Source organism: Rhipicephalus microplus, chromosome 4, assembly GCF_043290135.1.
Source record: "Rhipicephalus microplus isolate Deutch F79 chromosome 4, USDA_Rmic, whole genome shotgun sequence".
Taxonomy (NCBI): domain Eukaryota; kingdom Metazoa; phylum Arthropoda; class Arachnida; order Ixodida; family Ixodidae; genus Rhipicephalus; species Rhipicephalus microplus.
In genome coordinates, this window is record NC_134703.1 from 96,287,151 (window position 1) to 96,431,329 (window position 144,179).

Consider the following 144,179-nt stretch of genomic DNA (forward strand, 5'->3'; position numbering starts at 1 on the left):
TAAACAGCAATGGCAATGTCATCTTAAGTTCAATAGCGCTTAATTACTAGACACCCTTTTTGTTCCGTGGTCAGCTTTTTTTCTTCTTAATGGTATGCGTCTTTCTTTATTTCAGTAAGTACGTACCAACTAGCCCAACAAAATTTTTTATTAGGCAATAGGGACAGCTGAAAGAGCATGGTATCGCCTTTTTTGCACTTCTTTGCTATTCCAGGCTAGATATTGTGTTCCAATTTATTGGATATTAAGTAGCCTGAATACAATGCACCAATTTATCCACCCTAGGGCTAGATCATCTGGCTAGGGTGTACTTGCACCGCCTGTCATCTCAAGATAGAACAGGTTGCCATTACTACTGGGTGCTACGTGCTACAAAGACGATTCAACTTGCGTTGAGGACTATGCAGTGAGCAATGGAAATACAAGGGATAGTTGTAACCCTAAGGGGCAAGAAGAAATGCAGAGTGGGCCAGATAAGAAACAGTGGATAAGGAGATCATAGTCGAAATCAAGAAGAAAAAATTAATGGTCATGGATGGGCACGTAGCGCGAAGATAACTGCTGGTCATTAAAGATCTTAGACTTAATGAATAGAAGCTGAGCGGGGGAGAATGAGACGGAAAATTAAGTGGGCGGATGAGATTAGGAAGCTTGCGGGTTTAAAGTGGCAGCAGCAAGCACAGGATCTAGTTTACTGGCGGAAGATGAGGGAGGCCTTTTTCCTGCAATTGACGGAGTCAGGCTGCTTCTTCTGCTGCTGATCGTGATAATGATACGCATTCATACTGCTTTGTCGCAGTTTTCATCTCTACCATATTATTTGCATGTGTCCAGAGTGACATTAAAAACGCCGGAGCCTACCACTAAAAGCCAGCATCCGCTGCATTCATACGAGCATCTATGAGAGATGCATACAGGATAAGAGATACTGCATGGCACTGGATCACTTCAACACAACGTTCGTGTTACGCTATATACACAGGAAATAGTATGCCTTAAGGACAAGGCTACATGTGAAACAAAAAAAAAAACTAGACCGTCTATTTGTCGTAACAGTATACCATTCGACTGAGTTCGTGGTTAATATGTTATTAAACCAGTCTTTCAAGAAATTAGTAATAATTGTTTATTACATCATTGGGGCAATATTCGGTTTCCGTAAACCTTTTCTGCGTCGCATGCAGAGACGGTGCTTAGTGTGATATGCCTTTTGTTCCCGCCGGTCTTAAGACTGGTTGCGCACCAGAGAGGACGCTAGCTTTCATATTTAATTTCTAGAAAAGACAGATTTAAGGTGAGGCTTTAGAGATACCTCTTTTTTGTGCTTTTGACTTTTTGTGAACGACTTCGCATAAACCCGAATTACCAGTTGCCATGGCGTTATTCTGTCAGCACCGGAGATGGTTCACTCTTCCTAAACCTTGAACCTGTAAAGGCACCCCATAGAACAGAAATAGACTGTTTGCTTCTTGCTCCAAGTTTTCCAAACTATTATTCTAAGACCATTGCTCACTTCTTGACAAAAAAGTGGACTTTCTTCAGAACCTTTTGATTACATCACACTCTTTTTCTACGTTTCTACGGAATACTGCGATGTAGCTACAAAACATTCAAACAAAACAATCGGAGCTTTCACGATAGTCACTGCCAGAAAGAAACATTTTATTAGAATCACGGGTGCAATAGTCTCTGAACTTTTACATTTGTGCACTGGTCACAAAAAATTTTAACGGTGGGCAGGAAGTTTGCATTCATGTACAAATGAGTGTCATAGAAAAACGTTTGCTCTAAAGTATCCGCTATTCACTTTCGCTTTCTTCATTTCGATAGGTTATTCTGCCACCTTTCCAAGGAGCATTTTTGTTTGTTTAATTTCTTACATGTGTTTCTGCCTATTTTGTATTGTCCACGCATTGCACCTTTAATAAACAAACCTCTTATGACCTTATCATGCACTGATGGACTAGTGGGTGAGCTGTAAGTTTTGCTATCACTCTCTAAAAAGCGCGCCGATACCTTGGTATATAGACACATACTGTTACTTTTTGAATTTCTATTCAACACAACATGTTTATGATAGTTTTATTGTTGTTATTGTTTTTTAGTCTTTGTTGTAGTAACTGCTGTCAAAGCGCACGTGCGGGTTCTCATATATAAGCTGAGTCATTTGAAAATAAACCACAAGTTGCGGGACAGCGCTCGTGTTTGCGTATTTTATGTGTGCGTGTTTCGTACCCCTCTGTGCACTGCTTCTTCAGAAAGCTCTTATTACCAGTGCTTTTCCCAGTACCTTGGCAATAATGTAAAACAAACCTTTCCGCGAGACTAATTTTTTTTAACTAGCATAAGACCAGTTATTGACTACATTCTTTCACCAATCAGTACTAGCAGTGATCTCGGATATCAATACGGATTAAGATCTGTGGCGAACATGGTGTCGGAAAACAAAACAAAAGCAGCCAGCTGATATTGACACTTATTTTCATGGTGTTGTGGACTGGAAAAAGACAATAAAACCTTATGATCGCCTCAACAATAACGTAAACTATTCGTACTCACGTGAACGAATTATCTGATAATTTCGAAGACAAGTGAAAGCTATAAGCTAGAGCAGATTGTACCGCGAATGCTACATGAGGATCTTCATGTCATGCAGCTCAATCGAGGTAGAAGTGGCAATGTTTCACATTCTTGAGGAGAATTGAAAGAGGAAAGACAAGAAGGTTAGCCAGCACATTCTTGAAATACAGCCTAAACGCCTTATATGGCAAACTAGATTTCATCAAACCTAAAGTAACGTTTAATGGTGTCACTTTATACTTCTCCGTGAAGAGTAGCGTGTTTCGATGTCGATAAGTCTAATTCTACAAAAAAGCGTGAAAAGCAATTATAAAAATTTCGCACATTCTTTGCGCCTAACATGTATAAATATAGGCGAACGCAAGCTTACGCGCTCCCCAGTCTCCACAACAAGATAAAGAGAGAGATAAAGATGCAAGGAAAGGCAGGGAGGTTAACCAGACGCACATCCGGTTTGCTACCCTGCACTGGGGAAGGGATAAAGGGGAGAAAAGAGGTTGCAGAAAGATGAGAAGGTACACACAATCACGAGCACACTCGGGGAGCACACACAGTTTACAGGCGGTCGCTCAGGTTTGTTGACTTAAGGTAAAGTAGCAGTGCTTTAGTTGCTTTCTGCGCAACTGAGGCAGATGCCCAAGGTCCTAGTATCTTCTGCACACAAAATGGTCCGGGGTCAAGTCGATTCGAAACCATCCGTAGCAGGCATCGCTGTGTGTCGTAGCAAGCGCAGCTGCACAGGACGTGTTCGATGGTCTCTTCATCTCCGCAGTAGTCACCTGTAGGAGTGTCTGCCATACCAATGCGAAAGGAGTACGCCTTTGTGAATGCAACACCCAACCAAAGGCGGCATAACAGTGTCGCATCGGAGCGGGAAAGGTGTGATGGTAGCTTTTGCTTGAGCGAAGGATCCAGTTCATAAAATTGACACCTTTGGAAGGTGGTAGACGACCAGAACGTGCGTGTGAGATCTCGAGCCAGCAGGTAAAGTTGTCTTGCTGCATCATTCCTTGATAGAGGAATCGGGACTACACGGGTTTCTTCATGGGCTGAGCGGGCTGCATCATCGGCTAATTGATTTCCGGTAATACCGATATGTCCAGGCAGCAATTGATATATAATATCATGCCCTCGTGCTAGAGCTTCATGATGGCAATGTCTTATTTCTTCTACCAGTTGGTCATGGCTCCTCCTACGCATGGTAGACTGCAAACTCTGAAGCGCTGCCTTCGAATCACAGAATATGACCCATTTTCCTGGACGTTGTTGAACGAGATATTGTAAAGCAGCCCTTATAGCAGCCAGCTCTGATGCCGTAGATGTAGTCATATGCGACAACTTAAACTTGATTGTCATTTCTGCAGCCGGAATTACAGCGGCACCTGATGAGCTGCTGGATGAGACGGACCCATCAGTGTATATCTGCGTTCGGTCTAAGTACAACTCATGTAATAATAGCAGTGTTGCTTGCTTCAATGCTACTCTGGAGTGACTGCTTTTCTTTTTGATTCCCGGAATTTCTAGACGTACTTGCGGCTGGTCGAGGCACCACAAAGGGCATGCCATTCTCGCAGCTGGCGTATATCCTGATGGAATGCTGTTTAGGTGCTTGGCTATGACGTCTGAAAACATAGCACGTGATCTTCCGGAAGGTAGAAGGGCCAAGTGGTGGTCGGGGACACGGCTAGCATGTCGAATGTGCGCTCTGAGGCAATCCACAACTATATATGTCCTGACCGGATGGTCTTTGGCAAGCATGATTGTGGCATAAGTAGAAGCGCATCGGGGCAGTCCTAGGCAGATACGCAGTGCCTGACCCTGCAAACTCTCCAATGAATGAGTATTTGATTTGCAAGTGTTAGTCAGCACCGGTAAGCTGTAGCGCAATAGACCCAGAAATAGGGCCCTGTACAGCTGTAGCAAGGAGGCCACAGAAGTTCCCCATGCTTTACCGCACAAGAATTTCATGATATGCACAATAGATAGCAGTCTCTTCTTCAAGTACGCACAATGTGGGCTCCACGAAAGACTTCTGTCGATAATTATGACCAGGAAACGATGCGTCCGTGCATATTTGACACTCTGCCCATTGATGTAAACAGGGTATGGCGTCATTGGTTTGCGTGTAAACGCCATCAACGCGCACTTCACAGTTGATATATTTAGGCCTTGTTTCTGAAGGTAGGCTGTTGTGATGGTTGCTGCCCGCTGTATTCGTGCACGCACCTGAGGGCGTGTAACTGCAGCACTCCAGAGGCAAATATCATCGGCGTATATGGATAGGCACACCGACTTTGGCAGAACCTTCACCAGACCAATGAGGGCCACATTGAACAATGTCGGGCTTAAAACACCTCCCTGAGCTACTCCGCAGTAGGTGTAATGTTCAGCAGTTTTACCCTCATCTGTTTGCACAAAGAAACCCCTGCCAATTATATAGTCTTTTATCCATTGAAACATTCGTCCACCAATGCCCATTGCTGCGAGAGGAGTGAGGATGGAATCGTGAGCTACATTATCATATGCACCCTTCACGTCAAGAAAGAGTGCCACTGATATGCGCTTGCGACTTTTTTCTTGTTGATCAAATGTCGATAAATCAATGACACAGTCAATGGAGGAGCGGCCCCGACGAAAGCCTGCCATGCAAGATGGGTATTTGGTGTATCGTTCCAAGTACCACTCGAGACGACATAGAACCATTGTTTCCATCACTTTTCCGAGGCAGCTTGCGAGGGCAATAGGGCGATACGCTGTCAAGTCCAATGGTGATTTTCCCGATTTCAAAAGTGGTATTAATCGACTTATTTTCCATTCTCGGGGAACACTGCCGCTGAGCCAGGAGTTGTTGAAGCATGTTAAAAGTTCTTTTCTAGCTTTTTGTCCAAGGTGTCCCAACGCACTATAAGTAATACCATCAGGACCTGGCGATGACATGCGCTTAGAAGAGACTAACGCACCTTCCAGTTCTTCCATGGTGAACGGAGTGTCCATTTCTGGTAATCGCGTCTCAGGAACGATCACGGCGTCGATGCTCTCATTCATAATATTCCCGGCAACTCTCGTGCAAAATTCTTCAGCCACCTCGAGTTCTGTTTTTCCATGATGGAGTGCCAAAGCTTTAAAAGGGTGCCGTTGTTGTGGAGAGGAGCGAAGACCACGAACTGTTCTCCAGATATATAACAGCGGTTTATGGGGGTCTGGAGATTCGCAGAATGCTTTCCAGCGTTCGCTCTCCAGTTTGTAAATGCGTCGTTGAATCTTTTTCTGGAGCCGCCTTGCTTCCCTCAGATCGTAAATTGATCTTGTGCGTCTGTATCGTCGTTCCGCACGCCTTCGTATAGCTCGTAATTTTTCCAGTTCGATGTCAAACTGTGTTACTTTAGACGAAAATGGTAATTTGCGTTTGGATGCTTGCATAGCTTCCACTATGGTATTTTCCAGGCTGCAGGCGAGGCCTTCTTGGCAAGCGTTCTCAACACGCGATGCAAACATCGACCAGTCAGTGCCAATTGCAACACCGGAAGAGAATTTTTTATGATACCATCGATCGTCACGTAGGGGGGTATGTGATCACTCCCATGAGTCTCAATATCGCAAAACCACTTAACTTTGTGAGAGAAGCACCGTGACACCAATGTCAGGTCAAGGCAACTGCCATACGTGAGACCCCGCAAATATGTGGGGGTACCATCGTTCATGATGGAAAGGTCGTAATCGGAAGCGAATGTAACAAGGTTCCGGCCCCTGGCATTCATCCTAGTGCTTCCCCAAAGCGTGTGATGGGCATTGAAAGTCACCGGTGATGATCCAAGGCCCATCGGTTCTCATTATGATGTCTTTTAATCTGTTGCAGTCAAATCGCGATGACGGAGATATATCTCCACCAATAAGCGTGAACGAAACTGCATTCTTCTTCACACGAAGACACACGTACTGATTGTCGTCATTTGAACTTATTGGGTGCGAAAGATAAGTCTGTGCGAATGTAAACAATTACTTTGCTTCGTTCTTCGCAAGCGGCTGAACAAAAAGCTTCATAACCGGACAATCTATAAGGCGTTGATACGTTTGGTTCACATATGACAAGTATAGGGAATTGATTGGCCCGAACGAATTGGCGAAAGTCCGAGATACGGGACTTCATGCCTCTGGCATTCCACTGAAAAATCGACGCACTTTTAACTTTAGTGCGGAAGATGAGATTTTGTTGAGCCATTGTGCTTATACGAAGTTAGCAAGAACTGGATTCAGTGCATCCAGTATTTGCAGTGCACTCTTAGCAGACGGAGACTGTATGCTGCTCAGTAGCGTGCGAATCGTGGCAATTAATGATTGCACGATTGCAGCCACTTGCTTGTCTTGGTTGGAAAGATCTCAAACCGGCACGATTGCAGTCACTTGCCTGTCTTGGTTGGAAAGATCTCGAACCGGGAGCGCGGACTCGCCGTCATGAAGCTCCTTCGGTTCGCTTGATGCTGCTTCCCCTTGAAGTGCAGGTCACTCTGTCGCAGTTAGGGTATGCTCACTGGCTTTGTCCTTTACAGCCTTTCCCACGGCATGTGGTCTGGGAGGCAAAGGAGGTGGTACTGATGAGGGGTCACGCAAACGTGTCGAGGAGGTAGCGGGCGTCCTCGAAGACCGACGTCGACGTGAACGACGCCTTCTGACTTTAGCTGCGGCTTCTCGATGAGATGAGTGATCGCGCACCATCTCCTTCAAGATGGCAATTTCCTTCTGAATCCGTGGGCAGTCCTTTGATGTGGCTTCATGGGATCCATTGCAATTAGAGCATTTCTTAACAGTTGCGACGCACTTATCCGCTTCATGGTGCTCGGCGCAGCGGTGGCATACCACCGAATTCTCGCAGACGCTGCTCACATGTCCAAGTTTCATGCATTTACGGCACTGGAGAGGCTTCGGAATGAAAGGCCGCACAGCATGTCTGAAGTACCCCACCTTCACATCAGAGGGGAGTGACGTGCTCTTAAACGCAATCTTCACACAGCGAGGCTTGCCTAGCCGGGTGACATCAACAATTGGAGTATCAGTTGTTGACTTGACAAGAAGTTGTAAGTCCTTATTGGAAATAGCGACATCAATGTCGTAGATCACGCCGGTTACTACATCACATCCCAAGGGAACATGAGAGCGCACCTGGTTGCCGTCCAAGTCAGTTACAGTTTGCAGAACGCCCAACGCACTTGCGTGCAAAACGTCAACAGCCAGTATATTCTTTCTGGCGTTCACTCTTATGTCCGTGATCTCATTTGGCACGAGCGTTTCCAGAGACCTCGACACAGACTGTCTGTTAAGGCGTTTCATGCTGACGGTAGGAAGTGCAGGCAGAAACAAGATGGTATAGGTGTTCGATTTAGGCGCTTCACTTACAGTTTGAATAGTTGAGCATGAGGATGTCCTCATGTTCCTTCTCTTCGCCTTGCGGCTCAGCACAGGTTGAAAACCGTCATCTGAGAAGTCCTGACTGCTGAGATAGTAAGCATGAGTATCTTCACTGTCGCTGTCGCTCGCTTGTCCCATCCGCTTCCTGGAGGCGGTCGCCGCTGACGCCGCTGGTGCCGGCAGGCGCCCGGGGTGGTCTACTTTCATATCCTCCAAGGTAGCAGCGGAAACTGATCAACAGACTTAATTTACAACTGAAATACGCCGGAGTTAGCAGCAGTAGCTCCTATTCAAAACACACTTCTCCACAACAAAAGAATCCATGTGCGTACCGGCTCGTGACATAGCACGGACAATGCACATCTATTCACTCCGACTGGCATTTTCAGGAACAGAGATTCCGCTCGTTGCAGCGTTCACCAGAGCTCCCCACCTTTCAGTTTCTAAGTTTGGCTCAAGCCCAGACGAAAGTCACTTCGACTCGACTATACAAGGCATTGCTTCCGTTACACGCCCTTTGGCGGGACGAACAAGACCAGTGTCTAAATTAATGCTCTGTGGATAGGCTCACTTTGAAGTAGAAGGAAATGAAACGCATGCATTGTGTTGAAGCCCATTCAGTTTAATCTATTTAAAGGTTGCAGTAGCCACGAAAAGAAAAGGAGCCTTCAGAAGGCCATTAGTTTTTCGAGTGTCAGGTGCAGCTGTGAAGGAATTTCGGGGGAGAGAAAGGGATTAGTAAAATACCTGTGATACCACGATATCAGCACTTCTGATTCACGTGATTTTGAATGCCGTCGTATCTGCCATCAAACCATCGTGGGCTGTGTATGCTGTTGAACGATGAACTTTCCTTACACGTTGTCGGACCTGCTCCGTTTGAATACTCTAATAATAAGCGAGGCCTATCCTAAGCTGTTCTTTAGAAGTGAAGCGTCATATGGTCGAACTCAATCTGGTGTGCGGCGTGATCACCCTTACTGCGTATTGGTGCCTCTCTCTCTCTTTCATCTTTTCTACACTTCCTTCTCTCTCTCCTCTTGGCATTCTTTCCAGAAGCGCTGACACACACATTTAGAATGCGCGCCCCTTTCCTCTCTCTTCTCTCCAACGCTCCCCCTCTCTCGCCTCCCAACGCCGACCACGGCAACGTCTTTTAGCGAGTTTATGGGATGAAAAAAAATTGCCCGCAGCTTCCCTCGGGGGAACACTGAGGAGGATGCGGAACATATAATTGGTTAACGGGGTGTTAAAGTGCGACTTACTTGGGTCGATGGCTAAATTGGTTAACGTGGTTGTGAAATGGGGTGTTAAATTGCGACTTACTTGGGTCGATGGCTAAATTGGTTAACGTGGTTGTAGGAGGGGGTGTTAAATGAGTGAACACGTACACACGTATGCGAAAGGGCGGCGCTGGTCGAAGGGACGTCGATCATGTTTGTGGATTCGTTGGAATTCATTTCACCGCGACCTTGGACGTCGACGCGCCGTACAAACCAACTGACGAGCGGCAACTGAGCGAGCGAGCACCGACCTTGAGTATATATACAGCGCGACGGCGCATGCACTGTCAGCTGTTGAATGTTCTCGAAGCGCGACGGCGCATGCGCGTCCACTGGAGAATCAGGAGAATGGTAGAATGTTCTCGAAGGGGAGAAGCGTGCGCGGCACAGATGGTGGGTGACGGTGCATGCGCGCGTCAGCTGTCGAATGTTTGAGAAGGGGGAGAAGCGCAACGGCGCATGCGCGCGCGTCAGCTGCCGATGTTCTCGAAGCGCGACGGCGCATGCGCGCGCGTCAGCTGCCGATGTTCTCAAAGCGTGACGGCGCATGCGCGCTACATTATACAGCTAGTGAATGTTCGTGAAGAGGAGAAGCGCACGCGGTGTGTAGAGGAGGAAGGGGGCACAGATGGTGGAGGAGTGAAGCGCGCGCGGTGTGTAGAGGAGGAAGGGATGCACAGATGGTGGAAGAAGGAGGAGGAAGCTTGTGGACGGCGCCGCACTACAAGCCTCGAGTATTAGATGCTCCGCATCTAAAAAAATAACTACTGCTTGTACTACAGAACTGCTCGCTCGCCACCCCGACTATATGAGCACCGTATCTTGAGCTCCAAGGTAGTGCCGATGGGAGATTTCTCCTGTGCGTTGTTGAACAATGAAAATTCGCCGCGAGTGAGTAAACTAAAAGCGAAAAGCAGGTATCTATGTCTAATCGGAGTCTGCTGTCTTGCAGTGCCCATAATCAGCAATTGGCATGTCACAGTAGGGAACACTTGCGCCACGCCAGATTTGCCTCCTGTGCAATGCCGCAATGAGTGCTAGCGTCACCAGCGCCACCACCGTAAATGTTAGCGCCCATTGCTTCTCATCAACACGTAGGTTCTTTTTAGTTGAAGACGGTGTATTTTTTTTATTAATTACGATAACTGCGCATGGCTTATTTACAAAAAACCGGTTTCGGTGCGGTACCGCATTGCTTTGGGAATTCCTAAAGCGGCTTCTTTAGTGGAAATATTTTTTAAAGCCAAACTGGTATGTGACCGAAGGCGACAACAAAACTAGTACGCCACGAGTAACGGTAAATGTCTCCATTCACTGCTTCCTCAATAACGTCATTCCCTTTTCATTTCGCTAAGATACAAAATGTAGGCGATGCGACCACAGTGCAAGGACTCTCTTTTTTCATCACGTGTATATAGCAGCGATGTGTGTGAGCACTGGCGCTACGAGTGTTTATGTGCTAGTAAAGCTTGAAGAAAGGGCCAAATTGTCGCAATAAATAATCCTGGCAAGTTAAAATTCTGCTTTAGTTGTTCAGTGGTTGATCCTCGCGGAAAACAAAGTTAGCTCCCGTTTGCGCCTGTCACACTTTTAGATTAAGTAGTTTGGCCAATATGAATGTTTGCGCGCGAATCTCTTGCATATTTCTTTGTTTTTTGCGTGCAAATTGTGCTGCGAGAGCATAAATGACTTCCGCTTTTCAAATCCTGTCATGTTGGTATCATCAACAATAACTCTAATATTTGAACGCAATGGGGTTAGAACCTCATTTCGCGGATATTGCGGTGTTGTTATCTCTTCCACTACGGAGCCATGCCCATGCTCGAAATTTCCTCGAAAAGAAATGTACTACAGAAAAACTGGCATTATATCTGCATTTTTCACTTCAAATCTCGTCGAAATACGATAGTCTACCCTCTGGAGAGAGTAAACAAAACGTTTATTTGATGCTCTGAGCCAGAAAATTGGTTAATTGTATCCTAGAGGCGCTGCGTTTCAGTGTCTCGATCCGTGCATTGAGGCACGTAAGACACAAGCGCTATCTGGCAGTTATCTTAAAAAAGAAAGAAAGGTGTGCGCGCCTGTCTCGGAGCAAAGTGATGGGCGGGTGCCACCAACATGTCGTCTTAGCAAAGCGTTGGAAACACTTGCCTTTTTGAGCATAGCGTTGCATTGTCAGCGCGGCATGATAAAAGCTACGGTCCTTATAGAATTACTTATGCATGCTTTATCTTGTATAAAGGCATGCATACAGATTTGATAGGTGTTGTTATGGTGCATAAAATATGCGCAATGATTGCTTTTCAACAAACAACCGCTCAAATATGAACGCTGAAACCTGAGCAATATTTGTCGGCGCTTCAGATGTGGTCGGCCGTTTGGAGTATCGGTTGGGATAGTTTGGAACATTGTTACGGCGGACAAACACACAAATATACACACAGGCAGAACAAAATTTTTCGTCGAAGTACCCCAAAAAAGAAGATCTTCTTTAAAACTTTTTGAGATAGGCATCTCGTGTTATTACCGAAGTATTCAAATTTTCTGAAATTTTCATCACCGGCAAATATGAAAAATTCGTACTAGACAAAATATAGCTTGATTACGTTGTCATTTATTGCTTCTCAGGACTGCATCAACTTTATGTTTAGCTCTGAATAGCTGTCAGTAATATCTCTAGGCGTCAAGAATCATAACTGCGATGTTAAATGGATGGCGAGGATGTGCTTGTGTTCTTATGAACGAGATGAGCCGGTAACAGTAATAAATAGGCTTCTTCTTAATCTTTGTACACATTTTTCTCATGACAAACTTGTACTGCGGTAAAATTAAATTCTGGAGCACTTTCCATGTAATTGATTAAGACCAGGAAAATTGAAAATCGCCGTTCTTTGTTGTTCTTGCTTTATTATCGTGGGTGTGTTGCAGGTGCTTTCTGCCTTTCATAGAATGTCTGGTTAAGAGGACACAAGACTTGCGTCGACGTGGCAGGCATGCGCAAATTCAATAAAATAACGCTGCTGAGAGCACAGGAGCACACATCGATGTGTTAAACAAATTGGCCCTGTATCTGCATGTTAATCTGCAAATGTCGTCGAAAGACGATATTCTTGTGTCTGAAAAGATTGAACAAAATGTTTATTGGATGTTCTGCACAAAAAAGTGCCGCCATATCCACGAAGTGAATGATGATGAGTGGGTGAAGCTCCGGAGGTAAACCTGGTAAATCATGACTCCTCCGTACATTTTGTCCACTCTATTTTTATTACAACGCTCCCCCTAGCGTATGTCACCGCACTAAATGGAATGATTGCCTTCCACCAATGACGCACGCCATATGTGACATCATTCCTATTTTATAACATCTCGCATCTTTCATCATCAACTATAAGTACCACCGTCTAGTTTATAACACCTTGCATCTTTTCATCATTAGGTGCAAGTACAGCCATCTAGTGAACACTGCAAGAACTAAACGAGAGGTGGCTACATACAGGGGACGCACAGCCCACGCCTTAAGGAGCTTCGCCCCTAAAAAAATGGTGAATGATATTCTTGAGGCACTGCGTTAGAGTGCCTCGAGCGTCCAGTGGAGGTGAATGAGCGCACCAAGTCACGTCACACGTGAGACGTGAGTGTTATCTAGCAGTTATCTTGGAAAACGAAACGTGCGGCCCTGAGATGAGCGTGCGCGTCCGTCTCAGATGTGATAAGATGTAGAACGCAAGGCGACGGGTAGGTGCCACCACCGTGTCGTCTTAGCAAAGCTTTGGAAACACTTCCCTTTTCGTGCAAGCGTCGCATGGTCAGCGCCGCGTGATAAACGCTATGATCCTTAGAATAACTTATGTATGCCATTTCTAGTAAAAGATGCACATAGAGAATATAAACTTGTTGGTATGGTGCCTCAGATATGCGCGATAATTGATTTTTAATTGACAATCGCACAGGTATGAACGCTAAATCTTCAGCAACATTGGTGGGCACTGCGGATGGGGTCAGCCGTTCATGGTATCCGCTAATACTGTTTAAAGTGCCCGATACCGTTAACGGCGGACAAACAGACAAATGGACGGGCAGAAAGACAGACAGACCAAAATGTTTTGTGTAGAAGGTCCCCAACAAAGCCTATCGTCTTAAAAAAAATAGCGCGACGCCTACGTCATCTGTAACCCTCACGCGAAGGCTGTAGCGCACCGCTAGTGGAGGTCAGCCGAGGGGAGAGATAGAGAGAAATTACGTTTATTTGCACTCGTCTAGAGTGACGGGGAAGAAAGCTTGCAAAAAATGATGAGTGCTGGTGACTCGTGGCGCTAGGCGCCTAGAACGTTCAGGTGCTTTTGGATGGCTGGATGTCACGACCGCTTCTCTGCTTCGGCATCTCGCTTTAGTCCTTAACTGTATGTCTTCGTCTGCTCATTAAATCAGCGACGTTGGCTCGTCTACGTCGGACGCCTTCACGACGCTACAAAATGGTGAACACGAACAGACAGACAAGCTACCGGGGCTTGTGAGAGGCAGCGATTCCTACTTACGTGCTGGTGTACGTTTGTGTCGAACGTTGCAGGGTGAAAATCGGTTCCCAACAAGCGCACCTCATTCCACTGCAGGGTTGTGGTCTTTGGCTGGGACCACCAAAAAAATTCACACTACAACGATCTTTGTAGGAGCTGTGATCAAGCTGTGTACGACCTGTGTAACATCGAGGTTTCAATGTTGATGATTAATATGAAGGTAGAAAAGTGTCATTAGTGCACGTAATATTGGGTGGCAAAAAATATGGAATTGCAACGGGCGCCAGAACATGTGCTCTCTACGACTACGCTGCAAATTATCATCAATTAGAACGCACAGAGGCATGTTTATTATTGTCAACAACAACGTCAACAACGTGTGCAGCAGCGCAGGCTCGCACGTTGCCTTGGGTACCACGCCGATTCTCATAAATTACAATTGTGCCATAGCGGTCACGTCCCAGCTGCTCTGGCAGTTCAGGCATTGTAGCATATATCGAAAGGACCGATTTACGAGCATTAGTCGTTCCTTTTCTTGCGCCAATGTATAGGTGCTCCCCGCTAAGCAAGACCTAACTACACTTTGTGAAGGGTATGCGCACAGGACCCGAATACGATCGTGCGGATCGCCTAGGAGTAACGTGCACTATGTGCAGCACGCCGAAACCCGCAAATGATGTCCTGTCGTCACATTAGCGCTCGGCGTTTTTCATTGTCTTCACAGCGACTACAGAAGTGGCACCTTGCGCCGTCCGCATCGTTTCGAGATGTGCGCCGTTGAAACGAGCGAAAGGGCAGGCTGCCGGGTGATATGGGACGAGCGTGCGCAGTACGCGCTCCCGGACAGAGCCGTGCAGCCGCCAGAAGGCGCAGCGACGCGCCTCGGCACGCGCTCCTGTGGTCTCTAAAATTATGCACTCGACTGTACAGACCTGTTTTTTTTTATTCCAGTTATCTAACTTCTGAAACTTACTCTTGCGTGTGGCCAAAATGTATTCTTTGTTAGAAAATAGCTTTCATTTGTCTGAAATTTCAATGAAGCACTGCGTGTAGAGACTTGTAATAAAAAAAATTATTTACCCAAATTTGTAGAGTGGGTGGCATTAGAGACACTTCTATAATAATGATCATAAGCAGACTATGAAATCTATACCTGGCGAGTGATGACTTCCGCCTTTGAATTTTCGAAAGTGTTAGCCATAGGGCTACCAATTTATGTATTTTGTTGAACTTATGTCGACTGAAAAGTGGGCAGCTTGAACTCTTGCTGTAATACTCGGCAATGCCGTCGAAGTGCACGTCCAATATTACGCTCTGAACAGCGCTCCCACTGGTTCGAACTTTCCCGTTATCTAAGAGAGTTGCCAGTGAAATCTTAATCCTCATTTGTGGTTCTAGCAACCACGAGGTCTCAATCACTGAGCTGGAAACTTATTGTGTTTTTATAGTGACTCGAAGACGCATTGAAGAAACGCTATTGGTTGTAATAAGACTTCTCGCTGCGACGGTTGCGTGTGTGACTGGATATGTCCAATTCTATCTAATCAACGTTTCGTCGTTCATACCACTGAGTGCATTCAGCTTAAAGCTATATTAAGTAACCTGCATGTAAGATTATTCATGTAGGCGAGTGCACTTATTCTGTGGTCGTCTCAGTCGTAGTACCATTTTTGCAAGCTACTGAACTGGAGGCACATCTATATATTTACCAGGTATCGTAACAGGTATTTTATCTCCCTATATTACTGTCATCATTCATCACTATATCACTCCCCTGTCACCCATCCTCAGTATAGAGTAGCAGGCCAGAACAATCTGTAGCTCAGACGGCCCCCTATGCCTATTTGTCAATAAATTCTCTCTCTCTCTCTCTTTTCTTGTTTTCTTTTTCAAATAAACGTTTTGATATATATCTCTCTCTGTAACCACCTACCCCGCGAGCCCATTAAGGTATGCTTGAATAACTACAGTTGCTGATGTCCCCAGACCTCGGAAGGCTACTATTGTTTGAAAAAGTCCTTCCAAAAGGGGCGACCCCAGTTTTCTATGTCAATTGTTTTGTGTATTTTTATCCCCTGACCTTTTTGTAGAAATATTTCATTTTCGATTTCGCTACCAATTCCACACTCGATATCTCTGTAAGCCGATGAAACATAGTAGGATTGGTGTAAGTGCTCACGCCTTTTTTTTTCATGCAATAGCAGATACGGCATTTTCTTGGGCAAGAAACAGAAAGAACACAATGATATCAGTGGGAACAAACTTTTATAACATCTCATAGGAGGAACCTTTTACATATAAACTTGCGGAAACATACAAAATACAGCTTTTTGGGAGAAAGAGGACAATGACAAATGTTTGCCCATAGAACTTCATTCAAAGTTGTATTTCTGAAAGCAGAAATGCGTTGGTCTTGAAAAAAGAATGCTATGGTTGCGCTACACTGGACGATACGGTTGTATAAGAACGCGCTTGTAATTTTCTGGACTACGCTTCTTCTTCCTTCAGTTTTGTTCTAAGAAGCATTTTTTTTGGCATTTGCCCCTGCGTGATAAATGTGCTTAGTTCGCTATAGAAATCATTAGGAATGCGTATGTGCAATTTACTCACTTTAAGCTAATGCACACTTGACTGAACACAAAATAAAGTAAGTAAATTGAGCCGTAAGTTCTACTCTTCGTACTTCTATGCACTGCAACTGCACCAGAAATTTATGTAGAAAATTATTACTAACCGGCAGTTACTATCAAAAATGCGGAAATTAAAAAAGAAAAAAAAACTAGCACACTTTCGTACTTGCGACAGGCGCTCTTCGGGGCAAAATATCGATAAGTTTTGAACTACGTGTAGTACTAACACCACGAAAACTTTGGTTCTCTGTGTGCTGTATGTAGTAGTTATCATACTTTCACGTTGCTCCTACCCTGCAACTCTTCTAATACACTTAGCGTAGGCATTAAACTCTTCAACTAAGCTTGAATATTTTTGTGTTTCACAGCCCCAACGGCCCTTCTAATAAAAATGGTATTACACTCTACAGCACAGCCACCAAATGTCCCATTACGTCCACGTCATGGCACCGTCTAGAGACACAGGAGAGGGTATTCTAGTCGTTCCGAGAACAGGCTGCCAATTATGGAGCCCCACCCTTACAAATCCTACCAAATAGAATCCACTTTTCATTTTAGCGATTTTACAAAATTAGAGCTGACATCTGCCGTTCCTTGAGTATGTTTTGCACCATTTGCACATTCTCGGTTGTATACGGATCAGCTGTTTCGCACAGATATACTTTCACAAGCTTGTAGTCAAATACAATGTTGAATTCTGATCAATGTGTTTTGGCAATCGATGTAGGCAGTCATACAAGCAAACACTTGCTGTCCTCGACGTCTTCATTTCCATAGCCTGTTCGTACACTGCAGGGTTTTGTATGAAGTGCATTTATCCTTTATGTATTTTGACTTGACGGTGACGTGACGGGGACCATGATTTCTGAGCGAATAAAGCCTTCTTCCAGATCAGCAAAAAAAAAAGACTGCGCATTGTGCTCGAAAAAAAAAACTGCGCATTGTGCTCGCTGAGTCAAATGTACATCTTTCAGGCGTCGTGCAAATATAGTCCGTTAGAGAGGTCGTAGTCAACGTGCTAGAACTTGAGGAAGTGCCACATGGAGTCTCGTGAGAGTGCGACATTTTCAGTAAAATAATAACGGCATTATTTGGAAATAGAAGGTTGGGTAAACCAATGGCAACGTGGACTGTGCTGTGACATTTCCGATGTGTGCTTCTGTCCAACGTCGCTGTAGAGGAGAGAGCGAGTCACAAGCACGCAAACACAAACACACGCAAACACACGCAGATGCACGCGCGTAGAAGTTCGCGCATCGCCGACAAACACACACTCGCGCTCTGCACGCTTAAACAGGAGGCACTGATGCTTGTGGACATGGATGTCCGTGACGGGTGACATGGTGGGCGCGGTGGCCGACTTTTCGACCACTGCTCTCTTTCTAGTGACGGCACACCGGGCAAGGACGTCATTCTACAGTTGACCCTTTGAAATGCACGCCGTCGTCCTACTTGGTTCTTTGGTCTGCAGTAAACAAGAAAACGTTGCTCGGTTAGCATACGGATAATTAGCAATGGAACTTAGCATACATCAATACTGCGCTGAGGATTCCGGCAAAGTACATTAGTACATCAAGTTTTTTGTTAACTCGGCTTGAATTACAACTGTGTTTAAACCATCATAAATTAGAATCATATAAGGCCCCGACGCGGTGCTCTAGTGGCTATGGTACTCGACTGCTGACCCGCAGGGCATGCGATCGAATCCCGGCTGCGGCGGCTGCTTTTCCGATGGAGGTGGAAATGTCGTAGGCCCGTGTTCTCAGACTTAAGTGCACTTTAAAGAACCCCAGGTGGTCGAAATTTTTGGAACCCTTCACTATGGCATCTCTCATAATCACATGGTGGTTTTGGGACGTTAAACCCCACATATCAATCAATCCGAATTATATAAGGTCTCGCATGCTGCTCATATCCCACTGAGATGCACAGATGTACGACACAGAGAAACGATGTTACTCATAGAATGTGGGCATGAGAATGAGGTGCACCACGTGGTTTCGTGAGCTGCATGATGCGACCTCTGTTGGCTGCACCCTCTGTCCGTAGCTGCTTGCGTGAATATTGGAGATATTAAAAACATGGTTTCATTCACGTCCACTGGGTCCTAAATTGGTATCCTCAATCGCAGGTCGGACCACTCATGCGTCGATTCTGCCGAACTCACTCAAACTCAAATAAAGCCTTGCGTCCAAGTCTGAGCGAGTCCGGGTGAGTAATATGTCGGTGACATTGAGTCCGGAGTAGCCCGGTAAGGAAAATGTGTAGTGAGTCTGAGTCCGAGTTAATCCGGTCGATTAAAATTTTGGTGAGTCTGAGTCCCAGTGAGTCCAAAGTCTAAAATGTTCATCTTGAGCGAGCCTTATTTGTACACTTTTTCACCGATCTATGGCTCTACTTATACAAACTTCAACATTACTACGAGCCTTACCTATATACAGGCTCTCGTTGATAGTCACGCTGACTCCCGCATACTTCAAACCACCGGTTGTTTATACGTTAGCTCAATATTTATCCATCAGTAGCGAACAAGAAGAAAATTATCGTGACCATTCCTCTCCCCCCCCCCCCCCTTTTCCCGCAAAAACTTTTTCTCGCGATTTCTTGGAAAAAAATAAAACATTTCATGTGAGTCATCTCTTTCGATAAAAAAGTGCTTGTTCGACTGTTACCACTGACATCCTATTGTTCAAGTTACGAGATGCAAAAGCGCCAACTGGAGCACCGACTACGTGAGGTATTGGTGTTTAAGACCATTGACACCAAGCTCACATAAGGAAATCGAACGCTAACATAATCGAGAGTCGGCTAACCAAGGCTACCTCAAACTCAGGTAGAGCCGTGAATCGGAGTTCGAGTGAGTCGCAAAGATAAAATATACTTCATGATTTAGTCTCACTGAGCTTTACGTGTTTCGCCGAACTACTTCTCAAACATGAGCAAGCGGTTGAAAAACAAGATTGTGTTCCGCCGCAAACCGTTCAAGCGGTACATACTTTGACTCCAGCGATGTCATTTCTGCTTGTGTGCCGGTTGCTATGCGATATCCATCAGTGCAAACACGCCTGTAAGCACCCTCAGCAGAATGTCCACGGTGTGAAGTCGGCTCGCCGCGCTAACCAGTCGTCCTGCACAAGTGAACAACGCGGTTTTTTACGGCAGTAAATAAGAAAGACAAGAGAAAAGCCACGTGTTTAAAGATTTCATGTTGCACTGCTTGCAATAACCGGTAAAACTAAAGAAGTCAGGAAGGTACTTGGTATGCACGACAGTTTCCCATCACAGGCTGGAAGAACACCATACGTGTCTTGCCCTAAAAGCTCCCAGCACAGCAACAAAAATAAAACGAAACCATGTCTCAGGAGCTTTGGTAAGTTCTATCATTCACCGCGTGTGCTTGCGTATGTGGACACGAGCATACATCTTTAACCCGATTTGACAGGCCAGCAGAGGCTTATTCGGCAGCTTGTTCGTGAAGTCGCGCTTTCCTCTCGTGGTCCTCTAATATCGAAACCTCGCTTCACTCACCCCGTTCTCTAAACCAAGTGAGCTTTCGTCGGTGTCGACGCAATTTGTCGGACTGGTTAGCGTATGCAGCGGCGCATCCGGCTGCTACACTAGCGGTGGTGAGCTGTTCGTTCAAATTAGGAACATGGACCCGTGCCCGTCTTCCAGCAGTACGCAGGAGACCAATTAGCGTTGGTGTGAGTCAAGGGGGCCCCAGCAAACAAGTTAATGCTCGACGGTTACCGCGGTGCCACTCTAACAACGCAGGCGACGAATCGAAGTCGTAACCAGCTCGAAAATTTTGCACGTTGGGCCGCATAACTTACGAGATTTATGAAGCAACCAGCTTTTTATTGTTACTTGAAATAAATGAACTCCACTCTTAGTATATTTTTTGAATTGTGCGGCATCTCAAAATTTTCGAACCTTTAATTGGAGGGCAGTGCAAGCATCATTTTTATTGGTATTGCACTTTGATCGTGGGAAAGTGCCACAACTTTCGTGTAGTTGCCGTAAGAAAAAAAATCTGAGTGATAAATAGCTCAAATAATTAAAGGAAGTGAAGACATTGTGGCATATTATTTTCAAACTGAGCTTCATTATTCAATATAGTCGACGGATAATGTATTGTTCCCATGACCGTTGTAAATAAGCAGTTACAATAGCAAACAATAGGCACAACGTCAAACATTTACTGGTTGCCTCCACCAGCGCATATTTCGTATGTAAATTATAGCATATGAGGTGCCTGTTTTTTTTTTAACTCAAATCGTTTCTTTGCGAAACTAAAGCAGTTTGATCGATGCTATCGATATACGTAATATCTGGCTGATACATGCCTGGCAGCAGTCCAAGCCGTCTCTTTGTCTTGACACTTACCAAAGTTAGCATAAGAGGGCATTAGGGTATGAAAAAACACGTTGAACGGAATAATAACTGAGTTGTGTGAAATACTTGACGCGCAAGTAATGAAACCATTTCTTTCATCCCGTGTGGCCCCTACCCGCATACCACGGTCCCCAGAATACATGTATGAGCTACAAGTGATCGAAAGTTTGCATCAAAGCAGTAATTTTTCCACGATAGGGTTACGGAGTTTGTATGGCGGAAAATGCAAAACAGGAATCGGCAATGTTGTAGGTGAGCACCCGTAGGATCGAAAATCGCATTTTCTGGAAAATAGTCGAAGCCCACCCTCCTTTCATGTTGCTGCTCTCTGAAATAGATATTTTCCCGAAAAACAGGAGCTTTTCACAAAGGTTTACCGCAAGCGTCCCCGCGAACCCCGGAAATATATTATTGGCTTCAGTCATACCCGAGACGTATTCATAACTACTCAAAATGCACAAAGAATACAGTCGAGCTAGCAACGCTTGACTCATATAAATTATTTTAACATGTTTGAAGCGATATACCGTACTCGTCGATTGCTTGTCATGTTATTAACTTCCAGAATGACTGGTATCTGCCGCATTTTCCAATAAACAAGGAGTATCCAGCTCGAACGCGGCCGGCCATTGGTGTTGCGAAACATGTACTAAAACGGCATGACCAAATAAATAACTAAATATATAGACCACTCCTGAAATTTTATGTGTTTAAATTGCGGTGCATTTATAAAGTACGCCAAAGTGGCCAATAAGGTATTTATTTTTACTGCATGCTTTTTTCTTCCAACGTACAGTAAATGTTTATAAGTACGAGGGTGCTCTTGCGATCGGTTCCCACTTCAATGCGGCCGCCGTGGTCGGAAACCTATCGCGTGCTCTCAAGCTCAGCACAGTGACAGTTTACATTTTAAGCTAGCATGATGCCAAAGATCCAATGATAGGCCTGCAATTACCCCGAGTCGATAGTGCGACACGTCACAACCAGAGTACCTCCACCATGATGGTGCAGCGTTTACAACACTTGGCTGCTGACGCGAACATCGCGAGCTTGATCTCGACCATAGCGGTCGCGTTTCCATGGAGGCGAAGTGATAGAGGCCCGTGTACTGTGCGATATAAGTGCACGGTAAAGGACAGCAGGTAATAGAATTTTATACAGCACTTCATTGCGTCATGCCTCATAATCAGGCGAACAGTGAGGTTGGGGCCCGTAAAACCATAGATATTGTCTTACCTGGGCACAGAGGTAGATCTCTGAGCTTAGAGAGCGAGTGCACAAAACATTTTCAAGCACGTACGCTTATCGCTTACGACAGTACAACATCAGGACGGTGCAAGAATTGCTTGAAAATGGTTGTAGCGATTGTATAGTGAATATCGTTTGCGCTGAAGGTAATCCAGCAGCGATGAGCGAATGTGCCTGCCGTGAATGGGCATAGAAAGAACAGTTGCCGTTTAGACCCGAAAGAGGACGCCAGAATTCTCCTGGAGTTCTGCCAAACCATAATAGACAAGTCTGTGAATTGTTTATGCATTTCGAATAACTCACACAACATTCTGCAAAAGAAAGCGGTCCTTTCTTTTCCAGTCGATACAGCGCGCAGAGCCGACGACTCTAAAGCTCACAATGAAATTTTTTTCCATCGTAGCACTGGGGCATGATGCAAGCAGTTCTGTGAAAACAGTAGGCTAACATTAGACATCAAATAAAACATCACCTCCTCACTTGCGGTCTCATCGTATTCGTTATGTCAATATACGTCTCAAAATAACGCCTAGAAACTAGAGTTTCTGTGAAGCTGTTGAAATTCCCACAACGTTGCTTCTGTTCGATGAGCGCGTATCATCGCATAAGTATTCAGTTGCGATGTTTCCCGGTTGGTATCAGTTGTCTCTGATCCACTCCTCACGTCCATGTCTAGCAAACAACCTGCTGCTTTCCGACGTTCACACATTTGTTCATTGCATTCCAAAAATATCTCGAGTCTGCCGTTATGCCCTAAGCGCGAAGCCGGTTTATGTGTGCAGGTACTTGCTACAAAGCTTTACTTGAATTGTGGACGTCCACGCATGGATCCAAAACAAAGAAATGAGCTTCCTTTAAGCTCACTGAATTTTTTTTTACAACGATAAAAGACGCGCTTGTTTGGGGGCGCGAGAAAACACATTGCACTTCCCGTACTGTCACTTTGATGTTTTGGTCTCTTTTGGAATTTCGGGAAAAGCGAATAGACCAAAAATACGTTATGTTGTTTTGAGAGCTATATGCTTCTGAATACGCAGCTATTCTTATTTCCCACGTCTTTGCTGAACGCGCATTGTTACTTTGTTATCGTTATTGCACTTCCTGAAAAATATGCAAATACTGCAGTGATATATTATTATTATTATTATTATTATTATTATTATTATTATTATTATTATTATTATTATTATTATTATTATTAATGCCCAAAAACCACAATATTATTACGCAAGCGGCCACAGTGAGTCTCCGGAAATTTCGACTGACTGGGAATGGTTAACGTGCACCTAAATGCACATACGTAGGCCTCAAACCTTCTCTTCTCCATCCAAAACGCAACATCCGCAGCCATGAAACTAACACGTAGTGACCAGTGCGGCCATGCGGACTTCCTAATACAAATATATATCTTTGGTGCAGTTGTACGAGCTACACATACAGAACGAATTTAACGCTTGGGCGAGCCCTATAAATTAGCTGAAAGATTCATCAGGGCGACAAACGAACGTGATTAATTGCTATTTCAATTATTGTGGCACCTACACTGTTTCTGAGCAAGAATAAAATATTAAACCACCTATCAGAGTTTAGTATGTCCAACAGTGTCTTGTCGATGGCCAAACAAATTACATAGTACAGCTTAGTAATACATCTTGCCTTCTAAAAGCACTTTCCTTACCGGGTTCAAACTCAAGCCGCCGCTGCTGCCTATAGTTGGTCTCCGGGATAGCAAGCACGCACTCAAACACGTACTCCACGTGGCCGGACTCGTCCAGCGCGCGGCTGTCCAGTGCGTACGTCAGGCGCACGTGGTAGCCGGCAGCGCCTTGGGCGGGGGCCACCATCCTGGCAGGAGCCGAGGCCACCGGTCGTGACACGGGATCTCGGCCGCTGCTCTGGTAGAGGAACAGCGTCGGCTGTGGGAACACGCTGTCCGCTTCACACGACAGGTTCGTCACGTGCGCCGACACCCGCTGGTAGGTGAAGTCAAACCTCTTGGGAGGAGCTGCGGGCGAAGAAAAAAAAAACACTAAGCAAGGAGTTCTGGGATAGAAACAAAGTGTCGAGGTTCAAGGAATAGTTGCATCTTGGAATAAATACTCGAACGGCGTAACACTCAGCAAAAGGCACATATATGGCCGCAAACACTGTGCGGCCTGTTGTAACAGCATGGTATACTTTTGCTTTTACGTAGACCACTAATTGTCACCTATTGTCTCTTGAGTATACTGCGGACTATTGTAACCTTTCGTTATTTTGGTTTGAAACAAACTAACTGCTCGAGCAAAACTTTCTTAGTCAGCAATCATGGCACAAGTTTTTGTTTCATTCCGTCAATCAATCATTCAATCCCTCAATCAGTCAATCAGCCTGTTACAGAGTTGAATGTGTATATTGACAGCACATGTACAGGGCAGTGTCGGAAAAAACGCGACTTCCTGTCTAGCGAAGTGTGGTAACCCATCCCAGGTATAAAAGCACACAAAAAGCGCTGGCTTACACATGCAAAAAAATTATAAACAAGTAAGCAGCCACAGGTTCACAATTTTTTAACTGTTATAACATTTCTATATCTGTTTATTACTTTTTATAAAAACATTGTTAGAAGAACACTCATACATTGAGAACTGTCTGAAAGATTCAGTTTGTAACAACGGTGTATTGTAACATTCTCTTTTCAATGACACAAAGCAAGGTATATGTGGGAATAGCTAGACCTATTGAATGACAAACCATGTTAATAATATTCACTAAATGAAATTGTTCCAGGTATTTATACACATCAATTTTAATGATAACAAGACGGATGCATTCCACAGAAAAAAAAAGTTGGGTTTGACGCGTCACTATATAAGCCTGTACATTCTTTAGAGTCCCAATTACTGAGCGGCTCATCTGCACTGTGATGTTAACTGCGGCATGTACATTTATTAGTTCGGGTATTACATGCGCTAGCCTTTCTGTATCGTATTTTCTCGTACTCTTTTGCTGCAGTGTGTTATGCGTCTAAAGTTGTATGTTTCCTGTCATAGAGAATATGCATTATGGAATGCGACCCCGTTAGACTATGATCTCTTACGTAGGATCATTGCTATACTCAACATCTTTTCCAACAATTATATGTTGTGTTTGTTGTAGAGGGAAAAAATGCGTTCTAGGTCGGGCACCTTCGTTTCTCCGTACCACCCATTTTTTTTAGTTTATGAATACATTGTTTCTTTCTTTGTTTCAATAGTCTTCTGCACATTAAAAAATAGCGAATACGCGAGTGTACTAAACAATAATACATTTGCATTATTTTTCAAATAGGCAAGCAAACATCTGATTTCCCTGATTACACCAACTCACCGAGAAAAATAAATGTGAACATTTCTCATGTGATATGTCTAGTAGAATGTTTCATGAAAAGTAATACCAAGAAACTTTAGGCATACGACTTGATCAATTTAATATTCTCATAATTTACTTGAGTGCCTCGGCGTATACTTTTATTCGTTCGGTCGTAAATACCATATTTTCTTTTTTTGCGCCACACAGTCCACATTTCATATAATCGGGATGCTGGTGTGCCTTTTACTTAAGCAGTAATGCAAGTGCAACTGCTAATCATGAAAAAGTTTTGAACAGGGCTATGACTGGAATTATCATTTAGAGAAGCAAACTTATCTCTGTCAAGGCAGTAGTTGATGCCTTAGACAGTTGTCCTCGTCAAAACGTGCTTTCTGTCGATACCTCTATTCAAAAAATTTTAGTCTCTTTTAGCTTGCATTGTTTGAAGTTTTCCCTTCTTTCTAGAAGGTGACACGTGTTCCGGTTACAAGAATCTACTTAAGACACTTCCAGAAAACTTACTGGGCTTACATAATCCCACGTGCGTTAGTTCGTATAGCCTTTCTTTTATTAAGTTTCAAACTTGTCAGCAAGATTCAAGTAGCAACATTGACTAAGAAAATATGTCTAGAATATTTTTAATGTAATTTAAGGCGTTCCAGCGTAGACTTCCATATTAGCCAGCAGAAACAAGGGATAACTTTTAAAGTGATGGTCAGGAACGTGTCCTACATAAATTCCCCAAAATTTGCAAACACGCCCATATTCACGTTATTTTTCTACCAAACCTACTATGACGATTTGTAGTGACATACAGTGTACAGTCAACAGTTCAGCACCCACAGTAATTCAAAGCAGACCTTCTTTCTGAATAGCAGCACGCCACTAATTCATTACTTATTTCACCATTCGCGCATACATAACAGCCTTTTTTTAAATTGATTTTTTTTTCTCACAACGTGGTGTATGGTTTTTTATATTATTCAGGCTGCATCAATTTTTAAAATCCATGTCTAACTTTTCTGATCTATTTCTTGATAACTATACTTCATTCACATTTCTCCTCCGCTGCGTTGTTGCGCTCACCACTAGAATTTAGTTATAATCCTTTAACGACCCCTACCTAATTGTTTCGTTTAGAAAGCTATGGGATTCAGCCAACTAGTTTCCCAAATGTCATCTTAAGACCAAGTGGAGAGTAAGTAGAGGCATCAAAATTCTCCGTGTTTTAGCACGTAATCACCGTCAAGTGATAACTTGAGGACTGGCAGTCTGGCACAGCAGATTTCAGACATCACCACTCCTCTTCCTTTGCTTCCTCACACGTGAACACCACTGCCGTTAAGCCAAACGGGATGTCATTAAGGGGCAGAAAAACTTCATTACGGCCCCAGATTAGTATTGCCAGATTCATCGAAGGCTACCTGATTTGACACCATGATGCACTGGGAGTTCTGTATTGATGCAAATGCCTCCTTCCTTCCTCCTTCAGCCTCCTCACTTTTTTTTTCTTATTCATGAGGCTGCCAGCTTGCGGGCAAAGATGGCGTGAGTCCAGCTCTCGGTTGAGCAGGGTCTTTCTCGCTTTTATCTTTTTTGGACTTCGGACGCGTTGCTAATAAGCCATTGGCTACCGGCATTGTCCAAAGTTGCCACCCCACTTACCAGCGCTTCTTTAATGACCTTCTGCTACTAATTTTCCTGTGCGCTATTTCGCGCACGCTCATTACGGAAGCGTATAGAAGAGGAAAGTTTGCCCTAATACAGTGGCAGCCCGCGCTGTGCGCTCTTGTGCATATTAACGGAAAGAGTATTGGCGGTACGATGGTAATACTAAAGTTTTGACTGTGATTAACTAACTTGGACGGCAAATAATATGAATTGGTACCCTGCTTTTAGAGTGTCTAGGCAGTATCTGAAGTTTATGAGTGAGTAAAACGTGTATGCGATGAACATTTCAAATGTGAAGCATTTTATAGGCATCGTAAGGCACTTTGACCTTTCTGCCTACGTGTTTGTTTGTATCTAGCCGCCTACGATTGGCTACTCTCGTGATCGCCTCCTTATGGTGGTACAGACCTAAATTTGTACCAGAAGGTAAGAAGGTTTGAATATTACGAATTTCTAGTCCTGACATGAGTAACGTAGTCTTGACATGGGTAATGTAGTCATGACATAAGTAACTTAGATTCGTCTCGCGATCATTTTGCTTCTGTTTGTCACAACTGTCTAGTGCCACACGACCAGAGTGTGACTTATTCAACGCAACTGTTGACGTTATGAGTTGTATATAAATTGGTGCATAGCTTTATGAACGAGTTTATTGCTATAGAGTCATTCACTTTGACTAGCTTTGTGAAAACATTAGGCAGCAAAAGATGGTTGACAAGAAGGCAATAACATCCTAGAAACGTGATAGCAATAATCATCATAGCAAACTTCAACCACTAAATCTGTTATTTATATGTCGGTCCATTTTCCTTAAATCACGAGTTATTTCCGCTATACAAGAAACTAAGTCACCTGAGCGACACCGGACCCCTTCAACTTTAATCACAAGTGTCAGAACATAGTATAAAAAGAGCATTCTTAAGTACCACTCACCTACTTTTTTTGTTTGTCAATGTGTGAGTATACGTTCATGTGCAAGTATGTGTTTTGAATATAACTTTCATGACATTAGGATAGCTGGCTCCAACGTACCCTACCTCTACCTGATTTTGTCTATATGGATAAAAAATAAACTAATAAATAAATATATTTGCATGAAGTAAGTGTATAGTAGCGTGCTTCGCAACATAGCACCACCATTTGAAGCGTTAAGGAAAAGGAGTATATTAGCTCTTTATTCCATGCCGTTGAACCTAACACTCTCGGGCTCCATGGCAAAGTGCTCTACTAATTAGAAAAGTCAGCTACGCAACAAAATACAGTATGTCCAGTAACAAATTTCGAACTGATGCGCTATCTAAAGTCACCCACCTGTGCTGAAAGAAAGCTTCAGTTTCCAGCTGCTACAGTTTTGTTGTGGTGGTGTTCGAAAACTAACTAAAGATCGCGGTAACAAGTCACTTGGCACGATGGCTGCAATTTTATGGAGATTAAGTTCTGTAGGCCCGTCTCCTTACATTTTGATTTGTGTTACGGATACTCATGTAGTCCTCATTTCCGGAACATTCTACTGTGATGTGCCTCGTAATCACAGTCAGGATTTGAAACATAAGACAGTCACAATCATTACTATTTCAAAAAGGGAACGTCAGCCGCAGTTGAATGACAGCCCCAGCCTACCATAGACGGTCATGAGCTTGGACTCGGAGTCTTGTCCTGCGAGCGACATGACGTGGCAGGAGTATCGGCCGCTCAGCTCAGTGGTTGGCCGCACCAGGTTGAGCGCGCGAAACTTGGTGAAGCTGTTCCCGTTGGAGAGCGAGTAGTCCAGGTTGATGCGGTCCTTTAGGCGACTGGACACGAACCGCTTGTTCAGCTCGGGGATCCACTGGTAGATGGGTTGCGGATCATCGTTGAGGAACCACTTGATCACCAGGTGCTCGTCTTCACGGTTCGCGTTGTACACACAGTCCAGAACCACGGAGTCCTCAGTGCCATTCTGCACCCACTTGGGCACCGACAGGTGGAGGATGTGCAGGCTGGACGCCACTGCAATTACACGAGAACAATACCGGTTAGCGTTTCGATTAACTTTGTGTGTGGCTCATATACGCGATTCCACGTTAATTTTGGGTGTAGTGAGTCTTTCAGGACTAGGTGCAATGCAGCTACAGAACCTCATGAAGCCGCCCTTCTGGGTGAGCACTCATGAACCGTAAAAGTGCGCAAAGTCTAAGTGCTGCTCTACCGATTTAAAATAACAGGTAGGTTTATAGATGGCACTGCGAACTGAACCCGGTACCCAACACATCGGAAGGGGACGCTCAACGATAATGCAACCACTGCCCTATATTACGTTTGAGGTACCACTTCTGCAATCACCGTGGAAGTACTTGAGTCATGATATCATGGCAAAATTACCTTGTTTGTACTATTATAGAGTTCCTCACAACATCATCACTCTGCGCTTCCGCAAAAACTGCAGGAATGATACTTACCTTGTTTGTACTATTATAGAGTTCCCCACAACATCATCACTCTGCGCTTCCGCAAAAACTGCAGGAATGATACTTTGCATTGTCTCAGGCGTTTCTAAGTCACTCTGTAGATGCACGCAAAGGAAGGCACTGGGAGGTATAAAAGGAAAAGCCGGCGATGTACACGTTCTCCAATTGACTTTTTAACCCATCAGAAGGCGCAGTGGTACGCTTTCGCACGCGTTGCAGTGGTCTCTCGAATCGCTCACTCGACAGTGTCTCCGTCAACGTATGCGGTCAAATGAATTCATTCATAAATAAAATAGTTCCCACGAATTCAGATGAACAGAGAAGCGATACAACACTGCCAATAGTTATGAAATACGTGCGCATTTACAGTGGTTGTTTGTGACGTTCGTCAAACTACCTGCGCGTAACTGCCTACTATTTCGTCAAACTTTTGTAAGGTCAGGCGTCGTTGTAAAAGCATTGTGCTGACATGCCAACCATAAGGCTGATCTTTGGTGGCGCGATAGCAATCAAATGACACTCTCGGCGGGTTTTTCCCGTAGCCATCATGTTCCCACAATATATATATATATATATATATATATATATATATATATATATATATATATATATATATGCATATTTTTGTAACCATGCTACCTCATGTTATGCCTTTGTTCTGTACCACTCCCCTCTGTAATGCCTCTGGCCCTGAGGGTATAATAAATAAAATAAAATAAATATCTGCCAGCATGCGTGCAGGCCATGCACTCCCGTGTTCCCTTTCACAAAAATTGACGCTGTACGTAAATCGCTCGCTCGCCGTTGCCGTGTACAGAGTCAATTTTTGTGAAAGGCAACACGGGAGTGCGTGGCCAGCGCGCTCCGGTGGCTGCTGCTGGCAGAGCGTTCCAGCGGGAGCAAAAGCAAGCACAGCCTATTTTTGCGTCATCTCGTGGCGAGCAAAACAAACAGTCATTGGTGATATAGGACCAGCGACAAGATTGCGACTCCCTCCCTCTCCTAGGTGATTACCGATCTCTTGTGTAAGTATTTCGATATTAAGTCCACGATGCTCTTGGCGCATAGCATTGGTGCCTCACATGTGCCAAACTTCGAAATTTTATTTGATTGCGAGTCGTTGGGGAATACGGGCTGCACAGTGCAGTTCCCCGCAACTTACAAAGGGCCTCCTTATTTCCTCAGTGCGAACAAATTCAATTTAATCAACTTCCACGCGGCGCTTTTTTCCTAGTGGCAGCATATACAACATTTAATATACAGATTTATTCTCTAGCATGATGAAACTAGCGCCCAAGTTACGCATCTACGAGCTTTCCTGGTTCCAAGCCTCAGTGTTTTCATCACCACGCCCCATACTGAAAATGCTGTGGTAACGTTCGCCGGGGGTTCAGGCTTGACCAGGAGCTATTTGTTTTGGGAAGACAAATAGGGCACTGGCCAGAGGGCGGATGGGGGGCAAGGGAGCACCTATAATACACGGGCGCTCCCTTTTCTATTCGATATAGTGGCAAGGAAGGAGGGGCTCACAACCAAGCAAGAACGGTGGAAGGCAAACTCGTGCTCTACGCGGGCAATGAACGCGAGGGAGTTGGGACGGGGAGATACGGTAGAGCTCCCCTTCCTGTAATAGGCTCCATTAATCAGAATCAGGTAGACCGTGCAAACTATGCCGCGACCGACGACCCGAATACCTCGTGTAAGTTTCTCGGCGAATTGCGAAGAAGGTGCGAGATGACCCGTCAGAACCCCGCACTCCAAAACATGCGCGGTCCAGCCGAGGCCACCACCAAAACAGCGGAGGAAGGGAGCGGGTAGAAGGTTCATTTTCTAGGCGTCTACAGGCATGAATCCATTCCTGTGTGTATGGTTGAGATCCGTTGATATCCATTATCAAACAATGCCTGCCTACACGAAGACAACTGCTTTTGTGCTTTCAGGTGCTTCTCAAGAATGACATATGCACAACATAGGAGGTATCACACCGGCGATCAGATTATCGAGCTGGATGTGTCCTACAATGCAAACTTACTTTCTAACGTAATGGCACTACCAGAGATGCATTTTCTTCCGGTCCATTTTATCCTTCTCATTCAATCTTCTACTGTTTCCCTGCAGTTATGACACTTATAGCACCCACGCCTGTCAGTCTCATCTATTTTTAATCACCGGCCTATAGTGTGGTTTAGTTCCTTTTTTCCGCTATGCATGGTCTTTTCTTCTTACCTGCTGTATCGTGTTTCAATCTCTGCTGTTTTTTCGCTTCACTCTAACCCTGTGGTTCGTTACTCACCCCTTTTTCGCATCTTGCAAGCGATTTCCTGTCTAGTTCTCCACGAATGCAATTTGTATGCTTCTGAAATACCTAGAAACCAACGCCAAGGAATGATGACTCAAATACCAAGAAATACGTTCATAGGGTGAGCTTATTACTTATGCTTCTCATAACGCTGCTTTAGTATGCTGAGGAACAGGGTTTCACCAAAATGTAAGCCCCAATGTGTCCTTAGCTTTATAATATCCGTCCTGAACTATAATTGGTTCTATCTTTAGGGAAAATTGCGCAACGCAAAGTTGCTTCCACCGTAGCGTCAGCTCGTGCTGTCTCACATTTTGTTGCTCACGCACCATGAGAATTTTTCAATTTCGGCCTACCTCTCTTCTGATGTCACTCTCAGCTTGCGGGCCAGTTGAATGCGTTCTACGGGTGAAGCAAATGGCTCGCTTACCAATATTCACCTAAAACCTTGTGTTCGGAACTTCGTTGATATTCCTGCTAGCCGCAGCTCACTTCAAAGCATGTGTGAAACGCTAATTAGAACTTCGACAATTCGGAGTGTGAGGATTCCAATTATAGGCAGCTAAAAAAGCCTAAAAACTTCCTTTGAAAACATTGAAAATAATCTATACCCAGGGATGAGGTTTATAAACTATTCATGCAGTTTGGGGCGTTTAATTATTCGTGAATATACCAAAAATAATCTGTGTAACGCTATTTCCATGCTGCTTTTCTGACGTAAAGGAAATACAATTTTATGTATGGGTGTCTACAGAGTCAGACATGCTACCGGCTAATAATTACGACGCAATAGTAAGCTAAGCACATGCCTGTGCTACAAAATGGCTACGAAGGAACTGGCGCTCTGAACTTCAACGAAACCATCCTGGCTAAAGAAAGAGAAAAGTCGAGTAGCCGGATTCCGCTTCACTTTTACTCGCAGCAACTGTTTTCTCGCGACTTTATGCCTAAATATACAAAAGCACGAGCTCGCTGATTGCCAAACTAAAGAAAAAAAGATCAATACTCGCTCCACCAAAGAGTAAACTCTGTCTGACGGCGCGAGCATAGGGGAGCACCAAGAGGTCCACCCATTGTATATTTCCCTGTATAAGGGTATAGTCGTTGGCTGTTCGACATATGTGGTACTGCGGCACTTTGCTACCCGCTATTCGAATCACATCTTTCTTCCTGACCTTTTTTTTTTTTGCCCTGCATATGTTTGTAGTCCCACCCTGCTGCGTGCCTCTCATGCACCTCCTGGAGTTTCTCTTTTCATGCTCCGATTGCTCCGTCGTTCAGTGTGGTTCACCCTGTATGCACCGGTGCAGGTCGTTTTGGGGGAGCACTGAATCTTTAAGCAACTTCCAGTCGTGCTTCCGTGTTCATTGTTGCCTCGCTGCGTCGTGCACCACAAAGGGTGGCACTGACAGGGAGGACACGAGGGGGTTCTGATGGGCGTCCTGCAGAGCCCACACGCTGGGGTTTGTTTGGTTTCATTCTGGCAGTTTGAAACTCGTGCTCCGCATGGCTGCCTTGCTTACGTTTGCTAAATTTTCCACCGTTGAGTCCCTTCAGCATTACCAATAACAGGCACTAGTACTGCCACTAACAATGTAGCACTCTGTGTGTGTGTGTGTGTGTGTGTGTGTGTGTATGTGTGTATATGTGTGTGTGTGTGCGTGCGTGTGTGTGTGTGTGTGTGTGTGTGTGTGCACAATGCGAACATGAAGCAATCAGTTTTTACACCCAGGAGTGGCAATATTTTCTTATGTTATTTACCAATAAATATGAGTTAATTTATCAAAAACTACACAAATAAATGTAAGCAAAACATAAAACCACGACATTGATAGCACCCACATCATAAAAAAGATTTATGTGAAATCAGTTATCAGCAATTTTCATGACAGCTTCAATACTATTATGGGGAAAACCCGGAAGACGGGACAGCTAAAAATTACTAACGGACAAAATGCCATTGTTTCACTGTTCCTATGATTGGTGTTCTTTTATCGAAATGCACGCAAACTACTCAGCTCAGCTTAGTAATCTTGGCATAATAGTAATATTAAGAGTATAGATTCACGCCCCGATATTGTAATATTTTTGATACGTGGTTTTAAAATTACCACACAATTAAAGGAAATGGGCACCATTGTGTTCACTTGAACCTTCCACTCAGCGACATCTCATTTAATATTAATGTCCTTGATGCCTAATTGAACCAACAATCTAATTAAGTGTAAATTATCATCTCCCAACAGATACTGCGCTCACAAACTGTGCCGAAATACTAGTCCACACAAGGCACTTGCATAGCGTAAGGGCATCCACGCAGGAAAATTACGAGGGCTGAGGAGGCTATGTAGGACGTTGGTAACTAACCATTGCCTATCAAATCAAGTTAACTGCACATTAATATAACACCTGCTCAGGGTAATTTGTGTATATGTGCTTTATTTTATTCTCTTGACAACAAGGCCGTTTCATAGGGATATTCATGAATCAGCACTCACAACCGTTTTTGGTAAGCGAATGTAAATTAGTATGATATAACGATGTCTTGGATATATTGCGCGATTTTATTGATATACGTGCGTGCTTTGGCAACATTGGTGAGCCAAAATCCTTGTTTTTTTCTGGCTTTAAGAAATACCAATTTTTATTAGCTCTGCACGTTTGCCGAGTCATATGGTTTCGTTGGTCAGTGAGAAATGTTTATTTCATAACGTTGTTTCTAGTAAAACAAGGTGCTCATGTGAAGTTTCGCAGCTAATTCCCAAATAGTTCTAACTTGATATCCAAGTGCTCAATAGCATTCAGCAACCAGCCAGAAAAAACCTTGCAGAGGTAAACTAGCCGGCAAGAAACCTTCTCTTTAACACATCTACAGTGATATACAGTTGCCAATTTAACACATGCAGTGCTCAAAATGACGGACCTTAGCTAACCTATGAAAGAAACCATTAAGTTCTGAACAAGTTTACATCTCAGCTAAATGAAACTTGGTGTCAAATAAGGTTGCCGAACTTCACACGCATAGTTCAAAGCGGACAGAATAATGAAATGTAATTGCAGTGACATAAACTACGGAATCTACTAAGAAATGTTAGGTCATACCTCAGTTATTCGAATCAATACTGTCAGCAGCACTCTAGTACTGAAACACCGGTGCCTTTACTGGCATTCGTCAAATTTGCGAGCCCGTTTGCGTTTCCTGCCTCTTCCCCTGCCTCTTCTATGTATACCCAATAATCTAGCTCTCGAAAGCTACTTCTCAAGCTTCTCCAAGGCTGTTAAGATCCTTCTGTCACAACGACCTACGTTAGCATAATAGAAGTGGCCCGCTCTGTGCATTCGAGTAAATATTGGAGTTGAGAAGAACGGGTCCGTTTCTGTTCAGTCGAAAAGCCTCTTCGTTGCCGAAATAGCAGATATTCGTAAGTCTTCTAGTAGGGAAACATATGGTGTTCCGCTCGTTGCGTAAGACAGCCAAGAAGTAATGCTGCGTTTCGGCCGGCGAGCTGTAGAAACTTCCACTTCTCACAATCAGTATGAAATGTGGCCAGCCGAGCTATAGTGAGTAAGTCAGCGGCACTTTAGGGCTCTCTTGGGTCTTATTTTATTATTACATTGTGATCGTCGAAAGACTGCAAAGCCGCCGGTTGACCTATCGACTGCGCCAAGTCAACTACTACGCAACAGCCCTTGATGCTGAATTTTGTATATTGCCTGTACAAAAAAAGTGGTATATTTCTCATGTTTGCGTTTTCAACTTGAATTCTCTTGAGCAATGATTCTAACTTAAGCACTCCTTATGGGCAACGGTATTTCAAACGAATAAAGAAATAAACAGAAAAAAGTGCACTTGAAAAATGGTTTTGCACTATACACAGCAGCGCGGTTTCACCTAAACCACGCTCAAAAACAAAAGAGAATGCTTTATTGAAAATGACAGCATCAGTATAAAATGTTCAGTCATTTTGTAAAGCTTAGGCATTACGAACATAACGTTCAATATCCGAGGCCCGAAGATTTATGGGAAAAAATGATTTTTTTTTTCACTTCCCATTATCTAATCACACACCTTCAAGCTCTCAAGTCATGAGACACTTACTCAAAATACAAGAAAGCGGATTTCTCAAATCAATACTACTCGTGCTTTTGAGCAGCGTTGGCCTTAGAACTGGGTCAACAACAATAGCGCTACTGCACTTAACTAATATAGGGCTGACCATCAATCAAAAACAGCGTTGGGCAGCCCGTCCAAAGAAACTTGTACTACCGTCCACTTCACACAAAACAAAAATTAAACAAACGATTTTCCTGAGCACACTGAAGACTACTGAGCACTTCTGAACACAAATTGTTTATGAAACAGGTTTGACGCTTTCAGATTTACTTAGTCGAAGAGCACGTTCTATAACCACTACAAGTGCCCAGTATCTCCCCACAGTAATTTTGTCAACCTCCGCGCATAATCTGAGTAGAGAGATGGGCCTTGTTTTGTGGTGACTTGCCACAGACACCGTATCGGCGTTTCCCGAACCAATCCACTGTACCTCGACAATAGGTATGGATCTTTTGGTCAATTTTCCCGACGACGCGCAGTAATCGTTGGTGTTGTAAGACTTATCTTTGAAATCTGTCAATCAACAAACTATACAGAAAAGCTCTGTCTTCTCGTGGTGTTGAGTAGCCATTGATTCAGTCATAGCCCATTGTACTGCATACTGGCAATGACACTGCCCATGCCAATCTTTCTCATGCAGGTTAAGTCGGTTGGTGTTCTAGTTAGTCTAAAAAGCGTCTCCTAATTAAGCTAATCTCACTTCCAATCACACTTATACGCTTATACCGCAAATTATACTCTTTTAAGACATAAGCTCAGTCTCCTCCAGCTGCAAATTGACTTGATCGTAACACACTATTAAAGCTTTACTTGAATATGCATGTGTTGTTTGGGACCCCTTTACTAAAACCGACATTACCCGCCCAGAGAATGTACAAAGAAAAGCTGTGAAGTTTACTTTTTCAACACTTTCTCCGTATGCCTCATCTACGAAATTATTGCAGGCTAATAACATTCTTTGTTTTGCACTAAGTGGAAAAACTGCACGATTACAATTTTTTTACTTGCTTTAGTATGAGAAACTAGCAATTAATTCATCACCCTATATTTCATCATCAATATCAAGACTTACTCGCCACCACCACTCTAACTCATTAACATCATATTTTACGATAACAAATTTATTAATATTTTTTCTTTTCCCACGCACCATAACCGTCTGAAACAATTTTTGTAGCTTTCAGTCAGATTGCAATGGCTGCAAAGTCTATAAACTCTGTTTCTGTTTCCTTTTTTTTGTTTTTACCCTCACCCTGCTTGGACCTACATAAGGTCTGCAGTATTGAATAACAAAATAAAGAAAGAAGGAAAGAAAGAGAGAGAAAGAAAAATAGAAAGAAATAAAGAAATATAGAAAGAAAGAAACATAAAGAAGAAAGAGAGAAAGAAATAAAAATAAAAAAGAAAGAAAAATCAGACAGCAACAGTATATTAAAGCTTTGTCATTAGGTTCAACTGTGCATGTACTTTCTTAACCACTGCTTTTCACTTATTTCTTAGGCACAATTTTCTCCATTGCTGCAGGTTGTTCATAGATGTATTGATCTTTGCGTATGTTAGATATTGTCACAAGATCATGACGCAGACGAAGGCAGGAGACTGGTTGTTCACGTGAAGCTGTTTACTGGGCCGGGATTTTCGCCATATAAAATAAAACTCAGAGTACAGCTACACACACTGGCACTGATAGCGCTGAATGAAAGTGCCAGCTGTCGTTTAACTCACGAGCGGCGAAGCACGTCGGCATTTACACATGTGCTGTCGAATATTCCAGCCTTATAACTGTTCGTCGCACAAGCTCTGGAATAATCTCGAGTGTTCTCGTCTTGCGCGCAGTCGTAACCCAACGATCTACAATGACCCCGAACCTTCTCGAACGATGAGGCACAGCTAGCGCTGAGCACTCCTGAGCTAAAATTTGTGGAGAAACACCGGATCAAACGAAATTGGAAATAAGAAACGCCATTGGCAATATATACAGTTTGGAATATAATAAGGTCTGAAAGAACATTATATACAATGACTGTGTCATCTAAATAAAACTTTGGAATGTCTTTGTAAGGAATCGGTCATGTAGGAGAACATTAGGGTGGTGTAATTCTTCACATATAAAACTGAATAAATATAGTGGCGATATGTGCGCTTAATGTCAGTTGTCACAAGAAATTGACCAATTTAAGAAGCAATATATAGTATTCCTTCTTGAAATTACTATTCTTTGGCACCGCTTTCGACACTAAGTCTCAAAACGCCGCTGCAGCAATAGATAGTGCCACTCTAATGTCGGAAGCAACGAGAAATCTAGGAACGCGATAGCCATTCCCATTATTTCCTCGTGTACGTCATACTTCCCCACAACCACCTACCAAACCACCGTCAGGCCCCCCAAGAATAGGACGACGACAAGACAAAAGACGCTCAAAAAGACAGTCGGCAGACAAAAATCGCCTTTGTGTCGCTCTAATGTAAAATCGCCTTAATGAATAATAGCCGTGTTCACTTACAAATGTCTAGGACTTTTTTTGTTTCGCACTGTACATAGCGAGTACAAAGAAACAGTTCCATTGCTCCACTCTACATCTCTTCAAGGGGCTCAACTCGAGTGCGTGTCATAGCGAGAGTGTTTCCTGAGAAACTCGAGCACTGACTCTCTCGTTCACAGCGAGTGCATTTATACCTGTGCATTCGATACTCAAAACGCAGGCTTCAAAGAAACGTAGCAATAAAATTTTACAGAAAATTTTAGAACAGATTTTTAGAACAGAAATTTTAGAACAGAAATTTTAGAACAGAAAATTTTAGAACAGATAGAAGCATTAAACCAGGCTGTTACACACAAACAGCTCCTTCTCACCAAGAAATAAAGCTAAGCAGTTTTGTAGAAACGAAAAATGTAACTAGAAAAATTAAGAATGATTTTCTTTGCTCTTTTCGGCCTTTCTTTATTTCACAGGGCCTGTGTTATGTTTCGGGCTCAGAGTGAAATATAATAGGGTGAGCCTGCGTAGTGCACCCATGCGCATCATGAAGGCGAGACAAGACAATAAGTCCGCGTTTGTCAACGTATATTGACTTTTTTTTCTTTTCTTCGTCGTTCATAGGCAATATACAATCAAGTTCACAAAAAACTAAGTATCAAAACTGGGCCAAAAAAAAAGATGCGCAACACCCATTGTCTATCCCATTTCTGTTCTTGCTCCTAACTAGATTATTATACCCTGAACGGCACTTTGTGCGCCTTGGACATCGCTTGCTGGATGATTAGTTTTCTTCCCTACTCGGCGAACGCTAAGGCTCCAGAAATGCACGAGTGATTCCAAAGTGGTAGAGATAAAAAAAAGAGAGAGAAAGCACAAAAGAGCAGAAAAAGCTCCTGCCTTTGTTCTTCAATATCTCTTTTTCTCGATTTAGTTCTTTTTTCCCCGAGAGTAAGATTCGCACACCCGACTTTCCTTTTGCTGGTCTATGTCGTGAAGCTTATTCTGTTTTATAGACACACTTTTTTTTGCTTCTTTTGTCAGCGTGTAATGTACTGAAATATGTCCTCGCTATCCGTTTAGGCAGTTCCAGCGCGTTCTGAATTCATGGGCGATGCTCCGCATACGGCGGGTGACTTACCTTTTTTTTATTTAGCGACTAAAGAAAGGCGCTGAGAAAGGTGATCTCTGCGGCGCTGAAGCAAGCTACATTTATTTTTTGCGTGATTTCGAAGTTTCTCTCCCATTTTTGGCCTGCCAGTACACTAGCCTATATCACCTTTTCGTCGTGTGTAAGGGACTTCCGGCAAGCTCTTGTTGAAAGGACGTTGTAATTAGGCCTTGATCACGCGTTAGAGATTGCATGCGTTCGGAAAAGAGCTTGAATGTTTCCTTGGGTCAATAAGACTGCATCAGGGATTTTCTTTGAAGTTATTCACCAGATTTTTCAAAAATATCTTTCAGGTGCATTCACGGTTCTGTGAAGGAGAAGGTAGAAGTATTTGGAGATTGGAACAAATGTAAAGCGGAAGACTTGCGCACGGCTAACAGCGCGAAAAAGACCGACATAGACTATAACTGCACATGTCACAGCGCTGCGTCGTGCGCACTTCTAATATGCGTGTGTGTTTTTCGCGCTGTTAGCCACAATAAATAACGGATATAATGATGAAATATTGATTATCTTATGTACGTAGCAAATCGCCGCCATATTGAGACGTTCACTTTGCAGTTTTGCATGCCTACAGCAACTACATGAGAAGCCCTGCAGTACGCTCGTGCGCACTAAATAGGCTGTATTTTTGTAACTTTATTATATCGTTAATTAGACATCATTTATTAAGCGGAGAAGTAATTCATTGACCGAGGAAAAAAGAAATAAATGGCAGGGAGGTCAACCCTACGGGTGTCCTCTTCGCTACCTTTAGGTGCGAAGGGGGTGAATAGAATAATATTAACAAAAAGAAGAAGGAAAAACGCACCATCAGAACACATGTGCGCTGCTTCATTGAACGCCTGCAAGCGGCCACTTATAAAGTATCACGGCATATCCATCAATGAAGCTTAATCAGTGTGCGAAGTAATGGGATAGTTCAATGTCAGCGGCAATCACTCGTGACATCAAAACCACTCAAGCTCGTAAATCAGTGCCAAGCGGTCTTAAAGTTTTATACAAACTTAATCAGTCATAACTGTCGTGTTGTCATACCGATAGGTATAGCGCGAGAAAAAAATGACGACACAGAGACAAGAAGCAAACCTGTGTCGTCGTTTTGTTCTCGCGCTATAACTATGGTCATGCCATACCAACTAGCCCAAGCTACCACACTTCTATGTCATGTTGTTTTGAGTTGCAAATTTCGTTTCGCCTTCAATATTACTCCTGCGTGGTTGGCAAAGACGCGGTTTGTGCACGTTCCCCTGGTGGTTGTTGATTGTTTTTGATCATAATAAAGGCATCGAATCGTCATCTGCTGCACAAGTGAGTTGTTGTCTATGATCATCATTGTCATGGCGCATAGTAAATGTCTTTTATGCGCTTCGCCCTGATGGCAAAAAAACAATGTGCGGTCTAGTACGCCCTTGGTCATCCGCATCATCGTCATCGTCGGCGGCGGCTACGGCACCACAAAGGACAAGTTTCATTCACAATATGCTTCTTATCTAAAACAAAACTAAACTAAACGAAAAATGCAGCAAACCACATGTCACTTTGCTGGCATCTGACGTGTTGCGTCAAAATCTGACGAATGTAGCATAAAATTCAGAACAGGGAATCGATTACATAGAGCAGCTTGGGCAATTTCGTGATACTAGTTTGTGATCACGAAAATCACGATAACCCGTATATAAGAAGTAAGGGACCATAAGGCATCATGGAATGTGCCTCTCTTCTGTTCAAATTTCGGGCACACTGCGCTTATGACCCAATCAAGAGGCCCAAAGAATACTGCTGCTTAATTGTAAGTAAAAAACAAACCTCACTGTATAGCAAGACTTCTGTCCCTCTTATATTTGCCTGTGGGATTGTTTGGCCTAGCTTGCGAGCGATAGCGAAATTGCAAAGCGCTTAAAAGGACCACGACGTGTTGTGCTCTCTTCTGTTTTTCTTGCACTTTTAGGTACCTTCTGCGGATAATTAAGGTCGTGTTCAATTTCTGGCGATTATTGCGTTTAGCTATCTCCTTCTGTGATGCGTAGAGTGCAGATGACTCAGAATACGTAATGTAATATTTGTAAAACTTCTGAAAGAAGGCTGCTTTGGCGTTTGTTGATCTCAATTTTTACGTATGAACACATGGTAAACAACCACTACACAGATGAACATCGCGATTGCGAACAGCTCTAAGGAGTTAGGAACTAGGAACGCAGCTTCACAGCTCCTCGCATGAAGTTCGTCTGAAGGAGTGCTGGTTTTCTACTGTGAACCTATAATAATGCAGATACAACGAGAAGGGTCCTAAGGTGGGCTAGTTGGTTCACGAACGCTATGGCATAGAAGCACAGAGTACGAGACAGTGAAACGCACACGCACAGCGCTATGTATCACTGTTGCACATTTTTCTTTCTCAATACACGTGACATTTTAATTTCGTACTACAGTTTGGCAAGCCCCTCCTTGTTATTTTGGTATATTTAGGTATTTACTAATTTATTTAGCCACGTCACTTTCTGAGAGTACATTACGTAAAACTGAGGAGAAGGTACACGAGGCTTCATAAAGACGAAAGCTGGAAATTTTTTCAGACTAGCTACGTTGACATTTTTTCTGCTTTGTCTAATCTTAAGTCATTAAAAAAAGATAACGGACAACAAAGGCGCTTCTCAACCAGACAGTTGTAAATGCAGCGTGACTGTTTATACGCGGACAATGAAATCACCCATAAAGCCAGAAAATCAAATCACTGCCGCGAAGTCGCAAGCCGAGACAGTCATTGCCACATCTTCAGATAAGCGTTCAACGTGACCGGGGAAGCTTTTTTTACAAAACTAAGTTAAAAGAACATATTGTGCAGAAAAAAGCCATCGTCGTCAGCGAATTGCACTCTCGGAGATAATTCTCTTGGCGTGTGCGGAAAACCGAACCCCACAAAACTATAAATGACGTAACTTCGTCTGTTCTGTCCGACAGCGTGCGCTGTCACTGAAATCCTCCCGACACACTGTACAGCCTGCCCGAATGTGCTCTGACAGTGACGTGCCTCGAAAGAGGCAGCACTCCCGTGGGCGCGTTCAACCGCAGGTGGCCTCGCAGTGGCTTATGGGCCGAGTCCACGCTCTCGGGATGTCTTCGACGCTCAGCACGCACGGCAAGACGCCCTCAACCCGCCTCAACAAGTTTATGCCTGCCATAAAACGCTTTCTCTCGTGAGGCTTTACTTTCTGTCGGCTTGACTGCAGCATGCTAGCCAGAAACACCGCGCACGCCATGCTATATATACACAATATCACTTCAACTTTCTTTGTGTGCCACCAAGGTTTTCAGCTCCATGAGCAAAACAGCCAAATGCAGAGCAAAAAAAATGAAAAAAGACGCGCGAAAGACCGCAGCCGTAGTGCAGTATTTGTTTGCTGCGACACTTAGTCAAGTATGCACGCACGAGTATTCGGGTGAATGTTTGTGTTCACATTTACTTGTTCGTCCCTTGCCTTCTACTTGTTTTCTATCCCTTCTTTTCTGATCATTCCGGTCGTTGAACTTTCCGGCGCTGAGAAAAGCTGGCTTTGCGTGGAATTGGAGTATTTTTTTTGTCGGCGGGGTGTTTGAAAACTGTCTCGGACCGGAGGGGGCCGCACATTTATGGTGCACAATTCCGAAGAAGCAAAATAGCGAGAAAAAGATGGTTGATATAGAACGAAAACAAGGGTTAGACTGAACGGAATGCAAGAAAAGGGTTGCAAATGAGATGACCGGTGAATATTATTGTAAGGGGGGAAGTGCGATCCTCATCTCTTCCAGCAATGTTTAATAAAACTGGAAGACCCTTGAGAGAAATAAACTCGATCGCAAGATAGGATCATTCGCCTTAATATTTACTAAAAACAGATGACACAACAATATTAAACAGGGAAAAAGAGCAGAGGGAATAAAAAAGTTTTCATAATGCAGTGTTCGATGAATCGCCATAACAACGACAGTTTGTTTATATGAATGCATGTGCGTGTCGATTAATCGAATCGCTGGGATATAAACACTCAATTCGGGCATTCGTTTTTCATTTTTAGATCTACTTGAGATATCCTATTATCTTTCGTTCTCTCGCGCCTTTGTGCAGGGTGTAATGCGTAAAACGCGCATATTTAGTATTTCAACGCCTTCAGCCAGGCCGCAGATATTTTCGAAGATCTACATTCGAAACTGGCAGACATTCTCTCTCTAACCGTCTTCTTTGTGTTCTTTTAGCTCTGTGTTTCAGTATTATGTTCACCCAGCATACTATGCAAGCACTGTGGCTGAAGGTAGAAGGTGAAAGCACGCGCCTAATGACAAAAAATTCGGTGCAGTGATCACACTTCAGCACAGCCGCATAAAACAGTTTCAGAGAAGGAGATAAATAGTGAGCGAAACGTGCCAAACTCTTTTTATGTGTGGTCCAGATTAAACTCTCGAGACGCAGTGGTGGTCAGCACAATAAAGAGGGTGAACAATAATGAATGAATGAATGAATGAATGAATGAATGAATGAATGAACAATAATGAACTATAATGAATGGAGAGCAGAGGGTGAACTGCAACAAGGGAGCAGCTGCATCGATCAGCCATTATATATAGGCGACGCAGCATATCGTGCGTGCATTTGCGTTATGGTTCCTGCTGCTGTAGCCATTGGCGCACGCAGGCACCGGTGCACTCCACGCACTCGAACTGCATGTGATCTCTACTATACCAAATCAAGTAAATACAACGCCCAAGATATTGCCCATCTCTTTTCCCTCGTGGTTATTCATCGTTTTTGTAGCTGCTTATGGCGTTTACAAGGTATGTTCTATTGCCTGTGTGTGTTCACACGAAGTTTCCGCTTCGAACATGACAAGACCGCTGTGTGTTTACAACTATGTGCATATGTGGAGCAGCATCCTCACCATCAAAGCACAACACATAGAGGGTGTTGATTGTGAAAAGTGCATGAAATATTATTACAGAAGTTGAAGTGCATGGATAGTGGCCTTGACAAGTGAACTTGTGCGGCAGAGGAGGCTCAGACAAGATAATAGCTTTAGGACGTGACTTCATCACGGCTGTGGTGACCATGATCGGCGATTTCACGCATGTCACTTCAAGCCTTCATATTTCTGCGAAATGATGTCTTGCTTGAATAATAACCGCAGTTAAGATTGGTTTATCGCTGATCTGATATATGTGTACATGTTGACGTCACAAATGTACGCAAATGATTGTCATTATTATGGCTATATAGCGCACAGTAAATATATTATCCTCCACTTTCCTGTAGATCGCACTGTATCCAGCACTACGCAGGTAGCATACATACGTAAACAATCACCACACTTCGCAACGCATTGCTTCTCGAAAGACAGTAACACGCACAATCAGCAATCTATCTCTCTTCCCTTCGCACAAAAACTCATGCGCCGGATGACACATAGGGGGAAAGAGATGGCGGAACCGAGAGCGGATGCAGAGAAATTGCTCCAAAGGCAGCAAAAGACGAAGGCATTCTGCGGGATGCAAGCGAATCCGCGCAAGATTGGCCATCCCTCGTAACTGTCTCCTCCCAGAACAACGTGGAGGGCACATGTGGCGCCCAAGGCAACGCACGTGACAGCAGGCTGCTGGTGCCTATAATGTGGTCCGCCATTTTCCTTTGTGCTTCAGTCTCACATTTTCTTGATGCCGTTCATGTTCTCCACTTACACTACTAAAACCAACTGCGCGCTCTTTGTCACCCGAAAGCCCAGCGACAGCGTAACGACGTTCCGTGCCCGAGAAAGACGAAAGAGGGAATAGAGACACTGGAGCCGTTGCACTTGGAAGGGGAGTAATTGTGCCAAAAAGGGCTGCGGTGGATCTCACTGCAATGAAACTGCACAGGCTCTCTCTCACTTTCGCTTCTCACAACGAGCGAAAATTGTGGCTCACTCACCATCTACTCAGTTCCAAGCTATACGGGGCCCAGATGGTTTTCACAAAAAGCAACCGAAATTGTAGACAGCGGTCGGTGGCTGAGAGCTGAGCCACATTGGTGATCCGAGCGTGCTATGGCCTTCCCTAATTCCGCGCAAACTCCTGCGCCTAGGACTACTACGCTATACATCTTCCCGCCGCTCCTCCTGGCACCTCGTAGCCTTTTCTTTCCTTTCCAGATGGCTTCTTCGCTGTGCAGGGGGAGGCCAATCATTCAGTTCATGATGGACGCCCACTGGCTCGGTAAGAGCGTTCGGTGGGGGGAGGGGGGTTGACGCTGAGAAGGTGCTCCTTTCTCATTAGCGATGGTCGCGGTTCGTCGCCACAGAAGGTGACGCAATTTTGGGCGCCTTGATCATTGTCCATGGCTCGCCCTTCCTACCATGCATTGTCTCTCGGACTGCCTGCGTTAAAAATGAGCGCATCGCAATAGTCTCGTCTCCTTTATAGAGAACTTTACGGCGCCACAGCAGTCCGTCCACGTGAGGCATTCGCGAAGCAGCTTACATTACAGACGACGTTGGCTTGCGTACATTCTTCAGACTTACAGATTTGAGCATGGACTAGCCTGTTTATAGTTATCTACCGTGCGTAGTGCAAAGATCAACTTTTTAACTTGCTGCTGCTTCTACCCTACTCCCATTATTGTTCATATGCTCTCATCTCTAAGGTGATAATAGGGTAGGGCGCAGACGGATAAAGAAAAGTGCAGGAAATAACAGTTGACATCTTCCCCTTTATACCGGCGCTGGTGGAAGACAAGAAGAAGCTTTGGAAATAGGTTGATAATAACGTTCGCTAAAAGTAGACATGACGAGTCAGTCACTATTGATCTTCGTGAAAATGTGTGCCTAGCGTACAGAAAAAAAACCTACAGCTCTTTCTTTCTCTTTGCAGCTTACTAATGAATCATTACAGATCTGGTGATTCAGTCCTCTTACGGCCCATTGCTACGAATTGTTAAAAATAAAATGCAATAAAATTAGTTTTTCAATCCACGAAGGACAGCTGGTGGTTCGAAACTAGCTATGTAGCTTAATTAGGTTGATGAACGACAGCGCTTGCGCTTGCTCTGCGTAGTGTTCTCTAGTCCAAGGCCCCGTTTCAGATGTGTCTTTTTCTTGGCAAGACTAAGTACAGTGGCTTTTAAAGCCTGTACTTTGGGAGACCTGAAGAGCTTCCACTTTACGGGAAGTGGGTAAAATGGGTCCATGTGTGCGTATACAAAATCACCACCACCCTGCACATCTAGCTGGCTGTCGTCATTGATACACATTGTTTCTATCTATAGAGAGAAGGAGAGACACTCGCAGAAAGCTTATTCCAAAGTGAAAAGCTCGTGAACTCTTTCCAGGTTTTCTTAACAAGTAATGTAGAAGTGGACACAACTAAAAGAAATTAAAAACAACAAATAAACGCTGACAATGCGGGAACGCATCATTAACAATACATGAAAGAAAGATGGTGTGAAGAACAGCTAAAAAAAAGCTCCTTGAAGGACGTAATTGCATTTCACAGATAGCTATAGCCTCATGCAGTACACGTGCATGGGTGCTTGCCATACAGGACCTTCAGCTCGCAAAAGGTTTGATTATGCGCCTCCAGTTCATGTCCCCGTCACCACTAAACTAACACGCTCGAATTTTCTAACACACCCCTCGAGTGACTTGTACAGTGATTGAACGTGATACTCTATGATAACATTATAGCTGCGCCTGTCATGCATGACCAGTCGGTTTTGCTACTGTTGTAGCTTAATTTCACAGCGTTTTGGTCGATTCGCCGGAAGCCTCGCTAATTTATGTGAACTGCGTTTCGATCAAGCACCCTCTCGAATAGAACTCGTCCTTAACCCCGAAGTGCGCCTACATTATCTTGATCTTGTTTACTTTATTGGCTTCATTTATTTCTCGTGCGTTGGAAGTTTAATTACAGTGAGCCTCACATTAAGAGGGGTATATCATTCAGTGATTGGCTGTATTTCTATCAAATTAAAATAAAGCAAACTGTCAACCGTCAAAACCAAATGAAGTCGGGTGTTGTTAACGTTCACAAATGTGTATTATTTTGTATGCAGTGTTTAAATCTTTCATTACCCTCCGGGTTGAATAAAAAGAGAAAAAATAATCGTTATTGGAATTCTTCGGGGCTATTGATCACAGTGGGAAGCATTTATGATGAGGGGAACCATGCCAAATATCATCTTTTTAGCACGCCATAGTAATCGATGAAGAGGCGGCAGTGCATATTTCCGATACCCAGGAAAGAAGTGAAGGAGCCCTGCGCTTTTCTATAACACAACCGTCTAGTGCTCCGCCGCTCCCCATAAGCATTATAAACGAATGAGCCTAGAAATGACAAACGACATGATTTTCTGGGCTTAAGTGGTACAAGGGCGTAACCAGGGGTTGGCACTTCGGGCACATCCCCCCCCCCCCCGTCTGAAATTTTTCTTACCATGCCATAGAGAACGAAAATGATCATTTTAATGAGGTGCCCTTCTCGAAATCAAGGTGGTGGTGCCCCCTCCTCCCCTCCGAAATAAATTTCTGGCTATGCGCATGAAGTGGTATTGCTCAGCTAGTGAACATCATCAATAAAAAGCAGCCCACTATTTCTTTACAAGGATATTTTGAATATAACAAAAATGTCACTTTTCGCAACTTCTTGAACTCAAGACACCACGTATACTGCACATCGATATAGAACAATATAGTGATCGGCGACCGCACATATATGGGGAGACCTAAAGAAGAGGGAGGGTGATAGAACCGAGAGTGCCTCTCGCGTAACATAGTGGAATTTCCCACGTCTGGTGTACGCAAAACAGTGCAAGCAAACTGGGTGAAATGCAGAAGTCTAGCTGGCGTAAACAATTTAACCTTATGAGAACGACAAAACGAACCCCTGCTTGCCCTCATGATCTTTGCCCAAGGTTCACGGGCTGTTCAAGTGTATAGAGCAATGAGTATTTATTCTGTTTGTTTAACGCGACAGCGTGCAATCTACACAATGTGTGAGCTAGTTCAGCTCTGAAATGGCATACCCATAAACATCACATAAAAAGTAAGGAAACGTCTGAAGGTACGCACGAAATCACTACGGAAAATTAAGCGATGATGTCTCGTTGACTTGGCAATGCGCCGAGCCAACGAGCACGCCGAAGTAAACACAAGCTCTGGTAGCAGATTGCCTGGATACGACCTCCTTTCCTCATTTATGGCACTCGACGAGAAATTGAGTCAACAAACATTTTGCCAGGTGTGATATGCAGCGTATAAGTAAGTTTATAGTTAACTTTGACATGTATAAATTTACGACTATTTGAAAAAAAATCACAGCATATCCCCGGAGTGAATGATCATATGTTGGGGAAAGCGTCCTTCAGTCCATCCGTGCTTCTGTCAGTCCGTTCCTTCTTGCTTCCGTCAGTCCGTGCGTCCATCCGTGCGACTGTTCGTCTATCCATGCGTCCGTTCGTGTGTCCGTCTGTGCGCGAGTTCATCCGTGCCTCCAATCATTCGTCCACGCATCTGTTCTTGCGTCCGTCTGTGCGTCCGCAAGTCCGTGCGTCCGTCCATCCGTGCGTTCATTCGTGCGTCCTTCTATGCGGGCGTGCATATGCCTGTTCGTCCATCCATCCGTCAATCCACGCGTCCATCCACCCATCCATCTGCTTGTCTGTCTGTCTGTCCGTCCGTCCATTTAGTGAACACTCCAAGTGCCGCCATTTCGTATCTTTCACCATATATGGATCATATATAAGTACTGCCATCCAGCGGACATTTCAAGGACTAAACTAGAGGTGGCTACCTACTACTACTACGACAACCCTACTACATACATCGCGGATGCACAACGCATAAATTAAAGAGCTTCGCCCTTAAAACAAATCACATTTAGTTTTAGCTTTGGTTGTTTGTCCCCTTCTCCCCTATTCACGCTTGAATCGTCGGCGGGCTCTGATGCCTGTAGCCAGGGGTTTTCAACACTTTTCATTCCAAGTATCGCAACCCATGTAATTTGACCATGGCTGCACTAGGGCTCCTGCTCCTACAGCGGTCCACACGCAACGCTAGTGCGCAGCCCAGGTCACGCCAGCCGCTTGATCGGCGTAATTTCCATAACCTATACGCCATGTTGACGAAGACTCCCTGCGTGTTACAATAAGCCCCTCTGGGCTGTTGTTATGCGGGACCTTCTAAAGATGCAAGACCGAAGCTATGGCAAGCTGCGAGAAGTATACAGACAGGATGCATCACGTCTTTATTATATTAGATTGGAGGCTTCACACGGCCTTCATGAACAATTTCAACTGCACCATTTAACAAACGTACACATAAAATGTGCTTGGTACGCATTGCTATAGAAGTCCTACGACCATTTCGGAGGGTGCGCTGCCACTGCTCGCCGGGGCGACGCAGTCCCAAGTGTATCGAATCACTCGCAACATGACTCGACATCAAGACTCTCTACTAAGGGAAGTCCCGCAGCGAAGGCCATTTTTTTCATCAAAACTTACAGGTTCGCTTATACATACGTCGGAGTCGACAAAAAGATGCATATCAAATTCTTTTTTTTCTTTAGAGTCAATGTAATGCACTTCATGCGCACACTTCCGAAAGCTTTCGGCAACTAACGTGCTTGTTCAGCCTGCCAGACCAGAAATATGGTAGCTTTTTTGCACTTGTGTGTTGTACTGCTCCAGGATCGGTCCACTTTTGACCAAGCAATTATGCCTTTTGAAGACATCAAATTCATGTCGGGCTTACCCCACAAGTTGCCAGCCCCTCTGACGTCATGAAAACGTGATATGCGGTCGTAATCACGTTGTGATAGTTTTATGCACTATTCCTGTTGATATCACTGACGTGGTACGCCGATTCCGAATACCAGTCTGAGGAGGCATCTAAGGTTTTCGTCTAATGAAAAATGGATGACATAAAGTAATAAAAACGCCTGGAGGCTTAAAGGACCCGTTCTACGTTGCTAAATATCATAACTCCTCTAGTATATACCAATTACGATAAGTGCAGTGTGGCCTTGCGTCCTGCACTTGAAATGCAAGGCTCAGAAACAAATAATGAAGACGATCGATAAAGGGCTATCTGCGTTTGTAGGTGGCGTGAGTCGTGCCACAGTATGTCGCCGAGACGTGGCGCGATGGGCCAAGTTATATATTGATTGCTGGCTACTATATTATGTATGCGCCATGAACGTTTGTTTGAGCATATGTTGACACGGTTTCTCGCAAAAGCTATATCCTAGAGCACTTCATAATTTGCACATTTATCCGTCATGCTTGTGTATGCACACGAAAAGAGCGTGTTACCAATTGCAAGCACACTACACACAGTAGCCATAAGAAACGCGTCAATAGGACACGAGATGAGTGTAAGTCACGACACGTGCCGCGCATGCAATCATCTGATGTCAAGTGAAGGTATAAAGATCCGGAAAAACTGCATGTAGGTGGCCTTGCGGAGAACAAAGTTTTTCAAAAGATAACCACACAGCTTTATCGATCATATAAGCAGAAGGAAGCGTATAGAGGTTACACATTACGCAAAAGACATGATCCATTTCGTTAAGGATCAGATACCTGAATGGTGTGGTCTCTGTTAAACCCAGTTAACTCATTAGTTCATCTAGCTATATTCCTGCTAAGGCTAAGCGGCAAATATTGCGGACAATCTGCTAAAAAGCATGAAACGCCCATTTTCTGTAACAGGTCGATTGCGAAGACGACCATTGCGGAGAGAATTAGACAACCGTATTTACTTACTAAACACAATTTCTAGTCGTACCACATTTTCTCGCATATAAGCAGCGAAAAAACTCAGAAGATGTGTTTATAAAATGAGTGTATGGGTTATATGCATGTTATTCTTTTTCGTAGAGTTAAAGCACGAGTTGAAGTTAGCAGTGAGGGCTGTAAGTAAGGACTGTTTATGCAATACGGCATCTATATTTCATATACTACAAATACATGCAGCATTTATGTTTTCGATTTATTTAGCCTGTAGCATTGAATTAGCGTAAAAAATAATTTGGTATGCAATACATGTGGTGATATTCTGGGCTGTTAAATAGGAACCGTAGTGGTCACAGGTGTTGTATCAATATTAGAGTGGATGCAAGTGGTTCAGCTAAGACTTTTCCAAGCAAGAAACATATATGGCCCATCATCCGGGAAAAAGATACCCTACTTTGAAAGAGCATATCTGCAAAAAAAAATAAATCATACGACGTCGTAAGTGTTGTCATAGCATGAACTATTTGATGGCGCCAGCGCCTAATATCATCACTGGGTCCAACATGGAACAATACCCTAAGTAGTGAAGCATCACATCAGCTCGAAAAATCGTCAAGAACGATAAAGTAAACGGCGGGGGCGGACAAGGAAAGTCAATTATAAACGTTAATGTAATTTAGCCAGAATCTCGCAAAAGCTTTTGGTTTCTTTCGTTTTTGATTGGCATTGCATTAAGAGAATGTGATTTTTTTAGATCTGATTTTGATACATGCAGCATTCTATAGGTGGCCATACATCATGTGTTTTGCGGGTAAATATTGAAGAAAAGTGCTGCCTTTCTTTGAGATTCAGACTTCACAAATAGCGGTTCATTTCGAAAACAATTATTTCAGTGTTTATTTCTTTCACGTTGGTGTCTTCGCGCCCATTTTAAAGACTCTTCACATCTTCATACTAGTAGTCGTCTTACACACACACACACACACACACACAGATATATATATATATATATATATATATATATATATATATATATATATATATATATATATATATATCGGCACTAAGTCTTGTACTGACAGACTTAGTGCCGTTAGTTAGGTTGTGTACGAGCTACGTGACGCCAAACAGGCTCATAAATGAGTGTCTCACACTCGCCTCCACGGCTACAGGTGACGCTGACTGACACTCCCACGTTTAAATTCACGTATGTACGCAATAAAGTGGCAGGGGGGATAGCCGCCGTGGTAGCTCAGTGGTAGAGCATCGAACGCGTTATTCGAAGATTGCAGGTTCGGGTTCTGCTCACGGCAAGTTATCTTTCCACCCACGTTCCGTTCTTTACATTTACAATACAACTTAACTTCCCCTATACATTCCTTGGCATTATTGTCTGTTACACCTTATTAATATTGTGTCAAAACGCGGAAAAACAAGCCTTTAAGTATACACTTCTTACTCTTATATATATATATATATATATATATATATATATATATATATTTATATATATATATATATATATATATATATATATATATATTCATCTTACATGCCCAATCTACATGTTCAAGTTCAAGTAAGGGACTTGCCATCAGCAGCGATATTTATGAAGTGAGAAGTCTTAGATCACTCTGGAACAAAATCTCGCAAACGATTTCACAAGATTGGTGTCACGAATAACCTTGTTGCCGAGGAATAGAAATAAAAACTGGCCATGCTCAATGCAAATGAAGCTTCTGTAACGATGGCTTTATACTGTAAGTCAACAGGGGAAAAGCGATGTCGTATTTGAACTTCTCGACACATGCATGCTAGTTCCGCAGTTATACTGCAAATAGACAGATACAATAGAGCCACATATTATTGTAACCACTATGTATATGAGGCAATACTTGTTTACCCATTGTTCAACACTAACCCCATATTCGCTCCATCATTTCAGAGGCTTCACATAAACCGAACGTTGTCACGAAGACCGCAATGTACTGTCGACCGTTGTGCCTTGTCGAGCGATGTCTCTTGCACAACAGTTTGCAGTGAGATTTAAGTATAAAATACAAAAGTTCCGCAGACTATCCGTGCGTTGTGAGCGGACAAGTTTAGCTCCTCACGGCATTGTTGTAATGTGGCGCACCGGGTGTTTATTGTTCGTTCGCCTTGGATCGAAGCAGGTCGTGACGCAAGCGGAATTTAGCAGACGGAGGTGTTCTCTGTCAGCAAGCAACCCGTAAAAGACAGTACCCGGTCTCGCCATGCAATACCGAAATGACCCTCAACCTTGGTTCAGGTATAGTTCGATGATACAAACTATGGCACATTTATGCTACGTAGCTTTTTCCGTCAATATCCGTCAAGTACAGAAAGCACTAATGAATGAATGTACTAATAGGAGCAACTTTTCAGAGGAACACGTAGAGTCACAGCTAGTGTCTCATTCAGAGCGCAGTGATTGATCGTGTAGAGAAGCTCCATTTGAGGGAGATAGTTATTTGTACGGGCGCTAATGCTGACTTTCTAACATTTTTACATTAAGTTTCAGGAGCAATGCAACTGGATGGCATATAACATTACCGGCAATATTGCTCCATCAAGTGGCACAAAGTAAAGCTTTCTTTGTTTTCGTGTGCATATGCATGGCGAAACTTTTTCCGGGACAAGAAGTTCATGAACTCCTCTAGCGGAACACGGCTACTATAGCGAAGCATGAGAGGCTGAACCGGAATGCTTGCCGGCTGAGTGTGAGAGGCTAAGTACTCCTGCTCCAAGACCATCCTCTACGAATTCTTCCAGAAGGCGTAGAAGAAAAATGTCAACAAGGAAACAATATAATTAATAAGGCAGCTTCGTACTAGTGGTGCCAAACGGGAGAGAAGTGTGGAGCTGGGTGGACTTTGACATTTCTTTCTTCTCGCTTATGTTTATTTCCTTTTTTCCTTTCCAATTCCATGTATTCTCTCTCTTTCTTTCCGCCTATTTATATTTCTTTTGTATTCTTTTCATTCGTTATCTCCATTTCTGTATTTCACATAGCTCCTCGTTTCTTTGTTTCTTTTTCGTTTTTGACCTGGTTTTAGCTGAGTCGTGCCCATGCGACTGCAGAATGCGACACGCCGATCCTCACAGTGCTCGGCGCCTAAAATAATGAAGGCGACAACATGAAAAATAACCACGCCTTTAAACTGTTGTGTGATGTGACACGAATGTTCGCTGACTTCCACGCTCGGGTCGACTGACCGGACCATCAGCAAAACACGCGACCAGGGAATGTCCTCATGCGGCGCTTGATTCTTCCGCTAGGCTGCCGGCGCCATCATGTTGACGTAGCGGGGGCTAAGTGAAAACGACGGGGTACACGGAATACACGACGCGGCACGCATGACTGCTGAGGCATTCTGCGCGCACCCATGATCGGCAACGGTGGCGGCGGACGTGCGATACAGCGCATCGATCGTGGCCGAGGCGGCTCCTGTGGCTTCTGGCTGCGGAGGCGATGTCGAGGACGGGCTATGACGATGTGCGCGTAACGGGAATCCACAATGCGAATCCCTCGCCCTCTGCACACACGTAGCGTCCCGTTTCCAGCAAGCTGTCCGTCGAGGAGGAGGCTCACGCGAGGTCCATACTGACACGGCACACGCGCAGATAGCCTCGGGGCGATTCTCCTCGCTCCACTCTCTAAGTGACCACCATTATGCGGACTGCAGCCCCGAAACCATCCCGCACCAACCCCTTCGTCGTCCTGGAGCCACTCGAGGCGCACGTTAGGGGCACTGCCTGCTGCCATTTCTCTTTCATTATATCCACAGCGGTGCGCGTGGCTTTATGGTTTCGGGCCGCTTATCGCGTGCTCGCTCGTGTCGGCCGCTGTCCCGAAAACGGCCGCCGAAACGGCTTTCCTTTCTTTCTCTCAAAAAGGGAAGCAGCCTGGTCTGGGTTACGATGGTCGTCTCGTCCCGTGTTTCATTGTGCGCTCGCTTTCCGCTCTATGATGACTGCGCACGCAGCATGGGTTGCTTTGCTTTCTACGAGCTACCTCTCTCTCTGCACATTTGACTTGTTTCTTTTTTGTGTACATACACTGTGCGGATACAATCGTATCCCGAGAAAAGGGCCGATAAAAGAAAGCGATGAAAGGATGCTCCCAACTTGATTACAAAAAGGAAAGACACGTGCTTCTTGCAAGCCCTTGGAGCCTCTCCGTGACGCAGTCGACAATCGCCCCTCCTGCGTGCCTTGCGTGCGGACCTAGATGGTCAGAATCGACTATTGGCTCTGGGCAGCTCTTTGTGCACGCTTATTCAACACCATTCCCAATTCGCATCGTGCCTTAATTTTCCTTGTCTTACTGTTTCATGGACGTCAGCTCTTGACCTGCTAATATGCGGTAAGACGCACTGAGCTGCGGACCCTGGAATGATACTAATGTCACTTTTTTTTCCTTTTCATCCTCAAGCTAAAGTAAGCTGATTCAGCTAATGTGGGGCATTATTTTCTGATTTTTCTCGCTTCCGCGCATAATGTAAAACACCAAGTGCACGAACAGAAAGGAAAGCGTATTTTTATCTGGTCCACTGTCGTGGGAGTATTATATTTTTTTTCTCTTGTCACTAAAAGACAACCTGACTGCTGGTGGAATGGCACCATAAAACCGCTCATCCAGCATGCTGCAGAAAAGCATAAATGGTCGTTAAGCACGTAATAAAGTAAGCCCTGCTTACTTGGTTTTCGAACCACGTTTGTCGTGAACCTCCAGTAGCGACTTTTTTAGCGAGAGTGGGCGGCCGCAGTCTGAAATCTCATGTCGCAGTTTTTACTTCTGTGGGCTTTTGTTCCAATGCAGCCCACAGAATGGCAGTATGCTGCCTCGTACTAACAGCAGCTTCAGTACGGGGATGCCCTTCAAGCACTTCCCAAATTCTGATGTGCTTGGAAAGCACTCTATGCTCAATTAGTCTGCAAATAATAACAATATTAAACAGTATCTGCTAAATTATATTCACTTTGTAACTATGGAAATCAAAAGCCTGCTGCACTCTAGGCAATCGGAGACCAGACAGTCGGGGACCAGGCTTATTTCAAGGCGTGACGAGCAGCAGCATGTAAGAGACGCATCACGTTATTTTGACCATCTTAGTCGGCTCCAGTGTCGCTACCCCACTGCTTTGAAGCTTTCGGCAGCGAATGCTATGTTGCACTGCAAGCACTGTTGCCACGTCATGATGTGGTCATACATTTCTGCGATAGGTGATGTCTTGAGGACGTCACAATGAGCCATTTCTTTTCCTCGAGCCTCCCACTTGGGCAGGTTCAGTAATTTATAGCGTCAGCTCTATCACCTGCCGAGTTTCACTAAAGAGTATCGCGCTATGATAAATAGTTGTGTCTATACTCATAAATTATTGCAGAAACAATGTCCTTTATAGAATCTGGAAGTAGAAAAAATGTACGCGTATTTAATTATGACGTAGACTCATGGTGTATTATATCTCGAGCCTTAACTGTGAGTAATTATGAACTTGACAGATATGCTACCACCAGCAAAATGACATTCGATGAAAGAAAAGGAGAGAATAGAGAGAAATATGGGAAGAGCAATTGAATTATGTCCAATTTGTTACCCAATACGCGCCATGGTGAAACAAAAAAGTCATCGCAATGGCAATAATCTTTTTTTCGTTCTCCCTTTTTTTAGCATGACAGGTAAAAAACTATTTTGACGGTCTCCGACCGGCGTTCTTACTATTAGTATGCGCATTTTCATCGCAAAAAAGTATAGTACTTCAGTTGCTTAGTTGCTGTTGTGATTATTTCCTTGGTACCGCTTTCAACAGCGAAGCCAAAACTTTGTTCTTTCTGTGCCAGCAGATAACGTGTCATACTAATGCTGTGACGGTTGGTTAGAGTTTTTTCGTGTTTCGGGAACTCAGACTTTATGAACACAAAAACGTGGAATCACATATACTTCGTCTATATACGGGGCATTTCGTGGTTCACATTGATATTTAGAACAATAGTGTTTTCATACTTGCGCGTAAAAGTACTGAGGTATTATTATAAACATTTAAATATTTAAAAATATGGAGAATAAGAGAAAGCGTAACTTTGACGTGAGAAGCTCCCAAGCACGAAAAGTATTATAAATATTACACAGCTGTTACGAAGCACAGCAGTAAAGCAGAATAAAAGGTACAGCAAAAGCACAGCAGAATAAGGAGGAAACTCACCAACCGTGGTAGTGTGGATGACGGCTTGTAATACTATAGAGAGAGTATTGAGCGAGTTTCGATTTTGTGAGTTAACCGACAGGCGTGGCTTTTTTGTTCGGGAGTCTGAGTCAGCGTTGGCTGTTTAGGATTAGCAAGCAGAACCAGAGCCCCGGTAGAACGCTTCGCCGGGGATCGAAGGCCCCTTTTTTTCGCAAAAGAGGGCATCAGAGGTGCACTCCAGCGGAAGCCATGCAGAACTATCCCTGACTTTATTTCCCCGATAGAAGTACGCGAAGCACAAATTAAAAAGGAAGGTTACGGCAATAATTCGCTCTACCGGAGGTGGTAGTATACTCTCGATTGTTTGGTTTAGGTCGTGTCTCGAATTGATGTTGCCGAGTTACTCCTGGTAATCCTGCATTTGTAATTGTAAGCTTAACAGCGAAAGACATAGGAATTGAAGACGATTGCATTCGCTTAATATAGCGACAGCTGAAACGGCGTTCAACAAATATTTTGTTCCTTATTTTTGATTCTAGTTGGCATGTGCGGTATTCTTGGCTTCTTTTTGCTGTATAATGCATTGGCACTATAGGTATAGTGCACGGGAGAAAATTGCTTCTGAAATTGAAACACAAATGACGCTACTTTGTATCCATGGTGGGGATTTTGAAAGAGGGGAGAATGCAGATTCATCTCTTAGGAACGATTTTACGGCCTTCGGGGACATTCGCTCCCCGTCTATTGTATACCTGCGGGTGGCAGAGCAGCGACATATGCTGGGCTCCTGCACAACGAGAGAGCTTCGTGCTCTTGTTCGGAGCTACGTGCGGTGCCTCGACGTGGCTGCAGCTCAACCGTATCGTTGCAGCCAGAAAGCAAGGAAAGAGAGCAATCGAAAGTGGAATTCAGTCGCGATGCTATTTGCGTCGTGGAATGCTGTGAGCGAAAGGCAGTGAGTAAGTAGTACGGGCGTCGCAGATGAGTTTGCGTCAAGCTATGAGCATCCACATGTAACTGCAATATAAGTTTCGAGATTATGGTAAACTTTAATTTTATTTTATTGCCTTATGCAGCAGCTGCGCGCATGCATCACAGAGAGTACATGATATATGTAAGATGCTCGACTAGCAGCCCAATGGTGATCATTCGTATTAAGGTTGCCAACAAACGTCGATTACTCTGCCTTCCATAGCATTGCGATGGCTTGAAATTTTCCTACAGACTAGGTGTGACAATTTCAGTCACTTGCTCATCGCGTGACACTATTATAGTGGAATAGGTATAGTTTTTCAAACTCACGCTAATATTTTATAGACCGCAATTCACGACTTTGCGATCTGACCTGTTCCGTAGCAAGGTAGCCTTGTTCCACACGTGTTTGCTTGTGGTATTTACGAATGCACATCTCGTCTCGTAGGAAGGACGAACAGTGCGGCAATCGCCTTATTCGTTTGTGAGGAGACGATTGCGCACACTGTATATGCCACTGTGCAACGAATCAAAGTGAACGCTATGTTTTAAGAGCCAAACTCGATTGTCTTTACGCACGACCGCTATATGAAAAGAACATAATCGGACAATTACCCTTGGTTTTGTGCATGCACAAGGTCATATTAACCATACTGAGCTATATTAAAGTGAGTGAACTTCAGAAGCGTCTGCGAAATACCAGCGCCAGTTCGTGTTTACACTGTTTTCATTAGCTTTTTTCCTTATCTTATTTCTCTATCTATGTGTGATATCTCGTTGCTCAATCGAAGGTCCTTAAAGCGCTATAGAAGGCTCTTTCATCTGCTGGGAGCTTCACTGATAAACTATTGTGTGGAATCAAGCTGTTCTGAATAACTGAAACGTGTTGCCAATCTGCTATATGTCTTGCCTAAATTGCCTTTTCACGTGAGATCAATTTCAATCTACGCTCAGAACTTTTCGCCGCATGCTGACGTTTATGCATGTTACCTGCAATGGTTGTACAAGGAAACGTTTTCGGTGGGGAAATTTGACTGCACCCCTCTTGCCAGCGCTAACTTAAGGATTGACACAAGAGACACGTGGCAGAGAAGTGAAACAGCGAGTAGAAAAGTAAACGGCAACAAATATGGAGGGAAGAGAAGACAACGAAAAAGCAAGAGCTTTCATTTTGCATCAACCGTCGGTAGAGCCTATAGAGAAACGCGAGTTGCTCCATATGAATGATTCACGGTGGTTGGCTCCGTGACATTGGTACATCCACGAGGAGTATGTGACGGGCACAGGCAGTCTCCCCTTTTTTGTGACGTTGCAGGCGACACAATAGGGGAGCCTGGTAAGTCCTCCAACACGCGACTGGGGGAAGCGATACTGGCTTCCGTAAGCCTCTGGTTACGTCCGCTCCACAAGACTTCCTCCTCGCCACATTCCCTTCCTTCTCTGTGTGCCACAAATGGAGCCAGAATAGATCCGATCAAACTCAGTGCCAGCCGAGACACGCGTGCCCCAGTTTGTTTGCTTGCTTGACGCCACTCGTATACTGCCGGCCTATCGCTATTAAACTTGGGAAGCTTCTGTGGAGCACTGGGGGAAGGAGGCGAGAATGGGGCGCGGGGCACGTGGTGTATACGTCAGCTCAGCTTGCTCATTGTAGGGAGGCTACGCTAGATCCCCTCCTTACTGCCTGTCAAACAGAAAGATAGCGCAGTTGGCTCTCGCATCTGTTACTAATGGCGCTTAGGTGGTTGCTAATCAAACTCGCATCCAGCTCTTTGTCTCATGTTGTTAAAACGAATTACCTAAGCCTAGCTATTCACGTGTTAGAAAGAAGCCAAAACTATAACTTTTAGTCAGTGGCAGAGGAAAATAGAGACGACAAGGAAAATAAAAGCAGAGAAGAAAAATTTAGGAGTACAATCGCATCTCGCATTCAAGAGTAAAATGTGATAGAGCGATGCAGCGTCGTGTGCATTACCGTCAGCCATGCCAAGCAAAAAATTAAAAAATAGACAAACTAACATAGGAGAAAAACGTTTCTGTGTGGATAACATTGGACACTTCAACCTAAACTAGCGTGTCTTCTACATGAACGCTGGCGTAGTGCTGATTGCGTCATAACTACACATTTGGCAAATTGGTGAAATACTCACTATGTTTCCATATTGCACATGCGCTCCTTCTTTCTGTTGTTACGTTGCCGTTCTATTACACGCGTGACTGCTGCCTTGCAGTAACTGCACCCGAATGACTGAGAAACATGTAGATCATCATCCTCATTAGGATCTTCAGCCATACTACACCCACTGCAACGCAAAAAGCTCTGTAAGGGTCCGGCAACCAACTCAGTGTTGTGCTTTCTGCTGCCTCATTATACCTGCAAACATTTTGATCTCATCGGCCAACCTAGCTTTCTGTCTCCCCTTCATGTGTTTGCCTTCTCTGGAAATCCAGTCAGTTACCCTTCATGACTAGCGGTTATCTTTCCTACATCCTACGTGCATGGCCCATGTCAATTTCTTCTTGATTTCGACTATAATACCCTTAACTCTGGTTTGTCGCCTGACCTACTCTGCTCACTTCTTGTATCTTAAGGTTACACGTATCATTTTCAATTCCATCGCAAGCATCGTCGACCTCAATTTGAGCTGAACCCTTTATGTAAGCTGCGAGGTTTCTGCTCCGTAAGTTTCTGCTCCTGCAAGATGCAGCTGGTGTATACCCTCCTCTTGAAAATTCGTGGCAGATTACCATTCATTATTTCAGAATGCTTGCTCAATTTTATGCACCGCATCCTTACTCTGCTAGTTATTTCACACTCATGATTCGACCTCACGGTATGTTTAGCCGATGCCCTTATTCTGTTTTTCCTGCATTAATGCTGATGTCTTGACTTAGTCAAACGTTTTCTCATAAGTTATGAAAGCTATGCATAGCAGTTGGTTGAATCCTCCACATTTCTCTATTACCTGATCGATAGAATAAATATGGTCGATTGTGGAGCAGCTGGTACAAAAGCCTGCGTGGTCATTTGGCTGATTTAATTCTAATGTCGCCTTATTTCTATTAGCTATCATTTTTGAAAATACCTTGAGAGAATGGACAGTAAGCTGATTGGCCTGTAGTTTTTCAAGTCCTTGACGGCACCTTTCTTATGAATTAAAGTGATGTTGGCGTATTCCAAGATTTTGTTACCCTTCCTGTCAAGAGACACTTCATATATAAGGTGGCCGGTTTTTCAAATGCAATTTCTTCGCCATATTTCGGTGGGACCGTTCTAAGCTTATTCTCACCAGTGGATCAGGGAACACCAACTTGAGGGGCCGCGGGCCCCATGCGGTCTCCAGAGCAGTAGTATGCAGGCTACGGCACAACGTCACAAAGCTCTCGCCATTGCCTAGAGTCACTTCCCTTAGCGCCGACATGACAGTTCTGACAATAAAGTGCGTATGTGCTTGTAACTTGTGTTTGTAAACTGACACTTTGATATGTGCACACTGTAAATAAACACCGCGTGTAAGTTTATATCGCAGTTTTTTATATTTTTTGTCAACACTAGGAGTTTACTCTCTTTGCCCGCCAAAATAAAATAAAAAATGCTCAGTCTTAAAAAAACAGCGACTATGGCTTTCGTCAACTTCACGACTACGTGAAAATAATGGGCCATATGCCCTTGTGCAGTTAAACACTTTTTAATGGCGGGAAGCTCCAAACATTCTGCTTGTTGCGCCTGATGAAATCATGTAGCGGAAGGAGCCTTATTAACATAGGACAAAGAGCTCCTCCCCATTCATCATGTATTTGTAACGTCGTTTTAACAAATCAGTTTAAAGAACTGGGTGGCTTCATGGTAGAAAACCTGCTTGCCAAGCAGAAAATATCTGTTCAATATTTACTAGGACGTAACGTATTTTATTATTTTTTGCACCTATCTTGAAATTTCATTCACGGACAACGACGAAGCCAACGACATCGACACCCGCATTTCTGCAGAACAAGATCTTTTTCGCTATCATGTTGTAATCTTGGGAATCGTTCATTGTACCAATGTACACCAGCGAAAAAAGAATGCGGAATACAAAAAAGGCAAAATAGGAGCGAATGAGTACTAAAAATGAATAAAATGACCACACAGGTTGCTCAGGCCAGTTCTTTCATCAGAACTGTCGTAGGATATCAAGACTTTTGCACTAAGTAGAAATATTCTCGACCCACAGCGACTGCCTCAGCGAAATCGCTAAAAATGTTAAAAAAGAATCATCAATCACATGGCAATCGTGTTTTCATTGTGTGAGAATGGTTTACCTTTTATGAGAAACGCTCTTACTTTTTGCAGTCCTACACTCTTTACTCTGGAAGTTTATAGACTTTCAAATGATTCAAACTAGATTGAATCATGATGCCCTTATTGAACCTTTTAGCGCTCGCACTGACATCTTTCGGTGGTCATTTTTCCCGGATGCTATAGAACAATGGAATTCTTTACCCCAACATGTTATTAATAGTACCGATGTGCAAACTTTCGACAGAGAAATTGATGCTTATTTTGGTAATGGTTGAAGTACTGCCCATTCTGTTTTCCTGTGTTTATTGCTTAGTGGTTTTTTTAGGTGTTCTGTTTGTACTCATATTGTACTACCTTCCTGTTATGACCCTCAAGCGAGGGTTGACAGTATTATTAAATAAAAAAATAAATGTTGCGACAAGTCATCAATGCGGGACTCACGGATAATGGTGAATTAGAGGATCAACGCCTCCCCTCCAAAACAGTTACCTCAAATCGAAGCGTACCTATATAGTCGCACTTCTGTAGTCAATGGTAACCTCTCCCTCACAAAATTTCTCGCCATGCATGCGATTCGTCGGTATCGCCCGCCGAGCAAATTATCGACTGCGGAGGCTTCATTATCTGCCCCGTGGTTTTGGCACAACTTTTCCGTTGGCGACTACTTTGCCGAGTGCGATCATAAAAAAATGTCGTCTTTGAACTAACAATTGTAGTCATCACTTTGAGTACAAAAAGAAAGTTGGCTGTCTATTGTAGTTGGCTGAGTCAGAAGAGGGGAAGATTGATTACAGCAGCACGCATGACTTCTTTCAATATATTTGTTACTTGTGAACCTAAGCATGAGCACACCACGTGTTAAAATTATACAACCATTTCAACTCTCGACAGGGAAAGATCTCATTGTAGCAGCAGCGCTTGGTGCTTGCACTGTCGCGCTAACCACTGTGCGCTAATGCGAGGCAGTCAGCGGCAAGCCATGCTAAAAGCGCCGTCACTCCTTCCTGCCTCGAAATCTACTATATAAAGCGTCTGTTTCGACGGAGCCTGATCGTCCTCGCCTGTGGGCAAGCGTATCGAGAGTGATTCTCTCGCAGTTCAAAACAAGTCGATGAGGGGAAACGGAGGAAGAGTGGAGTATCTCACACAAGCGCGTAGCGCCTGCGGCGAAGGCGTCCGATTCGCGACTGTGTGGCAGGGCAGGATGCACACATCAGCGGAATTAATGGGGCGGACGGCTATAGAGAGGAACAGATAGAGAGGGGGATTGGGACGAGAGGAGAGCTAGCGGAGTTTGCCGCTGCATGCAGGCAGCGCAATAGGCAGCAAGGAGACGGGTCACTCGCCAGGGGAGTGGCTAACGGCCGTTGATGTCCCGACGGCCTGTTTATACAGACTGACACGAAGCTTCACTGCCGCAAGCAGATATCGATACAGCAGGGCCTTGCGAGCCAGCCGCGCTGTCCACTTCTTGTGTTAGATCAGGCGGAGCGCTAATTTCGTTAGTATCGTGTTCCGAGGGTAGCAGGCGCCTAATGTCCTGCGGGTCTGAAGTGTGCTTCGCAATCCTGGTGCAGCAGTGAAGCGGCTCACGCTGGCAGGAAGTTGAACAACCGGCCTTTGTTTGGCGTGAAACAGGCGACATATTCAATAATCATTAGCGTTGAGGAATGGTTTCGTTTCGAGAAGTATACCAGCTTTGCATCGTTCGCATATTCTATAGCAGGATATAATGACCTCTCTGCTTGCCTAGCAAGCTGATCTGTGCGATAAGCAATTACTCCATAAACAGCATTCTGGCAATCATATCAATGCAAAGCCACAAACACGCACCCACGCATTCAGAGTAAAGCCATACACGGACGTGCGTTAACATCTGTGTAGCTTAGGAGTATGACAACGCTTTGGTAATTAATCCATAATGCCAAAGAGGCGTTTTTTATTGGGCCCACAATGTGTTTCAACACAGTAAGGTCAGTTCCCGTTGGAAATGTAGCACCACTTATATAGGCTCTTTTACAATTCTATTGGTTGATGTCACCCTGAACGTGCGGCGAATCGTAGAATAATTGCACCTCAAGAATCCTCTTTGATCCACTCGCGCGATGATCAAGCTTTTCGCACTAAGAAAAATTGCCACCATACGCACAAAATGAATTATGCTAGATGAGCTTGCTGGGAGGTTTACGCGGTATTTCTTGACGAGACCGTTTCTGTGGGTAGGCTTGTTAACAAACCAGCGCATGATGTGTACGTCAAAGGTAACGTTGTCGGGCATGTTCCGCAGCCGGCACTGCACAATGTTGGCCACGTCGATCGGCACGTTAACCACCTGCCCTTTTATGACACAGTGACCGCTGCCGTGAGTAAAATGCCAAACGCTAGTAAATGGCCGACTTGGATATATCAGGCGTTTTTTCACGGGGTTGAGAGCAGGCAGGGGAGAAGGCTGGGGCGCTATCGGTACCCAAGCGTAAAACTCATCATAGGAGATTGTCACGTGCTGCCCTTCCTACGAAGCGATGAGAAAGATGTGGACGTAGTCGCGAGGAGGCGAGTCAAAAAACAACGTAGTGAGAGCCACAAAAGAAAGGAACAAGCAAGCAAGCAAACGACGGCTTGGGTGGCGATGTGCTGCCAAGTGAGCAGGGTTGGAATCACAGGAAAGGCGATGCAGTAGCGACCTTGAGCAGCGACCGGAGAAGCGTCCACTGGCAAAGATGGTGTACACGCCAGCGGCGTCCGGACAAAAAGCGAGCATAAGGAGCTTGCCGAGAAAACACCTCAAATTGGCCACGCTGTATACTAAAAAGGAAAAAATGAAATTCCTGTTACATGAACCTAAATTAAACTATACAGTAGCTGTTCAAGCTTTCTTCACGTGTTTCCAGTTTCAGCTTGCCATTTCTGAGATCATAGGAGGCAAGCCTCGTTTCAGCTTTAAAACAATGTGGTCTAAAAAAGAACTTCGCGTATGCGCTCATTGGTATATCATGTTTTTTTTTTACTATCTTTACAGCTAGCTTCGACTATCGACATTCAGCTGAACGTTTGCGCCCACGTGCTGCTTTATTCTCCTGCGTCTTGGCTATTCTTACGCAACCTGTTATACTCTTAAAATTTTCAGAGCTGAAAACGGAGTCACGCCATGTGTATACCGGACTGATTTTTCGTAACTGGCGCGTATGCCTATGCCTACTCTGCTATGCTTCGGGATTGTTCGGCAATACTTAAATTATATATATATATATATATATATATATATATATATATATATATATATATATATATATATATATATATATATATATATATATATATATATATATATATATATAGAACAGAGTTATTGTAGAACAGAGTACACTGAGAATAGTTCATGAATATCTGATTGTGAATGTTTTACACATAGCCAGTAAGCGGCTTACACGGTAGAATGTTATGTTTTTGTGTGTGTGGTTGGGCTGCGCAGTACCAGGTGTATCTACCAACGTTGCCTAACTCTTACAGCTCCCTGGTAACCTGGTGGGAACTCGTACAACACGCTGCTTACAATGTGCCTCTGCCAGATGACATCATTGTTTTTGCTTCAATTACTACTTCGGCCCTTTCACAAACGTTCAAACTCATTCAAAATATTTTAAATGCGAAGCATTTCTTAGAGAACTTCGGTGACTTTGAGCGTATCTATCTATCTATCTATCTATCTATCTATCTATCTATATATCTATCTATCTATCTATCTAGCCACCTATGACTTTTAGCTCTCCAGGCCGTTGGGATAATGGTATCAATACCATACTTGGTATGGCATAACATGACTGTATGACGGACATATTTGACTAGTCATAACACAAAATCATAACATGTATGTCATGAATGTGATGATTTACATTCCATGGTCCTGCAGCTCTGCCGGTGGTTTCGTTCACATGGCATGTTGCAAAACTGCTATGGCATGGAATGATTGCATGGTGAACACAAGCGACAGACCCTAACATGAAAATTATGACGTCCGTGTCATGTAACAACATGACTACATGCCACGCTCATGATGCGCTGGCGGCCGTTTCGCTAGCTTCACTTATACCAAACTCGGTATTACTCGACGCGAACGGAGGACATGGGTAATTGACTCATCCAAACATGACAATCACGACATGTGTGTCATGTAAATACATGACTACATGCCGCACTGATGATGCGCTCGCAGCCGTCTCACTAGCATCACATATGCCAAATTTTGAAGTATTACGAGACGCCAATGAATGACGAAGGTATGTGACTGAGGCAAACATGATAATCATGAGATGCGTATCATGTGAGAAGATGACTACATGCCACAGTCAAGGTGCCAATGCATTTCGAGGTGATGTGGTGCGCGTGCTTGCCGGTGTTCATTTTGTCGTGTCACGCCGGCGTTGCCACGCCATGCGCCGGTCCTGCCATATACTCGCAGGCGCGTGCCGCGTTGCGTTGCTTTGACGCATGCGCGTTTCAGCGTGTCCGGCGTCCCTCCGTCACGAAAAGAAGAAGACGCAGTGTTGTCTGGGGAACGCATCGGCGCAAAATGCACTATGTCGCATTTCGCTCCGGTTGCCGTCGGGCCGCACCGACGGATGCTGGTCGCGCCTGGCGTCAGACTACAGAGTGCTCGCGTTTGGTTAACATACCATCGCTGTGCCCAGTGCGCGGGCGCGTCTACGCTACATTGGGGTATATTGGGCCCTTCATGATGCACTCGCGGCCGTTTTGCTAGCCGCATATATATCTATCAAATTTTATGTTACGTAACGTCAATTGATGGCGAAATATATGACTGGTGCAAACATGACAATCCTGACACGCGTGTCAGGTAAAAAACATGACAACATACCACAGTCATAGCGTGCTCACGGCCGTTTCGATAGCTGCGCATATAATAAATTGGTATCACATCACATGAATAGATGGCCAAAGTGAACGACACATCCAAACATGATAATCATGACACGAAAGTCATGTACGGCATCATTTACCTCAACCTCGTAACGTTGTGCTGAATTTAGAGGGACATAGCAACCTTCCTCAATGGTGCTTTGCATATCATCGATTACCACTGTACGTGGGGTCTGCTAATTTTTTAGACTGCGTTTGCACTTATTACGCTACATACGGCACCCGTATACCTTTTTATCAGCACGATAAACATTCAAAGGGCCTTCGGAGTTCTGTTCCACCACTATTTTGAGATAAAAATATGCGGAAAGAAAGAGGCGCCAAGGTTGCTTAGAGTCACTTCAATTTTTTTTCCTATCTAAAGATCAGTGTAGCAAGTCATCCAAAAAATATTGCGTAAACCTTGCACGTAACGCAACTAGTAAACGATGAAAAGTCAGCTAGAAACGCGAATTAGATCATTACATACGAACATGATATAACAAACAACGGAGAGGCGAGTAAGTTACATCAGCGCTCCTGTGAATATTGTGTGCATCGCGATGAACTAATCGGCGATGAAATTCACAAGAATTAAAGAAAAAGCGCTGCTATACACTACAAGCTTTTCAGCACGCGGGTTACGAAGCTGTCAAAAACGTGAGGGAACAGCACCTGCCCCTAAATGAAAAAAAAAGGTTAAGTTGCACCTGCTGTGCTCTTCGGCTGGATAAACCAGGCGGAATACATCTTTTTCCCTAATTAGGCAAACCTATAAAGACACAAGCAGGAGGCAAAACGGGCACCACCGAAGATAAAGTGCCGTCTATGTGTCTCGTTAGATGGAGCGAGAGTAATTAAAAAAAAGAAAGGTAAAATAACGTGACAGCCACACCATGAGAATTCGAATAATTAGTCAAGTTCCGTGCTAACGCCATCTATTCTGGTACCTACCTTGCACCTTTTGTTCTTTCACAGCCTTTTTTGCGGCAATACGTCGTGGACTCACGGAGAAACATGAGACGGTGTCTAAGGAAGAAAGAAAAAAGTAAACTTGCTCTGACAGTAAATTGGTGGGAACGAAATAATTTATGCCCACCTTCCATTTGCTCCCATCAACTTGCAGCGTCAATAGCACACCGGCTAAGATTTAGGAAGCTGTCTTTTTATATCCTTCTTTCCGAATTCGATACTGAAGTTCAAATTTATCCAGCGTCTCTGCGATCTGTATACCTTTGTCTTTTCTTTCCGGCAGCGCCGAGAAAACGAATCATCGAACGAGCTCGCATTTTTTGTTTCAAAACTCGCCTGTCTCACTCCCGAGGAAAAAAAAAAGCAAGCCGATGTGGAACGTTCAAATCCCTCTTCCTTTGCCGAGTTTCGGGTCGTTGTCTTTTCACTGCAGTCGAGTCATTTCGAGTTTTCTTTTTTCTTTTCTTTTCTCTCTCACTGCTACTCGGTTCTTCTTCCTGCTGCATCCTGCTGCAACGTTCAATGTTCGCATCGAGCGCAGTGGTTTTTTATGGGTTTTCATCGGGCGGCGCTGCTGTTTGCGTTCGCAGCATCGCCGAATTGCGTCGCCAAGAATCCATTTAAGATATCCGCCGAAGGTCGATGAGGAAGAGAATTCCCTACGCGAGTGGGGGGGGGGGACAGAAAGAAACAGCGCAGCCAGCTTTCATGTGTGTTCGAGTGTCGGAGCAATGTGGCGGAAAAATAATTTGCGAACGAAGGGTAAATCTCAGCACGCACTTTCCCGAGGAGGCTTCGCTGAGCGCATTTCGAAGCCGCAAATGTGGACAGCTCGCAAAACAGCAGCAAGAAGACGCCCTCTCTACTCCCCCTTCCCCCCACGCCTCTCTGATTTTGCGCATTAGAGGGAGTAAAGCTGAATGTCTTGGAAAAGCCAGGCCCGAGCCTAGCGATGAATCTCTTCGCTGCTGTTAAGACTTAATAGGGATGTAAGCGAATGAAAGTTTGGAACGAGCGGGAAGGGGTTTGGGAGCAAGCATCAGTCTTATATAGTACGTAACTTTCACATTTTTATTTCACTCGGTTGTTTTTGTTTCTTAGAGTGCTGAGTCATGCTTGAGTCGTTAGGAGAAAGAATAAGTGATGCGAAGGCATCGGTTATTAAATTTAGACGCCGGAAAAATTGATGATCGTGGGGAAGTAATGAGGCGTAGCAATCTTTCGTGACCACTTCAGCAAAAAGAAGGGGGAAAAACACACGAAAACACAGCAGTATTAGGAATGCTGAAATTTCACTGTAAGTTACGTCCACCATTTTATTTTTTACTGCAGGATCTTCATCAAACATGACAGCTCAATTATTTATTTTTCGTGTTTCTATACGTAATCTTCAGGCAAAAAAAATTGCACATTCATTTTGAAATAGTTTTATCAGGAAGAATAGTACAGAAGAAAATGCAGACAGGTTACTCACAATAAGACAACCACAATTCGCTACTCTACACATGGGAATGGGATTGGAGAGATGACTTTCTAGAGCTGACTGGACAAAGCTTAGGACTGTCGCGTGCGTTCGACAATCATACATGGTTCACCATTGTAGATTCATCACATCCTAATATTTAAAAAAAGGAAATGTTTCATTAGGTAGCTTTGTGGGCGATTTAATAATTGTCTGAAGTAATACATACGTTTCTCTGCTTTGACACACAGAGACTTGCTAGAGAGCCAAATTTATGTTATTAAAAAGAGCGTTGAAGAGCGTGCCTTACAAGGTACCCCAATAGAATTAACCACCACCTAAATGTGGTTCGTGGCAATAATAATAATAATAATAATAATAATAATAATAATATTAATATTAATAATAATAATAATAATAATAATAATAATAATAATAATAATAATAATAATAATAATAATAATAATAATAATAAGATTATTATTATTATTATTATTATTCTTATTATTATTATTATAAATATCTGGGCCTTCACATTCCAAAATGACAATATTTATGTGAGAGACGACGCAGTGGAGGGTTCTGGAAATTTTGGTCATATGGCATTTTTGAACGTGCACTTAAATTTAAGCACACAGACCACGAGTACTTTCGCCTGAATCTAAAATGCAGCCGCCACGGCCGGGATTCAATCATGCGAACAGCGGGTCATCAGTGAGGAGACGTAACTACTGGACTACTGTGGCGGGGATAGCGGCAAGTTGCGGCACTCATAATACGGGTTCGATTCCAGCCACGGCGGTAATCATTTAACGTGGGGCAACGCGAAAACCTCGTTGTGTTTAGATTTGAGTGTACGTGGAAGTACTTCAGGTGATTAAAATAGTTTGAAAGTTTAACTCGGCTACATGTCACAAAATTAATCTATCTTATTGGATCGCCAAACATTCTTAATAAACATTGCTGCCAGCTATATATTTTACCGTTTCTATTGTGTTATTGAATGTTGACATAAGAATAAGTGTCAGAAAATATTATAATCAATTGTCATGGTATTGCTTATATTGAGAACTTGCGCTAGCTAGATATGCCTGGATGTATAAAAACGTCGATGAAGGAGCAAGGAGTCGTTTCCAGCAAAATTTAAAAAAAACGCAATGTAAACTGTATTCTGAAAAGTCTATCGGTGCTCCTTTGACACATCCGGTTTCGTAAAAAAAAAGAAAAAAGCCAGTTATTGAGTGCATCTAGATGCAAGACCGGAAAACAAGAGCGAAAAACGCGGGAAGACCCGTATAGTGGAAAAACCTGCCTGTGTGAGAGACAACGATGAAACCAGGTATACAGAGGATAAATAAACATTGTCGCGGAATAAGATCCCAAAAGAAAAAGAAGTCGAGGGGGATATGCGGTATGCAGCTTCCTACGGCTACTTCGATCCGTGTACCACGAGAAAATAGAAAAAGCACGCACACTAACCTCCAGCGAAACCGAAGATAAAGGAGCCGTATTCAACGCCGCGGGCATTTTCCTGCGCGCGCTGAACAAGAGTATACTGTAAAAAGTTCGTGGCTGTGCATTATTCATCGAGGTTTTCTCTTGGCGCACCGCAATCACCGGCGCCAAGGAACTGCGTCGGTCGCGAAAGTGCGACTTTCTATTGCCTCGCGAGCCACACTCCTGTAACCCAAGGGTGATGGACGCCCATAGTAGGTCACAGTATAGAAGACTCTTGGGTCTTCATACTTCAGCTTCGACTGCGAGTGAGCTCCTCTAAGAGTGTATCGATCAAGGTAGACGTTCCCTCCTGTTTCGCGCTTTCCTTTTGGACGCTGTTCGCCCATGCTCTGTTTATGACGCCTGTAAAAGCGCACGTAGTGTGCATATCGCCTACGCGCGCTTGCAAGTGATTGATGAGGCTTGGGTCTTGATCCTCGGTTTAGTTAATGTAAGAACCAAGAGCCTCGGCTTTTTTCGTACATGGGAGACACTTGTACTCACTACGTGTTCAATATGATGAAGAGGCAGCGACTCCGGCTCCTTCGAACGTCGTATAAAGAGTACGAGCTTGATCCATCTCCCATTTGCGTTGAACAGAAGCGATCAGCATGATATACTGACTGTCGACCTGAACGCGCAGTGTCAAAGATTACGACGACGCTGGGCACAAAACTTTCAACCCTAATCTTGAACGTTAACGTCTGTATCAATCTGCGCCAACATATCAGTCTGCCCCAATATCAATCTGTCTCAATACACAGCACCTCCATCAAAACTGTAACAATAGAATGCATTTATTTGCAACGTAACAAAAGTCAGAGATGCGTAGTGCAGCGCAGGGGACAGTACAGTCAGCTCCACAACGGCCCACTGCTCGCGCGCCTTTGCATATCTCGTATTCTTCTTGGCTTCAATAAACTCCATCAGCGTGACGATATGCTGTCTGCTGATGTTCTATAACGCGCACGCTTTTGAGTCCGTTGCACAAAAAGGCCCGTACTGGCTTGGATCCCCGGTGCTTCGCCTTATAAGTCTAATTTATTTTCAACACATACGTCCGCTCCACAGGCGCTGCGCGAAATGTCCGGTGCAATTGTTAGGGGCCTCCTCGGCACGAACAAATCATATCTCTCATTATCAAGGTCGATTGACATGGTGAAAGGATAAGCTTTTACCTGTATATAGATGGAGCGACATGTACAGAAATGCTGACAAGAAATGACAACTGTGTAAGGTATGTCATTGAGAAACAGATATGTGACACTTTTAGATATATGTCAAACGGTTTAGAGTATCACGACCTTCTGCGTAAAGGCAATATCAGCCAATGCAGAGAATGACATCACTGGTGAAATGTCCCAGCTATTTTCAGCAACTACTGTAACGCTTGGCCTATTTATTGTGCTTTGCATAACGCCGGTTCGGCCTTACCGGAGCACACGATGAGGAAACCATCATTTTAAGCACATTCATGTCATTTCAAAAAGATCGTAACATGTCTGCCGTCATACTGATCGCCCCCGAACCGATCATGGCCTCACTGACCACTCACTGTTCTCTATGAACAAAACAGAAAACTGGAACGTCGGTTCGACACAATAGCAGGTTCGAAGCAGCTTATACCAACAACTAAAATACTCTTCTTGGTACGAATCACTCACGCTCGTTCTCCTGTACGCCGCGAAGGGAGTCACTGCTTTTGAGCACTGCCCTTTTATATTTGCTACGTTAACGCAATAACCTGTGCTTTCTTCATTATAATGAAGGCTGCATGCTATAGTGGAACGGTTCTTGGAAAAAACGAGCTCAGCAAAACAGTCATTTCTATTGCACAAGTGTTTCGTTGCTTTCATATTTTGATACTGCTCATGAAACGACAAAAACATGCAGGGGTGACAGTCACGCTAGGAAATAAAGAACAGCAGCAGGGCCATTAGCTGTTTGAGAACAAGATAAACATGGTGAAGCAGATATTGACTTCTTAACTCCGGTTTATTCATTCCTCATTTCGAAATGAATGTCGAAACAGAACGTCGCAACACCGAGTGTATGTGTCCTACTGGAGTGTCTAAAAGACAGTGTCCAGCACGTTTCGTATATCCATCACGACATTTGGCTATTATCCCCAATTGCCAAATGCTGCCGCACACGACGCCCCATCATTACTACCTTCCCCGCTTGCAAAGCGTGCAAACAGCGGTGGCGAACAACCATACGCATGAAAAAAAATTTGGGGACCCTCAAGCTTCGCCGTTATGAGTTGAACGCGATAGCAAAATCCTGCCCCTAGTGCACCCTTCAACCGCTAGGTGGATACTTATTCATATGTTTTTACATGCACACGCACGCACACATACACGCACACAGTAGATTGGACCAGTGCGCTATTATCTCCGAATGACTTCGTTTTCGTCGTGACACCTGTCGAACAAATTACGTCAAAGGGGCCCTGAAACATTTTTTCAAGTAACCAAGGAATGAATTCACTAGAAGAGCTTATTGCCTCACGAATTCAACGCCACAAAACTTTTAAGAATCTGTCCAGTGCGAGTGGAGTTACAAAGGTTTGTCGCATGCTGCAATCGCATTATCTCTTCTCTCGTCCCGACGAAAGCGCTGGAAGCTAAACAGGGAGGGGTGGCAGGGCAAAGAAACTACCGCGCCTCGTGGCCTTGAGCACTTATTTTTCTTTCGATGCGCGGCCTTTTCAGTGTGATCGCGTGCGCACGCGTGGACAAGTAGCGGCCTCTCACGGGTATCTCGGTAACTTGCTTTTTCAGTCACAGACGCACAGATAATTTTCCGCTCACAACGAACGGGTCCAATGCCGGTGGCGGGTTTTTTTTGACACGAGCTCTTTAACGCTATCGCGTTGAAATTACCATGTACGCCTTCAGTGAGGGCAGGCAGGCAGGGCTTTTAAGCAGCCCATAACTCAACGACCAAATCCTGGTCGTCCAGAGTGCTCGCGAACGAGCCACAATGCTCGGCTTGGTGGTCACTACACGTGGGGTTAGCCGAGTAGCACGGGGTCTCTCTTGCGTCCTCTTTGAACCAAAATAAAGTTTTTATCATCATCGTAATGTAAGCTATTTCGTACAACATATTTGAACCTGAGCTAAACCGAGACTCCAGTCTTAATAAGTAGCCAGGGTGAAATATTTCAATATGTGTGGCATAGTATTATGCACCTACCTGCTGCGCTTAACCCGCTTGCTAGATGCTATTGACTTCACTGACGATATACGATTAAGTATACTTCAAGCTTTGACGGTGCTAACACGGAGAAGAATCACACAACATCTGTGCCATCCTACCAATGCCCCGTTCATATTCCCCAAAATTTTAAATCATGCACCACCTTACTACTTTGCGTCAACTTATTACATAAATACGCCATGGCATTTTTAGGTCACTTTAAGCATAAGGATGGGCGAAATTTTTACGATTTGTGTTCCATAAGGTATCTTAGTGCGTCTACACGAAGAGAAATATGTGCTAATATGTACTGACCAACATGCGCGTCTTTGTCAAAAGTGGAGTAATCGACAAGTATCAGCAGTGTCTTTATTTGAAGGCCTCACTGTAGACTCGACAGATAAATTCTGGGAGTGCACCTTCTTCTGCAGATTTTTTGTCACAAAGAAGACACATTCGTTGGAATGAGCTGGTGCGTGGCCGATCGAAATCAGATAATGAAACTCCACTTCCAGCAGCTGAATGAAGGCACATGTTCTGAAGCCACATGAAAGCACATGTCGTGTTTCTGACCTTCAACGTCACTTTTTCTGTTTCGGAAAAGATCTAGTCTGCGAGAGGGAGAAACCATCACAATATCTGTTGTGAAGACTTTTTTTCGTTGTAGTTTATCGCAGCGCCAACAATAGCAGCAAGCAATAAAAGACGACAATCAACTGAAACACAGATGTCCTACAATATCTGTTAGTTTCTTTTTCCCTTCCTTTTAAATTTTGGAATTTCACCACCTTATGTACAAAGCTTTTGATATTAGGCTGATTTGAAGATCCTTTTTCTTATCGCAGTTTATTTCCTAAGTAGAATATTGCTTGGAGTTTGCAATCGTTACGAAAGTTGTGACTTGTAGAACTTCACTATGTTATTCTTGTTTTAGCATAACTGAGTAGTATTAAGATCCTTATCGGAAGCGGCGAGAATCCTTCTCAGTCCTATTCTCCTCAGTAAGGCTGAAAACAGCAAAGGAACGACGGGTGACCTCACCGAAACTGAGTCAAAGAACAAAAACTATTCGTTATTGGATTCTCAGATCTCATTTCGATGGCATCTGGGTTAGAAGTCTGGCTTCAGAACGTTTTTTTTTTTCGCATTTACCTGCCTTTTTCTTGTTGATACCGAATGCATTGAACGTTTTACTGAGTATTGATTGACTCTATTCTGAATGAACACCTAAACACGTTTTTTTTTGCTCCATTAATGGCACAAGAAAGTTACTGATTACGGGTGTGCAAGCCATTGTGCATTTATCGATGCCCCGAAAATTGGATTTATTTCATATCTTTCGCTAACGCTCCCCACTCGTGTGCAGAAAACAAGGAGGAGTTTCATCAACGTGAGCCTCCAACGACTGCGTTCGATATTTGAAATAACGTCCCGCCTTGATCAGATACACGTTCGCATATGAAGTTATAATAGCGCTTCAACTGGAATCACACAGCGCAGGTGTATTCACAACCAGCAGCAAAATAGTTTAACAAGAGTGGCCGAAATACAGCTGATGCAAATAGAATAGACACAGACAACCCCGGAAGAAGTTCATATCGGTTAGTGTAGGTCATAGTAATTAGTCTGACTATCTTACTTCTCTGGACTCATTCTGTGGGCGAAGAATGAGCTTACTCGATGAGACAGTACGATAAAAATAAAAGAGATCATTGATGATCATGCTGGCTAGCGTCATCTGTGGAAGCCAACTGTATAAAAGATAAATGGACGATACAACAAAGAAAAAGATGCACTTGATCTAATGAAGACCCCGTTTAAGATTCAACAACACGATAATGTAGCAATCGTCTTTTTTGATTAAAACAAGCTGCCTGAACTGATAGCATAATAAAGAACAATGCTATTGCAACACAGTTTTCAACAATTCTACTCATTTTTTTTCTGCGTTTATTCGGATGAATTTGGATGGTGCTCCTGGAAGGCTCTTGACACAAGATAAAACACAAGAGACGTATACGATATGCTACTTTTAAGTCACCGATATATTTGTTTATTGATATAATCATTTATTCAGTCAATACTGCCGACTTTTATGCAAAGAGGTAGGCAGGAGTGGGCAAATACAAATGTCTTTGATATTACATTTCACAATGGAAGAAAATAACAGGAATGACTTATAACAAAAACAAAGCCTCGAGAGAAAAAAAAAACCTATAAGAGTTCTAATTTAGAAACATTTAAAACATCAGTAGATGTAACATGTTTTGCCCCTTTTGGACAGTGTGAGCGAGTTTTGCCTAAAGAGAAGGCACGAGCGACTGATATAGCAAAACGATGGGCGAAAACGAACGAAATGACAAATTGACACAATGAGCAAAAAGTAACAAGTGCTCACAAAGTAACATACAAACGAGCTAGCGCTTAACATAACAAAGCAATACAACTCCTACACACAGAAGAATTTAGATGCAGTGCCATTAATAATATAAATAATAACAACGACATATCAATCAAAGGATGGAAGCATACATAGGATGGAAGGACACGGATATATAAAGACGAGTGATTCCGAAGTGATGTGCTGGCTACAGTGCTTGACTGCTGACTGGAAGGTCGTAGGACCGAATCCCTGCCACGGCGGTAGGATTTTTGATGAATAGAAAATGACCGAGAGCCACGTGTTTAAATTTAGGTGTTCGTCAAAGAATTAAAGGTAGTCAAAATATCCAGAGCCCTCCACTAACGTGTCTCAGATAATCATATCGTAAATTTTTACTGTAATAACTGAACTGTTATATTACATGTTCCTATAGAACAACAAGTAAAGAAATGTGTATGAGTACACTCTCCTGAGGGAACTGTGAAAATTTTACAAGCATCGACATATTTTAATGACCGTATTTTTTCAATATAGTTGAAAACAGAGCGTTGGTTTAAAGTATTCTCTGTTACTCAACAAGGAAATGAAATAGCGGTTATCTGCTTGTCAATGATTTTGACAAAAGCCGGTACTTCCTTTAAAAAGCAAGTTAATTTTTCCTATCTCCAGCATCTATAACTTTCCGATTTCAGCTCCATTTTTAACCTTGTTTGAAGCAGCACTATTTTTTTTCTTCTTTCTTTTGATCTTATCTTCATCCTCTTGTCTGCTCATAAGCTTTAATATTCTCGTATTCACTACCACCAAAGGATTTTTCCTCGACTCTCTCCGCACATCAAAAGCCAGCTCCGCTTTCCTCGTCTATGCATGCGCCCGTCTCTATCCGAGAACTCGGTCCTCGGAGAGTAGCTGCGTCTCCAACCAGACGGTACGGACCAGCCGCTGCCCCTGACAGCTCATGGTTTTCCGTATTTCGGGGCTCGGGTGACGAGACAAATGGACGGTGCACGTTGATTTGCATAATATTCGATTGCGGGTCGAAAGGGTCGTGTCGTGTCACCCCCGGAAAAGTACAAAAAGAAAGGCTGAAGAAAGAGACAAACGAGTGTGTCGACGCAAAAAGGAATAAGAACTAATATAAAAGAGACGTGAGCTCGTAATGTATAACGGTACGAAGAGCAAAACGCGTACTCCTTAACCACCCTGTTCATCGTAGCTCAAATAGTTCGTTCATTGTCTGGGCGAACAAAACGGGAGCTGACAGGCTTCAGTTGGGTTCTTTTCTCGCGGTGTATTGTTTCATGAATGAATGACATAAAGAAAACTGCGGGAACTTCGAAGTGGGAAGCAGAGGATGGTAGCGTAGTGACAGGGGGAATTAACTAGAAACTGTTGGTTTCGTCAGATGGCTTTAATTTTTGCTTTTAAGCCATGCTCTATTAATCTCAAATGTGTTCAGCACTGTCACAATGTTCCAATAAATAAATTTGACTGGCCTGTTCCACAATATTCTGGCTAGCAGGGAACAAAATGAACTGTGAGGTGACAGTTAATGCGGATATCCGTATTTCAGTTGACACGCGCAATGGCTACCTGTATTCGGATAAAACTTTCCAACGGTATTTTTGTGCCGCATCTTGCAATCGCATGGTCGCTTTACGGATATAACAAGTGTATACAATCTTTTCAGCATTCTATTCTGTGAATGATTCAACTACTATTTTCCCGCAAGACTTATAGACCGGTGTTCATTTACGAAAGAAAACCGTTCTTAGTTTTGCCGCTTCTTTGCCACATAGACAAGAAATTCGGCTGGCTGGCACCTTCACAATCTATTCACGACAGAAAATGGTATGGAACAGTGCAAGCTTATATATTATCGACTTTTCAAATACCAGGACATGGGGTTGTTGCACGTCTATAATTTCAAGTTTCATTTCACTTTTTTTCTTCATCTATGAGCCATTTCGGGAGCTCGCCAGCGCAAACGCGCCTTTACATCTACAGGTTGCTGGGTCGGCTTTTCAGTGCCAATCAACCTGAAGTGGCAAAGATAAATGAGGCGGCACTGCGACATATTGGTAGGATCGTTGGAGCGCATGGCTAAAGCCTGGCCACCGAGTTCTCGCACCTTGATGCTGACTCAGCTTCTCGGGTCAAAGAGACTTGCCTGAAAGAAATTGATAACAGCACTGACCTGCAGACGTCGCTATTTCAGCCAAACTGCCAAGCCAAAATCAATACTGAATATATATTCAGGCGCCATCTCCAAGCCTGTGAAATCCAAATCGCCAAGAAATGTGGTCATTCCGAATCGAGCGCAGTAGGTGCGTGAGGCAAACATTGGCTAAGCAAGAAAGTCACCTACGTCATCGAAAACGCAGACAATGATCACCTACCTTCACCAGTATGTTAGCAAGCGTTCGTGTGTTCGACAAAAATATGTTTTTGTTTATCCTGGATACGTTTTAACGCGTGTGAGACATATCGCAACCTGTGTGTGTCACTTTGATTGATATGTTGGGTTTAATGTCCCAAAACCACCATATGATTATGAGAGACGCCGTAGTTGAGTGCTCCGGAAATTTTGACAACCTGGGGTTCTTTAACGTGCACTCAAATCTAAGCACACGGGCCTACAACATTTCCGCCTCCATCGGAAACGCAGCCGCCGCAGCCGGGATTCGATCCCGCGACCTGCGTGTCAGCAGCCGAGTGCCTTAGCCACTAGACCACCGCGGCGGGCGTGTGTGTCATTTTACAATGAGGGCGCATTGCCGTGAAAGTAATGCAACCGGCCTCGCTCCTGACGTTTCATCGTGGTGCCGGTCCAACCTAATGACAAGCAACAGTGAGACTCCGCAGGTACTTTGTGGTGTAACATCACTTCGAAGGCCAGCTCCGGAGACGTTTCTTTTTTGTGCAGTGAATACTCGCTGGGTGCGTTATTTCGGTCATTTTTATCTTTTATGCTTAATGATAGGCTCTGATATATATGTGTGCTTTAAGGCCCCAGAGCCACCATGTGATTATGAGATACGCAGTAGTGGTGGGCGTCGGAAATTACGACCATTTAGGTTTCTTTATCGTTCACCAAAATCTGAGCAAACAGACCTACAGAGTTTTCGCCTCCATTGAAAATGCAGCTGTTGCAGCATGGATTCGAACCCAAAGCCTGCGATACAGCAGCCGAGTAGCTCAGCCACTACACTACCGCGGCGGGGCATGTATCTTGTTGATGGCCCGGCAATCACACTGGGCTTCCCACAGCAATAGGTGGCCGGTAAAACGGGCAATCGCAGGGAACTGTGGAATACGACGGCTTCCGGTTTGACGCACCACGCGGGTTAGCAGCGGCACGCGCACATTTTTGTACAGCTGCATTGAAAAAAAAAACACCTCTTCGTGCAATGTCAGTGCTTTAGAAGTTGGTTTTTGTTTTTGCTAACCTTGACTATGACGATGACAAGCTACGAAAATCATGAACGGCAAGGAAACTTTTTTATCGCACTAAATTGATCTGCAACACTTTTACGCTTCGCGGAGGTACTGTCAGTTTGGCTAGCAGGTCAGTCGATACAGAAGACAGTTTTCAGTGTATGATACGTTACTGCTGATAAAAAATCACCAATTTAAAGATCTCAGGGGATGGAGATGACTGTGGCAGTGTGGTAAGAGTTCATTTCGGGATAGCTGCTTCGGCCGACATCGTCGGTCCATCGGCATGAAGCGCAGCACTTATTGATTGATTGATTGATTTGATTGATATATGTGATTCATAACGTCCCAAAACCACCATATGATTATGAGAGAAGCCGTAGTGGAGGGCTCCGGAAATTTCGACTACCTGGGGCTTTTTAACGTGCACCCAAATCTGAGCACACGGTCCTACAGCATTTCCCCCTCCATCGTAAATTCAGCTGCCGCAGCCGGGATTCGATCCCACGACCAGCGGGTTCACTTATTGAGTGCGCTGAGATATTTTTTTCTAGCTGTCAGCGTCCAATAAAATGCATTTCTTAGTCGAAGCCAGATGCTTATTTAAACACTGATCTTGATCAAGGTGCGCGGCACGGTGGCACAGAAACGATACAGTCAGACATAGGACGGTGCGGAATAATCAAAACCTTCCGCTTTTTTAACGCAGTTGTTTTTTTGAGTGCCGTCTTGCGCATAGTTTGACCAAGAAAACGCTAATGGACTCGTCCAGCGCTTTGTGTGAACATACCCTGTAGTGAAGCTTTCATGTTTTTGTCATATATATGAGTGCAATGGCTGGCGCTCATCTCGTCTGCCAGGTCGATTTCAACCGCGCGTTCCCATAGTATATTTGCTAGGCGCTTGCACGATAATTTATTTCACAATATAATATTTGCAGCAAATTTATGCGTAAGCTCTTTTTTTAGTGTGGAATGCACCCGTATTTGTGATAAAATTGTTTTCGCACACAACGCTCCATACTCAAAGGCTACCTGTCGCTGTGGCTTTCTTCACAGCCAGGGCCCACCTCATTTTTCTTTCTTCGTTCGATGGGAATCGATACACGCCGCTTGCCTTTCACGTTCGAGTTGGAGCAGCCAACGGCTCAACAACCCACCATGATTTATCAGGACGAAGATAAACAGGCGACCATGCGCGAATCCCAAATATTCTGAGGCTTGCGGCGAAGCGGTTCGCCGTTGTCTACACTTCTCGAACCGGAAGACGGTAGCAGACGGTGCATCCCACAATCCCTCGCTATTTTACTGGTCACCTATTGGCAAGATTGTGCCCGTGACGTCACTTAGGCCAGAACGACGGACGTAACGAAACCGCGGTGCCCCAACAGCTACGCTGCCCACAAGGAAAATATCGTCTGTGCTTGGCCAGTGCCTCATTGGTTGCGTGTGTAAATTTCAGTTCCTTTTGGGCGTGCGATCGACGGGTGGCGGGTGTGTTGCTCTGTGGCTTCTGCTCGCTTGCCCTTAACATTAACAAAACGCTCACAGCGAACGACCACCGTTCGTATCCATAATGGATAGCTGTGCTGGTGTTTCAGATATCGGCGGGGGTTTACCACGTGAAAATTGTGCCGCAACGCTTGAAGAGTGCACATCCAGAATGACCGAGCCTATACCGGATGAACAGTACGCCGTGACCATTCACCGTAACCGTGCCTATCGACAAACGGTAAGCTGCACGTCGAGCGAAAAATGCGAATTGTGGCTCGTACTTGGGTAACACTAAATTACACAACCCTACTTACACGATGTCAAACGCCACTATCAACAAACTCATGCATCACTCACATAGCGATATTCAACACCTGTAGTTTGTTCGCAAACTTCTTTCAATTAGCATTTTATCCGACCGCCGCTGCCTTAAACTCGAGCCGTCTCGACAGGCTATGCAATGTAGCCGTGGAATGCACAACCACGAAAGCGCATGACTGATCAGGTGTGATATACTACATCGAAAGGGAATGACGATTTTAGTTCGTTTCAAGTGCGTTCAGATCGTAGCTGTCCCTGTCCGACCGCTCCGAGAAGCTTGTACCACTGACACAGTAAGTAACAGACATGGTATGACTTCTGCTACGTGGTTGCGCTTCTGCGCTTTCATATTCTGTGCGAGCGTAAATATTGTGCCTTACACAATTCCCAGTCTTTACCAGCTTTACGTCACGTGAAAACAGTACTGCTATGTCAGGTTTCGGTGCTGCATTTTTTGCTTATGCAAAAAAATACGGCAAAATTTTCACAGCATTTCTACTATCAGGCGCACGGTGAAAGCGGCTGAGGAATATAAAAACGCCATCACTTTGACGGTGTCACTAAATTTTCGAATTTGGCGAGCGCGCACGCACACAAACTGAATCACCCGAATGGTGTGCCTTCTGCCCCCCCCCCTTTTTATTGCTTTTATTTGCTTGCACATCCTACGACGTGCTTTTCACTCGAGCGTTGCACCCGAAAGCAAACAAATAGCCTTAATTGTTTGGTTAACAGCCATGCTGTATAGGGAGGGGAGCTAGAATAATTTAAGCCACTGGAGTCTTTGATGAGCACGTATGTCACACTACCTGGTTTGTTCTTGTTTTTTTCACCCTTATCAACAAAAATGTCATCGCAGCCGGTCGATTTCTCTACAAAAGCATATTCGTATCTTGAACACAAGTAGTGACGTTAACACGCTCCCAAACACTCAGTCCTGCTACATTGCCGACTCCGATAGTAAGGAACAGTACCCGTGGCGCCATCTAGATTTTCCTAACGTTCAGCCACTCAGACAAGCCTGTAAGAGATGAAGTGCCACTGAGCCATAGATTTTGCTAGCTAGAGTCCTGAAGTGTTCACTTTATAACGACTGCTTGATTCGCAAAGAACGTATACGCGCCAAACGTAAAACGCGAGCTAAAATGGTAGCATGTCTTGTTAACGAAGAACATCTAACGACTGCAAAGCACTCGCAACAATTGTAGCGCTTAGCTATACAGCAGCTGAAATGATAAACAAGGAAGCATAATTAGGTTACTAATGATGTCCGAGTACTGGACCCTAACCTCTTGCTACAGCCCGGTAAGGAGAAGTGAAAGCGTAAGATTTACGGGCACTATTGGAGTCGCGCCTGCGTGCCGTGCGCTTCATCGTTCCGTTTGAGCTTTTCGTCATTGCAGCGTTAAGCCTTAGAAAATATCTCATATAAACACCGTTCCATGTAAATGTAACGAGCTTCCACTGTGTACCTTGATTGGGTGTGCTTTGCAAAGACAGCAGAGACTTCACCTCACTTGACCGGGTAGTGTGTGTGTCCCCTGGCTTTCTTAGAATTTGTTTTTGCCTTTGCTAAATTTGTACGCCAGACGTACGAAAAGAAAAAGCACGGAGAAAGTCAATGTGTTGAGAAAGCTGTAACAAATAAGCAAAAACTACTAAGGCAAGCATGATGAGCAAAGCGATCGTCTGGTCAATACTTTCTTGTTTGACTAAATATTTAGCACAATCACTAACATAGGCCAAAATTGAATGCTAGCACTAAGAATTCAGTACGGCAAATGAACAAAAACCAAAATTTTGAATGGCGAATATTTATTTCATTCACGAAAAGCATAAAAAAATTAGCATACTCCCGCAGTTTGTGTATTTCACTGCATATTATTCCTTCCTTTAATGTACTGTCTCGAAGCTCTTGCGAAATTAAAAAAAATAGAACGCCCTGATTGAGATAGAAGAAAGTGTCTTATCGCGTGTGTGTATGTGATACAGTTTAATGGAAACAAAGGAAAATAAGCCAGGTTTTCGAATGAAATCACCCGAGTGATGTTCAAGTGCCTGCATGCGCATACGTCGGCACGACACACTTGGAATTAAAAAGAACACGTACCAATACATTGAAGAAGCTACTACGCTGGAAATGTTCTTAGTAACAAATTCACACGTTCTTTATGCACGACGTACAGTTGAAGGTTGCAGCGGGTAAACGCCCAATAGCGCTTTCGAAACTTGCCAAAACTTTCTCAAAGCAACTCCGCCGTTCGCATCCTGAAGACTCAGCAGCATTGAAAAAGCACTGCCAAAACAACAGGAAGCTGCAATACGCGACTTCGCAAATATCCTAGTGCAATGAAGACACCCGAGACACATGTAGCGCAAAACATGCGCTCAATCAAGTCTTGCATGAAGCCACATGCTCGATTCCGCCAAAGTTCTCTGCGCTACTTCGATTGTGTGTGCTGTTACTGTCGCAATTCTAAATAACTTCCAAGTTATAAGTACAGGTAAACGTCGCCTACAAGCTTCATCAAAATACTATCGCGCACGTTCTTGAACAGAAACTTAATGATGAGTAAATCACCGAGTTCACAATAGCTAAGGGAACGCAAAGTGCTCACCCGGACTGATGAGGAGTAGCGTGGCGCACACGAGCAGCGTCGCCCAGTATCCGACTCCCAGTGCTGGTCGCATGTTGACAACAACGTCTCTCGAAGCAGGTGGCTCACACACCTTCGTCACCATGGTTCGCGCCGATCGCGTTGTGCCAAGTCCGAAGCATTGTCTCGCTTCTTTTAAAGTGCTCTATCACAAACACGTGGCGAGCCGGAATAATCCTAGCAAAAACAAAAGTGCGTGCTTTCACAGTGCGTCCCGTTTCCAGCGGAAGCTCCCTCTCTCTCCGGCCGCGTCTCGCCTACGCTTCGACGTCGTCAACGACGCAACGCCTTGCAGTGAAGCCTGCTAGGTGTAGCGGCACACCTGTGGTGGCCCCGACTGCTACTGGCGGTGGTGCTGCGGCGGCTTCGGAAAGACCGCCGGCGCGCGCGGCGTACTCAACGGGCCGTGTGCCGCCCCCATCGGCTGAGCGGCGGCGCGCGCCTCTGCGAGAGCCCGCCCGCCCGAAATAGTCACTACGCGCTACATCCCCCCACGTTTACCCTTCGCTCCCTCTCTTCTCTCTTTCCACTCCAGCCGTACCTTTCTGCGCGCATCTTCCCTTTCGCTCCTTCGCGGCCTCCTTTCCGGAGGAGCGTTCCCGATTCTCCCTAACTTTCCAGCATTCCCGGGACAGAGGCTCCGCCTACGAAGCTGGGGTCGAAACCTGGCAGCAACGATGCATTGCCTCCACGACCCACGGCTTCGCCCGTACCGATCTCGGGGCTTGCGTTCGATCTATCTATTCGCGTTCGCCAGGGAACCTTGGGCACAAGTTTGCTCTTCATTTCCTTAGTTTCCCGTTGTCGTCAATGTAGCCTCATTTCGGCTGCGGAACTTCGTTTGCCCGTTTGCGCGAGCCTACGTTCCTGCCTTCTTTTCTGTATTCCCGCCCTTCCATTAGTCTAGACTGCGGTCTCTTCATCGGGCCCCTGTCTTTCCATCGCTCGTTTTGTATTTTCCTATATTAGACTAGGCTTTTGAAGTCCAATCGTGTTTCCGAGACGTAAGTTCGTTTCCTACTCTCTGCGGCGGCATGGAAAACTGGCTGGGGCCCCCATTTTCCTCCTGCTCGCTGCTCTCAATAACGAGAATGGTGTATGCATAGAATGCAGTCAGAGGATCTGTTCACAGATAGCTCTTCCTTTGTATTCTTCGGTCTTACATTTTCTGCGCCTTTCACAGAGGAGATATATTTGTACCCCGCGTGTTTTGGATTACTAACGAAGTTGACTGCGCGAATTCGCCTTTGCAAGCAGCGCATCCACGTTTCCGAGTTGTCATAAAATAAGGGCTGAGACAGTAGATATCAGGTTGATTTCACAATACCGAAAGCCATAAATACCTGGAGGACTAGTCCCGATCTAAATATCCAAAAGGGCAGACGCAAGCTCTTTTTCTTGCGTCTTCGCAAAGCTTCGGGCTCGTAACTTGTTCCTGTCGTATGCCAGCAGCCTACTCCTAATTACGTGTGCGGCTTCAAAACTCGTTTGAATTTGCTTTGACTAGCAATGGCTGCAAGAAGGTTTGTCGTGAATAGGCATCTAAGTGTGAGCAGTCGATTTTACCTGTTCCCTGACTAAGAAACTTGCACCGAAATAGCAGCCTAGATTTCCTAATACACCATCCGCGCAATGACGAAAGCAGGCGGCACTCTAGGCTGACCATGTGCATCGTATACCTTTAGTGCGTACATGTTTCAGCATTTCGAGCTTGTGGCAAAAGCACTGCTATGCTAGCTGAATTAGTTCGTTTTCAAACTTGCTCACATTATTGTTATTTCTATACTTTTTTGCGTGTGTGCAGACGTTTCCATACCAAGGTAACATGTTCAAGTGACTAGGGCACGCGAAGAAACGGTAAAAACGGTGATCATGATAATGTAAAGTTTCTTTTTTTTTCAGGGATGTGACTAAGTTATACTAACAATGGTATGTGACATGAATATAGGCTTTGCTTCTTAGGTCCCTTCATTACAGAGCCAATAATCAATCAAATTTCTACCGAATATTGATCCATCTCATATAAGGTCGCACTTAAGAGCATGCCTGATGGTGACATAAGTGTGCATTCTAGTCTTTGTGATTACATTTGATCAAAAAGATCCATTCGTGCGGGGTTTTTTTTTTAATAGCGCCCTGCATTTACACACGAAATTCCTATTGCACTGCGAAAAAAAAGGGGAGGAGGGGACCCTGGCGGGATGGATATCAACCGCACCACAGCACTCGTGTTGCTTTCTTATTGTTTAGTTTTCCTCTTTTGACTACTCGAGCGTGATATCTACGTCCCTTAAGGCCAGAACCACTTTAAATTTGCTTTTCTGAATCTCATTTGGCATCGGTATAGAAACGAAATGCCATCATCGCCAGCAGGACCCCACTTTCTCGTTACACTGGACCTCTCCGCTAGGGCACTGTTTGCTCACTTTCGGGGGGTGCGCATCGAAAATATAGGTGTGCGTGCTGGAAGTAGGATGGAGGGATAGGGGAGAGGAAGAGGGCTGCTGTACTGTTTTGTGCTGGAAGTAGGATGAAGGGAGGCGGGCGAGGAAGAGGGCTGCTGTACTGTTCCGTGCTGGAAGTAGGGTGGATGGAGGGGGGCGAGGAAGAAGGCTGCTGTACTCTTCTGTCTATCAGCCCGGCTCTTCGCTGGCTTCGAGAGCGAGATCACGCATCGAACCGAGAGAGGCGTGCGCGCCTTGGTTGCCTGTGGCTCAATGCGTGCGGCCCGAAACGTAGCGGCGCACGGTCCGTTCCCTCTCACAAAGAAATGGCTGTTTCGAGGGCTCGCCAGGCACGCTCTCGCGTGACTGCTCACCCACAGTCGGGGCAATCCACCGAACGACGCCCCCACCACACACTTGTGGGTTACTTTCGAATCGTTCTATACCTGCCCCCTTATACCTCCCCTTTACTGATGCCTCTCCTTTCCCTGCTTTATGTCCCCCCTTGCTATGCTATTTTCACTCAGCACACGGCTGTAAGAGCAGCGCCCTCGGTAACATGTGTGGGCGGCTCCTTTGAGCGCGCATCGGCAACGTAAGAGCGGGAAGGTTGTGCTCATTAGGCGCACGATCGGAGAATGCGACTATAAGCGGAACGTAAGAGAGGTAGCTGCTAGCTCGTCGTGCGCTGTACACACGTGCTTGTAAACACGTTTGAGCTGCGAATAATTAATAAAAATCCCCGTGTCTGAAAATTAATTAGGACGTAGAAAACGAAGTGTTCAAAAATGCCTGAGATGTGAAGTAAATAAAGAGCACTATAAGAGACCCTAATTCTTAATATTCGAGCTTCTCAGTATGTATTAAACGCAGGTGCTTTTCGCCACCTACTTCACAGAAAAAGAACCTTGTGTTTCTTTTAATGCATACCAAAAATGAAGGTTATCAGTCAGCCGTTTATAGATAGTAACTCAATCGCTTTTATAGCTGTTTTTTAATTTCTCTTTATCGCTCCTTTTACTTAATTTCAAGCGATAACGTTGGGCACGCCACAGCATCGGCATGAAGCACTTTCCGACGATATTAATTAGCGGAAAGTTCAGGTGAGCAATGTTTCAGATATTACGAGAGAGAGCAGATGTCTCAGTTCACGCATTTTGCTACCACTCTTTCAGTGCTTGTGAAGTACAGTAGAAGTATGATACTAAATGAAAACTTTTAGAATTGAATATTGCAGTGGCTAGAAAGCAATGACACTCTATGTAAGTTCGTAATTTTTATTTTAACGTATTACAACAGTCTTTAACACACCTTGCATAAGGATATATACAAATAGAGAGGTGGGCATTTTGCAAGTTCGAAGCGTAGGATGAATCTTTCAAGATGCTCGCACGCAATCTTCAGCAGCAAAATTTTCAAAATGCACAGAAATGTTCAAGTTGATGACATGAGATATAGTCAACGTAGAAATAACCACGTCGACATTAAATCAATCACAGTTATACCAGCAAAAGTGCGCTTGTTTTGTTTCAAATTTCTGGGCTTTTTGCTACTAAAACGCAAAATTCGAAATGAAGAAACAAAACTTAATCCACATACAAGCACTTATTTGAATGCATACTGCTTCGTAGTTAGTCTCTTTACCGAGTAACCATTAATCGCCGAACTGAGCGGTAGATGCGAGAGAAGCAAGGCGGTTAGCATCTGCGTGTCACATAATCCGACTTTGAGCGCCGCGCTAATGCGTGGCCCCGATCCGATCGCCGGTTAAAGCGACACCCCATGACTCAGCCTCGAACGTTTCTGCTCGGCGGAGCTTTCGTCGCTTTCGCCAGAGCGTGGTTTCAAATTGCACACCCGTAACAATCTAATCGCTCCTGAACTTCATTATATCCATTGCCGGGGCGTCCGTTGCACCCGTCGGGAACCACACCGCATCCGTCTCTCTAATCTGCCGCCGACCACAGCATCCCCTCATCCCGGGCACCGCCCCCCTCCTACCCCTCCCCCAGAATAACCGCTTTTCCTCCTCTTCCAAATCGAGTCCGCTTCAAGAGCAGATGCCGCACTCGCGACTCCCTTATTATTCCGCTTATCGCTCCCAGACCGCTGCCTGTCCGCAGCAGCATTTTGTTGCTTTTATTCCCGTATCGTCCTCTGGTTTCTTTTGGCAAAAGTAAAATTTAATTCTCCCGTTTCTCCATGAATACGTAGCTTTAAGCTCGGCTCGCCAGTTCCTTCGTGTCGAAAGTTTGCGATGCGTGTTCATTATGCATCCTGTATTTAACGAGCGAAGCTGTCGCTGGAGTGATTACGAACGGATGCCCGTAACCGCACTCGAATGAGACCCGCGCTCTGTCGACTTGGGCGACGGATTAGGGCGCAGAAGTACAAACTGGATATCTGATTGCCGCAACGGGAATTAACGAGTGCGGGCACGAGGATTTCGCGTAGTGACAGACCGGGCAGCTGTTCGCGACTAATGTTTCCGGGAAGCGGGAAAGTGTCCCGCTAAATGTTGCAGAGGCCGTGCTCTTTATCTGTAGCGCGTTTTCCGTGGGAGGATAACGAATGAAGCAGGCGTAACGTTTACTCAACACTGCGTACCTACTCCTTAGGCTGTCTGGCCTTTGGAGGACTTGAAAAATAGTGCTTCAGTGTAGCTGTTTGCTTCCGCTATCAGCTCCTCTCTACCTTGCCCGATTTCGCTATCTTGTTTGTTGTACAAACATTACAAGGATACAACTCTTCGTCAGCACCCCTGTATAATTCCTTCATTACAAATTGGCAACTTGTACGCACCTGACTTTTGAAGGATGCCCCATTCTCTCTTTTTTTGGGAAGGGGGTAGGGGACATTGTTTTATTTAATTTTTTGTTTTCTTTTGCGACATTGTCCGCGCGTGCACACTAATCACTACACAACAATCCGCTCGCTCTGATTTTTGCAAAAAAAGGAAAACAAAACGGAGTTCATTTCTCTAAATGACGTTGATAGAAGTCCGTGATCCTTTTGATTTTGCAAATATTCCTCTGAAGAAGCGGCGAAAGGAGGGATTGTTGGCACTTAGCTTTAAGACTGAAAAACAAAAACACAGCGCAATTACAGCACGAAAGAAAGTGCTCGTGTCACCTTCCTCTGTTTTTTTCTGTTCAAAGATATCTCACCCTTCTAAAGGCAGCGTAGATCTTACTAATGTTTACAATAGCGATACCCATATGGTGCGTGTCAGATATTATTGATTATGTATACCGCAAGAACAAGTTAGTGCAAAAATATAGAAAATTAGTTGCTATCAATTATGAGTTCAGCCCACGAACAGGTACTACTGGTAATGGTTTGATCTATCTATCTATCTATCTATCTATCTATCTATCTATCTATCTATCTATCTATCTATCTATCTATCTGTGTCTGTCTGTCTGTCTGTCTGTCTGTCTGTCTGTCTGTCTGTCTGTCTGTCTGTCTGTCTGTCTGTTTGTCTGTCTGTCTGTCTGTCTGCCTGCCTGTCTGTCTGTCTGTCTGTCTGTCTGAGGCTCCCTTTCACACCTTTGCCCTTTCTCTCAAGACAGGCGCGTGATTGAAGTAAACACAGTAGAGGAGGCGCCACGTAAAGCAAGCTGACACGTGATTCTTACCTGTCTCGCCTACAAATAGTGCGCGACTGCAGTTGACATCCAGGAGGTGCCTTTCGCGAACGCAGCTACCCGAAACTTATCGCAGCTGGCTGAAACTCGTGCATTGTGCTGACACACACACCGGTGATTCTCGTCACGTCAAGCCGAGTATTTTCGGTTCCATCATTTCGAATGCAAACAGAACTTCTTTGCGCTTGACACCACTTCACACATTCTGGATTGTCGCCGCATCTGGCATCGTCACATGGTTGTATGCAAAAGTTACTTCGCACAGCGAATGGAGTGTTGTCAGAAGGCGTTGCTTTACTCGTTGTATAGGTGATACTTTGGAAACAAATATGTGTGCCAACGCAATGTTGCCAGTACGACCCCACGTTAATATTTTGTTTTTTTTCAATATACATTTTTTCCTACTGTTTCACAAGTGCATCGAAATTTCAGACAGGGATCAGGAAAGTGTCCGATGTTGAAAGAAGCCATCTCGGGGAAGAGAAAAAAAATCCACAATTTTTCACTGACAATAGAAAAAAAGAAAAGCTTTACAGGGTGATTCTAAGGCAACACAATTTCTTTATTATAAACGTGCTTTGACTGTCAGACCTCTGTCGTTTTCGAGAACGAACTTTACCACAACGTGCGAAAACTTTGTGGCACCGCAAGTTACGTTCAAGTGACTATAATCCTAAAAATTTCATTCGTTACGTCTTTAAGTATTGACTTGAGGTCCGTGTTTCCTGAAAAGGTGAGAGGTGACAAGTTACGCAATGAACACTGAAAAAAAAATCTCAAGGGGTATAGGTAGTTAGAGATATCAACAATTGAAATTCAGGGCCCCAATCTAGACGAGTTCAAAACGGTACGCTCTGGTCTCTCAAGAAGTGCACCATCTGTTACGTCAGTCCGTAAGCTCACATGACAAACTTTGAATGAAGGGGCGTTGCTGCAAGGTCTGTGCAGGAAAAATCGCACTGCGTTTCAACTTCCGCATTTTGCCACTATTTTTTCATTTATTTTTTTGTGTTGTGGGGGGGGGCAGTGCTGGTCTGTTCTTCTTTCAAACGTGAAATAAATGCAAAGATCACTTTCGCTTGACTGCAATAAGTAGCACCGCAATGACTGCGGCCTATTCTTACGCTGTGAAGTTAAAGCTATTATCTCAGTTCAAGGTACTGAACCACCACCTTATTATAAGGGTCGCTGTAGTGGAGGACTCCGGAAATGTGAACCATCTCATGTTTTTTTTTTCTTTTTTTTTGACGTGCTCTGCCGTCACACAGCACACTTTTCACCTGTACATGATTACGTCACCAAAATGTGGAAGGAAAGGTAGAAATCAGATTTTTCTAGTATACACGGCGCAAGAAACAGGTAAGCAGTACACATTAAACACTTAAAATAAGTGGCTCATTGTGCTATTTTGGATGACTTGCCATAATTCCTGAACAACTTCCGCTATGACACTTCTTTTTTTCGAAATTCATCAAGTCAGATACCAATATGATGTAACAGATATAGCGCATTTCCTTCAGTTTGTGAATGGGAAGTCAGTTTGTCTGTATTATAGCTACATTTACTAAGAATTAAAAAAAAATTGCGTCACACAAATGGTAATGATTTTTCGATTTTTTGTAGTCTTTTTCTCTCTGAAGGCATCTTCATCTGAGAACTATTGCTTGCTTATCATTTATGCTAATTGAACAGAAGAAAGAAAGAAAAATATTTATGAAATGCTGAATGCCCAGCTAGCGTATGTTGGCGTGCTTGCGATTCCGCAAGATAGTAAGAGGATAAAAAGGCTCCGCGGACCTAAAGACGTGAAAATAAAAGAATAATGTTGTCCTGAGCGATGAATGGAAGGTGACGAAATGTATTGTATAATGTGAAAAGCGTTGCGAAAGAAATACGAGACAATGGGCAGATAAGATGTGGTTATGTCGTCCTTACACCCTTGGTGAACACAATACAAGGAAAATCTGAATCAATTCGACAGTTAGCCATACGTATCTCATCACGGTCCTAATTTCAAAAGAGGCCGTGTTGTGTTTATAGCCCCTAAAGCTTACCGCCGCCACTGTAAATGACTACTCAAAGGATCAGGTTAGCAAAAAAATACATGATAGAAAGCTATCGTTCGAAACAATATTGTTGTCCAGCAAGCATCTAATACGTGTTTTGCGAGCGCTGTAGTGTACAGTTGCCTTACGGGCATATTGGCATTTTTTTGGAGGTGGAAATCATGTAAAACGAAGTGCTCACATCAAGCAAAGATTATTTTGTCTATCGTGCTCTGCTCAAAACTTCAGTGAACCAACAGATGTTCATCTCACTATGGAATCTATCCACATATGCGTTGTTGCGTTCCTCCGAAAGGTGACATCTTGGTCCGTGTCTCCTAAATAATATCGCCATAAAGACGGTACACCCGGTAATATTCCGTCAACGTTTCATACGACATTACTTGCGAATGGTAGACGGCACGGTCTTCGCCACTATAACGACATCCTACCGTCGTAAATACTGCAAACGGCAATGGGCACAGGAAAGATACGATAGTGAGCCAAAATAATACAAAAGCGAATAATAGAACGAAGGCGGGTGCGAGAACGACATTTGCCGAGTCACCCGGCCATACAGGGACCGTCATCAAGCGCAATAATGCAATCCGCCCGGCGCCATTAGACGACTCACTGTTCTAAGAACGGCGAAGCAAAAGTGCTGCCCCCTGGCGGTCCACAAAGTATGCAGTGTAACATTTCAGGAAACGTTCCTAATTGCCTCGTTACTCCTCTATTACGCAATTATTCCTTATCTTTTTACCCCACTCACGTGGCACATTGATACGTGCATTTTGACGTTCATTTTTGTTTCTTTCACCATTGAAGAACGTTTTAGCGTATAAAGAAATATTATCAGCAAAGACGTAGCCGAATTGACTCAGAAAATTAGGGACCTTGGGGCAACAAAACTTTGAAAAAAAATGAGGGGACGGGGAGGAGGCGGGGGTATACAACTTCCTGGATGGAGCTCGGACCCGTTTAGAAGGCAATTTACATTTCGGCAGGAAAACCGCACAAAGATTTCCGTTTGCAGACAGGCAGTTTAGAGAGACTTCGCGAGCGCGCATAATTTTTCAGCAAATAATCGCGAGAACCGCGGAGGAGCCATTTAATCCAATAAGGTTCCGCGCGCGCTGCCTTAACTCCGTCTTTCAGTCGTTTACTTATACCAAGACTTCATTTCAGCGCTCACGCATCGCTTAAACTCTCCTTCTTTGTACTTCTATACCTCCTTCCCTCTCTTCGATGCCTTCTCGGCTGCACAAACCGAGCACGGGCTCAAAATTCCATTACGAGTCTTCCGATGACTCTTTCGCTACTCGGAAACGACTTGGCTTGTCGAGGCAAAGCTCGCCCCGTTTCCTCGGCGGTTGTATCGAGGTGCACGTATTTATTTCGTGCCTATACGTTTCTACGAGCGAAGTTCGTCGGCCCTTGCTAAGAAAGGCCAAGCGCCCGGCGCGCTCTGCAGCTGCGACAAAGGGAACCGCATAGACGGTGCGAACTGGAGGTCGTGGGTATAAACGTGCATAGCTATCGCCGATAATTCACTCTTTGTTTAAAAGAGCGAGCGTTGCACCTGCTTTCAGTGAAGGAAAAGATAAAACGCAGAGGAAAAAGAGGGGTAAAAGGGGGATGGAACGAATGTGCTGTCCGCCCTCTTTATCTTACTCTCACGTCGACTAGGTTCGCTATTCCCTTCGTTGTTATTACATGCGGCGTTTTAACACGGACGTGCGTACGTGTCGGCGCGCGTCAAATTGCTCACCCGTTTCGAATCCCCAGTCACGCGCGTACGCGGCTATACGCGAGGCGAACGCGACTCTGCTCGCGCACCGCCCGGTCGATAATTATGCACGCCGCTACGCCGCAGCAAAGGAGAAATGAAATTGCAGCCCACCATGTCGGTTCGTGTTACCAAAGTAAATGGAAAAAACGAAGATTTGAAATGAGGAGCATTTCCTAGCGAACTTCGGCCACTTTGAGAGTATCTATCTATCTATCTATCTATCTATCTATCTATCTATCTATCTATCTATCTATCTATCTATCCGCTTAACCTTTTAGCTCTCCTGGTCGTTCCGATAATGGTATCGATACCGAAAATGGTGTGGCTTAACATGACGGCTCCTGGAGATTTAATTGATTGATATGTGGGGTTTAACGTCCCAAAACCACTATATGATTATGAGAGACGCCGTAGTGGAGGGCTCCGGAAATTTCGACCACCTAAGGTTTTTTAACGTGCACCCAAAACTGAGCACACGGGCCTACAACATTTCCGCCTCCATCGGAAATGCAGCCGCCACAGCCGGGATTCGGTCCCGCGGCCTGCGGGTCAGTAGCCGAGTGCCTTAGCCACTTCATCGCGGTGGGGAACTCCTGGAGATCTAGCCCGGGCCAGTAATTCGTCGTTGAATTATAATAAACTTTATTACCTACTTTCATGACGAACATAAATGACTAGTCATAACATGAAAATATGTCACGCATGCCATGAATGTCACGATATACATTTCATGGTCTTGCTGCTCTTGCGGTGGTTTCGTTCACGTGACATGTTGAAAAAACGGTTCTCGCGAACACAAGCGACAGACCATAACATGATAATAATGAGATGCGTGTCATGTAAAAGCATGACTACATGTCATGCTCATGATGCGCTCGCGGCCGTTTCACTAGCTTCACATATACCAGCATTGGTATTACAGGGCACGAATGGATGACGAAGGCATGTGACTGGTGCAAACATGACAATCATGAGATGCGTGTCATGTAACAACATGACTACATGCTACAAATGATTGCGCTCACGGCCGTTCCGCTAGTTTTACATGTATCAAACTCGGTATTACATGACTCAAACGGACAACATAGGTAAATTACACGACCATACATGATAATCATGACATGCGTGTCATGTAACAACACGACTACATGCTATACTCAAGATGCACTCGTGGCCGTTTTGCTAGTTTCACATATGCCAAAGTTGGTATTACGTCACGTGAATGAATGACGATGGTATGTGACTGGTGCAAACATGATAATCATGAGATGCGTGTCATGTAAGAGCATGACTACATACCACACTCAAGGTGCCAATACACTTCGACGTAACCCGGATCGCGGCTGCTCCGGCGTTCGTTTCATCGCGTCACACCGGCGATGACACGGCAGGCGCCGATTTGCCTGCCATATACTCGCATGCACGTTTGGGCGTGCCTAAACACGGTGCTGTCTGTGTAACGTCGTCGGTGCGAAATGCAGCATGTTGCATTTCGCACCGACGACGCGCCCGGCGTCGCGTTTTGCTAGTGTAGCGTCGCTGTGCCCAGCGTGCGCGAGCGCCATCGTTACGTAGGATTATATTGGGCCCTTCATGATGCTCTCAATCGCCGTTTCGCTAGGTTCATATATGTCAAATTTGGTATTACGTAACGTGAAAGGACGAGGAATGTAAATCACTCGTCCAAATATGATATTCATCATATGCGTGTGATGGAACGACTACATATTCTACGCTCATAGCATGGTCGCGGCCGTTTCGCAGGCTCAACATATACCAAATTTGGTAGTACGTGAACAGACGACGAATGTAAATGACACGTACAAACATCATATGTCATTTAAACTTGACTACATGCTGCGCTCATTGCACGCTCGTGGCCGTTTGCTAGCTCCAGACATACCAAATTTTGTATGACCTGAATAGATGACGAAGGTAAGTGACGCGTCTAAACTTGATAATTATGACATGGAAGTTATGTGCAAAATAGTTTACCTCCGCCTCGTAACGTTGTGCTGATTTTAATGTGGCATATCAACCTTTCTCATGCATGCTTAGCGTATTATCGATTTCCACTGTACGTGGGGTCTGCCAATTGTTTTTAGGTGTTTCCTCGGGTTGCCGAGTGTGCGTGAGGTGGTATGCGTCACCTTCAAAACTTGGTGCATCGTTTCAGAGTCCATAACGCAGTCACGCGTTGTTGATTGATTGATATGTGGGGTTTAACGCCCCAAAACCACCATATGATTATGAGAGACGCCGTAGTGGAGGGCTCCAGAAATTTCGACCACCCGGAGTGTCACGCGTTGTGGCGAAATGCAAGAGGGCAAGCTGGGAGAAGAGTGTGAACCGAAATATTGCTTGTTATAAGTTGTTTAAGAGCGTAAGCAATGTGAACGTAACTCTACAGAGCGTTGCTGTTGTTGGCTGCATAAACTTAGAGGTTCGATGAGTCGGAGTCTGCTGAGAGCTGATGGCCCTACTACTGTGGTGATAAAACTCGGAATTAAAAAAGCAAGACTAAAAAGTGATAAGGGCAAGTCCGAAAAGCAAGACTGGAGTTGTGAACTGGAACATGTGCTCCAACTGTGGCAACAATAAACAAAACAAGCTTGCACAACTAATCCTGTCATTCCACCTGCCCTACATTCTTTTTCGACTCTTGTCGGCTCCTTTCCCTTCAGCGCCAACCTTGGTAATGGTTCGACGATGTTCCTGCGGATAATAGCAAAAGAGAAATGATGGGCCCCATTTGGCGTCACGATGTCTTGTTTCCCCACCGTCTCGCCGCAATTTGTTTTGTTTTTCTACCAGCTTACCGTGCCGTGTTCCTGGTAGCAACGCCTCGCTGCGTTATGGAAGAGAAAACAATTTCTTTCCGAGCAAACTCGCGACTAGTTTCGTCATCTAATGGACTACTGCGCCATTCCGGGCACTGATGTCTTTCATAACGATTTATTAGGAGCCAAAAAAAAGCTTATGCTTCCATCTATTTTATCAACTACTATTGCTTACTGTAATGCTGTGATGGGTATTTCTATCAGCTGCGCCAAGCATACAGGACAAACGCAGTCGATTGCGGAGTTGACCACATACTTTAGCAAAGCAAACTTCGTGGTGAATTATAATTATTTATTGAGCCCCTCTGAGAACGTTATGCACAAATTAAGAGACGTAACCAAGGTGATGACCATGAAACTAGACTGTCTCGAGAAAGAACTGCTTATAATCTCCTAATATAACTCGCTCGTGTTGCCATGCACAGTCTCTCTACCACTGCACCAAATAAGAAAATATAGTAAATGAACGTCTTGTCTCTATGTGGCGTGCCACTATAGCTAATCCTATTTAAGTGGTCCAGAAGGGAGGCCTCATGCCGTCGTTTTCACTCGCTTCGAATTTCGAGACATGCGCCCTTGTTATGTACAGTACCCTGTTTGGGCGCTATGAGGCTCTATAGCGGTATTTTTTTTTGCCTTCCTATACCTTTCAGTTTGGCTACTGCCTTTTTTTCATGGCGGGAGGGTGTGCGGGAGTTCAACCACTTGGAAAAAATTCTCCAGATAAAACTGAAGTGAGAACGAAAATTTAAAACTATAATGTCGCCGAATAATGAGATTTTGTAAGCCAGCCCGCGAAACGTGTTCCGAGGCAAACGAAAAGAACAGTAGAGCACATTGTGAAGTTTCACGCATGCGTACTTATCATCTCACCAATTTACTGCGCTCTCACAGACATCGAAATTGAAATTAAGAAAAGAAAGAAAGAGACGACAATTTTGTTGTATTGAGTTCTCTTTTTTTTTTTGTTCACCGTTCCTGAGATGTTTCGTGGAAGGACTTGGTAATCGCTGGCGCATAGCGTCGAGCTCTCGCACGGTACTGGCGAAAAAAGTGAACTTCATTTTCGTATTCGCGGATGGCAGTTTTGTTGCTTCCACTGAGCGAGAATAGCGTACGCTGTCAAAACCAGTTTAATTGAAGAAGTACCTTGGCCAGTTAGCTGAGCTTAATTAATCAGGAGCTGCAGCGTGAATGGAAATTGTTCTGCGAATAAAATGCAATACCGAAAGTACACAAAAGAGTCAAAAGAGGAAAAAAAATCTTGGACTTCATTCCCTGACACTGCGTTTTCTTTTTTTGATCTTTTGCTACGGCGCCGGGAAAAAAAGTAAAAATATGAAACGGGAACAGCGCAAATTGAATTGTATTCTGTAGGAGCCCGGTACACGCGCAAGACTAACTTCCTTATAAATAGACTCCATCAGAGATCAGCTCTTTCCAACACACTTCCCCTTTGCATTGCTTCCGAGCATCCCTTCCCAGCAGTCAACTCAGCTTTGTTGTCCTCCGGAATTGGCACTTAATGAATCGAGCAAGCAGTAGGTGCACACGCAAGTGCACGCGTACACATTTTCCCGCAGGCCTCTGCGGTGCACATCCGACGAGGTTTGCTCGCCACGGATCGCAAGAACCCGCAAACGTCCAGTTTGTACCCTGGTTCCGAGTTCAAACACAATCAAACGATGATTTTCAATTAGGCAAGGGGCGGGGGTTGCTGAGACGGGTGAAGCTAGACGGGGACGCTGCTGGCAGTGAACCAGATCACTCGATTTCGGGGGTGAAGCGGAGTGGCGGCTAAAAAGGAAACGAGAGGAGTGGAGAGGAGGAGCGTGAACAAGGGGACGCAATGAGAAAGAAGCAACTTCTACTTCGAGTTGCCGTGGGTGCGAAGAGGGTCGCGGGTGCTGCGCGAGATCAGAGGACGGAGTGGGATGCGACTCATTCTCTTTCTCAAGTTTTTTTTTTTGACGCTGCGGCTCACAAGGCACGCCGTTGACGACAACGACGAAAGCCTGGAAAACTCCTTTCCTCTAGCTTTGCGGCGTGCGTTGGTGCGCGTGCTCGGAGGTGGGCGGCAGTTCTAATCAGCACGCTGCGCTGTTGATTCAGCTGATTGCCACCCCTGCAACTTCCTCAGAGAACGAAAAAAAGCGAGGGGGGGGGGGACCGAAATTCGTACAGCAGCACCTGGGACCCTCGGCGGTGCCTTGTTTCTTCGCTGTGAAGAGCGCGCCCCCCGTGGAATGTTCTAATGAGATTCCGCGCCTTGTTAAGAAACACCCCCTTCTCCGACTTAGCTCTCAACCTCCAACGCAGTGTTTTCTTTTCTCTTTTTCTTGTTATCAACGCTTCTTGTCTTGTTCCTCTACGCGGTACAGGAATCTCTTTTTTTTTTCCTTTACTTTCTAGTCTTTCTCTCCGCTCGTTCCCAGTGTCTCTGTTTCAATGCGTGCGGAGCACGAAGTGCTTGCGCGCGCAGAGAAGTTAAAATTACACTTTGCAGGGCTTACGTCACGCACCGCAATGAAAGCGGACAGTCGTCGCCGCCGAAAGAAAACTAAAGTTATTCGAATACGTGAGCGCGAACGAATCTAAGTAAAGACGATCACTTTGATTACGGTTTCCGATTACATCCTGCCGGGTGAACGAAGCTAATACTCTAGAGAGAAAACAGCACTGACATTCCCAGTCACGGTACTAGCGGGACGACAAATTCTCCCACGTTGTATCAGCGATTTGCTCTTCTTAGCTGTCCAGGACGCCGACTTCCTATTTCCCTCAATGGCGCTTGAATTACGCCGCTACCGCATCTGTAATAGTTCTTGTTTTCTTTAACTTGATATCTGCTCTCTTCGTCCGACGATTGCAACGAACATGATATTGGAGTCTCAGAGTTCGCGCTTGAGCGCTTGCTCCTCTACAACGATTGCGCGCCCTGCTTTACATACCTCGCAGGAGCCAGCCGCGGGCTTCCAGCGAGTTGCCAAGGATCCTAATGAACACCGCGGGCAGGGAAGGGACTCGGCGAAGCGCTAAGACGCGCGCCTTGGGAAGTCATTGTTAAAGTCTAAAGCATGCACCCTTCGCCGCTGGGATTGCGCAGTAAAGCCCAGCGTACGTCTTCCCCCGTCATTTAGACGGGTACAGCGATGCGCAAACAAGCCGCCCGAGGTGGTGATCTCCACTGCTGTCTTGTGCAATATTCGCCGAGGGCGCCAAACGAGTTAGCAAACTTTGAATGAGACCACCAATGTGCTCAGCGGAGGTTCACGAGCTGGACGCCTATGTTTTCGGGGCTCGCTGGCGAAAACTGAAAGGCCAAGGGGTGCAGCGACTGACTTGGGCAATGGCACATCGTCGTAATTTGCACTAATCTGACGCCTAAGCCGGTTTCAATAAACAGTTGGAGGATTCTTTCAAAGTGCGGTCGACCGTTGTTTGCGAACAGTACTGGAACAAAATAAGACATAATAATAAATCCTGGTACCCTTCTTTCATTTAGCACTCAAAGATGTCACTACTTATTTTTTTTACCTCGTTAAATTGTTGAAAATAACGTTGTACGTTGTTGCAGCTAAGTATAATGACTGAAGTGTACTGCTATTATAATTCATGACCATTAAAACGAAAAAAGCGCACTGACACAATTTTATTGGACAAATGTTCATCATCTACTACTAGAATCTCTCCACGCCAAATTGCCCTAAGTGGACCGACCGCCTTGACCTCATTCATCAGAGAATACTAGCCACGATGTGTCTACAATATATTACGTGTACTTACTCAACCGCATCAATCTTTATTATATATATACTTCATACGTAGCTAATGCAACCTAAATAACACATAGATCAGCTAGCTGCGACAGAAAGTGAAAATAGTAGGAAGAAACCTGTCTTAAGAACACCTCAGATTCATTGCGTATCTCGCGGGCTTGTAAAATGTCGGCACTAGATATGTCGATATTGTCGTTACGACTGCCAATAAGCGACGCTAGGTTTGTCCTACTGTGCAGAGGAAGAATAAGCATATAAAAAAGTGATGCGCACACCTTTATAATTTCTATATTGATGTTCTTTTAATTCGAACTAAAATTAGTTTAATAAATTGCTCAAACAAGAACGCACAGGTTCCGTGCCTTTCAAATCTATAGGCTATTCATTTGTTGAATAGGCCACTGCCTCTGTGCGTGCAAAGAAGTTCCTTGTGGTAAGTCAGAGCACGGTGGCAGATATCTGTGTGTGTGTGTGTGTGGCAGATATCTGTGTGTAACAAGTGTGTCGTATAGGCATATTTTACATTGATTGCCTTTCTCACAAGCTAAAGAGAGTACGAAGTATACACGGGTTAAATAATGTCGTTTTTTTACTTCTGCCAATAGCGAGGTATGCGCCGTGCGGAGAAAGAACTATATAGTATTGATTTATATGTGGGGTTTAACGTCCCAAAACCACCATATGAATATGAGAGACGCCGTAGTGGAGGGCCACAGAAATTTCGACCACCTGGGGTTCTTTAACGTGCACCCAAATCTGAGCACACGGGCCTACAACATTGCCGCTTCCATCGGAAATGCAGCCGCCACAGCCGGGATTCGATCCCGTGACCGGCGGGTCAGCAGCCGAGTACCTTAGCCACTAGAACACCGTGGCGGGGCAGAACTACACAGTAAAAGGACAAGAAGCACAGAGATATTGTTACGAGTGATTGTGTTTATTTACAGATGAGGTGAAGTGGCGTTGGGAAAGAGCAGCGTACTTGTGACACAGGCGTAGTCCAGTTCACCCAACCACACAGTCCAAGCGCCGCAACAAGAAGATGCGCCCCGTACGCTCGCGTATCTTCGTTGCCATATTTGTTTGGTGAAACACGCCAAGAAATTCGCTGATTACTGAACAGCTGTGGTGTTGTAATGTTCATTTCAGATGCAGCCCCTTCTTATATGACATACGGGCCGCTGCATTAACCAGAGATAACTGCAACTTAAGACATCGTTAACCAGATACTCACGTTCTAATATCACATTACGTGATCAAGAGCGTAAGTGCACGCAAATATTTGATGAACGTGCAGCTTTGTGCTGGCATAGTAAGGAATTGACGCGTCTGTGAATTGAGGCATGACATATCAATATAAGCATTGCACTTGCGTGAGTAACCACCAATTAACGTGCATCAAAATAAAATCAATTGTCTTAAGTTGTGTTTGTCGTCCACCCCTTTGCGTACCAGATTGATAGGTTCACCTATTGCATGGGGGCGCACAGATATTTTTTCGCGTCTTGTTCCTTTACCTACGTTTTGCTCCTCTTCAGTTCTTCATCCCGTGTTCGTAATGCCATGACGTCTTTCGTTTGTTCTTGTCAGCACGGCCTGTCTTTTAGAATGGCTAGTGCAACTGTTTCATCAAGCAATAAAGAAACGATGGCTGCTGTGGAATGATGAAACCAGGTTCACCGGCCGGCATGTGTCAGATTAACGTTGGTGGAAACTAAGGTGACGTCCAATATGCCATTGGACAGTTTCAGTGTGTCACAGAACGAGCGCTAAAAGTGGGCGCGCCGCCAAATTCTTGCGGTAACGCGCGGAAGAGACGCCGGGAGGTCAAAAGAAAAAAAAAGAAAACAAACATCCAAGGCTCCCCGGGCGCGCGCTCTCCCCTTGGAAGCGTGGCTTCGCCGATGAACCTCCTCACCCCACATCGGCGGCCGAGATAGCCCGCGAAAGTTCTAGAACGAAAGGGGCGTGGTCATACCGAGTTGAGTCATCGGCCGCGGAGGGCATTCCAACCGTCTCGCCCTCTTCCCAGCCTTCGCTGCGTATCGCGCCGACGAAATGACGAGAACCGTCTGGAATGTCGCGTGCAAGATATTTAACCGAGCAGCCGAGATGAGAGATCAGGAGGAGACGGAAGTGAGCGCCAGAGCGCGTAGGGATTCCGCCGTGTAGTCGGCGAAGGTTTTGGTCCGTAGGGACGAAGCCGGAGATGAAGAGGATTTCCACCTGAGTGGTGAAGGCTCGAGCTACAGGCAAGAGCGTGTGTTTACCGCTATCGAGCGAAGACGCGTGGCAAAAGCTGCGGGTGTGAAGCCGACGTGTTCCGGCGAAGAAGTTGAAGTTTGAAGAGTGGCCAATTGAAGACGGGAGGTTTCCTGAAAGAGAAGCTTCGAGGGCTGCGGAACGACAACAACGCTGGACTTTGAGTGAGTGATTCTCGGAAGAGAATCATCTAGACTTTGGTTCCAAGAACTTTGGACTGAATAGGTTTTCTATCTCTTTAGTCTTTAAGTGTCTTGGTTGTTCAATGCATGCGACTGCATTGTAGTGCGTATTGTTGTCTGTGTCCGTTGTTCGAGTGTGGCTAATTGTACTGTGTAGTGTGTTGATTGATTGGTGACATATTGTACTCAGCTATTGTGGAGTGAGCATATTGGTGTATTGTTTTTCTGATCTGCCATTATTGAGAATATAATTTTGTTTGTGTATCAACTCTCGGCTCTGACTTGTTCTTTGGGCCACAGCCGGCGTCTGCTGGCGCACCAATAAGGACCCCTTCTAAATTGTCCACGCTTTTGTGGTGCGGTTCGGGGGGCCGATACTTCGGCTCCTGGAATTAGCCCGGCGATCGCCTCGCTAATTAACGGGACCGGTGTGACAATTAATCTGGCGTCCGCGACAGGACCTTTTGGTGCACAGTGTGTCCAAAGTAGCGAGAAAGAGCCTCGAGTTGTTGATAGTGCTATCGGAACGATTTTGTGTGTTGTTCAGTGTTCTCGTTAACGAGTGCAGGGGAGTGTTCCGATAGACTGATTTAGGCAGATACTTTTTGCACGCGGCAAGGTTTTATTTGCGAGTTGCGAGACACAATGGATCTCGAAAAGTTAGTTGCGCTTGGTGAGAAGATGGGGCTTTCCGGCGCCAAACTACGGAAATGGGTAAGCCAGAAGGAGAAAGAGGCGGTGGAGAGAGAAAGGTTGGCAGCTGAGAGAGCCAAGGAAGAAAAAGCAGCTGAGTTGGAACGAGAGATGTTGGCGGTCAAAAGAGCCAAAGCGGAAAAAGAAGCTGAGTTGGAAAGAGAGAGGTTGGCAGCAGAGAGGGCCAAGGAAGAAAAAGCAGCTGAGTTGGAAAGAGAGAAGTTGGCAGCCGAAAGGGCGAGAGAAGAAAGAGAAGCGAGGGAGCGACAGCTGAAGGAAGAAAGAGAAGCGAGGGAGCGACAGCTGAAAGAAGAAAGAGAAGCGGAGATGGCTGAAAGGGAACGGCAGTGGCAGCACGAGATGGAACTCGAGCGGCTCCGTTTGCAACAGCGAAGTGACACTCCCGTCCAAGCTAGAGTTGAGAGCAGCGAACGGGAAGATCACGGCTTCCGCTTGAACCCAAGCAAGCTGCTCGTAGCGTTTGATGAAAGGAAGGACGACCTAGACGCGTACCTCCACAGATTTGAGACGATTGCGAGGAGCCAGAATCGGCCAGAACAGCAATGGGCAACTGCTTTGAGTACTTGCTTGAGTGGTGAAGCGCTCAGTGTGTACGGTAGGCTGACGCCGACCGATGCAGCCAACTATGCAAAGGTAAAAGCTGCTTTGCTGAAGCGATTTAGATTTACTGTAGAAGGATTCCGAGACAGATTTCGGACAGGAAAGCCAGCTGATGGTGAGACGGCTACGCAGTATGCTGCCCGACTTTGCCATTATTTCGACAGATGGATTGAACTTTCAGGGACAGCGCAAGAGTACGATGAGCTTAGAGAGCTCCTAATTAGAGAACAATTTCTTACTAGTTGCCACCCAAACCTGTCGCTGTATTTGAAAGAGAGTAAAGCATAGTCATTTGAAGGAATGCTTGAATTGGCTGATCAATTCTTGGAAGCGCAAGGTGGAACTAATTTGGCCAAGGTCAAGAAGGATTGTCCCGATGATTCGAAGAAATTGGCTCCCGAAGAAAAGAAGCGTGCACCAGAGAGCATTCCGCGATGTTTTCTGTGCAACCGAGTGGGTCATCGTGCGAAAAACTGTCGAACGATCTTTACGAGCCCTACGGCAGTAAAATGTTTTAAGTGTGGCCAGACTGGGCACAAAGCAGACGCATGTCGAAACGGAGTGAGTCAAACTCACCAGGTATCCTGTGTGCAAGCGGCACCGAAATCTGATAATAATGCCGTCACCGATGGATTCGTAGAGTGGAAGAATGGGGAGAAAATTCCTATTGTGGGTGCTGTAATGTCAAAACAGCCAACCGGTGTTACGAAAGGAATGCCAACGCTGCCTGGAAAAGTTGCGGGCAAAAAGATTACGGTGTTAAGAGATACCGGCAGCTCCACTGTTATCGTGCGGAGAAACTTGGTACGGGAAAGTGAGTTAACCGGCAAAACGAAACCGGTTTGCTTAAGTGACCGTACAGTTCGGATGCTTCCCGAAGCAGAGATTGAGGTTGAAACCCCATACTTCAGCGGGAAGGTTACGGCTCTATGTATGACGACCCCCCTGTACGACCTTGTCATCGGAAACATCGACGGGGCGCGAGGAGCGAATGATCCGGATTGTTTGGGAGAAGACCCTAAGATAGAGCCCTCGCCAACCCAGCGACCGCGAGACACAGTGGAGGAGCAGCCCGTGACGGATCTCACTAGAGCCCAAGGCGAAGCCGCGGCGTAAGAGACAGCGAAGGAGAAGATCGTGTCGAATAAGTTCATGGGCCGAGCAACTGGACTTACGTCGGCACGCCCTCAACCGACCGACAGTGTAAAGGAGACGGAGTTGGCCAGCCGGGAAAAATGTAGAGACATGATCAAGCTGGTAAATAAACAGACAGGACCCGTCGAATGTTATGACCCGTTAACGGTGTCGGAAGAGACAACGATGGCTGAGACGACGCCTCAGATATCGTCGTTGGAAAGGGCTCGCCGAAAAAGAACGTGGAAACACAAGAAGAGATCGAGCGAACACCGCAAAAGGGGGCGCAAGCGCTGCTCGAAGTACTCAGGATAAGGGCTGAGGTCGAATCAGAATGTGTTGGGCAGTGCTGAGTGCCATATGTTGTGTTAATGTTGTGTTATCCTGTGTCACAAGTGTCGAAGTGTTGTGCTGTGATGTGATGCATAGTATTGTACCATTGTTGTAATGAGAGAACTTTGTACATTTGTATTATTGGGAATGTGTGGTGGAGTGTCTTACTCATGTGCGTGTGGTTGTGTTTTCACGTGTTGTGTAATTGAATTACAATGTACAATTGTATTAAGTGATGTATTGTGAATGTGAAGTGTCATGAGCGACGGATGGTGTTACAGTCTGTGAGAGTGTGTGGTGACTGTTCGCGCTCGTTTGTGTGGTTTTGAATATTATGAGATAATATTCTTTAAGTGGGGGGGGGCAGTGTCACAGAACGAGCGCTAAAAATGGACGCGCCGCCAAATTCGTGCGGTAACGCGCGGAAAAGACGCCGGGAGGTCTAAAGAAAAAAAAGAAAACAAACATCCAAGGCTCCCCGGGTGCGCGCTCTCCCCTTGGAAGCGTGGCTTCGCCGACGAACCTCCTCACCCCACATCGGCGGCCGAGATAGCCCGCGAAAGTTCTAGAATGAAAGGGGCGTGGTCATACCGAGTTGAGTCATCGGCCGTGGAGGGCATTCCAACCGTCTCGCCCTCTTCCCAGCCTTCGCTGCGTATCGCGCCGACGAAATGACGAGAACCGTCTGAAATGTCGCGCGCAAGATATTTAACCGAGCAGCCGAGATGAGAGATCAGGAGGAGACGGAAGTGAGCGCCAGAGCGCGTAGGGATTCTGCCGTGAATTCAGCGAAGGTTTTGGTCCGTAGGGACGAAGCCGGAGATGAAGAGGATTTCCATTGAGGGGTGAAGGCTCGAGCTACAGGCATGAGCGTGTGTTTACCGCTATTGAGCGAAGACGCGTGGCAACAGCTGCGGGTGTGAAGCCGACGTGTTCCGGCGAAGTAGTTGAAGTTTGAAGAGTGGCCAATTGAAGACGGGAGGTTTCCTGGAAGAGAAGCTTCGAGGGCTGCGGAACGACAACAACGCTGGACTTTGAGTGAGTGATTCTCGGAAGAGTATCATCTAGACTTTGGTTCCAAGAACTTTGGACTGAATAGGTTTTCTATCTCTTTAGTCTTTAAGTGTCTTGGTTGTTAAATGCATGCGACTGCATTGTAGTGCGTATTGTTGTCTGTGTCCGTTGTTCGAGTGTGGCTAATTGTACTGTGTAGTGTGTTGATTGATTGGTGACATATTGTACTCAGCTATTGTGGAGTGAGCATATTGGTGTATTGTTTTTCTGATCTGCCATTATTGAGAATATAATTTTGTTTGTGTATCAACTCTCGGCTCTGACTTGTTCTTTGGGCCACAGCCGGCGTCTGCTGGCGCACCAATAAGGACCACTTCTAAATTGTCCACGCTTTCGTGGTGCGGTTCGGGGGGCCGATACTTCGGCTCTTGGAATTAGCCCGGTGATCGCCTCGCTAATTAACGGGACCGGTGTGACACAGTGCCTCCCTGATCGTGTAACTGTTCCCGAGCAAGGATGACGGTGCCATTTCCACATAACAGACGCTTTATCAGACAATGACGGCCCGTGGTTTCTGCCGGTGTGCACAACCACTCACAACGCGCGCTGGATTTGGCAGCTTTAGCATAATCCAACCACTTAACGTTACGGGCGAATACACCTGCCACCTATTCAAAATTACAACATTGCTAGTATCAGAATGATGAAAGTGGAAAGGCTAATGTAAACGGCTTTACAATTGCCCCATGTGGTTGACGGAGCTGCCGGCAGTTAAACTAATGGCATTCGCAAGACCTGGTTATAGTATACAGCAGTCTTGTAATAAACAGCTTGCAGGAATCGAATGACACTTCAAAGGAGGTAACCTTGTAGCCGGCACAAGTCACTAGATACGGGTGTCGAAGAAATATCCCAATATTTCTGACGTGTGTGATGAGCTTCATTACCGTCTCGGGGATTGAAAATGTATGTCATATGCCCGTGAACGGCAAGTAACAGCCGCCCTCTAACTACGTTGCAAACGTCCCTGGACGAATTTCATAAACTGTGCATTGGTGCCTGAAACAGAAACCTTCGCAACAATTTCTTTTCTCATATCTATGCAAATCGTAGGGGTATGACGTAGCCTATTATTATTAAAGTTGCTGAAGCAAAGCATAAACGTGGTTTTTATTTGGTTTGTAGTACTACGTAAATGCATGAAAAAAATTACGATGGAACGAATCGAAAAGCGTGGCCGCACATGGTCACGTTTAATACAGTGAATTCTTTGCAAGTCTGAAAAAAAGTTGATACTGTTGTTTTTTATTTGTTTATTTTTTTCATTTCTAGTGCAGGGGTGCGTTTTTGAAGCACAATGGCTGCTGTCAAGCACAGAGAGTGTGGAGAGGTCGTAAACAAAGATTTGACTGATTGATTTTGTGGAGGTACAGACACCCCCTGTAAAGCTGTTGGCGCCGTGTGGTGCACGTGTCTCGCCCCAAGGCCGCATTTCGGGTGACGACCACCGGGCGATAGGTGGCGTTGTGTTCGCGTTGAGTACCACTGTTGGTGGAGTGGTAGCACCAGTGGTGACCCCTGGCGGAAGGCAGGCCTTGGTAGCGGGCGAGAGTTCAGCGAGTCTCTTCTGCGCGTGGCGGTTGCCGCGAACGGTTGTCTCTTGTGGTGGGTCTGCCGTGGACGGCACCCCGGGCCGCCTACGATAGGCCCACGTGGTGAGTCAAGCGTTGGCGACGCCGCCTTGGGTGTGTTAGTGTGTTCGTCATGTTGTGTGTTTGTGGTGTTATTGTGTAATGATGTCCTAGCGTGTTCATTACTGATGTATCGATTCGGCGGACGATATCGTCATCTAAATTAGTCAAATAAAAATGTGTGTGTATTTTTCTGTACCGACCGCGTTGACTGTGTCGATCCTTTCACTCCACGAGCGGGGCGTGGCGCTCATTCGCTGATTCGAGACCCCGCAATTTCAATGATATAAGAGGTTTAACGTCCCAAAACCATCCTATATATGATTATAAGAGACACCGTAGTGAAAGGCTCCGGAGATTTCAACCACCTGGGGATCTTTAACGTGCACCCCAATCTGAGCACACGGGCCTACAACAATTCCGCCTTCATCGGAAATGTAGCTGCCGCAGTCGGGATTCGATCCCGCGACCTGCGGGTCAGCAGCCGAGCGCGTTAGCCACTATACCACTGCGGCACGGTGGCCGTAAACAAAGAGAAAAATGGGGTAGTACACGGAGGCCAGAACGAAAGTGCGACTATTACATTTTCTATCCTGCACTAGGGGTCCGTAAAATAGCAGATGAGTTTGGTGGTAAAGGCTCCCGTTTCGGAAAGACAATAACGGATGATTGGCGATGCATTGGAGCAAGTTTTCGGCCATAGAAGGCGTTTTGTTTGCACTTCTAGATTTGCGTGAAATGTAAACACTATCAACGAACGATGTTGACTGAATACGAAACGGAGCCGGAGCTGGACCTAAGAGTAGCCAAAGTGGCGCAGCCATTTGGCTTGCACACCTAATTCGTAGCCAAACCGAACATAAGTGGTACTATGAGTGGCGCTGTGCTGTTCTCCGAGAACCCACCGAGGATCAGTACATAAAATTATATTTGATTTAACCCGCCGTTGTATAGCCCATGTAAACTAGGTGGACTTCTTGCCAGATACACAATGATTTTATAATGTTCCAAGCAACCAGACAACGCAAGCATTAAACGTTAGAGCGGTTTTTTTTTTCGAAAATCAACAAGCGACTTTCGGTTAGTAAAGTTAGTAATAGTCCATCTTCGAATTGTGAAAGATGTTCGGAGATAAAGAGAACAGCTGGATCCTTGCTGCGAGTTTCCATTTTCATTGCCATCACACGACAAAACGTGTCCAAAATTAAAACACGATTGCGCGTAGCATTACGATAGTTTGAGAGCAGCGTGTGTATCCTCCTGGCCACGCGTTTGCCAGCGTTTGCAGCTTCGCGACTCCGCTTTGCAGGTGTGCCAGATACTGCTCCGTTTGGGAGCTTTAATACGAATCAACCTGCTAGCGGTTTTGAAAACACACGCTCACAGAGAAACGAAATGACGGTAAAGCTTAAAAACAGTGTTTCTTTTTTCTCTAAACAGTGAAGATAACGGCTACAAAATGTGCCAGAACCAGAACTCAAATGTAGCCCTAAAATAGACATGCAATAAACGGGAAATGTTTGCTGCCAGACGAGGTCAGATGGGAGCCGATGTGATTCTGTGTGCACAATGACAACTTGGCAACTATGCCATAAAAGGACACTTTCCCTTGATGTTAGTAGTATTATTACCAGGGAAGCGCATGACGTTACTAGATGCATCCCTCACTTGCGCGATGCAGGATTTGTTTCGAGTTCCTCGAGCGGTTTACGGCTTTTGCTGTTTTTTCACAGTTAAGTATTCCATCAAACCGAAATGTGCAGTAAAGAATACACTAAGTAGTGCAGAAATGTAGTGATAATATTTGTTTGGAAATATTCTATGGGCAAATTCGGTTGACTGATAAATATTAGCACGTAGGGCTGATGCGTTTCATCAGTTTTGTTTGATTTTTCCTATTTTTTTAAACCAGCGTCCGACACTAGTTACGTTCACGAGTGGCTCCGTGGTACAGAAATGTGATAATATTTTTTGAACTCAGAAATCTGGAAGGTCGCTAGCCTTGTGGCAACGGCTTTTTGTGAAACAGTTTGGAAATTATATCCTTCACTTTTTTTTTTGGGGGGGGGGGAGGGGCTTTGAGTCATGCCTTACGACATGGCTCGATGAGTTAAGTTGTGTGCACATCTTCGGTTAACCAGGGAAGTCGACTACACTGGCGTTTAAGGTGTAACTTATGCCCTGATGTAACGTCAGTACTCATGTTAGACCAAAGATAGTGCAGTGAAATTACTCGAATTTGATACGTTACTTTCATTACCTTACTTCTCCGGGGTTGAGAAAGTCTTGAAGATATTGATTGATTTGTGGGGATTAACGTCCGAAAACCACGATATGATTAGAGTCTTGAAGATAGCTTGCTGAATGGTGTAAATACAGATCACCTTTATTAAAGCGGAGCCTTGACAGGAACCACAATTGGGATTAACCGATGTCATGTCTGTATCATTGACTTGCATGTGTAGTGTTTATTGCTTTGACAAAAGTTTAGATAGTGAGAATTGTAATGGCAGTTCACGGTGAACCCACTGGTATTTTCGAGCCTACTGGTATACACGAGATACTTTCCCAAAGCATTCATTTTTAAGGGGCAGCGCAAAGACACGGGGAAAGAAATACAGTAGAGTCAAAGAGCGCTGACCAGTTCTCAAACATTTTCACCTGCCGCCACTATTCTGATTTCAGAATCTTGCAACGCTTGAAGTGGCCCCAAGAAGAATGAAAAACGCCGCATAGTTATTGCACTTCTTCGGGAACCTGCATCCCTTTGATGCGATGTAGTTTGAATCAAGTGGTCGACAGTTATTTTTAACAGTAATCGAAAAGTCTAAACGAACTTCGTGTGTTATTGCACCTTTAGTTAACGCTGCGCTCAATTACGCAACTGGAAGTAGCATTACAACGGTAATGACAAGAAATCGAATGTAAGTGCACGTTCTTTTATTCCTCAGTCGCGCTAGAATAACATATGGAACTAAGATGTTTGCACGTTTCCCATGACCTCCTCTGCTGGGCTCCACGTACTGTATGTAGCGCCAATAGATAGCTAAAGCTTTGGTCAATGTCTCAGGAATGCCCTAAACTAACGTATGAATCGATTATACGAACAAAATGAAAACGAATACACGGCATATGATGCCACATGCATGTTTCATTAAAGAAAAGGAAAACTATCTACAGTAACACCATAAAACCACGGCGATATGAATCTGTTGTGTCACGAAAAAAATATTCGTATCATATTAGGTTATGTCAGCAGAAAGCAAGAAAAACTGGCATGGAATAAAATAAAGGTGGCGTACATTTTCATTAAATTTTCTCCGGAACACAGAAATACCACAAATAGCTCTATATGACTGCCGATAAAGTTTTTGAGGTCGAAAATCATACAAGCACTCGTAAATATACATGAAAAAGTTCTTGAGGTTTACAGTGATAAAACCTGCATATTATTATGAGAGGCTTCGTAGTGGAGGGCTCCAGAGAATTTCGTCTACCTGAAGTTTCAGTGTGCACCTAAATCTAAGCAAATGGGCAAGCATTGTTGCCTCGATCACAAATGCGGTGGCTGGGATTCCATCTCGCGACCTGCAGGTCAGCATCTGGGTACCTTAGCCACTCGATAACCGTGGCGGGTTACTTGTACATATGGACACGTGTAATTAATTCACCAGATATGCTGTGATCCGTGACTGGTAGTAGCCCCTTCAAAATTGTCGGAATCTTTTTCGCATAAGACAAAAGTACTGCGGCAAAACAACTTGAAGAATTGCTTTGCGCGCGTCAGATCAAAGCCAGGACATTTTGGAAGCGCTGTCCTTACTTAGTTTTTATCATTTTCTGATCGTAGTGGTGTAGGGGATATTTTTCGCGGTTTTTATGGTCATGTATGCATATACCCAAGGCTACTTCAAAATGTGGTTGTCTCCAACACAAATTGGGGAGATGAAAAGTGTGCACCTCCTCTGCAATCGGCACGTTGACGTTGCAAGGCCTACCTTCTTCGCCAAGACCACCCGCTTCCTCTTTCGGTTATCGGGCACCATTCATAAATAATTTCATAAAATTAAACGCTAAAATAATTAATTCATTTAATTTCATAAATAAACGCTAAAATATGGCTTTTATTGATGTGGTATACGTGTGTGAGAATGGTACAACGACGATACCTCAAGCAAAGGAACACGGGGCCACAGAAAGGAAAAAAAGTAAGGAAAAAAAAACACGACAACAACGAAATTCACAATTTATTGCGAAATCACACGAATGTGCGTTAAAGCCTTCAAGACTCGCGCACACCATCTCGGGAGCTACGACCAACTCTACGACGTGTCATTGATATGACGCACTGCCGACCCTGAGAACATGCCCTCGCATGGGTTCCCCGCGCGACTGCCGTACCATTCCGCCACAGTACAGGTAGTTCCTCTTCGTACCTGCGTGGTAGTGTAGAGGAAAAGAGAGAGAATTAAAACGTGTTCGTATCAAGCATTGCGGGGTAAAAATGCCTCGGAACTGCACATGAAGCTAATGGGTCTAGGCACACCACAGGAAAAAAAACCTTATGACCCCAAAGTTTGTAGTGACGTAATTGTATCACCGAGGTTTCAGTGTAGTATTATTATTGCCAACACACTCTTGCAGAAAGGAGCTGGCTGATAGAAATAGACAAACCTCATTCCATGAGCGAGAGACAGACCGAGAAAGGGAGAAGAGAAAGAGAGTAAGAGGAATAACCGGATGGTAGCATTTGATATGCTATTCTGCAATGGGGCGAGGATATTGGTCAAGTTTGCTTTGTAATCAGCGTAGGAAGATGGCCCGTATCCTCAAAGCGTAGTGACCATGCAGAAGTGTATACATCATCTACTTCCTCTGAAAATACGATAATTGTACTTTTTCAGTAACTTAGTTATTGTGCTACGGCATATTATTGACTTGAGTATTGGACAGCTGAGCTTCATCGAATTCACTATTTGTATCCGAGCCATGGAGTCTGAATCTAGATGAAGCCAGAAGGGTAAAGCTTGAAGACGTGCCTTGAATTGACGGCCATGCTGGTCGCATAATCAGTGGGGTGGAAAAATAACTTTTCTGAACAAGTTACGTGCAATTCAAATGACTATGCGAGTGGCATGTTGAGGGGGTGGGGTTGAAGGGCTAATCGGAATAAGCATACGCGCATGCGGTACATTATGAAAACATAGGGTTTCTACAGAGAAGGCAACCAGTCGTTATGCAGCCATAGGAATAGGTGAATTTTTAATCGCATCTACTGCTCAAGCACTCAGAAGAAAACTGGAGATGGTGATGGTAATATAGAATTGAGAATGACAAAGTACTCTAATAGTGCCTACAATATAAAATATTGCTACCAAATTCAAATATTTTTATCAAATATCATGTAGTGTTACAGTTGTATCACACTGCTGTAGGAACCGAGACCAAGAAATGCATCATGAGTAGATTTAGAAAGCACTGAAAATTTGGCTCGATATATCTAGCTTATCAGAGAGATAAACGTTCACGATTTTGCACACACCAAGAGGTTGTAGCAGTTGTCGACTTACTGCGCGAAGTGTCTTAGCGTTGTCTCAGAGAAACATTACCTGATGACCTAGTTGAGTTTTGGAGTCCCGTTTGATAGCGGGTAGTATTGATCTTGTGTTTACTAAGGCCGACGTAGAAACATTCTCCACCTAATCACTAATTGTCTTGTGATGCAGGATGACAGGCGAAGACATAGTGCTGTGAAGCTGAATACGGGCTCTCCCACCTGCATTGGTCACGCCGCCTATTTTTCCAGTGGCGAAGACGTGGAAGCCATCGAGGCGATAGAGACCCGCGTTACTGTGGAGGCGGTGGCGGCAAGTTCCTCACGGAAGCTGGTGAGTTTCTGCTGTAATTAGGTCAATAGCTAGTCTTGATATCAGTCTTGGAAGATCAGTGTACCGCTGGCATTTCGATTGCTGCGCCCATAGAAAGTGTTTGGTTGCTCAGATAATGGTGCCTACATGAGACGATAACTAGGATAAAATTGGGGGACCTTGCCAAGGACGCATCATTGAAAGAAGATAAGGCACGCACGGACCATCCTAAATGTTTCAGTAAAAAATAGATGGCACGGCTGTCTCATAGTTGAGAAACTGGAAATGGTGCCCGTGTGTAGCCGCCGTTTGCATTCATGGATCTGGTAAGTGCTTTAAACGTTAAATACAGGGTTTGCTACGCTTGAACAAGCCGTGAAGCTTCAGTTATCTAAGAAGGTGGCGTTGACGAAAGTCTCACTGAAGTCGCAAGTATGAACAAGCTAGTGAACGCAAAGATACAGGAAAAAATCAACTCACGTTGGTCGGGCTCTTCGCGCACCACTTGCCAAATAAGTGACGCAAGGCCTGATGGAGCTGAAACGATGTCAACGCGGGCCACATTAGTTGCATTGGTCCACCGGCCAAACATTGGTTTAATGTGCCGAGCTTTCAAGACTTCAAATTTGCAGCAGTGCAGGATGATGTCACTTACAGACTACAGACTGTGTGTTGCGACCTGGAATTTGTATACATCCTTCGTGATTTCTTTTAGAAGGTGACCAACTTTGTCCTCTTTTGTGCTCCGATGATCCAGGACCTTCCACAACTTCCTTCCTTCTTCAATGTACGTGGTGAAGGTTTCCCAAGGAACATGAGTGCGCTGTATCAGCATTTGCTCGGCATGTTTCTTTTCGGCTGCTGGATCTCCGAAGCATTTCCCGATTTCGTCTACAAAGTTTACTGCTTTGTCAAGCTCTCTTTGCGGTTTTGATACCACAATCACATGGTACCCTAGCAGAAGAGGCCGAAAATGTTAAGCTGACCGGTGACACTCCCACCGTTGAACCGACTTGCCCATAGGTAGAACATTTGCCATGCGTTCACATCTTCACCGGCTTTTATCGCGAAGGTTCATGGCTTGACGTATGCCTGCCATGGGACACAAGGCGCTATTGTTAGAGTGTAGTTGTTAGTTCGGATCACTGGCCTGTCGTCATCGATCACTTTCGGCAAAAGTGATCACTGATGACAAACCAGTGATTCGTCGACATTGGTAAGGCTCCGCGTGTTGCGCTGGTCCTTCGAGGTTTGTTGGTGGCGCCGTTATTATACCCAGCAGCTCGCCCATAAAGGGGCGAATGGTTGCCACGCCGACACCGATACCCTCGCAAGACGAACATACTTCTTCTTTATTTGTAGTTCTCTTTTTTCGTTTGGCATATGAATTATTGCCCTGATATTCGATTTCAACAAATAAGTGTTCACCCATGGTTATCTCACTTACTCGGCATACATGCCCCTCAAGTCAATGCAAGAGAATCTACGGTAAAACCTGACATGACAGATGGTGTCATTTGTTGCTCTAGTGATAACAAGAAAGCCTAGAAAACGTATTTTCAAACAGGTACAAACAACTCCCGCCATGTGTAAAGCCTGCACTGGTGCTTCGCATGCAGCAAAAGCATAATGAAGCGCTATTTGCATTTCACGGTGGCACAAAATACCGCGCTTGTAATGCGGAATTTGTCAGCCGGATAGGTGGAAGCCTCGTGGCGTTCGTAAAAAAATGCTCTCGGCTCTGATCCCTCCACTTAGCGCCGTCGCGGATGCTGCTCCGTTTGATCATTAGCGCTTAGCGTGCGCCGCATAATACTTTCGAGGTTGAACGACGCACGTTAGCGCTCGTGTACACTGTGCGCGTCTGTGTACGGTAAATGCGTATTCGCGTTGTGATCACCGCGGCAATCATCGTTGTAGACGACCTCGCATTTGTTTTCTGGAGGAGTTTGTGTACGCCGTAGTAACGCGCGTACGCCGGCGTGATGATGCTTGCACGGGATGAACTGTTATGTTTTTTTTTGCCTCTTGACGCGTCAGTAAATTGAGCCTTTGGCGGCGCTGGCCAAATTACCTACTTCGTAGGACCGTTGTCGTTGCTGCAGGTATTAGCCGGAATGTTGACGGCTGGTTTCTTTCTTATTTTTTGGCTCGTGGGAGTCACTATTATTACCACGGGGAGGAACTTCATATTCTGTACTGTTCAGCAGTTTTTCTGTAAGGAAAAGTGATCACAGAGATGCTACATCTATTGACTTGAAGCAAAATAGACGCGTAAACCGTCACGCATTTTTATGGTATATCGATTGGTAGTGAGTTTGATGTGCGAAGATAATTTGATACAGATTGAAATAACAACAATAATAATAATAATAATAATAATAATCATAATGCAAAATAATATAATAGATTCTGGTAAATGCATTGACTCGTATTGCCCTAGAATTTCTTTACGTTACTAGGTAGCTCACATGGTAGAGCCACAGTGTCGCGTTGTTGCTGTTACTGGGTTCGTTGCCACAACTGGAAAAACGTTTTTGGGTTTGTAGTTGCCATTCTGATCAACTTAAAGAGCTCGTTAAGCTTCATGCTGCAGATAAGGACTACCTCAGTTTGTCGATTTCGTGGCTTGCCAGCTAGAAAAATGATTATGGACTCTTGGACATAGTGTTGGTATTAATATGATTCACCAGTAGTTCTACACCAGATTAATTCTTCAGGAATTAAAATTTGAGTAGGAGCCAGTGCACGCCCATTCCGTTTTTAACAATCCTATATATATCTTTTTTTCGCCTTAAGACTGCTTCAGCTACGCGTGAATAGCATCACATCTAGGTACAAACAGTCTTATTCTAGTTATTGACCCACGCTTTGCTGAGACTACAGCATAACGATGAGGTCTCGTTCATGGCGACCACGCAAAATGTGGATAGGACAGCATCTGGCACTTCCTGTATGGCTCTTTCGTAGCAGTAACGGCAAACGACCGCGGCGTTATCTGGGGCTAGCAATGGAACGAGTACAGCTCCAAGGAGCACATCAGTTGTGTGCATGCAGCTAGAACGACTGTAGGAACGAGACATACTAATCGCGTCGGTTTACTTGGGACCTTGGTTTGCATATATGCGTGGCATCATCTAGGTATGAGCGCTTCATCACTTCTTCATTTTGTCGCATAAACAAAAAAGTGTCGAGTGGGTATTTCTGGGTATATATATGCAAAATAATGCTCCAGCGCTATCGTAGAGGTTGGAACAAGGTATAGATAACTCGTGCTGGTGCTGAAGCGGAAACACCACTGTAATATTGCACGGGCAATTGCTGCGGAGCAAATGACATCCTCGCAGCATATCTTCACCATGACTGCAGCACGTGCACATAGGCACCAATTGGGAAAGGTAAGTGAGCGATGCCACGGCGCGAGAATGCATTTACACGCGATAGGAATGCGCGTGCCGAAATCATGTGCGGCTGGAAGAGTTGGAGTGGAGAAAGACGAAGGAAGAAAATAAACAGATGAGAAAGTGAAAAGAACAGAGGATCGAAAAGAGAACAGGTTAAACGAGGTGCTCATATTTTCTTGCCCGGCAAGAACTTGTCTGTGCGTACTTATATCTCGCTTTTCTTGTGAAGCGTACCTACAACACCCCCTGCACATTATCTACATACCTTCTTTCTTGATTGCGTTTGACCCAGGAGGAAGGCTCATTTCTTCGTGATTACTTCTTCTCTCCTGGTGGCTGATGCAATGGGACGTAGGAAAAGACTGAGTGTACTTCGTGTCAACTTCCTTTTCTCTTCAGTTCTTGTTTTTTTAGGCTTCATATTCCATGCTACGTTTTATTTCTCTTTTTTTGCCAAGGAGAAACCGGGAAGATGGCTGCATGTGAACGAGGACCACTACCATCAAAGGCAGTAGCTGCAATGGTACTGCTAGAGTAGCAGCAAGGAAGGAACTGTCGTCATTACCGCTGGTCGTGGCGAAAGATAAAGTGGCACGCCATTCTGGGCATTGATAATTTTTATGGCTCACACCGCAGCCCGTCCATTATGCATCTATACGTGGAAGTTCCTCGCAATCCAACCTCGCTGGCGGTGGTTTTGGGACGTTAAACCCCACATATCAACCAATCAACCTCGCTGGCTTGGGAATCAATGGCACATTTCTTGAGTGGGAAAGATAAGTCCAGCATAAAAAACAAAGAAAAAACGCAAATATATAATGAAGACGGGCGAAACGAAAGGAAAAAAAAAACAAAGTGGCTTGGGGGAGCTGAATGGCCCGCCCGATGCATGTAGTTGGCAGGGCAGCTTGTGCACGTGCGTTTCACTATTATCGTTGTCCGAAATCGACGCCTCGAATTAGTGGATACGTAGTGGGCTGCGTTATGCGCAGCCTGTTGTATTTCTCTCTTGCTTGAGCGCTTGTCATCAGTCGAATCGGTGGCTGTACTGACTGATTTTTCAGCACCCAATTTACTTTTAACCATTTATTGTGCCTGCTGATAACCTCCTGTCACTGCACGTAATTCGGTCATTCCAATACAGAAAAACTGCACGCCCTGTTTGCGGCCTTTATTGAAGGTGCTCACACTTGTAGTCCAGATAAATTGGAATTCATTTGGTAAAGCAAAAAAAAGAAGCTTACATTCAGGTAAAAACACAAGCCGATGACATGAAATAAATGGTCAGCCTAAATATTACCACTAATCTGAGTTGAAAGGGCGGCGATGTGCTGACCTGCGTGTTAAAAACAGAAAAGAGTGACGCATAGTGCAGTGGTGTCGTCACGTCACGAACGTAAAGCGCCAAATAATGAGTGCATTAGAACTAAATATTAACCTGTCACAACCCGACCCAACGCTTTTGCTCGTCGTCTAGACTACGCCCTGCTATCCAAGGACAGAACATGACTTTTTCAGCACTAGCTCAAACAGCTTTTCTTCTGTACAGCTTGTATACCTTTCAAGTACACATGCTGGGTGTTTTCGTGCTTATTAATTAAGTATAATTAGCCTTAGAATGTAAACACTAGTCTGAGACCGCCATAATTTGGTGCCAAAATGTTTTTTGTTAACAATATTTGCATTTGTGATGAAGCCAAATCAATCAACCTTCATTTTCTTTAAGTGAGCAGGAGGAAGGACTAAAACCCGCAAGTAAAACTTGACAGAGGTCTCCGCCACCTTTGCTTTTTGCGCGGCTGTACCCGTAGGCAAAAATACATTGCGCATAAAGTACCTTTATCACGCAGAAAAACTTACATTCGCCGAAGTGAAAGATCCGTCGACGTTCGTCTTCGGGAACATGGACGCTCATTGTTCGAAACAAAAGCGTCCTCTCTCACAGCTCATTGTCACGAATGTGGCTGCGCCCCCTTCCTCTGCGATACAATGATACCGTCGCATCATAAAAATCAAGTAGCAAGGGAAGTGGTTGAAGTGTTCCCCATTAGAAGGAATGATGATAAGTGTGTCAGCATGCGGTCACTGTCGTCGAGTGAAGCAGAATCTATCTATCCTTGCAGCACCTGCAGACTATGATACGCATGTGTATCTGTATTTCCTCGCATATTTGTACTTTTTTGCTGTTAAGTGTTTCTATTTGCGTGTTTGTTATCTTATGGAACACTGCTTGTTTTTCTTCATATATTTTAGTTGCGAGTCTGCACCTGTCCTGTGTTTTTTATCCTTCGTCACTCTCTCGTGTGCATTGTATCAACCAAGAAGGTTATCAATGATTGCATCAACGCTGAGCTCGGTTCTCTCAGTTAGCGCGGCGTGTCTGCTCTGAAGCTAAAGTATAAATTCGCACATTTGCCTTCTTTGCACTAGTACTAATTTGATTCTTGCGTATCATCCTCTAATATTTTTCCTCCTCATCATCATCATCACCAGCCTGACAACGTCCACTGCAGGACAAAGGTCTCTCCCATGTTCCGCCAGTTAACCCGGTCCTGTGCTTGCTGCTGCCAATTTATACCCGCAAACTTCTTGATCTCATCTGCCCACCTAACCTTCTGTCTCCCCCTAACCCGCTTCCCTTCTCTGAGAATCCAGTCAGTTACCCTTAATGACCAGCGGTTATCCTGTCTACGCGCTACATGCCCGGCCCATGTCCATTTCATTTTCTTTATTTCAACTATGATATCCTTAACCCCCGTTTGTACCCTAATCCACTCTGCTCTCTTCTTGTCTCTTAAGGTTACACCTACCATTTTTCTTTCCATATCTCGCTGCGTCGTCCTCAATTTAAGCTGAACCCTCTTTGTAAGTCTCCAGGTTTCTGCTCCGTAGCTAAGTACCGGCAAGATACAGCTTTTATATACCTTCCTCTTGAGGGATAGTGGCAATCTACCTGTCATAACTTGAGAGTGCTTGCCGAATGTGCTCCACCCCATTCTTATTCTTCTAGTTACTTCAATCTCGTGGTTCGGCTCTGCGGTTATTACCTGCCCTAAGTAGACATAGTCTTTTACAACTTCAAGTGCACTATTACCTATCTCGAAGCGCTGCTCCTTTCCGAGGTTTTTGTACATTACTTTCGTTTTCTGCAGATTAAATTTGAGACCCACCTTTCTGCTCTCCCTGTCGTAACTCCGTAATCATAAGTTGCAATTCGTCCCCCGGGTTACTCAGCAATGCAATGTCATCGGCGAAGCGCAGGTTACTAAGGTATTCTCCATTGACTTTTATCCCTAACTGTTCCCAATCTAGGCTTCTGAAAACGTCCTGTAACCACGCGGTAAATAGCATTGGGGAAATTGTGTCCCCATGCCTTACACCCTTCTTGATTGGTATTCTGTTGCTTTCTTTATGAAGCACTATAGTAGCAGTTGATCCCCTGTAGATTTCTTCCAGAATGTTTATATATACTTCATCTACGCCCTGATTCCGCAGTGTTTGCATGACGGCTGATTTTTCTACTGAATCAAACGCCTTCTCGTAATCTATGAAGGCTATGTATAGTGCTTGGTTATACTCTGAGAATTTCTCTATTACCTGATTGATAGTATGAATGTGGTCAATTGTTAAAGCCTGTTCGAAATCCTGCTTGTTCCTTTGGTTGATTGAATTCTAATGTTTTCTTTACTCTGTTAGGAATTACCTTTGTAAATAGCTTGTATACTACAGAGAGCAAGCTGATCGGCCTGTAATTCTTCAAGTCCTTGTCATCTCCTTTCTTATGTATTAAGATGATGTTAGCGTTCTTCCAAGACTCTGGTACCCTTCCCGTCAGGAGACACCTCGTAAACAGGGCGGCTAGTTTTTCTAACACAATCTGTCCTCCATCTTTCAGCTGATCTGATGTTACCTGATCCTCACCAGCAGCTTTGCCTGTTTGCATGCTCTCCAAAGCTTTTCTGACTTCTTCTATCATTACCAGTGGGGTGTCATCTGGGTTACTGCTAGTTCTTATAGTATTAAGGTCGTGGTTGTCTCGGCTACTGTACAGATCTCTGTAAAACTCCTCCGCTATTTTAACTATCCTATCCATATTGGTAGTTATTTTGCCTTCTTTGTCCCTTAAAGCATACATCCGACTTTTGCCTATCCCAAGTTTCCTCTTCAATGCTTTGACACTTCCTCTGTTTTTCAGAGCGTGTTCAATTCTCTCTATGTTATACCTTCTTACATCGCATACCTTACGTCTATTAATCAACTTCGAAAGCTCTGCCAGTTCTATTTTGTCTGTTGTACTTGACACTTTCATGATTTGACGCTTCTTAATTAGGTTCTTCGTTTCCTGCGAAAGCTTGTCAATGTCCTGTCTAACTACCCTGCCTCCAACTTCCACTGCACACTCCGTAATGATACTCGTCAGATTATCATTCATTGTATCTACGCTAAGGTTGGTTTCCTCACTAAGAGCCGAGTACCTGTTCTGCAGTGACACTCTGAATTCCTGTACTTTCCCTCTCAGTGCTAGCTGATTGATTGGCTTCTTGCGTATCAGTTTCTGTCGTTCCTTCTTCAAGTCTAGGCGAATTCGAGACCGTACCATTCTATGGTCACTGCATCGTACCTTCCCAATCACTTCCACATCCTGCACGATTCCAGGGTGTGCACTCATTATAAAGTTTATTTCGTTCTTATTTTCGCCATTAGGGCTCCTCCATGTCCACTTGCGGTTTTCTCGTTTTCGGTAGAAGGTATTCAAAATCCGTAAATTATTGCGTTCTGCGAATTCTAGTAGCTCTCCTCTGGCGTTTCTAGTACCAATGCCATAATCTCCTACTGCCTGGTCTCCAGCCTGATTCTTCCCTACCTTTGCAATAAAGTCGCCCATCACTACAGTATACTGTGTTTTTACCTTACACATTGCCGATTCCACGTCTTCACAGAAGCTTTCAACTGAAGCGTCATCATGGCTGGATGTAGGCGCGTAAGCCTGTACTACCTTCATCTTGTATCTTTTATTCAGTTTAATTACGATACCTACCACCCTTTAATTAATGCTATAGTATTCCTCTATGTTGCCAGCTATGTTTCTGTGAATTAAAAACCCCACTCCCAGTTTTCTTCTGTCTGCCAAGCCCCTGTAGCAAAGGACGTGCCCATTCTGTAGCACCATATAGGCCTCATCTGTCCTCCTAACCTCACTGAGCCCTATTATATTCCATTTAACACCCTCTAGCTCCTCGAATAGTACAGCTAGACTTCCCTCACTAGATAAGGTTCTAGCGTTAAACGTTGCTTAGTTCAGGTTCCAATGGCGGCCTGTCCGGATCCAGAGATTCTTAGCACCCTCTGCTGCGTTGCAGATCTGACCGCCGCCGTGGTCAGTTGCTTCGCAGCTGCTGGGGACTGAGGGCCGTGAGCTATTTGACGTAAGCATGAGGGAGGTAGTGGCCAGATACTGCACCAGGGTGGCCAATCCTTCTCTGGTGAGGGAGTGCGTTCTCGGCGGTGTTTGCCGGTGAGGCCGCACCCCAGGCTTCTTAATGCAGTTCCATCAACACGCGGATGTTTTTAAAATCCGGTTGGGAGCTGCGCAGTACCGGGATTTGAACCACGGACCTCTTGCATGCGAGGCGGATGCTCTTACCACTACGCCATCGCCGCATCCCCTCAGGCCATTTCTTCCTCAGGCCTAGGCAAATTTGAGACTTTACCATTCTGTGGTCACTGCATAGAATTTTTTCATTGAAATAGAAAATAAACGAAGAAGTTTTTGTCACCGTTACTTGGCGACGGCTACCCCTTTCCACTTAATTGGTACAAATGAAGATATGGAAAAATAGCATATATACATATATACAGTCCTACATGGGTGAGAGCAAAAGTTCTTGTATATGAGCAGAACAAACACGTTGACCACACGCTCACTTTTAACTTTTGTCCATTCAGTAATCCCCACAAATCTTCGTTTCCTCGAAGAACTGTTGCAGCACCTTCATTGCTTTCCCGCTTGTTTTGAATGGCCATGGACCTAGTATTTTATTCAACCCGAATGGTCACTCAGGATCTAACTAATGCAGTTCTTGTTCTAGTCGCCTTCGGTGTGTGTCGTGTTTCGGACAGTCGAGCAGGAGGTGACAGATATCCTCGTCGTTGTGGCCGCATGAACATGCTGACGATGTTGCACGATGAATACGAAGTAGGAAGTGCTTTGTGTAAGCATTTCCGACTCGTAGGCGATGAATGAGTGCGTCGATACGTCTTGGGAGGTCACGGTCTAATTGGTATTCAAGATTAAGATCAACAGAATAAAGGATCGATTCTTTAGTTTTTTCTGTAAACCAGGTAGACAGGCATAATACACGTTTTGTTTTTCTTAAAATTCTATTTACATCATATTGAGATACCGGAATGAGGCACGTTTGCGTAGATTCATGAGCGGTTTTCGCCTACTCATCCGCCATTTCATTTCCCTTAATTCCGCAGTGACTGGGAACCTACTGAAATGCCACGCAATGATTCGACTACACTATGCGCACATCAATGTGTCTTGAATTGCACTTTCCACACATGCCAGTGCTGCCAGAGAGTCTGTAATTACCACCCATTTTCTTGGTGTCGTTGATAGTTTAATAAAGCTTGTGGCTAGCAAAATTGCTACGAGCTCCAACGTTGTTGAAGAAGAGAGGTGGCCCAACCAACATACATATTCTTCGTGTAATTCCGGAAATATGAATGCTGATGTGGCTGTCTCTTTGGTGACGGAGCCGTCAGTGTACACGTGAGTGTATCCTTGGTACCTGTCAAACAGATGATGTGATGCCAACTGCTGAGCGGCAAAGGTTGGCACTTCATGTTTGCTGCGAAGTCCTTCTATTGACGTTTCAATAGTTGGTATCTCAAGCAGCCTTGGAGGGTAGTTTTGGTCCAGTGGCCAATGTGTCAACACAGGAAGCCGGGAAATGTACTGTTGGTACACATGGTGTATTTGCGCTCTAGAACGGTTCACGATGTTGGATATGAGCGGATGGGAAGGGTGTTTCGTGACTAGACGAAAGATGTGCCGACATGTCTGCACATTTCTAATTACTATAAAGTTGGGTTCCCTTGCCTCTTCCAGTGTCAAAGATTTTGATGTTGCCTGTGGAACCCCCAGACATATGCGTAAGCTTCGTGCTTGTAACAGCTGAAGTCAGTGTAGCGACGTCTGAGAGATGTTGTGGAGAACTGGCGCAGAGTAGGCAATTTTCTGTCGGATTAGTGCACTATGGACGTGGAGGAGAGACGCTGATGTACCACCCCATTTTGTTCCCGCGATGCGATGTATAACATTTATGGTGCTGTTCACTTGATTTTCTAGATCAGCAATATGCTGACTCCATCTTAGTTGGCTATCTAAGGTAACGCCAAGGAAGCGATGCTTTCTTGCGATTTCGATTCTTTGGCCATCCACAAAAAAAAGCTTCAAGTTTTTCAGTCTTTTTGTCGTGAATGGCAGAACTACAGATTTGGCGTGAGAAATCTGCATGCCTTGCTCTTTGAGGTAATCACTTATTGCGTCTAGTCCTTGTTGAAGCCGATGTTCGATCACTTCCAGTGATCATTGATTTGTGAGACGTCCATATGCATATGTCGTCTGCATACATGGATATGTTCAAGGCTTCGGGCAGTACTTCTGGAACTCCTGCCATTGCAGCATTGAAAAGAAGCGGACATAGAACGCTTCCTTGGGGTACACCTCTGCTCATGTTGAAGCGATCGCTGTCTTCATTATTGGTTGAAATGTATCTTTGTCTGTTACATAGGAAGTTGGCTATCTATTGAAGAATACGACCGTGAACACCTAGTGAGGTAAGCCCGTGCAGTACAGAAAGGTGGCTCACAGAGTCGAACGCCTTCTTAATATCTCAGAACGCCGCAACAGCCATGTTTCCAAACCTCATCTCATGTTCTACAAATGTAACGAGGTCGAAGACGCAGTCCATGGTGCATCGCCGTCGTCTGAAGCCAGCCATCTGTTCTGGAAGTCAGTTGTTAGCTTCAATACACCACTGTAATCTTCTGTCAACCATTTTTTTATTACTTTAGATACACAGCTAGTGAGGCTGACTGGTCGGAATGAGTCAAGCAAAAGCGGTGATTTACCGGGCTTAAGTAGTGGGACGATTTTCTCTACCTTCCAACACATTGAAACGTACGCCTTCGTCCACATGTCGTTATATATCCGTAGAAGAACTGGCATGCCGTTAGGTCCTAGATTTTTTAGAACACTGTACGATAAGTTGTCGGGACCGGTTGCCGTTCTTACGCGGGTTAGTGATAGAGCAGTACGCAACTCTAGTGGAGAATACGTGTTATCCAAGTGAGCATGTGATAAAGTGTATGCATCTTGGATTTGCTGCAAAACAAAACTAGGCAGTGCAGCAGTGTTGTAAACCAATTGCCCAGTTCCAGTCAGCATTGTGCAAAACTTATTAGAAACATCACGTTCGGATAATCCAAGAGATGTGGCCAATGCTCTGAATGGGTTTCGCTGGGATACTGGATGACTTAGAGCAGTGAATGTTTGCCAGATTTTCGGAAGTGGAGTAAATGGGGTCAATGAATTGCAGAAATCATGCCATTTTCTCCGACCTAACTTTTGCACGTGTCGGTTAGATTGGATGTGTGTGGCCTGACTCTTCTTATAATCTTCAAGCCTCCCAGTGCGACGATGGCGACGTTCTGCTCGCCATCTAGTAGCTCGTAGGCGCTCATAGTCTGCATCTACACCGGAGTGGCCTGCTGAAACAGCTGTAAACCTTGTCGCACGGGAGTTATTGCTTTTAATGCAGAACATAGGTGTATCTATTTCATTGCTCCCACCAATTCACGTCCAGTATTTTGGCGAAATAGTTTCCAGTCAGTTAGCTTTGAAATCAATGTGGTCGTTTGCACTTGCACTCTTGGGTGTTGCATAAGAACTGGGTAATGATCACTCTCTCGTGTTTCGAGGTCTGTACACCAGTTCTTATCTCGTGCAATGTCAGAAAAGGCTATAGTCAAATCTAGACAGCTGGCATAATTATTACCTCTTAAAAATGTTACTGATCCATCATTCAGTACAACAAGACCACATCGATCAATTGCTTTTTCGAGTGTTCTCTCACGTGAATCGATACGAGTACTGCCCCACGTGGTATTGTGCGCATTGAAATCTCCACAGATGAGGGCAGGTCCCTGGGCTTTACGCAATAAATGAACCAGAGATGATTCGGAGATTTGTGTCGATGGTTGCAAATAAACACAAATTACGGTGATGGTAAGTTTCTGGAATTGAAATTTGAACCCTACAAATTCTGGCACGTCCGAGTCCGATGAGTATAAAACAAAAGAGGGTATGTCGCACCGTACGCATAACAGTGCCCTGCTCAAGCCTGGATTTCTTCTTGATGCATATGTGACGTAGTCAGAAATCCTAAAGTCAGGGCGAACGTTGGTTTCATTTAGACACGGAACGGAGAAGCTATATTGAGCAACCAGCTTCCTAAAGTCTGCGCTTTTTGACCTAAGGCCATTGGCATTCCACTGAAACACAGCTGTGTTGCGGAAACAGTTGTTCATTCGTAGAGCCATTTTGCTATAAAATAATTTTTTGTTGTACTGCTAGAGGCTCTAATGAAAGGACTGCGCTCACCTCTGGTAGGTCATTGGCCTGTGGAAATACACGCAAAATTGCCTTCAAAGCAAGAAAGAGCATCGACATAACCATATCCACATCACTTCTTTTCTTCGCAAGTTGCTGTTGGGCCTTTGGCTTTGGCAAAGTGAAAGGTGTAGACGCTTGGTTATCCTGAGTTGCTGATGGTTTCGGTGTCCTGCTGTCGCTTGTCTGCCTTTGAACACTTGGTGATCGTTCTCTGTGGTCCCTTTTGGCTGTACTTTTGTTTTTCTGAGCTGAAGCACGCTTGGCTACCATCGCATACGACAGTGGTGATGTACTCCTTTGTGATTTTAAAGTCACAGGGAGGGGATGCACAATTTCAGGATTCCGACAAGGCGATCCCTTTTTTGGAGCTCTTCCAAGCAAAATTTCTTTTCGCTTTAGTCGAGTAGCTGCCTGGTGTTTCGGACAACCAGCATATGACGCTACGTGGTCTCCATTTCAATTGGCACATTTGAGATGATTCCTCGATGTGCATTCTTTGTAATCATGTGCTCCTGCACATACTTTGCAGCGAAGTTGTCCATGGCACGATTTGGCAACATGTTCATATCGTTGACAGTTGTAACATCGTGTAGCGGGCTGTAGGTACTCTTCCACCGGATGACGTGTGAAGCCTAGGAGAATACGAGGCAGCAGTGGCTTGTCGGAGGAGAACTCAAGAATTACACTGCCGAGTAAATGTGGCTCTGCTGAACCATCTTCACGACGGAGCCATTTAGTCTGTCTCCTGACTGAGATTACACCGCTATCGCTTAAATATTCAAACAGTTGATCTTCGCTGTATTGCACTGGTACTTGTCTAATCTTTCCTAGGTTCCTCACATGCGACTGCGGTATGTACGGTGCCACTTCAAGATTAGCAACATGTGTTAACTCAAGAAGTCTGGAGGATGCAGTAACTGTAAATACACTTACGGAGAAGTTGCCATCTCTGTTGACACGGAACGACTCTACTTTCTGTTTAGCAGCATATACTACTTCACTGGCCAGTTTGTTCGGATTGACTTTCCAGAACGAGGCGCTAGGGTCTGTTAGCTTGAAAATTACGGGTATCCCCGCCGGTCGGGCTTTCTTGTTCGTGGCTGTTGTGAAAGGCCTGTCTTCTGCTTCTACATCACAGTTCATTTCCGCGGAGTCGATGATTGTTGCATCGCTGTAATCATCTCGATTATCAGTTCGCGCATTCTTCGACGAAACACACTCGTCGTCGGCGTTAGGTGTCGTCGAGGGGCCGTCACAGTCCTCCTCGGGTCCGTGAAACACGGGAGTATCTTGCTGTTCGAACGCATTCATCACCTCGTCTTCATCTGATGGGCGCCGATAAGAATGGCCGCCACCAGTAGCCGAAGCTTTCGGACGTCGTGGCAGCCTAACATAAGGCTTCAGCGCCTTGGAGACGTGGCGCCTGGTGCACCGCGAAGGTGTTGGGCGAATCTTGGCAGTAAGATGCAGAAGACGAGTAAGAAAACTTACAAAATTGGCGAAAAAACAGCAGCGCAAGAAAACTCACGCCCAGTGGTTCTTCACTTCGTCTTCTTCCCCCCGAATCTCGCCAACTACTTTCGCATCCTGAACAATAGGTGGGGATGCGCACAGTATGAAGTCTATATCATTTATAGTTTTGCCTGTAGCACTTCTGCACGTCCACTTACGCTTACCCTGTTTTCTGTAGAAGGCATTCACGGTCCGGAAATTACTTCGTTTTGCGAACGCTAATGGTAACTCTCCTCTGGCATTTCCAGAGCCGATGCCGTATTCCCCCACTGCATGGTCTCCAAACTGTTTCTTGCTTACCCTGACATAGCCACCCATCAGTATAATGTAGCTTTACGTCACTCATTGCTGATTTAACTTCAAAGGCGTTCAACCAAATGATCATCAGGGCTGCATGTTGGTGCATTTGCCTGCACCACCTGCATCTTTTACATGTTAATAAGCTTAATTACGACACTTGCCACCCTATCAATAAAACTATGGTATTCCTCTTTCTTGCCTGTTATATTTTTGTGTCTAATGTTTCAATCTTTTCAGGAAACATGTTTCATAATCTTGTAATTTCACTAGCTTTTGAAACACCTTTGAAACACAGCTCCTGTACATGTTTGTCTAGTTCTAATTTGCTGATGTTAACTGACTTCTCACTTCCAGTCTTATAGCAGTTGCTTCGCATGTATTTGCACCTTGCTCCGAAACGCAGAGAAAACAAGGTTGGGAAGGTGGAAATAGTGTGGAAGAAAACGGATTTATTACATTATTTTCTTCTGCATGCTTACGTGATCACAGCTGCCTTATCTCCTAAGTTCGTGTGCCTTGTTAGAAATCAATTGTTAATCAAAATGTTCCCTATACCAAAAGGAAACAAGATTTTTCTTTGATAGCGCAGTTTCATTTTAATTCTGTGCATCTTGCGAGAATTCCAAGAACAGTCACTCTTACCAGAACTAAGCTAGGTCGTATGGAGCTCTCTGAAAAAGCAACAATAGTTCCTTCCATTGTTTGCTGGTTTATGAGTTCATATTTGTTGAGTGGGGCACCCAATTAATCATTGCACAAATTTCTTTCAAGTTATCTCACCAAAACCATGAAGAGTGTTATTTATTTGTTTTGATGAAGAGCGCAGCGAGGCGGTAAAGTGCAACGAATGCTTTAGGCTACAATTTTAAAGGCTGTGGATAGCATCAAAGTTTCTCAAAATTAACTAGAGGGCACTATGGCGCTGCGATCGTTCAGCGACCATGGGAATGATGGGTAGTACACACATTTGCCTAGTCTTCGTACTTGCGGGCGGTGAATCGTACTTGCGGCTCCGTTTATTGCTGTGTTTCAATTTTGTTTTGAAAGAAAAATTCAACCCTTTTAAACTTCGAGACTTAATTTGAAAAAGTAATTAAAAATGGGGTGGTGAAGAGCAATCGCTGAACATTTGCCGATTTTTGTTTCATGAGAATACAGCTTCAAGCCACACGAACACACACGGAGTCAAAAGCAGGCCAGAAGTACGAAGTTTAGAGAAATGTGTGTACTACCCATCATTTCCATGCTCGGTGAAGCGCTGTGTGTTGGAGCTCCCATAGACACTAGCGCCAGAGTTCCCTTTAGTAAGTATTATGAGAAACTCTATGGCGGATAGTAGCTGCAGCAGCGCTCTCTGTTGACAATCAATAAAGTTTGAAAGATGTTCCTTCGTCGCACCGCTAGAAGATGGCGCAGTCAAACTTTGTTTGGGAAGGTTGTATCATAACATATCTATTTAAATATGGTTCAAACCTTTGACCAAGCCAGGCAATAGTCAATTCAGAATGAAATTGTTCCGTTTTATACTGATTTGCTATATCATAGAACTATTGCTTAACAATTGTTTAAACTTGTGTTTGAAATTTCACTTGACCTTGGGATCAGCAAGCATTGCTGTAGTGAAGTTGAAATTTATCTTGAACTTGGCTGCAGTGATATTGAACTTTAGCGTGAACTTGGCTTCAACATGGCTGCAGCGCTGGAGTTTTCCTATAACTGTACATGAACGGCAACTTCTCAACTTGCGCCTTCTTCCTCGGCACTGCTATTTATTTTGGAACGACTAATAACTGCACATTGTTAGGTGCGAGCTGAAAACTAGCTTTCATAACCACGAAGTATTACGGTACAGTGATCTGAATGTGGTGGCATGCAGGCCATTCGTGTGCTGTTCTATGCAGGTGGCACAGCGCTCGCCGATACACAAAAAAGTATCTAGGCACATACCTGTTTATAAACATGATAATTTTAATAAATGCGCACTAGTGCCTGCGGCACACATTTGTGGGGCGAACTGTTTTTTTGTTTCAATTCTATTGGACTAGTTAGGAGCAGAGGCTATTTCACAACTTCTGTGCTGCATAAATACATATATTAGTGGAGAAGCTAAGCGAGCTATAGGATAGATTGGAAAACTTGGCATGTTTGATGTTACCATTTTTTCAAATAAAGTTATATACCACGCTCCAATGACCAATAGCTCTATATTACGGTCCATTCTAGAACAATGATAAAGTAACAAAGGGAAAATCGACAAGCGTTGCTCGTGACAACGACGATTTTTCAAAAAGTGTGTTTTCGTATAATCGTGACAATATAACACTGACTCATACTATACATAGAAATTATCTTTCTTCATAGCACAATTTAAAGTCAAGGCGAAACACCTGAATCGACCTTCTCTCTTTCTGTATTTTTTGAGAATTCTCTAGAACGTTGTATTTTGAAACTTCGTCGAAGAGGGTACGCGATTGCTGCTTTGGAAAATATGTTATTTTGTCCATATTTACAGCATAAAATAACCTGACAGGAATAACATGCATATGCAATTTGTTTATTATTTTTAGGTGATTGATTTTGTTGCTCAAAACAAAAAATCTAAACTCTTTGTACATAAAACATTTATGATGACAAAATTTTTTTTCTCTCTTTGTCAAGATCATTCGAGTTGCTCTTGTGGGACTGCAAATGATATTCTTGAAAACTATCCTGCATTAGCTTTATCAAAACGAACTTTAAAATTTTCGAATATTGTGTTCTGATATCTTTGTCGCTACTGAGTGAAGAACAGCTCCTAGTAAAAGGAAATTCAATAGTACCCAAGCAAGGCTGTGAGACTGTGTCAGGCTAATTATATTTATATAAAATTGCGTATTGATACTCATACTACAAAACTATTTTTTAATCTCAAGGCATTGATCTTTTTATGACTATTATAGCATATTCATTCCTGCTTTACACAATAATTATTTTTTGCTTGAACAAAAAATTGCAAAATGTTTCATGTTTACTGTTTTTTTTAGTGCACAGACTTTTTCTGGGGGTGATAAAGGCATATTGTGGGCATTGTAGGTTCCTGTTATTAGTGCGAAATTTGAAAACCAAGAATAGAACTTTCATTCGTATTGCGGCTTCCTTTTCTTTCAAGCTAGCTGTCGAATGAAAAGTATAACTTACGCATAGTTATAAGGTATGCATTGTGGTTACGGCATAAGAAAAGTTTGGCAAGAAGAGTTTTTGCTTTAAGCAATGAACTAATAAATAAACTTTATTAAAATCCAGCCGTGTTCTCCGGGCGAGGTGGGGGAAAAGGGGATTAACCCCTGTCCCATCCTACCCTCCGTGGACTATGATGGCGGTGCCTCAGGATGGCGGTGCCTCGAAGGAAAACATTTTTCAACGTGACAATCACAAGGTCGTACGAAGGTTACCTTCGTGTCACTTTCACTGCATAGCACTTAGGCTGAGAATCCCATCGAGGGTCTGTTCGAAGCGAGTAATGTGAATCTTAAAACTGCTTGCCACTCTTGGTAATACTGTGGTATGCAACGTTCGAAATGACAATAGCGCTGAAGTTATGTAACTGTACTTGCCACTTGTATCATGAGATTGCAGGTAATATTCAACCACTTCACTTTCCCAAGGGACATAATTATGTAACCAGTTGCCTCCAAGACAGTTCGAGGTCATCATCTTTGGCTCCTGATAAATTGGTTACGTATTCTGACGTATTAATTAACTGCATTTAACTATAGTTTGTAATAATTTTATGTTGTGTCAGGTTTTGGCCACGTGTTGGCTGAAACATTGCAAAAAAAAAAACTAAAACTCCTGAGAATTCACGAAGTGAATGCTGATGATAGAGCGAATCTGTGTTTATTAACTCATAAATCGTATAAAAATATTTATATAAATGTTGTAAACCATACGTGCCCTATGCAAGCTCTGAAGACGATGTTGCGCAAGGATGTTTCACACCTGCCCTTCGAACTGGGACGAAGAAGAGCTTCGACGACAATGGTCAGACATTGTGAGGGCTTGAGGAGCTTCGGTCATCAAAACTGTAGTTTAATTATGCCGGTAATCATCTGATAATACCTTGTAACGTCGTGTTCGGCTTCTGGGCATATAACTACAAGGAGACAATCATGATTCAAACAAGTAATTTCATATAAAATATTAAGCGTGACACAGTTTTACTTCTGTCACCAAAAATAAAAGCGCCCTCTAGACAACACAAAAATGGTTTCCTAAGTTTAACGCCTCAATCTTTCATTTACTCGTAATGACATTCTCGTATACTTGCACAAATTGTTTCCAACATCACCATTAAAACATCATATATATATATATATATATATATATACATACAAGTTCCAGGAGGAAGTGAACGAGCAAACGTAAAACGATGCTTTATTGCCAACGTTACGGCCGGGGACCAGCCTTCGTCAATGCATACCTGCATAGGCATGTATGCCCTGACGAACATATGCACGTATGCAGCAATACTTTTTTGCAGACTAGTAGGTTCATACATGAAAAATTGAATTGCTGCACAAGTGCGACTACCCGCTACGCCTCATTGTGTCCGAGAAGGGCAGCTGGCAAAGGGTAGTGTCATAGTACCTACAAGGCATACTTGGTTCTCTTAACAGCGGTGACCCTTTCTTAGTGCGAAGTTCTTTGGAAATCGTAGGAAGGCTTATCAGTGGCGTCCACGGCTTTTTCAATTTATGTGCGAGAACTTTTTTTACTCAATTCCACACGGCGCGCTTTTTGATGCTGTCAGGAGTGCAATCGAAGAATTCGGTGAAGTTAATTTCCAAAACAAGCATGGTATCTTCGTGAATAACTTTTTGGAACTTTTGAAATTCTACCTTGAGTCCACTGCAATCGACCGCCAGGAGGGTAACTATGTCCAAAAAGCTGGAATTTGTATTGGTTCTGCAGTCGCGCCTGTTCTCAGTGACATTTTCTTCGCACCCTTCGACCAACGCCTGAAGGATGAGCTGTCCCATTTGGATGTCGTTCGCACCTTCAGGTATGTGGACGACTACCTTATCGTGCTTGGGAAGGTCCCATGTCAACGGGTACAAGGTGTTGTGAAAGGTGTTCATGAGCTTTTCAACAGACACTCCAGTGGCCTGAAGTTCACGCACGAAATGACGGTCGAAAATGAGATCCAGTTTCTGGACCTACGGCTAAGGTTTGCCAAGGAGCACATCTGCTTCAAATACAATCCGCGATTGAAGAAAGGCTTGTTGCCTTTTGATAGCGCACACTCGAAGTTGATTAAGAGGGGCATTGTATTGTCAGCTTGTGCGGCAGCCCTCGACAAGTCTTGCCCTCATCTGATGTTTGAAAGCTTCGAGAATCAGGTAGCTTGTCTGGGTGCGGCTGGATACCCAGCACAGTTTTTAGCTGGCGCCTGTGAAAGTCTTCTTAAAAAATACAAGGGCGGGGGTCCAAGCGTCGAAGAAAGGGAGAGGAGGCCTATTTATGTTATGCCTTACTTACATAGTGTTTCCCACAATGTAAAAAAGGTGGCTGATAGGTATGGTGTTGATGTACTGTTTTCAGCGCCTACAAGGTTACGTCAGATCTGTTCGATGATGACGAAACTGAAGAAGGCAAAATGCACAAAAAAGCATGCGAACATGCTCATTAGGTGTGCATTTGCTGTTGTATATCTGATCTCGTTGTCGTGTGGGAGGGTGTACACAGGCAGATGGGGCGTTGCCTCAACTAACGCTTGCGTGAGCGCAGTCTGGCCGTAAATGGAAAAAATGGTGGTCATTTAGATTTCCACTGTAGGACTTGCGGTTGCACCCCTCGGTTCGATAATGCGTCAGTCATGGCTATGGCACGTGAAAAGACCGAAAGGGAGATAATCGAAGTGTACTTTATCAGGCAATATAATGACAAGTGCATAAGCATGCCTTCAATTTCCCTTTCGGACAGGGAAATGGTCTTCCTACATGGTCATGTGTAATGTTGTGGCTAACGCCTTGCATTGTGTTCTCTTCCATTTCTCTTCTTTCGTTTTTTTCATTAGTGTTCTTGTTTTATTTCCCATGTGATGCTACGTAATGTTTTGTAAGGTTTTATGTTATTATAGTTTTTGACTCTCTCGGCGTACTGCTTCTTTGGGTTTCTCAATCGGGGCTGCTTGGAGTGAATATAAAATTGTTAATTTATTGTTTTATTCGGTGCTTAGCGCTATTTTAGTGTTTTTTAAACAAAAGTCTCTAGAGTACGTTATCATTTTTTCACGTCTTTGTTGATGCCTGCTGCAATAAATAATAAAAGATAAATTTTAAATGAAAAAAGATGAGCGCTCACCTTGAGAATACGCAGTTCAGATTGTGGTGGGTATCACTTTTGTATTTTGCCATTTTTCACTTTTGTCATTGTGGTGGCAGTCAATTTTGATTTGATTTGTTTTGGGTCGGCTTTGTTTGCGGCATCTTTGGTTTTGTGCGCATCGTGGAAGCGCAGCGTAGCATGCGTATATATTGGCTTCAAGAAACGACAATAAACAGTTGGTAGTCTGCGCTCTTTCCTGTCTCCCTTGTTTTTCTTCAAAAAGTTTGTGCAGCAATTTAAATTTTGCACGTATGCCCTGACAAAGGCCGGTCCCAGGCCGTAACGTTGGCAATAAAGCATCGTTTTTCGTTGGCTCGTTCACTTCATCTGAAACTTATAACTCGATCGAATCCAGGAACACTTTCAAGAACTATATATATATATATATATATATATATATATATATATATATATATATATATATATATATATATATATATATATGAGACCTAGCAGACAATAATACTAATGAATGTATAGGGGAAGTTATTAGACCAATTGTAATGCAAATGTGAAGAAAGAAAAGTGGGTGTAAAGATAAGTTACCGTGAGCAGGAACCAAACCTGCTACCTTCGAATAACGCGTTCAACGCTCTACCACGGCGGCTATCCTCTTAGCCACTTTATTGGGTTTATATGTGAATTTAAACGTGGGAGTATCAGTCAGCACCACCTGTGGCCATGGAGGCGAGTGTGGCACACTCTTTTTTAGCCTGTTTGGTGTCACATAGCAGGTGAACTTATTACGAGCTGACAGCTGACCAATAGTCTCTCGTATACAACCTAATGGTACCAAGTCTGCCCGTACGAGGCTCTCGTTAATGAATAAGGGATTGAAATGTATACTTAAGGGCTCTTTTTTCCGTGTTTTGGCACAATATTGTTACGGATAAGACGCGACGCCGTATCTACGAGGCTGTGGATGAGATGTAGTTAAAATCAGCAGTAGTGACCGGTTCACTAGCGAACAAGCGGAGACCACCCTTCGTCCTCTGCTTCAGGCACACATGCGAATCGTCCCACAAAATATCAAAATGCATGTAGCGTAATTCCCGGCGGCAGAAGCGCCGTCTCAGCGCATCTAGATGTCAACGTCAGCGGGAGATCGGTAAGGCTTCAAGCGTGCCGCATGTATGATGTCGGTGGTCTGTGAGGCAGTGAAGGTGATGGGGCATCACGGGCAATTTCGTATGCCACAGGAGTTATTTCCCAAGGGACTCGGTATGGACCTGTGTAGCGGGGAAGAAGTTTTTCCGGCAAGCCGACTTTACGGGTCGGGGACTACAGCAGCACCAATGAACCGGGTAGAAAAATGCACGTCGTGGGTGTCGTTGATTGTACAAACGCCGCTGGTTCTTTTGAGAGGCCAGAAAGCGAGTGCGGGCGATTTCATGTGCGTGGGCAGCCCAAGTGATAGCGTCAAGGGCATATTCGCTGGTCGTTGTCGAGGTGGACGGAATGACTGTATCTAGGGGTAATGTAGTTTCACGGCCGAACAACAGGAAAAATGAGGAGTAAGCAGCAGTATCATGGCGAGAAGAATTGTAGGCAAGTGTGACGTACGACAACGCTAGGTCCCAGTCGCTGTGGTTGGTAGAAACATACTTAGCGAGCATGTCTGTAAGAGTTCGATTTAGACGCTACGTAAGTCCATTGGTTTGCGGGTGGTATGACGTAGTTAGCATGTGTCTCGTATGACAGGACTGCAAGATGTCGGCAATGACCTTCGACAAAAAAGGTGCGGCCATGGTCTGTAAGCATCTGCGGAGGGGCTCCGTGTTGCAAAATCACGTCCTTGAGGAAGAAGTCGGCGACTTCTGTGGCGCAGCTTGTTGGAAGAGCTCGAGTGATGGCATAACGCGTGGCGTAGTCGTGTTCACGGCTATCCACTTGTTACACGAGAAAGACAAAAGGAAAGAGCCAAGTACACTCTAAGGCAAAATTACCCGAAAAAGGAGTAACGGAGCCCAATAGGCGCGCGCGATGAACGGATGGACCGTTGCGGAGCAACCACAGAGGGAAGCGTGCCACGCGAAACCACTTAGTCTCCAAAGGGATGAACCGCCCAGGGATCACAGGCAGCGCGAAAGCGTTGCCAAGGGGACTACCCTTCTAATCCACAGAACACATGTCCTTCTCCTCCTGTGCAGGCTCAGTCTTTCCCCGTATTTTGTCGGTGACGGTTTACGTTGCGTCGCGCTCGGAGTGCTCGACCATGGCCACCTGGATTTGACGATCTAAGAATTATGGCGTGGTGCTTGTGTGTAGGCTTGCATGCGCGTGGGCTGCTGATTTTGCGTTTCGCTGCACCCATGAAGCCTGGAGCAAGTCTCGACACGTCCCCACGCCGCGCTGTATATCTCTGGCTTCAAGATAGTCACGACCAACACACGACAGTAACAGTTGAGAAGGCCAATATGGTGGCCGAGAAGGCAGAAGGCCTATCGGATATATACTTCAGTCCGACTCAGGGCAGAAAACAGCGCTGGATTTTAAGGTAAGTGGGTTATCATTGTTTATTCAACTCTACTTGCCGCGTGTGCGATACGCATCGCGCTTGCCAGCAACGGGCTCGGTCGTGTTTTATATCGCCCGCACGAAATGCATCGCGAAGGTCAGCTTCGGCGTCTGCAGTTCGCCTGTGCTTTGCGACCCCCTGGAAATTGGCCGCCGTTGCGGTCGGCCTCCCGTACGCTCGCTCATCGAGTGCTCGCCTGTCTTCGCCGCCGCGATGAGCTCCGGGCTGCCGATATTGGGCTGAGACATCGTCGCTGTGTTGGGAGTCGTCGAAAGCACGTTGCGGGTTCTCGCTAAGAGCTTGGTTGTAGTATGTCGCACGCTCTAAGTGCACCAGCATGGGCTGGCGGGGTTTTTGCTAGCGTCGGAACGGACAGAAAATTGGTCGCCATTACAGGTGGCCTTCCCGTGTTACGAAGCGCGCCTCCGACGACGTTACGAAGGGCGCCATGAATCTCGCCACTGACTCCACTGTTACGAAAGACGGCTACGCCAACACGGTCCCGAAGGCGCCCCTGCTTCGAACTCCGCCGGGAAGGTCACCAGCCGTATGGTAGCGTAGATTTCTCAGCTCGCGACTGCTTCTGCGCAGAGCTGATAGACGAGCGGACGAGACGACGGTGAGTAAACAAGGTGTATGTACAGCATATATACAGAGGCGTTACAAATTCGGCACTGAGGCCGACAGCTTAGAGACTCGAAGAGCCGAGCTCTCTTCTCTGACACATAGATATACTCTCACGACGTGCCGCAAGACTTTTTTATATGCACCGGGAGGATTCTTTGAGTAACCAAATGTCCAACCAGAAGCGCCACTGGTCGTGAGGTCAGAATCCTCCAATGGGGTCACGGCTGGGCCGCGCCATTCTCAGCGAATCCGAAGTCACTGCGTGTGGTTGCAGGCAAGGACAAGTGACGTCGCCACGCATTGCGTCAGACTCGCCAGATATGAAGGCGCCGATTGCTTCGACGGGCTCGTGAGCTGAGATGACTCACTGTGCGTGCGCGGCAGAAAGGCACCGCCGCGTGATGACGCCGTTAAGTTGTTCGCGTCAGGCGGGTTCGCGTGCTCGCTTTGACACAGATTGCCTTTTTCAGAGGCATGAACGTTCGCTGTGGACTCGCAGGCATAACAACGTGAGGCTAGCGAAACGGCCGCGAGTGCACCGTGAGCGTAGCCTAGAGTCATGTTTTTCCATGGCACGCATCTCATGATTATCATGTTTGCACCAGTCACTTACCTTGATCATTGTTACGAAGCGCGCCTTCGACGACGTTACGAAGGGCGCCACGAATTTTGCCGTTGCCACCACTGTTACCAAAGACGGCGACGCCAACACGGTCCCGAAGTTCCACTGCTTCGGACTCCGCTGGGAAGGTCACCAGCCGTTTGGTAGCGTAGGTTTCTCAGCTCGCGACTGCTTCTGCGCAGAGCTGATAGACGAGTGGACGAGACGACGGTGAGTTAAACAAGGTTTATGTACAGCATACACACAAAGGCGTTACAAATTTGGCACAGGCGCTGACAACTTAGAGACTCGGACAGCCGAGCTCTTTCCTATTACACATAGGTCTACTGCTCGCGACGCGGTGCAGGGCTTTTTTTATATGCACCGGGTAGATTCTGTGAGTAACCAAATGTCCAACCAGAAGCGCCGCTGGTCGTGAGGTCAGAACCCTCCATTGGTGTCGCCGCTGGGCCGCGTCATTCTCATCGAATCTGGAGCGGCTGCGCTGCACGTGGCTGCGCCCAAGCACGAGTGACGTCGCCACGCGTTGTGTCAGACTCGCCAGATAGGAAGGTGCCGATTGCTTCGACGGGCTTGCGCATTTGTGTAGCTCCGATACACGAGCCCTGCTTTCTAAAAAAAAGGAACATTCTTTTTCTTTTTTCCCAAGTTTACGCTTTCCATAGGCACTTTATTCGAGAGGTCCTCACGCTGCTTTCGAATGAGCGTTTCTCGATCAACCCACGATAGCTTACTCCAACGTTCCGCTACAGGCGAGAGCGTTGCACCCCTCTCGCTCTGACTCAATGGCGCCATGTCGTCTCCCCCTGCTACGGAATCCGCGCCAGTCGCATCAGCGACGGGCCGCTCGAGTGACTGCTCACATGATTCACACGGAGAATTTCCTCTCTGAGGTTCCGTCGACTCGCCGCCAAGGTCTCTTGATGGTCGACCACATTGAACAAGATCAAGCTCTTGCGAAAACTTCCGCGCTTGCGATCGCGTGAGGGCCGTGTACGCTAGGTTGGGGAAGAACGATTTACCCTGTCCTTCGAGAAGCTGCTCTGAGTTGTTAGAGAAAAGATAAGAAAAACGATCGGGAAGCGCGGCAGACAGAGCCGCTTCGGTACGAAGCTTACCGAACGGGCCTTCAATGACAACCGTAGCGATTGGTAGGCAAGCACTCTGCTCCTCGGCAACTTGCGTGATCCACGCGCATTCTCCTGTAAAGTCATACGGAGACACCAATGAAATATGAACAACGTCCATTGTTGCCGCTGAGTCTCGAAGTGCTCGACACGTTTTCCAATTCACACTAATTTCTTGGAGATACGGCGCTAACAACCACATGTTCTTTTCCGATTCTCAGATTGTTGCAAAAGCAAACTTTTGCTTACAGTTTATCGCGATGTGCCCTTCATTTTTGCAGTTGTAGCAGATTAGCGGCTTCCGTGATTCAAACGCCCGTGTGGTATCAGTGCGTTGTTTAGGAACCTCACTCGATTTCTCCGCTTCCGTTTGCCCTTCTCCTACAGTGTCCTTCGTAAGAGAAGGGTCGTTCTTGAAATTACGGTGCGGAGCGGGTTTCCATTGATCAGGTTTTTTTGAAAAGCCCTCTTTCCTTTCATCCTTTTTAACACGCACTGCCGTGCTATACATATTTAGGCGAGTATAATACTCCTCAGCTAACTCTGCTGCCTTGTTAGCTGTACTTCACCAAGTTTGTCCTGCCGCCAAAGCTTGACATCCTCCTCGATGCTGCAGTAGAATTGCTCCAATGCAATGCATTCTACCACTTTCTCGCGGTCGTCATAAACACCTTCGCCCTTGAGCCATTCAATTAAATCGGCTTTAAGAGGAAACGCGAAGTCAACGTGTGACTCATTTCCCTTTTTAGCATACCGGAACCTTTGCCTGAAAGCCTCGGGTGACAACTTAAAACATCTCAAGAAAACTTCCTTAACCTCGTCATAGCTCTCAAACGCTTCCCTCGACAAGCAAGTTATCGCGTCGGACACTTCGCCGGGAAGAAGAGCCAACAGGTTTTGTGCCCAAAGAGACCGCTCCGAAGCATTTCGCTCATGACGTGTTCAAACTTGACGAGACAAACTTGACGAGATACTTCGCCATGTCCTCGCCTACTACGAACGGTGGCAGTTGGTCCCGAATTCTATAAACGCTGACCTGAATCGTCGGAGAAGCTACGCTAGGCGCCTGCGAACACTGTAGGATTGCCAATTTTATTCGTTTCAACTCGAGGCGCTCCTGTCTCTCAGCCTCCTCACGCTCGCGACGTTCGTGCCTTTCAGCTACTTCACGTTCGCGAACTTCACGACTTTCAGCTTCTTCACGTTCGCGAGCTTCTAATTCTCGCCTTTCAGCCTCCTCGCAGCATGCTTTGATATCTTCACAGGCCTCATCGACTTCCTCAGCCGACAATTTTTCATCCCTCATGATCTCAAGGATCGCTTGCTTTCGTTTCGCATGGCCCAAAGTAATGCCGAGTGCCTCACAAAGTTCGCTGAGTTCCTTCACTTTAAAGTTCTCCATCGTTCACACTAGCTTCTTGCTGTTTGCCCCTGTTAAGAATTTACTTGCCGTACCCACTATAAGTCAACTAGCAAGACGCGCAAGCAATTTGTAACACTCCCGTGTTTACACCTTCCGCATTAACTTTGGTTTCAAAACGCTTCGACTTGGCTTGAAACGATCAAAGCTCAATCTAATGCCTAACAAGCCCGTCTCTAAACTACTATAACCTGAGCTAGAGTGGCCTGGTGAACTGAGGGGAAAACATCAGGCACTCACCGCATCAATGTCGCTGACGCCGGCTGATCCCGCAGCTGCCAACCACGGTTACGAAGCGCGCCTCCGACGACGTTACGAAGGGCGCCACGAATTTCGCCGTTGCCAGCACTGTTACAAAAGACGGCGACGCCAACATGGTCCCGAAGGCGCCACTGCTTCGGACTCCGCCGGGAAGGTCACCAGCCGTTTGGTAGCGTATGTTTTTCAGCTCGCGACTGCTTCGGCGCAGAGCTGATAGACGAGCGGACGAGACGACGGTGAGTTAAACAAGGTTTATGTACAGCATATATACAGAGGCATTACAAATTTGTTACTGGCGCCGACAACTTAGAGACTCGGACAGCCGAGCTCTCTCCTCTTACACATAGGTCGACTGCTCGCGACGCGCCGCAGAGCTTTTTTTATATGCACCGGGTCGATTCTTTGATTAACCAAATGTGCAACCAGAAGTGCCGCTGGTCGTGAGGTCAGAATCCTCCAATGGGGTCGCCGCTGGGCTGCGTCATTCTCATTGAATCTGGAGCCGCTGCGCTGCACGTGGCTGCACCCAAGGACGAGTGACGTCGCCACGCATTGCGTCAGACTCGCCAGACAGGAAGGCGCCGATTGCTTCGACGGGCTCGCTGGCTGAGGTCACTCACTGTGCATGCGCGGCATAAAGGCACCGCCACGTGATGACGCCGTTGAGTTGTTCGCGTGAGGCGGGCTCGCGGGCTGGCCTTGACACAGATTGCCTTTTTCAGGGGCATGGACGTTCGCTGTGGACTCGCAGGCATAACATCATCCATTCACGTCCCGTATTACCAAACTCTGTATATGCCAAGCTAGCGGAACGGCCGCGAGCCCATCATGAGTGTGGGATGTAGTCATGTTGTTACATGACACGCATGTCATGATTTTGTTGTTAGGGTCTGTTG

General features: G+C 44.8%; 1 protein-coding gene across 1 annotated transcript; it reads right to left on the reverse strand.

The window, feature by feature from the left end:
- Window positions 1-17,409: 17,409 nt before the first annotated feature.
- LOC119172795 (uncharacterized) lies at window positions 17,410-85,526 on the reverse strand. Its single transcript, XM_075893318.1, has 5 exons — window positions 85,059-85,526; window positions 28,675-29,043; window positions 23,732-24,058; window positions 19,407-19,538; window positions 17,410-17,875 (listed from the first exon to the last, which is right to left on the reverse strand). Exons 1-4 carry the CDS (start codon window positions 85,180-85,182, stop codon window positions 19,447-19,449), a joined length of 912 nt encoding a protein of 303 aa, XP_075749433.1. The 5' UTR covers window positions 85,183-85,526; the 3' UTR covers window positions 17,410-17,875; window positions 19,407-19,446.
- Between the last annotated feature and the right edge of the window lie 58,653 nt (window positions 85,527-144,179).

What these genes read in the sequence shown, in the direction of transcription:
- LOC119172795 (XM_075893318.1), bottom strand. Translation starts at nt 85,182, where the DNA reads ATGGTGACGAAGGTGTGTGAGCCACCTGCTTCGAGAGACGTTGTTGTC. An exon ending in GCTACTCCTCATCAGTCCGG is followed by an intron (nt 29,044 to 85,058) that starts GTGAGCACTTTG and finishes GTGTAATTGCAG; the next exon opens with TGGCGTCCAGCCTGCACATC. An exon ending in CAAGCTCATGACCGTCTATG is followed by an intron (nt 24,059 to 28,674) that starts GTAGGCTGGGGC and finishes CTTCGCCCGCAG; the next exon opens with CTCCTCCCAAGAGGTTTGAC.